The sequence below is a fragment of the Eptatretus burgeri genome, chromosome 4 (assembly GCF_056783735.1).
Source record: "Eptatretus burgeri isolate ZD-2024b chromosome 4, Ebu_testis_v1, whole genome shotgun sequence".
Taxonomy (NCBI): Eukaryota; Metazoa; Chordata; class Myxini; order Myxiniformes; family Myxinidae; genus Eptatretus; species Eptatretus burgeri.
Window position 1 is genome coordinate 21,532,231 of NC_140964.1, and position 117,500 is coordinate 21,649,730.

Below are 117,500 nucleotides of genomic sequence, written 5' to 3' on the forward strand. Positions count from 1 at the left end.
GATTTCACACCAATAATGCTGACCTCTCCTCTCAGATGGAAATGGTGCACAAAACCTGGTGTATAAACCGAGACATTGCTTTAGAGTTTCTATGGACATATCTAATCCCATCATCTCTTCCTCCACCTTCACCCTGTCCAATTTTGTGACAAGCCTAGTCTGAGTTAAGCAAGTGGCATCACTGTCGATGTGCATCAAATTATTCCTCATCGTAAGTCTCGATGATCTACTGATGCTGGAGTGCCGACGCCTTTGTGTGCCATTTAGAAAAAACCTTAATGATCTCTTTTGTTCCTATTCCACCCCAACAGCAGTGATGCCATCTATTATTCCATCTCTCGTTTTTAGACATTCCAATGTCTTCTCACCCCAACAACTCTTTTATTAGCCCCCTACTGGTTTACCGGAGGGGACTATAGGTTTGCTCTCTGTCTCTTAGTCCGTCTGGCCCACCTGTGGTTTTTCATGTGTTTTTTTTTCCCCATACCCTTTAACATATTCAACTGAAACTTGGTACATGCCTTTCTTATAAGTTACAGAACAAGTTCGATTTTCAGGGCGTTTCGTCAATTTGTAACAGAGTTATGCCCTTTTTGGACTTAAAAAATTATCACATCGGTAGGGGACATGTATTGTAAAACAATTCTAGCTTTTGTTTCTTCTGTTTTGACTTCAACTGCCATCACTCTGACTGCCTGAGAGGTTGGATCATGAACCTTCAACCATAGCATTGTGGTTAAGGCCTTTTGCCAAACAGCTCACCTTGTTAAATCAGTTATTTCTCCAACAATAATTAATCCCAAGCCCACCTCCTTCAAATTCCCTGCTTTCCTTCCTGAAAGTCCCTGTAATGTCCATCTTCTATTCCCCATGTTCCCCATCCCATCCCTCTCCCTTCCACAGATCTCCAAATGTCTCTGTTCCTACTGTTTTGTCCTTCCCACTCCCTCCCTCCCGTCTCATGCCCCCCCCCCCTTGTGTGCGTTGTGTGTTAGCTCTCATACGAGCCTCGACAAGGTATACAACACAAAACAAAACAAAAAATCCACATGAACTATCCTCTCATTTACTCTTCCTATACAAGTCCATCTACTTCCTCTTCCCTTCCCACTGTCAGTACAAATTTGAGTGTTATTGCTCTCTGGTTCAGCTCTTCCATGAGCCAATATATTTGAAGAAAAAGAATGATTTAAAAACACAGCAGAACACTCCACCACAACCTGGAGCCCAACACTATCGGTGAACTCATAAAATATATGGGAATTGGTCAACTGATGTGCGCACAGAAGTCATTGCCATCTACCGGTAACTAAAATAAGGCAATGTCTGTGAATCTGTATGTCTGTTCCTTATGGAATTGGAAACTGCTTGTCAGACTTCAACCAACTTTTGCATTCATACTGGGGATACCCAGGGTCAGATCATGGGGATTAAATAAATCCCTCCCAGAAGTGTGGGGAGATGACTCATGATTTTCACCTGTACATGTGCACGTGGTTGAACAAATGACTCCTGCCAGAGGAATGGAGTATTGACTGGTGGCACAAAACAGAAAAGTTTATCAACTCTTGCTCACTTTTCATAACTTGTCCCATTGGCATGTTTTATGATATTTACCCTATGTATGTGAAGCAAAAAGCTTGGTTAAGCAATTGGTTCAATTTGTCTGTCTGTCTATAAACATCAGTTCATGATGGAGGAATAACTTAATTTCAATTGAGTGTTATATTTTGAATATGAATTGGAATATGAATCAGAAAACGAACCTGTTTCGTCCTGAATTCGACCAAAAGGAGCGAGATAATTTTTCACTCTGTCTGCCTGCCTGGCAGTCAAACACAATTGAAAATCATTCTAAACAGGAAATTTAGTGTTTTTTAGGACCTCATAAAGGACACAAACAACAGGCACAAATAACTAATGTAACGTGTTAAATAAGGTGGTGTAAACGATGCTGCATCATTGGCGATAAACTTTCTAATTTTCGTTTTCTACAATTTTAAAAATTTTAATTGTATTTCAATTGAATTCTTGACTTGAACACTGGAACACAAATCGCCTTTTTGGCACTTCCAAAAACCTTCTGTTTTGCAGAACTTGGACAAAATATTACAGCATTTTACATGATCACGACCAATCAAATTTGCCGTTCACAGACCCCATCAATGTCTTTGTTTCTCAAAACTGCATGGGGTAAGGTGTTCCATGAACTCTCTCGTTTCAAATGTCGTCATTGTAATTTCCAACATTATCCAGGAGCATTACAAATGAAAAAGTTTGTCACATGATCAGTTGTATCGATTGTTGGCTTGGACTAGACCAGAATAACAGGAGTATTATATGCTATAAATCAGTCTTTAAATGACGAAGTTTTATCCGCCACAGAGAGTCAAGGAACAAAGCAGCCAAAATCGAGCACAACCTTTGGTATTATCATTGGTGAAAATATTGACAACTTCAGCATTGTGCCTTTATTAAAGTAAATACCAAAATGTTCTGAAAGGGTGTTTACAGCCATATTGGAGAAGAGTTGGTGCAGTTACATGCCCTTGGTGTGGTCCCTATTTTATTACACACAATTTCAATGAAACCACAGTTTTCGTTTTTGAACCGTCTTCTTACTCGGCTTCCATGCAACAAATTCATTTTCAAAGAAAGGTGTGAAATGAGTGCTCACCGAGTTAAACACCTTCTGGCAAGTAAATATTTAATTGCAAGGTGTTAAATGCAAAATCACTTTAATCATTCTTGTGATATACTCATGTTGTTAAATCAGAACTATGCATTTTTTTGAACAAATTAAAAAGTGTTGAAGGATTTTACATATTTTACATACATTACTCATTGGCTTAAGATAATACTAATGATAATAAAAAGTATTAGTAATCTAAAACTGCACTAATAAATGTCAGTGTGTGTCCGTCCATCGGTCTGTCCATCCGTCTCTTCCATAACCCCAAAACCATGAAACGTAGGGGCCCCAAACTTTGCGTGCAGAGTAAGGGAACTCTAAGGTAGTGCATGAGTGAAAATTAGGTGTTTGGGTTCATTTAAACACTCCTTTTGAAGATAATTAACGGCCTTATTTAATTAAATCCTTTATCAAGGTTCATCCTTGGTCCCCTTGCTGTGCCTTGCTGGAGTCTTAATTCATCAATTGTTTTTTTTTGGTCTGCTCAACAATGACTTGATTTGGAACAGGCTGCAATGGTTTATTAACAGTAAAGTTTTTTTTTTTTTTTTACTTTCCTGACTCATATTATCGAATGTCTGATCATCATTCTGATGAATTGCTGGATACATTGCAATGCTTATAAACACCCGGAAATGCCAGCATCCGTGGCTTTATTTCATTTCCGCACGTGCCATAACCTCAAACATTTCTTAATCTCAGTCAAATTTCAAAATTTAAGCTTCTTTATTGAGTTCAGCATCAGTTCCAACTGAAAAAAATGTGTTCACATGTCCAATTCAGACATTGCTTGGGCGTCTCTGGGTGCATGGGCTTATATGACCAATCGGCGATCGCTAATCGCTTACCAAGCCAGCCGTTCTTTGTCAACCATTTTGTTGGAGTACTTGCTTGAGTGCTTAAGCCATTTGGCAAGCACTCAACAATATTCTCACTGTCATTGAATATATCAATCAACTTGAACAAAGTTCAGGGCCCATTTTCCTGCGTTTGGCTGTGGAGTGTCACGAGTGGTGCGTCGGGCAGTGGTTGGCTCACTGAAAATGTGCAATTTTATTTTACACCACGTTTCTCCTTTTTGTATGATATTCTTTCATTATATGACTCGTCTCTTTCGCAAAGATAGATACATATAAAAAAAACATTAAAAGTTTCTTCAACCATTTAATTGGAGTGCTTGCTTGCGTGGTTTGCCACTCAGGAGAGCACTATTCAAGCTTCGATATCAATATGGCAGCTCGGTTCTCCATGGGGACATTTACAGAGTTTGGAAGGCAAAATAAATCATATGATTACAATGAGTAAAAATGTTTTCAGTTGTGAGAAAGCAATGAATCGCCCCTTCACGCCAGGAAAGCTAAGAGGTATGCACGCATGCTCTAAGCTGTCTAGCCTGGGTTAGAATCTTGACCCAGGTATAAACTGTCATCCCAGTGTTTTACAGACAGGGCGATTCATCAATGTGTGTGCCGTCTCCCAGACGGATGTTAAACTGGACATCACATCTGTCAGAATCCCCCCCCCCACCCCATGTCTCCCCCTATCCTCTCCTCCTCCCCATCTCTCCTCCTCCCGATCTCACCCCTCTCCATCTCCCTCAATCACACCTCTCCCTACTGCACACCCCTCCCCCTTTATTAATGGGACTGTGAAGGACTGACGTTTTAGTTTTGATTTTAAAACTGCTTCCCCATAGTGTAGAGTGTACGAATCAGATTCAAAGTGAGCCAACTGGAGGGGTGCAAAGGTGACTGCATGTGCAAGCATGCATGCAGACAGGCCTTTGCCAGGTAGATAGCATGGGTTTTAAATGTTTCCACCCGGTCTTATATAGAATCTGACGGTTAAAAATATGTTGCTGTTTGGGTGCAATTTATCCCCCTTCCATTACCCTCCCAATCATGCTTCCTTCCCTTCCCCTCCCCTCACACTGCCTTCCCTCTCCCTCCCCTTGCACTTACACATGGACTTGGAACAAATGAGTACAAATTACTTTGTGGGGTGTGTGTGTGTGCCTGCATGCTTGGCTACGTGTGTGCGGTGCAAAGGTTTTGCCGGTGCATGGTCCAAACTCGAACTCACATCCAGGACTGTGGTGCGTATTGCTGTGGAGGAAGTTATGGAGGCATCTCGTGAACCAAGTGCTTCTGCAAGTGGGGAGTGGACGTGTTGCAGCGCCGGAGCCATGTGGGACATGCCACGTGTGCAGTGTGGGTGTGGGGAAATCCGTGCATGTGGATGAGTGAAAGGATGAGTATATTGCTGATGCACATGCATGATTAGCATAGACCGTGAGGACGTTGGAGGAACATGTATGGGGGGGGGCATGCATGCAGGATGACCTTTGCCAGGTAGATAGCATCAGTGTGACCACTCCTCATTTTGATAAATGCCAAGGTGAGCCAATGAAAAAGGCCAAGAATTCACAAGGTTTTGGAAAAGTGATGATAATTAAAAGAAAACCTATACGCCAAGAAAACATATAGAAAACCAAGACACCAAGGCGAACAACGAATCGCCAAGATTTTGTGAAAAAAGCCAAGGAGTGGTCACACTGGATAGCATGGGTTTTAAATTTCTACATGCTCCCGCTTTGTCTTTTATAAAAAGTACATGGCAGTTAAAAAGAAAACGTTGCTGTTTGGGCATGTTTTATTGCCCTGGTAATGCCCTGGTGCGCTGACTTTCCTCCCATTCCATTGCCTTCCTTCCCCCTCCCCTCATGCTTCCTTCCTCTGCCCTGCCCCCTCCCCTCACACTTCCTTTCCCTTCCCTTCCCCTCATGCTGCCTTCTCTTCCACTCACACTGCCTTCCCTGCCCTTTCCTCACCCCTTCCTCGCTCCCCCCTCCACTTCCATCACCCCGGGTTACATTTTCGAGTAATCTCCCGATATAAAACACAGTGTGTATTTGTGTATCCCACTTCATAAGGAAGATTTAAGTTGTGTTTTAAAGGCCAGTCTTTTAACATGACTGTGTGTTCACCACAGTCTATTTTTAAAGATTAAAAAAAACTCGAAAAACATTATATATATATATATATATATATATATATATATATATATATATATATATATATATATATATATATATATATATATATATATATATATATATATATATATATAAAAGAGCCATTATGTCTCTTCTGTTGGAAATGTCGATGGCGACTTGCAACTGGGCCTCAAAGGTGGTGCGCAGAAGTGTTTTTAAAAAAATTAAAAGTGCATGGAGGTGAAATTCACTGCACATGATGTGCAACATGCATCATTTATGTCTGAAGGATGTCGAATAAATGAAGAAGATATAAGCACACCTAATGCAAGGCCGTGGCTTCAGACTTTGGCTTGCTCATAAGGCTGCACCGTGAAAATGAAATGTTCCAGAAGATAAAGAAAATAGGGTCACATTTGTACATGTAGTGTATTAAAATAATGCTTCTTGCTACGAAACATCATATCTTCAAGGCTGAATATTTCGATTAAAATAATTTAAACCCATCATTTTTTTGGGCTTTTATACAAGTCCACATAATAATACGCTTGTTTGTCCATCCGTATGCCTGGTGTTGGCTTAAAGGTTCAGGTGGTGGACTTGGGATCCAAGGATCCTGAGATCAAATCCCACTCGGCTGTTGAATTAATACCAGGTGGGGTAGACTCTGCTTGTCATCCTTCCGAGGTCGGCAAAATGAGTGCCAGCTTGCTGGTATCCTGCGTCGGAGTGGTGACCCATCCATGATTGTGCCCAATAGCCAAGGAGACTGCTTCGGCAGCACCAATGCTCTGCATAGAGTATGGTCCCAACGGATGGATAGATGGTCCAACGCTGTGTAAGATAGATGGTCCAACCGTATGTAACATTACTTTGCACTCATTGAGTGGACGGCTTGCCTGACTCCACCCACAATTGTCCCTTGAAAATTAATATGGCCGCCATATTGGTGATATGCGAAGCCAAAGACATCTTCGGAGCTGCCATATTCGCAATCACCATGCCCTCCCGATAAGTTTTCTCTTCAGTGTAAAACGACCAAACCGACTGTTAATAAGATCATCGAATATTGAAAGGTTGGGGCCGATAGGTGTCACGGGTCTTGTGACAGCCATTGTTAGTATAGGCCTCATGCTTTAATCCTTCCACTTCAGGCCTCTGCAGTCAGCCTACAGGTAAGTGCAATTGGAATCTATCTGAGCTATATAACCATTTTGTAGGATGTGTGTGTGTGTGTGTATATATATATATATATATATATATATATATATATATATATATATATATATATATATATATATATACATACATACACATGAGGGGCAGTCAATAAGTCACCTTAAAATGGCGATATAAATTTGAGAATGTAATGTGTGTAGTTGTAGACGACATATGTATACCTATGGGTAAGAGTCATGTTTTGCTGGTTTTCGATTTGGCAACATTGAGTGTGTGACGTCAGTGGAGCAGTTCCAAGATGGCGGCTCCCTTTGGAACATGCACCTGGGAGGAGCAACATTCTGTCATCCGTTTCTTGGGGAGTGAGGGTGTGAATCCCAGTAAAATCCATCGCAGAATGAAAATGCAATATGGTGACGCATATTTAATGCTGCAACAGGTGTACGACTGGGACAGGAAGTTTCAAAGTACAATTCTTTCATTTTGGATGCGAGTTATATCCGCACCCACCTTGCAGACACCTTACGGAACCCCAGCATGTTGTGAATGATATGGTGTGCTGCACCATGGCTAACGTTCAATTCGGAGACCACTTCATCCAGCGTAATACAACGGTTTTCCCTTAGCACACGCTCAACTCCTGGTGTGTTATTATTGGGGGGATGCGTTGCCAGGTAAAAGATTTTCGGTTTCCCTTACTTAACTTAACTTTCACTTAAGCACATATAAGAAACAAAAATAAAACAAATAAATACAGAACACATTTGAAACAATATATGTACACAAATCGACAATTTAATGGTGAGGGTTGAGAGTGGGGGGACTACAAGAAGCAGAGGCAGGCGCTCCCATGCTTTGGTGGAACCTCTCAGCCAGATGAGTGACATGCCGATACTCCCTCCACCCTGGCACCCAAGCGGCAGTTCGAGCAGTCACCGCGCCGGCCGCGGGATGCTTTCGATGCAGACGCTGATCGTCCCGAACCCAATCCGTCATTTAACAGAAGATAGATAACTAAAGCTGTTTGTGATCAGGGCAACTCAAATGACTCAAAGACCAAGTGGGTTCATGTGTGTATTTACAAAGTAAACAGGGAGGGAGAACAAAGGACAAATAAGCATTTATTTACAGTTTATTCACAAAGATATGCAGTCGGGGTACCAGATGAATGGAAGGACACTGCTCTTAAAAATTTTGAACGACGTTATACCGGACTAGCGTGACTTATATTGACTACTGTCCCATAATGTGTCAACGACGTTCTTTCAAAATGAAGTAAATCGGCTTCACATAAATCGGTGACTTACTTACACTTCAGGAAGAAGATAATTTGTTTCGGGCCATTTATTGGCACAATTAGGCTGCTCAAGGTCACTTGAGAGTTGCAATTCCACAGGGTTTCCACATATCTCGTGGGATTGTGAGTTGGACAGGTGACCGTGATGGGCTATGACATGTGGGAGCTGTGCTGTCGCTGTTTTGATTGCGTTTCTGTGTTTGGTTGGGAGTGGTGGACTGAGGAGTTGCGGTTCGTGGAGGAGAAGGGGGGGCAGGGGTTAAGGAGTTGTTGAGGGGAGTGGGGAGAGGGTTTAAAGGCTTGGAGTGGGGAGGGTATTTAAGCCTTAGGGTTGGGAGGGGGAGTTTGAAGACTTGGGGTTGGGAGTGGGGTTTCATGACTTGGTGTTTGTGAGGGGGTCGGGGGAGTTGAGGACTTGAAGTCCCATTTCACATTTCGCAGATATTCCGTGGGTCCTAATAATAATAATAATTAATAATTAATAACCAGTCAATATGAGGTAGTCAGAATCCAAAGGTAATTTTCGTCTTCTTTTGAATGCAGCCCAAAGTTGCAAATAGCATCATTACTTGGAGAACCGCTGTGCCACTGATGCAGTGGCCCATATAGGTTAGAGCAGGAATTTGTAATTTGTTCATGATGCCAGTGACGGCTCACCTACTCTTAGATTATTTAACGTGCACCAACTGATGCAGGCAGACAGGACTTCGAGTTTCACATCCATCTGAGTAAGGACACACACACATTGATGAATCACCTTGCCTGTGAAACACCAGCATGACACTGTAGCTGGGGCGAGATTCAAACCCAAGCAGGTGTGTGCACACCTGTCGGCCATCCTGCCATAGCCCACATATAATTTCAATAATTCGATATTAAATAGCATAAATTAGTTGGACTGAAAAGTTCAGAGCACGTACAGAAAACAAAACAACCACAAACAAAGTACTCCGTCAAATTAAATAAAACTCTTTTGCAAAGGCGAGTGAAAGAGACGCAAGTTTTGAATCGCAAAGAGCCTTGCGTCAGTGAAATAAGGCAGGAAGGCTGATGAGGGAAATCAGCATATGATGCCCTTATTTGCTCAGATGCTTTAAGCTATTAAGCGTTATAGTCCATTATGTTGCCTTACCAGTGCATGCTAGAATGGCTTTTTTCCGTAATAAAAATCAAATGCAACTTCGAGACTTCATGGGGCAAAGCATGTTCAGTGTAAACAATGTATAACCCAGCAAAAATTAAAGTCATCACCACAAATTGCTCTAATCAACTTCACGTTGCTTTATTATGCTGCCATTTTCAAGTTAATATGCACCGAAATTTTATTTCTTTCCACTTCATAAATTCTCCATTATGGCTATGGTCGCAAAGTTGTTTTCCCCCTGAGATGTGGACACATTAATGTGAGAAGTAACTTTCCGCACCAAAACAAGTCATTAGGAAACTCTGTGAAGTTAGCAATAAAGAGTCACTTGTCACTTCATGCCAAATAGATTGCCACAGTAATGACAGCCTCTGCTCCTCCAGGCAGACGTTTTCCGATATCGCTCGGGCACCCTGGTGGCAAAAAGATATTTAGTAAAAATAAGTGCGGCAGCCGGTTTCGAATCATACTGTGCTTAATGTTTGTGACGTTCCGGAAAATGATAGCCAATACAGAATTGTTTGGAGATAAAAAAAAAGTTTCCAGTTAAAGTTGCATGAGCCGAATTGCATTTCGTAACGATCTCGTAATAAGGACGCAGCTTTGAATCATATATGGCACAGACGTGTAACCGCGGCTGAAATGAATGTTGTCGTTAAAAAAAAATACACGCGTCTAATAACCATTTTATTGTCTTTAAATGGCATTATTTGTTATTTATGTGATTTGCACTGTGCAGCAAATGACCACACAGCACAGCACAGCACAGCACAGAACAGAATATCGTGAGTTCGAAATTCAGCGAGACCTAAACGGACACAAACTTTGGTCGATATTTTTGTGGATTAAATGACAATTTGTTGTTTTTTTTATCCCCTAAAATGTATGAGGTGAGTTAGACGATTTACTTCATCTGATTGTATTGATGTTCATCTTCACAGATGTGATACCACTCTGAAAGCCATTCAATGAGCCATCCCTTTAACAGTCCGAACTCTTTATGAGGACGGTGGTCAGAAATGTTACTTTTATTCAAAACTGGATTTATTTATAAAAATACATATATATATATATATATATATATATATATATATATATATATATATATATATATATATATATATATATATATAGTCTATTTAGGTTAAAGTTGCCCACAAATAGAGTGATCGTGCCTGCAACAGATTGCAGAAAAGGAATTGTGAAATACAGACATGAATGGATGCAACAGGAAACAAGATTTAATAATAATGCACAAAACAGTCATGACAATGTTATCTGATGTGTGTGTGTGTGTGTGTGTGTGTGTGTGTGTGTGTGTGTGTGTGTGTGTGTGTGTGTGTGTGTGAAAAGTATTGTAAAACACACAAACACTCACACGCACATATTAACAACAGACTCAGACTAAGCAAGAACTCCACTTTAAGAAAGGAGTCCCTAAATGTAGATGAATCACATATGGAAATACTCACTCCTCACATTTAATAAGAACAATTACGTATGCCCTTTTGTTGTCCACTTCAGTTGAATTACCCAGGCGGTTGAAATTCCCAAAACCTTTGACCCGAGGCAATGGCGAGCGGACGGTGGTGGTGAGGGTGTTAAAACAAGGCTTTGTGACGCCCCCATTACCTGCCGCCCTCCTCTAATGACAGGTAATGGTTCGCGTGACTCTGGCTTCGAAAAATGCGCAATAATGACTGGCCAGGCTGAGTGAAAACATCGCCATTTACTTTTGCTGGCTGTTGGTACCAGCTGCTGTTGAAATAGTGGTTGCCACTGTCGTTGTTGTTGCCATGTGTTGTTTATGCATTTGCTTTCGACCATCTATTTGGCATAGCATACGTACTCAGAATGGCTTCTTCTGGGTTTCTTAACTGGCTCGCTCAAATGTATTCAAATGACTTATTATGTTAGGCACTTGCATTAGCAATGCGTGGGATATCGGTTTCTTGCGTTCGTTCGGTAAACATGGCTTCAGCCCAAGTGCCCGAGGGCTCTTTGCTTAAATCCTGGCTTGACCCACCTGTGTGTCGATCACATCGATATATTCAGGGTGAGGCCTTTACACTCCACATGGTGATTCAACTGCAGAACATATAAAGCCAGTTTTCCATTCGCTCGAGACAAGCCGCTCTGCTCTCGACCCCTCGCTTTAAAAATTATTCCCTCACGTGAATCTCTGTGAATATGAAGTGGTGTACAGCTGACCATGCTTTGTGAGAAGTGGTGACGCGATGGAGTTCATAAAGTGCAGCTGAAGCAACGACACGACCCTCTGTAGCCATGACTTGAGGGGTTTGGCGGGAGTTAGTGCGCAAAATATGGGCAGAACTGCAAGAACAACTACAGTGAAATTGGTCATAAATGCAAGATGGGTTATGGATCCAAGAGAGTGTGGAAAATGCTTGGAAAAGGTGTACGTGTATGAATACAAGTTGTTAGGGGAGGCATCTTGTTTTCCATGTGTCGGACAACGTCTGTCCGGTCCTGCTCCTATCTGAAATCTATTTCTACGTGGAAAAGTGTCTGTCCATCCGTGTGTCTCGCTTCATTCGAAAGGGTTCCTTCTGTCCAAGAATAATGAAAATGGTACCGTTGGATAGCAAATGATGGATTTACTTCGAAGGAAAAACATTGTCAGTTTAATCATAAAGATGCCTATTTTAAATTCCATCTTTTGAGGATTCAAAAAGAAGAAGCAGAAATTGGAGCTGAATGCAGCGGTTCTAATGATTACATTTATTATTCTACGATACCAGGAACCCTTTCGAAGGACACAGAAGGAGTTCACAAAATTACGCAGCAATATTCCTTGAAGCAATATAAAAAAATATAAAAGTACACAGAATGAGCAAACAAACAAACAACAAGAAGTATGTGTTATAAAAGATCCATTTTTCACATGTTTCACTTCATTTTACATCCTCATTGAGATTCACAGATTGACATGCAATACGTTTGTGAAGTACAATATGCCGTGTTTTGATTCGATCCGTTAGCAAGTGATGGGAAGGCATGCCTCGTAACTTTTGAAATTACACTGCTCATTTCCAGCTTATCTCAAAACCTTGTTTCCAACTGATCTTTTCGACCATATCTAACACTATTTGTACAAAGTCCTTTGTCTACTTGTCCCCTACATCCATCTGTCAGTATCAGCTGACTGTCTCTTTGTTCAGCTCTTCTCTGAACCGATAATGTGTGATAATTTAATTTAATAAACAAATCATATTTTCCAATATATAGTTGCATGGTATTAGCACCTTAAAGGTCCACAGATTTAAAAAATAGTCATGTTTGGTTTAATGAATAGATGTGGCTTCACTTAACACTTGATCGTTTTTCATTTCTTGAATAAATATCTTGAAACAAAGATTTTAATGTTTATCTGGTGTACTTTTATGCTCGATTGGCCATGCCCCCCCCCTCCAAAAAAAATGGTAATGATATATTGCATAACCCACCACATCATCTTGAGTTCGGGTTCATACATGTTCAGTCTTACAGCACCTTCTACATAATGATTTCGACTGTCGTCGTAATCTGAGGATTCTTGATCAGAAAATTATTCATCAAATTCACTTTTTGAAGAGTCTTAAATAAGTAGTGCTCCCATTAACCTATTGCGTTCTGATAATTTCTCCATTGATTACATCATGGCAGTTTTTTGGAAATTGTTCGGGGTGGTACCTGATGGATTTGCTTTATGAACTGTAACACCTCAAAAAATTATAACAATTTAAAACCACATTCAGTTATTTGTTTAGGACTTAAAAATCAATGTAATCACATCAATTTTTTTTTCTCTCTGATTCTGTGGAACTTCAAGTGCTAATAAACTTTAACTGTTAGTGGTGAAACAAATAAATATCTGTGCAACTCCAAATCTATAGGTGTTATGAAACCCCAATTTACGTCAAAGATGCATTCCTGAAAAGTGCAACAAATATTGAAACTATGTAAATCAAAGCTATTTTTTTTCATAACAATGAACGGAATATGTATAAATAATATATATATATATATATATATATATATATATATATATAGATAGATAGACATATATATATATATATATATATATATATATATATATATATATATATATATATATATATATATATATATATATATATATATATATATATATATATATATATATATATATATATATATATATAACAATTCCCAGGCATATTTAAATAAAAATTAACCTCTTCCTGAACCGACCAGGTTGCTGATGCATCTTTTCTTCCTACTTCTTCAATGAACGTTGACATATTTATTGATCGGAGGCAAACTTAATAACCCAACAACATCAAGGGCACATTCACCAGCATCTATTCGACGAACAACATGCAATTTCACGTCTAAGCTAACACTTTTACAATTCCTCTTAGCCAATATTCCTGGTGTTAGCTTAATGGCTAGGGTGGTGGGCTTTGGATTCCAGGATCCTGAGTTCAAATCCCACTCAGCTGTTGAATTAATACCAGGTGGGGTTAACTCGGCCTGTTATCCTTCCGAGGTGGCAAAATGAATGCCAGCATGCTGGTATCCTGTGTCGGAGTGGTGACCCGTCCAGGATTGTGCCCAAGAGCCAAGCAAACTGCTTAAGCAGCACCAATGCTCTGTGCAGAGTATGGTCCCAATCTCCTCCTCCTCCTCTGAGCCAATCTACAGTAAAGTGCAGTCCAGTGCAGTGTATTTCTTTAAGTGAGGAGCAAAGTACAGTAGTTTTTTCGGCAATTTTGCGATCTCCCGATTTAGTACTTTAGCGATGTATTCTGGCATCTTTATTAATCTTCTAAGTTCTGAAAATGCTCAAGAACAAAAGGTATGGCTTTGAAAACGACGTAAGTGTGAGTTGAGTCGACGAATATTAAGAAGTGGTATTAATAGCGCGATGACGTATTTGCGAAATGACAAAAGTAAACCGGGGTACCTTACACCACTTGCATTTGTACATTACACTTACCATCTCTTCCATTTCATTTTCTTGATGTCAACCTAGTTAATGTTTTTCCTCCCGTTCGTAATGTATATTTTCCTTGAATATGACTGAATGCTTTCTTGCTTGACCACAGCACACTCAGTCACACTCTCAAAATGCCTACAATCTCATGACACTGAATGATGTAATGCACTCATCTCTCATGGTTATGCCACTGAAAAACCACACTCAGCATTAAGCAAGTGTCTGAATTTTAACACCTAACACAGTTACCTCTTTCCTTTACAGGAAGGGTTTCAGACGCAATTAACATCAGCTGAATATGCATTTGCTCAACCTTGCATTTCCTGGCTGTATCGTGTCAATTACGTCAATGTAATGCACTGAGGGGGAGTTTTGTAAAGAGTCCACATGGGGCAATTACTATGTTCAGGGGAATACGTTTTGTATTCCATGGTACTGAAAGAGAAAAATCTCCCGAGACTGCAACAACACTCTCACACTTACTCCCGGAGTGAGAGTACAAGAGCTTGGATAAGAATGTGTGGCTACAATTTACAATGCGACAACAATTCTGGAAAGTAATCCAAGTGCCACACGAAAACGATTCTCGGCCACCCATTCAGGAAATTAGAAGTGCTGTCGGTGATGTCCGATCAACAGCAGTTGTGATGTGAGGGGTGGACCGTTGATGCTTTGAAGATATGTACCTCTTCCACTCACTTCCCACAGGACGATTACAAAAGGAAGTTTAATTGTGCAATGATCACGTGGATGTTTCACATCAACAAGTTGACATCAATTGTGAAGACCAAAACGAAATGAGGAACATGCGGGATTGAAGGAGGAAGTAAAAATGGGAGTAATGACATCAGTTCAGTGGTGTGAGGAGGATGCACGAATTCATCCTGCACAATTTGCCCATCTGATGCCATCTCAAAATAGTGATTTAGACAAGAGTAAAATTTCAATATACTGTCATTTCAACTGCGAGGCATATTCTTGCCTTAGCCGTGAAGAAAGATTCCTCATAGGGTTTCTTAAAGTCATCGACTGCACATTGTTGGTATCCTGAACCTTTCCTTTGATATATAACGCTAGTTGCTGGTGCAAACAAATAATCATCGGTGCAGCTAATTCACAAAATTTGTCTCTCCAACCAAAATCTTCCAAATATTGGCTGAATATGGCTCCTGGCCTGCAAGGTCAATCTCATGTACCCAAACCACTTCGCTGCCACTGCTGCATTGACCAAAAGCGTTCTTATCATAACATTCTCTCGCTTCATATTCTGCAATCAAACCATACTTGTGCAAATTTACTGAAGGAAATATATAAATGTGCTTATATCGTTGTAAACACTTTGTAACTATAGCATCTATGTAGAATGGAGCAAGTGTATCTATGTCTAGTCACTAATGGCACCTTTTATGACGTAATAAACAAACAGCATTAGTCTGTGTTGTTTGTGTTCCTGTTAGAGCATAACAAAGTAAATTCCATTCATGTTTGTAATACCCAGGGTCAGATCATGGGCACAAAAACAAGAAATCGCAAGGGGGGGGGAGAGATGACATACGGTTTACACCTGTACATGTTCCACAGTGCAAGTGGTTTACTGACCACTACTGCAGATGGGGGGGGGAGGGGGTGGATGAGCAGGGAGGGGGGGGGAGGTGGGAGTTATTAGCCACGGCACAAAATATATTTGTCCCACCTTCCCCACTATCCCTCCCTACCTTCCTTCCACCCCCAGGCTGCTCCCGAATGGACCGGGTGTTTCTCATTCATATAATCTTTTCAATGCCATTCTAGAAACCTTTTATATTTTTGATAATGTTTGGGTCATGCTTGGATTGGGTCAAGCTTTCCATAAACCTCGATCTCCATGAAAAAGGACAGTGTGGTACTTTTTCTTACAAAGCTACCGTTGCTCGTGAAGGGGGCTGGCAGCATGGCCAAGGCCCTCTAGGTATATACACTCCCTTCTGAGCTGTCGAGCATGGTTTTGAATCTCGGCCCATCTATAAACTCTCACCCTGGTGTTTTGCAGGCAGTGCGAGACATCAAAATATGTGCACTTTCCCCCGGATGGACATTAACCTGGGCATCCAATCTGTAAGCATTAGTTGGTGGACATTAAAGATTCCATGGTGTCCTTCACGAAGAGTAGGCAAGCTAACACTGGCACCATGAACAAACCTACAGCAGGTACTGCATCAGCAGCACAGCCGCATTCCCAGTAGTCATGCACGTGAAATGAATGAAAACCAAGTGGGCTTCTTTAAGCCATTTTCTCAACCAACCGTTAATCTCTCACTTGTTTTCAATCATCTTAAAGCTACCTCACACATCACAAGGAACTCCAAAAAGGCTGGTTACAACGAAAAGTAATGAATGCATTTAAAGGCGATGTTGAGTATGCAGGAGCAAAGCAAGGTAGCACCTGTTTTTCTCCTTAAAAGATTAACTGTGTTAGAATTTTGTTTTGAAAACTTGGTTTAAATTACACCAACAAAATGAAAAACAGGCCGAGGAAAAGTTGCAAGCAAGGTTGAAGTCAACCAAGTTTGTCCACCTCCTTGCAATGTATTGAACCCATGACAGGATTCACCAATAGCCTGTAGCTCTGAACAAAGATAATTGTGGTTGAGATAATTGTACCTTGGGTAAAAACAATTTATACCCCATGAGAAAAAAAACAGCTACACAATGAGGATGTACATGCAGAGTCAGAACAGGGATGGTCAGTTGAGCTTTGCGCAGTGGAGGTTTGTTGGCTGGAGGGGTTTTGTTGCACACTCGATCGATACATTCCCAAAGGATAGTGGATTTTCGAGGGAGGATTTGAAGAGCACATTGAATGAGCTGGCAGACAGATCAGCAAGGGCGTTGCATTGGATTTGGTCGTAAAGGAATTATAACTGCTTGTCGTTTTGTCCCTCACTTTAATTCCAAAATCTACAATATAATTTAGGTTTTCATCCATTCCATTTTTAGTTGGTATATACATCATTGGGCAGCAGGATAGCTGAGTCGGATGTTTATGACCCCACACTTGCGAAGCAAAAAGCGGTGTTAAGCAATCAGTTCCACCTTCTGAAACCTCTCTGCTTGGCTGTATGTCTGTCTGTCTGTTTTCAGACGTCAGTTTATGATCGAGGTACAACTTAATTCCAATTGAATATTACATTTTGAACACAAATCGGAACATGAATTGGAAAACAAAGCTGTAGTTTAACAGTACTTTGGCTCTGAATTCTTCGAGATCTCGCATGCAAAGATAGGAGTGAGATTAATTTTTCTTTTTACCCTGTCTGCCTGTCTCGCAGTCAAACAAAATTGAAAATCATTCCAACCAGGAAATTTACTGTTTTTAAGGACATCATAAAGGACACAAACAACAGGCACGAAGAACTAATGTAACATGTTAAATAAGGAGATGTAAAAGACTGCATCAATGGCAGTAAACTTCTGGAAAAAACATTTCTACACCATATAAAATTTTTATTCTATTTCAATTGAATTATATTCTTGAACAGTTGAACACAAACCATTTTTGTTGTCACTTTCAAAAACATTTTGTTGAGCAGTAGTTGGACAAAATATTACAGCATTTTACATCATCTTGATCAATCAAATTTTGCTGCTCACAGACTCTGCCCATGTCACTCTTTCTTTAGATTTGGCGGGGTAAGGGGTTCTATGAACTCTCTAATTGATCTTTGTGTTGTCTTGCATACTGCATAATGTTTCAAATGCGTCCGGTGATGCCTCATTGCAGCACATGGAGTCAGAATTTGGAGGGAGCGGAGTACAATAATTGATTGATTAATTACATAATTAAAATAAATAAATAGTAATCGTAAAATAATTAATTTCTTAATCAATTGGCTAATAGCAAACCTAAACCACCACTGTTTAATCTGAATCTGTAACTTCTTTAAAATCAAGTAATTAATCGAAAAATTAAATAATTAATTGATTAATCAATAAATAAAAAATAAATAAAAATGCTCTTTATAGCCAAATTATTTGGTCACTGTCATGTCCAAATATCAGCTTCCTATCTCAAAAGGTGCCGGAGATATTGCCCAGATGAGAAAGAAAGTACTTTCTACTATAAGTAGTATAGAAGTAGTACTACTACTATAAGTAGTAAATCGATAATAATTAAGTAATTAATAAATTTATTGATTCATCAAAAAATAAAAAGTACCATTTTTGCCAAAGCATAGTTTCACTTTTGTCCCCAAATTTCAGCTTCCAGGCACAAAGGATGGCTGAGATTTCACCGAGACAAATAAGCAAAAAATAGTAAATCGATCAATTAATTCATAAATAAATGAAAAATACTTTTAATAGCCAAAATCACTTGGTCACTGTCATGTCCAAATATTAGCTTCCTTGCTCAAAAGGTGCCTGAGATATTGTCCAGGTGAGAAATAAAATAAATAAAAATTAATAAATCGACAATAATTAAGTAATTAATCAGTTAATTGATTAATAAAAAAAATTAAAAATACTGTTTTTGCGAAAGCATATTTTCACTTTTGCCCCCAAATTTCAGCTTCTGGATTGAAGGATGGCTGAGATATCACCGGATGAACAAACAAACAAACAAGAAAGAAAACGGAGTAAAAACTGAGTACTTCCTCCTTCGGCACTCAGCGATGACTCACCTCGACATGGAATTGGGAAGTAGTGGTGTACAACAAATCCTCCAGCTTGCGGCATTGATGGGGCACCTTTGGTGTCTCAGCGATGCCGTTCTGCAGCACATGGAGACAGAATTGGGAGGAAGAGGTGTACAAAAATTGATTGATTAGTTCATCAATTGCATAATTGAAATAAATAAATATAATCGTAAAATAATTATTTTCTTAATCAATTGGCTAATCGCATACCAAAACCACCACTGTTTCATCCTAATCTTTGAAAATCAAGTAATTCATGGAAAAATGAATAATTAATCGATTAATTGATTAATCAATAAATAAAAATACTCTTTATGGACAAATCACTTGTTCACAGTCATGTCCAAATATCAGTTTCCTAACTCAAAAGGTGCCTGAGATATTGCTCAGAAGAGAAAGAAAATAATTAAGTAATTAATCAATCAATCAATCAAAAAATGAAAAAATACAATTTTTGCCAAAGCATATCCACATCTTCAGTTTTGTCCCCAAATTTTAGCTTCCAAGCTCAAAGGATGGCTGAGATATCGCCCGGACAAAGAAAGAAAGAAAGAAAGTAAGAAAGAAACATGGAGTAAAATCAGAGTATTCCCTTCCTTCAGCACCCAGCGATGACGTCATGCATTGCCTGGATATGGAATTGGGAAGGAGCAGTGCACAATATGAAAAATATAAAGCAAGATAACTAATGATGAAACAAACATAATTCAGGATCAATTTGGGTCAATATGCATTCGTAAGAAAGATTGATCTCCATTATCGTTTTGACATTTAGTTATTAAAAAGGACAATGACAAATTTTTTTTTTACTCTCTGTTAATATCTCCACCACTTGCTTGATATTGTATCTTTCGCTGTTGTAGACCCACCATGAAAGAGGGCTCCTTTTGTTAATGGATCATCTGGGAATATCACGACAAACAAACTACAGTCGGAAGCTATCAGGGGCTCAGTGCCGAACCTGAAAAGAGACCTCGGAACAAAACTTTGAGAACAAGAAAACTTCACAACTTGATCCATGAATTATGATCCCTTACCAAAGCAGAGGCGGATGCTTTGAGCCCTGGGAGCACTGTGTTCCACCTTCTGAAACCTGCATTTAGAGATAACAACCAACGAGAAACACACACACACAGCATTTCCCTCTCTAAGAAAAAATATTTTAAGAAACCCTCAATTGCATTTTTTTTTATATTAATGCAGAAATAGATTTTGGGGACTGCAGTTGAACCCATAAATCTCTGACATGAATATGCTGTGCGTGCAGTTTGGCCCGAAAAGCCTTATACAGAAAACGGCAGCAAGATATATTGCTGGGTCATGCTATTCATGTAACTCTGACTCCAATGTTTTGTTTTCTATTAAAAACTAAATGGTAAATATTGATCCGTGAGTTATCTGCTCACTGCAGTTGTGAGCCCAAGTCCCGATCTGGGTCATGATTTACTCTCATATTTTCCCATCCATTTCACCTAATTATACCAAAGGAAATAGGATTAGGTATACATCGGATATGATATGTTGCGAGCTCCAGAAATGACTGCATGCCGGAATAACTCACAATGTTTGCAGTATTAAATCGTTTGTTTTCATAATTATTCACTTGCTGTTTTCACCCTCAATCTGCGGATTCCACTCGACGTTACAGACCTGTTATTGTAATTCCGTTCCTGTTTTGACAGCTTCGGCACTGCAAGCATTCCCGTGCCTTTGAAAAATGTTTGGTTTGTAAGACCTTCGCAACTAATCAGGAAGGCCTAAGTTTAACTCGAAATTGTATGTGTCATAATGAGATAGCACAGTAACAGCACCATCCAGGCAGACAGTGGTCAGCCATACTTTGCAAGTGATCGTTCAAAATTCCAGGGATGTGCACATTGACTGATGTGATCAAAAAGGAAAAAAAAACTTCTTCCTTTGCCATCTTATTGAACTATTTATAAAAAAAAATGTTACAACTCATGAAATATCAGATGAGCACAGACCCGATTGACTTGGCTCGTCGGAGGCCACACATTTATCACACACACACAAACATGGCAAGATAGTCCAGCTCTTCCACGAGCCTCGACTATGTACATAAAAAAAACAACAAAATTAAAAAAAGCAAACAAAAAAAAAATCCATTTACCTCCATAATAAATTTAAAACATTCCACGTCTTCGAAGGAAGGTGGGCAAAGAGGGGAGTCGGGTTTATGGGGAGGGTGAAGTTTGGCAGAGATATATTTGACAGAAAGGCCAGAATATTAACTGATGAAGACTGTTACGTTGTAGAAATAATCAAATAAATGAGAAAACCCTCTGCAACAGCTTTTCATGGAAATGACGAGTTAATAAGCAGATGCAATGTTAAAGGCAGTGCTTTTGTCTGTTTCACTTCACTCCATGCTCCAAATGGCAGTAGAGCCACCTGTTTGCGGTTTGACTTTGTTGCTTTGTGCCGTAGCCTTTTACACAAGGCTCCAATTAGGCTCAACCCGCTAGAGCGAGAGGGGTAAAGACGTGCTTTAATTAGGTCCCTGATAAGGCTGACATCACTTTTGTCATTCAGAGCGTGATGAAAGGAAGGAGACTTTTTCTACGCAATGCACGATGTTCTTGGAACGTATAAATGGAGTGAACAAGTCCGCAGCTTGATCAGTGCTCTACGCTCTCTTCACGTTTCTGGATCCAGTTTGTGATATAAATCGCATTATAACTTCTCAAACACTACATACACCGAAGTCAACCCCACAAGCGAAGGAAGAACATTCGAATAAGACTTCACGTCCATCAGTGATCATTGTACGACTACCGTCGAATGCATGCGACGTGTTCCCCTCATACTAAGTGAGGCTGATTGTTGCTATACTGCTGCTCTGTGTTATTCACAACACTCCTCCACTGTCCTCCATCACCAGCTTTTTCTCTCCACTCTCCATCCATCTCTGCCTTTCTGACATCCTTTGTCACACTGTTCTCCCATCTTAACTGTGGTCTACTACTTCTCTTCCTACCCCACTCTTTACACTTGTCTGCTGTCTTTGGTAGTCCATCTTCCTCCAACCGCACCAAGTGTCCAACTCACTGTTCCCATCGAACTCGTCTGCACACCAATTTCCCTCCTCAGTTCGTCCATCCTCCTTCTATCCACCCTCTTAACTCCCATAATCCTCCTGACACAGTTGTTCTCACAAGCATGCAGCCTCTGTTGTTGCTGCTCTGTCAATGCCAACATCTCCAGAGTGTGTAGGTATGCCAGTGTCACACACGAATGATTGACTTTCCTTTTCGGCTTCCTCAATGTCTTTCCATCTGCTATGACTCCCTCCACTTTCCTCCATTAATTCACATCCCTTTGTATCCTTCTCTGCACCTATGGCTCTGAACAACAATCCCCAGTAACAGTGACAACCCGGTGCACATAGCTATTCCCCTACCGAATCTCTTTACCCCCTAACCTGATGGTCAATTCCTCTCTCTGCTGTCTAATCCACATCACCTCTGTCTTGTTCAGGCTCATCCTCAGTCCATGATTTTGAACACCTCTTTCCACTCCTCCAGCACTTCTTGCATTTCCTGCTTGCTCTCTGCTACTATTGCCAAATCTTCTGCATTCAATATCCTCCTGAGGTTATCTTTCATGTTGACCTTCCTGCTGATCAGCTCCATAAGCATGATGATCACTAATGAGCTGAGTGTACTTCCTGCCTAAATCCATATTTAATTCAGAATTCCTCCAACATTACAGGTCCAAGCACTACTCTTCCCTCCATTCCCTTGTACATATCTTCCACCATCCCAAGTTCTGTTTCCATTACTCCCATCCATCTCAGCATCATATTGTAACTCTTCACAAGGTCCACAAATCCTACTACTAACCATATCCCCTCGCATCTCCAACCTCTTCTCCACCAACTGTCAAGCATAAACATCCCATCTAACAGTCATCCCATTTCTCTTCCTGAACTCCTGTTGTTCATCACCTATCTACTGTTGCACACTCTTCTGTATCCTCCCGTCTAGAGTCCTCTCAAGTAGCTTCAGAACATGATTTAGAAGCATGATTTCTCAGTACTTTCCCAGATATTGTACTTTTCCCTTCCTCTTCTATATCAGTACAATTCGACCGGTCCTCCACCTCTTGAGAATCTTACCTTCTCTCAAAAAAATATTTAACAGCCTCTTTGTCCAACTGACTCCAATATTTCCTGCTACATTTAGCATTTGCACACATACTTCATGGATCAATGTTTACGACTTCCCAACACTGTACACAATCCGTAAATGACAAAAACTCACAAACACTTCTTAATTCATACTGCCATAAAACATAAAATCTCCTGCTTCTTTCAGGAGTGGTTGTGCCCATGCAAGATCACGTGACATGCCATTGTCTTTGTTCATATGACCCATCAAGAGTGGGAGCGAAACTCTATGGTCAGACTTTAATTTCGGATTTTTTTTGTTTATGGATATTTACAGACAGTTTTATGATCTCTCCTGGAATTGTGGCTTTGAATTCCATCAGTATGCAAAATTTCAGCTTTATCGCTCACCCAGAAAGTACGAAACATTTATGTGAGTGAGCCAACGATCAAGTCAGTGAGTGGTTAAGGCACTGTCACACCTTGACGATTTAGCCAGCAATGGCAACGTATAAAAATGTATGTAAAACGTTGGCATACGCTAAAATTTTGATTTTTTTAAAGTTTTGGTTGTATTCATAATGTGTTGGTCGTATGCATAACATTAATGGGCACAGAACGTTTCGTTGTCTTATAGATAACTTATACCAATGAATGCTTAGCCTGTTGTCGGCGTTTACAACCTATGCCCAACGATAGTTTAACTTAGGCATAGCGTGCTGCACGTATTGCCGACGAACTCGTGGCGTAGCATGTTAAAAACCTGCCGCACGCCGATTTAAATCATAACCACCTGAAAATTGAATATGTCAACCACGCAGTCACACATTGACGATTTAGCCAGCGTATGCTGACCTATGAAAAATTTGCCGAACCAAGCTGGCACATGTCGAATACGTTATGGGTAAGTTATGTATACGTTAAGAGCACGCTGAAAAACGATGAAGTACGCTGTCATATTTCGTGGTACGTCTCGTACGTGATGAAATTTCAAGCATGCTGAAAATTTTACGACGTACTCGCCGTATGGCTAACACGTTCTGCTACGCTGGGAATAAGTTGTAGGCACGTTATGCGATCGTTGACACAGGTCGACACAAGTTCCTTGTAAGTTACTCATAAGTCTAAACACATCGAGGGAATGTTTAGCATACCCGAAACTTATTTTCTCCGTCAAGGCACATTTTCTTTTTTTCTCCTTGGCTCCGTGAAGGCACGTGACGAAATATCTGAAGTTTTTTTTTTTTTATTATTTAAGTCTATCACGAATTTTAAAATATATTCGGACATTTGCTTTTAAGTTTCGATGTCAACGTGCCAATATCCTCACACAGAAAATATTCACAGAGTAGGAACTAAGAATAAGACATGAGCAAACTGAAGAGGCAATCGGACGTGACGTCACGGCACGTGACGAAATATCGGAAGTTATTGTTGTTTTTTCTTAAACGCTGCCAATACGCTATTATACGGTGGCTGTAAATTAGAAACACGTTGAGTAAGTTCTGTGGTCGTCCGGAAGGAGTCAATCAAATACGTCTACATATGTCAATATGCGTTGGAGGTACGTTACACATAGGTTCAAAGCACGTTACTCATAGGTTAGAAATAAGTTTTGTGTACGCTAAACATTACCTCGACGTGTTTCGACTTATGAGTAACTTACAAGTAACGTGCCTCGACGTGTGTGCAACGATCGTGTAACGTGCCAACAACACGTTACTCATAGGTTATAAATAAGTTTCGGGTACGCTAATCATTACCTCGACGTGTTTCGACTTATGAGTAAATTACAAGTAACGTGTGTAGACATGTGTCAACGATCGCATAACGTGCCTACAACGTATGGCCAGCGTAACGGAATGTGTGAGTCATACGCTGGCATACATCGTAAAATTTCAAGCATGCTAAAATTTGAGGACAACCGCAGAGTACAACGATGAAAGCCAGCGTACTACGACGTATGGCAGTGTTTTTCAGCGTGCTCTTAACGTATACACAACTTACCCATAACGTATTCGACGTGTGTCAGCGTTTTAGACAAATTTTTCATAAGTCGGCATACGCTGGCTAAATCGTCAAGGTGTGACAGCGCCTTTAGAAAGGGCTTTATATAATACTCACAAAAATCACTCGGGCTTCTCTGTGAAGCTGTGTTTGCTACTTTGGTTTGAATGTGGCTAAAAATGCATCACCTCAAACTTTTCTTCAATTTAGAATTATTCTCACTCAGTTCTTAATCATCACCATAATGCATCTTATCAATTTGTTTCAACTTTATTGATAAATCATCATCGTGATTTTTAGATCCTCGTGGAGGATCTCTAAGTCTTACTCACGTTGTTGTTCTTCATCTTCTTCTTGTGGACCTTTTTGTTTCACAGCCTACAGTTTTCATCGAAACTTCTTGAAACTTGGCGTATATATGTAAAAATACCTTTCGCAGACAGTAACCATCTCCGATTTTGAAAATTCCTCCTAGAAAAAAGTTATGACGTCAAAATATCTCCGCTAATCAAAATCGCCTAAAAAATTATCTCCGAAACTAGGCAAGCTTTTTGAATTTTGTTTGCGGGAATCAAGCTAGGCATTAGCACTGATAATTTATCGCAAACCTGATACATCACAATGACGTCATATTCGTTTTATGACGTCATCATTAAGAGGACGAGGATCTTAGCTCATTTGAGCTCGTTTTTTTTCAAATACTATACAAAAAAATCCCAGCGTGACAATGTACAGGGTGACCAGAAAAATCAGTACCGACCTTACCTCTAATAACTGCCTCCATACTAATGATATCCTGTTCTGTTTTACAGGTGCACAAGGTGGAGTTGGTGTATCCTCAGCAGATTTACGTTTCATTAAGATAGCCCCATTTTTCTCAACATGCTGTGGACAACTAAAGAAAAATAGTTTTCAATCTAAATCTACCAGAAAAAACAAAATCCTTGAAAAAGACTCAAATGGAGTTCAGGGTTAGATGCTTCAGGACAACGTCTTCCGAGGAAGGCCGCAATCCACATATGATGTCAAAATAGCAATAACTGACAAAATCCATTCAATCACTGCAACCGAATGTGTCAGGGTAATAAAAAAATTTGCCCCGTCGAATCCAAGTGTGCCTAGAATGTAGAGGCCGAAATCTGGAGCACATTCTCTAACCTCAATCAAATCAATGACATTGAAGATATCCATCTGAAATTTTCCATCGTGATCATGCATCATGTGAAGCAATTGCATACCAGAGAACATGTCATTTTAAAGAAACAAAATGGTTATTAAATTGTTTGCAGACTGTCTTTTTGTTGTAATCCTGAAAATGCAGTCATGGTTAATTTAGAACAGCAATTTTATTTAAATAGTTGAAAGAAGATTAGTGTAAAACTTCTTGGTACACGACATTTGTTGTCATCCCCTTATGTGTATAAATGAAAAAAAAATTCCTTCTTGAGCCAACTCGAGAGCAACTAGCAAAGAATTGTCCATGACAGAAGGAAGGCAACTCCAGGTTAAAACCAACAGCTTTGAGAGATTGGCCTCGACTCTTGTTGATCGTCATGGCAAAGCAAAGTTTCACAGGAAATTGCCTCGTCATGAATAGGAAGGGAAAGTCAGAACTGGTCGTTTTCATTGCGATTCGTGGAAGTAAAACATCGTGGCCTCTATGTTGACCCTTGATGATAGTAGCCTCAATACAGTGTTCAATTAAGTATTTTACAACTAATTTGGCACCACTTACTAATTATGGATGATCAATATTTAAAGGCACTTGATCGGCACACCAACGTTGAGCTCAAGATTGTGTGATGGGAAGCCGATGGAATCGGGTGAGTTGAGGAATTCACTTGGGTCATCAATCGAGAACCTCATCGATGGACTTGTGACTAGTTTTTTGTCGGCAACTTTTGCACGAGTTCTTTATTGATCGCATTGGTTTGCTCATTTCTTGGAGAAAGTATTGCCCTCTTGGTCAGCCAGTCTTGATTTATGTAGCCGTTTCCAAGATCCAGGTCAACAGCATCTTTGAGCGCTTATTTTACCATAGTAACCAGCAGAGGGCATTGTATCAATGACACAGCCATGTCCTCAGTCAATGATGCTACCCTGCAGTCCTGTGCTGCATACAAACCATGAAGACTGCAGTAACAGTGTCCAACTTTTTCAGGAATGACGATCTGTACATTCTCTAGATGAACTTCTAGTTCACCATTTCCAATTATGATGAGTTCTGAAAACTGTCCCACTTCTTGATCAATCTTAAATTGGACTTGCATATTGGTTTTATGATGCAGTTGTTTCGTGTGCCTCCAGAGATAAGACTTTTTGAGGGATCCCTTAACCTCATCGACACGTTTCACGTTTTACATTTGCAAGGTTTGATATAAATTCAACAATGATCTCTCTGACTCTCTGGAAAATCCTCGTTATCTCTTTGCTGATGACTCCACCCTCTGCCGTACCATCTGTCATCCCTCAGACCGGCAAGCAGCAGCTTCTCTGCTCACTGCAGATCTGGATAAAATCACAAACTGGTCCAACACGGGGAACATGTCTTTCAATCCTGACAAATCTCAAACTCTCACTATGTCTCTCCAAAAGGACCATCTGGAAAACCTTTCACCATCTACTTTCTCAACAATCCTCTTGAAGAAGTCTTTTCATTCAAGCTCCTGAGTCTCACTATCTGCCATGATCTTTCCTGGGAAAGCCACATTTCCAAGCTTGCTTCCAAAGCCAGTCGCCAACTGGGAACCCTCCGTTGTGCAAAGTCCTTCCGTGGCACACCTGAGCTCCTGGCCAGAGAAAAAAAACTTTCATCCGCAGCCTGATGGAGTACTCTCTCCTCTCTGGGCTGCTTCGCCAACCTCTCACCTTTCTCGGCTTCACGCTGTGGAAACCAAGGCATTTAGGATCATTGGTATCTCCCACGGTGAGGTTGAGTCTTTGGGCCTCTCACTCTCTCACTGCAGGCAAGTTTGTGGTCTTTCTGTCTTCTACCATCTCGGGGTCTCGTCCCCCCTGCTCTGTCTGCAATATGTCCACCCCATATTTCCGCATGCTACTCAAGGTCCGCCAGCAATCCTCTTCTGGTAAAACTACCAAAATCAGGAAGCACTGCTCACTTTCACTCTTTCATTCCTCTTCTTTCCCACCTTTGGAAGAAACTTCCACACTCTCTTCAATTCCACTCTTCCCTCCAGGTCTTCACAACAGCTGTTCACCACCACCTCTTGTCTTCCCCCATCCAAAACCACAATCTGTTGTACCCCAGTTAATCCACCCCAAACCCACGTCCTTCAAATTCTCTGCTTTCCTTGCTGAAAGTCCCTGACAGGTAAGGACCTGAAAGTCCCTGTAGTGTCAATCTTGTTTACCCTGTGTACCCCACCCATCCCTCTCCCTTCCACAGATCTCCTAATGTGTCTGTTCCACACTGTTTTGTCCTTCCCTCTCCCACCCTTCTTCCTGCTCCCCTTGTTGCATGTTCTGTGTGTTAGCTCTCATACGAGCCTCGACATTGTATACAAAAAATAAAACAAAATCAACCAATAGGAGTACCAACATGCCACCAATTGCTCCATTAGGTTTGTTTTAAATGTCTCACGATGACCTCTTGACTGTCTCAAAAGCTTTCTTGTTGGCTATTGTGCATTTGTCCCAAACAATGAGTTATTAATCTTTAAGGTCCTTCCCAAATGGGCTCTCCTTGCTGATGTTGTATAAGGGGGTTTCTGAGCTTGGCAAATCCAATGGCAGTTTAAAGGCTGAGTGTGTTGTTCGTCCACCAGTAAGCAATGTTGCAGCAATTTCTAATGATACACAGGTATAAGCTATCCCATTTTCCATTTGTCTAATTTCAGCATGCAACAGCCTCATCAGGACCTTCTTTCCTCTGCCACCAGGTGCATCAAGGAAGTGAAATCTGGATTGGTGTCTCTGCACTGTTGTCCAAATTGTCGGATATGCCTTGCATTGAACTTCCACCACTTTGGTTCCATGTCCACAATGAAGCATTTTAATTCTGTTTGATTATAGGAGACGTCCCTAAGATATTCCTTTCGCATGCTGCGATCATCAGCATTTGTTGGTGGTTCGGGGAGCCCATAACCCCCCAAGTGCCTTTCCGTTCATCAGGAGTACTCTGTGTTCAAGAAGTCTCAAAGCACCGTCATAAATGGCCTGGTTGAATTCCACATCTACATCATCACTCTGTTCCATTGTCATCTCCATGAGGATGTCTACAGGCATGCTTTCTTTGTGATCTTTCCTTAAAGCTTTGTATCTGCCAATTCACAATTAGCCAACATGATTGCAAAAATATCTTTGACATTTCTTGTTGACATGATCAGTGAAACTTCAACTGGGAGGTCATTCCAATGGTTGTCATCTGCGGGTAGACCAAGGAGGTGATAGGCTTCTTGGTATGTTTCAAAAAGCTGACATCAACTGTGCACAAAGCATGATATGAAGTGGGTCCTCTTATAATGTGCAGCAAGAGATGGAGAGAATCAGCTGCCATTTGGCCTTTGGAAATGGTCATGTATATGCAGCCAATTGCATCTAAAAAATTGATGCCAGGAAATTATGGATAAGGGATACCCTGTTAACGGCATTTCCATGTTTTGTTTGGCTGAAAAGTGGAGTATTCTTGGACCACTGAATAACAACAGTTTTTTTGCAAAGCCATGATTTCTGAAGGAGGAGGTCAATGTGGAGTGAGGTTGAGTCTGAGCTCTTTCCAATGCATTTCCTGAGAGATAGTAAATGCGCTGATCATTTTTTAAATGAATGCTGAGCCTTACCACCATTACAGACCTTTCATGGATTGGTAGCTTATACGTCCTACAAACTGCCCCACTACTGCAAACGTGGTGGCCAGTTTGAAAATGTAGTGACACTGAATATGTCGTGACACTGGAAGTGACTAGTGAAGATACGAGCGAAGATGGCGAGTGAAGATGTAGTGACAACATGTAGTGACACTGAAGATTGCTTGGTCACTTCGATTGTTTATGTATTTGCAGATGTACTTGATAGCTTTGACTGAGTGACAATACTTGACATTGATGTGTGACTTAAATATCTTGGATAGAAAGGGACAGCACTGAACAACTCAAATGGTGTCAATTGTAAGATCACGTGTTCCCTGCTCAATTATCCTCACCAGAGTAGAGGATGCTGCATTTGGTCCATTTGTCTGTCTGTCTGTTTGTCCGCACATAATGTGTCGATGGAGACCACAATTTTTACACGTTGTCTTTTTTAAAAATGAGTACATCTATAAAGTATGTATGGTACAATTAGAAAGAGAGTACATAGATAACATCTGTATGATAAAACCACACAAACATCACACAGAACAAGTCCTGGTAAGAGTCTGCAATATTTTATTGCTCTTTCTAGATTTTCTTGTGAAGCCTCCATCATCAAGTCGCTGTCTTCGATATTTCGGGTAACCAGCCTCTACCATTTGAGTTTCTTGAGGACGTACCCCTGCATACTTTTGAGCGCATTTGCCTTCACTCATGCAGGGAGCATGTTGATTCAGTGGACCACAGGTCCACATGAATCATGTTGCTTGAAACAATTTCCTAAAACTGAAGATCTTCATTTTTATCCAGTATTTCAGCACTTACGGTATGATTAAATTGATGTCCACTGCGCTGATTTTTCTATCTCCACTGCCATATCAAACTGTGGACATGTGGAATGTGGAAGACCTCTCTTTCGCCACTCAATAGTCGCCATCTTGCACACTCCGAAACCGAACATACATCCAGTCATCAAAAGTTCAATCAGCTTCATCTTTTTCAGGTGAAATACTTTCGCCACAACATCTTGTCTATCCTGTGCTTGCTCACCAGGATGCAATTGCCTTTTGATCACGCCGCAGTTGGGAGTACAGGTAAATGTTGTGAAGAGGTCAGGTTGTGGACAAATGTCATGGCATTCTGTATCTTCTCATGCATATCGAGAGGACCCCCAGTAAATGTGGAGGGGAGAATCACGCGAGCCTCGAGATTTGCTGCATCTCTGTCACTGTTGAGAATGTGATTTCTCAAATCGTTGTGCTCAGCAACCCGTAATTCCTGTTGATGATTTACAATGAAGTCAGGGCATTCAGATTCAATGTCGTACACAGCAATATCGACCAGATCCTGATTTGTAGGAGAGTGGTAGTGGAGAATATGATAAATACATTTGCTTTATCCATCATATGGTATGCATAAGTGTCATTCGCCAAAATAGTTTTGGCAGTTAACATTCAAATAACAAGACCCAATGATATCTCTCACCCATGATCTCACCAATTGGCTCTCACCTAATCAATCACCCCAGGTGGCTAGGATTTCCATGAACTAATCTGCAAATTCTTCCAGACAAGGAAAGTTGCATAAAGCTACCAAGAAAAGCTACACAGGGTGCCTTTGCTGTTTCAAACCCCACCTGGGCTCCTCGACAACTGCAGACAATTTGCAGCTGTAGAGGAACCCAGGTGAGGGAGCTTTGGAGAAACTTAGGTTCTGCATCTGCAGAGGAACCCACATCAGGGATCTCAGGTCAGGTGTGGCAGATGGCCATTGTCGCTCACAGATCGATAAAGCTTCGCCTGTTATGGGATGAGATCTGTGCCTCACTACTCCATAAAGTGAAGTCTAATACAATTGAGCCCACTAGGTTTACAGGTGAACAATTGTGTGCTATATGTCATCCTGATGAGCCCATAAAAATGGCAAAACCATGGTCATATACATTATATACTGTGTGTATATATATATATATATATATATATATATATATATATATATATATATATATATATATATCCTCATTAATGTTACTTAAATTGTGCATAGAAAGAGAAACTGGTATAAACAAAATTGTCAAGAGTTGGATGTATCCTTTACTGTCCCCAGACAGCAAAGGAAATATCCGAGTTATTAACTTACAACCGTTCATTTGAATTCTTATCTTGGCAGTACTGTCACTTATATGTATTACCCTCACCAGAAGACAAGGTATTGCATTTGGATTACATACTTAGTTTGAATGACATAATTGCATTTGCCGATTTATGAGATACTATTAAAATCATAATGGAAATCAGGTCAGGTCAGGTATGGGAGCATGTGCCAGAACAGCGCGTCGCTGCGTCCACTTTCCACCGGTACTCCAGGGGCCTCCGTCTGGCCATCCCCCAGGCAGATTCCAGGCCCATCCCCATCTCCTTGAGATGCCGATCAACCTGCTGCAACCATGAGGCACGTAGATGGCCCATTGGCCTCCTCCACTCACGAGACTCCCCCGCTGAGAGAATCTGGTGAGCGGGATCAGCATCAGGAAAACGAGCCACATGTCCATACAGCCGCAACTGATGCTCACAGACTATGCAGGTCACAAATATCATCCGAGTCTCTCTCAGCAACTGCTCGTTGGACACAAAATCCGACCAGCGATAGCCAAGGATTCTCCGAAGACACCTGGGACCAAAGGAATTAAGTCTTTGTCTCAGATACTTGGTCAGAGTCCAAGTCTCGCATCCATAGAACAAGACTAGAAGCACCAAGGACCTGAAGACTCGGACTTTCGTCTTCCCACACAGGTACCGGCAGCGCCACACCCCATGATCTAGTGAATCCATGACTCCCCAGGCCCGACCCAGACGTCTATTGACCTCTGACTCACAGCCAGCAGAGACATGAATATCACTGCCAAGGTAAGTGAATCTCTCTACGACCTCAACATCCTCACCACAAACAGACACAGACAGGACAGCAGCATCCAAGATGTCATTGAAAGCCTGGATCTTAGTTTTGACCCAGGAAACCCATAATCCCAGCAGCAACGACTCCTCATTCAGCACCACGAGGCCCCCCAAAAGGATATCGAAAGTCTCCGGAAAGATGACTGCATCATCTGCAAAGTCAAGGTCCGAGATCTTGACATTCCCAAACGATGCACCGCAGCTTGATCTCTCCGACATCCTCCAGAGAATCCAGTCCATACAAGTGCTGAAAAGTGTGGGGGCCAGTCCATACCTCTGACAAACTCCAGCAACAACTGGAAATAAGTCAGAGATGGCACCACCACATTTCACAGCACTCTCAGTACCAGAGTAGAGTTCAGACATCAGATCGATCAGTTTTGGTGGCACCCCACGAAGACCAAGAATCCTCCAGAGGACATCCCGATTCACTGAATCAAACACTTTACAGAGATCAGCATAGGCTGCAAGCAGCCCCTGCCGAAACTCTCGCCTGTGTTCGGTGAGGACCCGAACAGCAAGGATACGGTCAATCGTTGACCTCTTTGGTGTAAAGCCTGACTGCTCTGGACGCTGGTTCTCAAGCGGATGGTGGCGAACCCTATCAAGAATTATCCGAGCAAAGACCTTGCCCGGCACTGAGAGCAGCGTCACCCCTCGGTAGTTGTTGCAGTATTGGCGATCACCCTTCCCTTTCCAGAGAGGGACAACAAGGCCCCTCTTCCAATCAGTTGGGATGATGCCTGTGTTCCAGGCAGAGCACAAAACTGCATGCAACGACACGAGTGCAGCATTTCCACCAGTCTTGAGAAGTTCAGCATGGATGCCACAGATAATGGAAATGATGATATAAATTATAAATTGATTATGATATTGGTACATTGTGATGATGATAATAATGATAAAAATAGTGTTGATGATAATAATGATAATAATAATAATGATAATGATGACAATAATGATAATTATGAGAACGAAGTCGATAGTGCGCCATTACAAATCCCCACGCTTCCCACCGAAAGCAAACTTAAAAGATGGCAAGAAGTTCCATCAGGATTGACCCAATTTCAAATTTTGAGTTTTCTTTTCCCTTATTGAACCCTGTGATCCCAAGTTCCCGGCCACTGGGGCATGAACCATGTGTCAAGTCCAAAAAACGTGACAAATTTCATGCGTTCCCCAATGCTGATTGCACATGCAAAGTTTCATTTTTAAATGTTTAAAAATGTGACCGTATCAATTTTTCAAGACCGTATTTGCCCTTTTGACACTGCTTTTTCACCTTTGCGCCATGATGTCAACTTCCAAGTTTGGTGAATTTCTGCCCAACAGTTTAGGAGGAGATAGCGAGATGGATGGACAGATGGAGCTGATTACCATGTCCTCCCACTTTTTTCAAAAAAGCGTGGGGATAGTGATGATAATGGTACATGGTAATAATGGTACGTGCATCTATGGTACATATATTAATTACATACGATGGGAATGTGAATACTCCATCTATTAATTGCATACTAATGAAATGTGAGTTCTGTCCATTAATTAGAGTGCCTTTCGAAAGTCTACACCCCCCTTTCAAAATTTTCACCATTTGTTGCCTTATAGCCTGGAATTAAATTGCAGCAAATCAGAATCTTTCCACCATTATTTACACATCGTAACCAACAAGTTCCAAATGAAAAACAAATTCTACAAAATTTCAGAAAATTAATTAAAAATACAAAACTAGAATATCTTCGTTGAATAAGTGTCCTAATAATATAAAAAAATATTATAAGGACAAATTATAATATTTTTAGGATAAAAATATAAAACCCAATTTTTTTTTTCGTACAAAAATATGATGAATATTAAATACAAAACCCTTATAATAGCAATTGTAAACTAGAAGGGCACTCGGGAGAGCGCATACCTCCGCCACATAAAGCCTGATCCACGAGAACATATCGGGCCCATTACATTTTTGAAATTTCATGCAATACAGTACTATATCGTTTTTGGCCCTATCTCTCAAAGGTGAAGAATTACTTTAAAAATTAAATAATTATCATATCCAGATCCGGATTTGGATTTTCACTAAAATCAAACCAATTCGTCCTAGCCATACACTCAACCTGTCCACCAAGTTTTGTCTGAATCCATCCATAACTTTTTGAGATATCGTGCTACATATCGTTTTTGCCCGTCTCTCAGTGGTGAAGAATCACTTAGAAATCTCGAGTAGCCAGATTCGGATCCGGATCTTCACCAAAATCTAATAATTTAGTCATTGTCAGACACCCAACCTGTACACAAAATTATATCTGGATCCGTCCACAACTTTTTGAGATATCCTGCACACAAACAAACAGACAAACAAACAAAAAAAACAGACAGACAAACAAAGAAACAAAGAGACAGACAAACAGACAGAAAGGGGTGAAAACATAACCCCCTTCACCTTCAGTGGTGGAGGTAATTGGCTCTGGTGTAACCAATCACCTTCAAAATCACACACCAAGTTAATTGGCCTCTACGTGTGTTAAACTGTCATGATTCTGATTATTTCAGAATAAAATCAGCTGTTCCTGTCGGTTATCCTCTGCTGAGTAGTGAATTTCATTGGAAAGGCTCAACCATGAGCACCAAGGAGCTTTCAAAAGACCTCTGGGATAAAGTTGTCAAAAGGCACAGATCAGGGGATGGGTATAAAAATATTTCAAAGGCCTTAAATATCCCTTAGAACACAGTCAAGACAATCATTAAGAAGTGTAAGGCATATGGTACCACCAAGACCCTGCCGAGATAAGGCCGTCCCTCCAAACTGGATAACCAAGCAAGGATACTGATCGGAGAGGCCACCAAGAGGCCAATAGCAACTTTCAAAGAGCTACAGGCCTTTATGGTAAAGACTGGTCCCTCTGTGCATATAACAACAATATCCAAGCACTCCACAATTCTGGCCTGCATGGTAGAGTGGCAAGAAGGGAGCCATTACTCAAAAAAGCCCACCTCGAGTGTCATTTGAGGTATGCAAAAAAACACTCCGGAGATTCTGAAGCCATCTGGCAAAATGTTTTGTGGTCTGATAAAACCAAGATGGAAATTTGCAAAACTTTAAATTTGGCACAAACCCAACACAGCACATCACCCAAAGAACATCATCTCTACTGTGAAGCATGGTGGTGGCAACATCATGTTATGGGGATGTTTCTCTGGATAGAAGGGAAAATGGAAGGAGCAAAATACAGAAATATCCGAGAGGAAAGCTTGCTGACCTCTGCCAGAAAGCTGAAATTGGGACGGAAGTTCACCTTTCAGCATGGCAATGACCCGAAGCACACAGCCAAAGCTCCACTGAAGTGGCTGAGGAACAAAAAAAACAAATGTCCTTGAGTGTCCCAGTCAGAGCCCCGACCTAAATCCAATCGAAATATCTGTGGCATGACTTCAAGATTGCTGTCCATCAATACTCCCCATGCAACTTGACCGATCTTGTACAGAAGAATGGGCAAATATTGCCCAATCAAGGTGTGCAAAGTTGGTAGAGACCTATCACACCAGACTCAGCTGAAATCCTTACCATAATTCACGGACCGGTGTTTGTGGGTTTGTTTGTCGAATTACTCCTACAGTTCTGGCCAAATCACATTCAGACTTGCTGCAGAGAATCAGCATAACCCCAATTAATGTATGGGGGTGTTTTTATCTTTGCCGGTGGTCTTGGGGGATGAGGGGGGGGGGAGATGCAAATTCTCTATGTAAATGTGCATCATGTAAAGCACCACCTCCAGGTGGGGGATGGTATTACAAGTCTCCACCATTACAGTGCAGTGTTCCTGTCCCCACATTTTCCAGTGCAGTGAGGTGTTTTGAATTATAAGCAGTAGATATGTTTTTGCTTCATGCGAGTAACCCGGGTTATGTATTTTTCCGATACAGAGCTGTCACTTGCCTACACACCACCCACATGAAGGTATGCGTCAGAAGAACGGATTGAGTGTTTGGAACAAGATCACCGGAGGGTGGGAACTCTGCTAGTTGCAGTCAAAGGTGCTTCCACCAAGTATGAACTCAGGGGGGTGGACACTTATCCAACCAAGATATTCTAGTTTTGCATTTTTAATTAATTTTCTGAAATTTGTCGAATTTGTTTTTCACTTGGAACTTGTACGTTCCGATGTGTAAATAAAGGTGGGGAAAGTCTGATTTAATGCAATTTCATTCCGGGGTACAAGGGAGCAAAATGTGAAAATTTTGAAAGGGCAGGTAGATTTTCTGTAGGCGCTGTATGTTTCTTTGGAGTGTTTGTCTATTAATTATGCATTATTGGACCATAACTCTATTGGTCTATTAATTACGTCCATCACTTACATACTATTGGAGTGTACCTTTTGACCTTTTAGACCCCTTTATACCCAGACCCCTTAGACTTTTTAAGAACCTTCAGTCACTTTAAACCTCTTAAGACCCTTCAGACCGTTGCAGCCCTTTGACCCCCAAGACCACTTTTTACCCTTTTGACCTTTTTCAGACCTTTTAAATACCCTTTTGACCCCTTTGACCTTCAGAACATTTTTCGACATTTTCAGACCCTTATTACACACTTTTAGACAACTCAGACCCTTTAGAACTTAAATTACACCATTTAGACCTGTTCGACCTTTTAAGGCCGTTTTTCACTTTGGACCCTTTGAACCCTTTAGACCTTTTCAGACCTTTACACCTTTCGACATTCACACCTTTTCAGAGCTTTGCCGTTTAGACCACTTAGATTTTTCATTTGCATGACTGACCTCTCATTTAGTAGATCCTTTCGTTTATTTGCCACACAAAATGCACCGCACAAAACAAGTCCTGGCGAGGGTATGCAATCTCCGATTGCTCTTTCTAGTTCCCAAATTTTGGTTGCTATCAGGAATAATATTGTTGTGCACTGGGGGTCAGCGGCGAGAACGACCACTAGGTGGGGAAAGTGTGCGTCGTCTCCTACCAAACTCCCCGGAATTGTAGGTCGTCACTCAGATAACTCCGCGAGCCGGCGGGTTGTTTAACCGACGGTACCGACCGTGGTCGCCAATATTTCAACCGCGTAGCATAGGGTCTATTTGTCTATAACCAATTTACCGAATTAATTACGCAATTTCGACTTCCGGGGAAACCACGCCCTTGGCACGTCTTGCTCGAACCGGGTCACTCCACCGACTACCAACTCCGGTTCGGGTGCAGCCGAGCGGAAACTGCCAAAGCCGTGCGGGCTGGAATGAACGGATTATCGGGATAAAACCCCGCCTAAACTCAGATCCGAACCATGCTGGACCAACTCAAGAAGGGACAGAAACGAACTGGGAACATTTCTAACAAGTTTTATTTTCAGTAAATGAAGACACAAATCAAGACTTAACGCGAATATGCAACAAGTATTTACAATGATCCAAAAACACTTATTCAGTTCTACTTAAAGACGGGCCCACACACAGACACACACACAAATGAAAAGAAACCCAGAGTCTTTATTTGACCCTCGCAACCATGGAGAGAGACAAGCTGGGGGCCAGAGTTCGGTGGTGTACCTGCCCATCGGAGGAAGGGCGTGCTCCGTGATGCGGCACCTGACAATGGTCGCTGGTTTGATCCCCAGTCGCACGTGTGGGACTCGAGGTTTGTGGAGGAGCTCGGGTAGTGAATGGCCAGGGTCCACGGAGGGGGTCAGGGTCGCTCTTCCCTTCCCTGAATAGGGCCAGCAGAGACACGTTCGCCACCTCGACGCCAACCAAAAACTTCAAATTTTTTTTAAAAGACTCTCCAAGACCCCCAAAAGACTCTACAAAACCTCAAAAAGCCTCTCCAAGACCTCAAAAAGACCACCTGCCTCAGAGTGCGCTCGGGAATTTATGGACCTCCCTCAGCGGGAGGGTCCTTGGTGAACACACCTCGCTGTCCGCCTCTGATTGGACAGGTCCTACGGCCCACCTTTCCGGGGCGGGGCCTTGGCCCCTGCCGGGGAACCCAGCCACTCTTCCACACGGGTTCATACTTGGCGAGTAACAGTATCAATGTTGCACAGGCTGTCGTGCAAGAGTTATAACGTTTGTGGAAGGAACGTTGGTGGAAGCAGCAAGGAACGGCTTCAAGACCCTGCCTTGGCAAGTCAGAGTGCTTGTAGACAGCGGGTGGGTAGTGGATCGTGATGGGGAATGGAATGGTTGTTGGTTGTTCGTTGGATGTAAATATTTAATAACCTAACTAAAAATAAATCGCAACGCATGCCTTTGATTCTCCCGCTAGACAAAAGGAAGGGGATCCGACGGAACACATACTTAACGACATAACTGCCTTTTGGGACATCCGTATGTTGAATGCTTATGGTTTCCAGATCCGTTACAATATATACATATATATACTTGTATTTTAAAAAAAAATATCAGAACTAACTTATTTTGCTCAATCATAAGTACAGATAAACAACTACAAAGTGTAGTCACAAGGTTCTCCAAATTTTGAAGGACAAAATTTTACAAAAGTGTTAACATGTTTTTTTTTTCTGTCATTGTTGTGAAGCAACACAATCAAATCTCATAATCACACTCTGATGTGATGCAATATTTTATTATTTTTCTTATAAGTTGCAGTTGACCTGATGACTTACTGTATTTAAAAAAAAAACCAAAGCAATGTGGATATGCATGCTATCCCACCCATGAAGCGCATCACTTGCGTTCCACATGTAAATAGAAATATTTAACAACAGCTTCCTGGTGTTTGGAAATGGAAGGTTTTATTTGCTCCATTGAATATAATTGTATCTTGTATTGCCTTATTGCAACACCCCACCGGGCACATGGTTGGACAGAATATGACCGGCTTCCTCATGAAGACTTCAGCACACTGGGGCAGCTTTATTTATTATTTATTTATTTGTTTTGCGTGTGAATTGTCCTCAGATTTTCAGTGTGAAAAAAAAAGAAGAAAAGAAAGAAAGAAACCCTGTGGTTGTGAAATTCTCTTCTCACACCCATCCCCATGACATCAATGGTTGGATTACAATACGCATCGACTTCGAACGGACGGACACCTCGAGTCATCCCACCGTGACGCGAGCACGACACGTCTCTCTCGCTCGCATCATGACCACGAGGTGCTGGAGTACTTCTCGATGAGACTTCAAGAACAAAATGTCGCACCCACTGCCAGGACCAGGGACTTCTTCATAAGGGACCAAGTGCTGTCGTTGGGCATTGTGGGGGGGAAGGGGTGAGAGGAGAGGGACATTTTCTGCTGGGTGGGAGAGATTTCCCCGTGGTGTGTCACACCCTAAAAAACGATTTGCGTGGCATCTGCCATGAAAAGAAGCTGCCAGGGAGAAATTTATGCCCAACGGAAAATGGTGCAACGCCTTTGCTTTTTCATGTTTTGTCTTGTGCTTCGGCAACACACATAAATATATAATTTCTCCGGTATTATAAATAAAGCAGTGGGAGATCTGTTCAAATTACAATGTAATGGGACTTGGCATTTTGCCACTTCACATCTAATTTCGTAAGATGCGTCGGAGCGATTATTTGCTTATAACTGCGAAGCGCTTTACCCCTCTGCAGGGTCGAGCCTCCGACCTCCACCACCAGCTGTGCATATTTTGATGGTTTCTACAAGTGAGCCGTCGCGCCGTTGGCATTAAAGTGTCTCGTTTGACATTACATGCCCCGAGGAGGTTTTCAGTGCAATTCCATCTCTCCCTCTCTCTCTCACACATATCTGTGGACCCAGGCCCGATGAACACGAAAAAGTACGTTGGGTTGTCGGAGCGCAAGACATCGTGTGCGCCCAAAGTCGCGCTCTTAAGTTCCAGAGTGGCTGGCTTCAAGAACAGGAGGACGTCTGCAGTATTTTTGGATAGAAGGAAAAATACCCGAGAATATTTAGGACCGACCCTTTGCGAAGTTGAAATATAAAACAGAATGCGCTGTCAAGGCAAGACCACGATATATATATATATATATATATATATATATATATATATATATATATATATATATATATATATATATATATATATATATATATATATATATATATCATAGTTCCAGGTGAACAAAAACCATGCACTGCTGGGTCACAAACTCAAGAACTGTATTGCGGCGTTTTCTGAACGCAATACATTTACAAGGGCCAATAGTTTAGCACATGATCAGCGCAATTATGCTGCGCCAGGCTATAATCAAAGAATGAGGCAGGGCTGTCTTTCACGTCGCATTGATTGTTCGCACATAAATCAGCCGGCACCCTTAATTGGCTGTCGAAATATCATTGACAAAGGCCCCTTCCAGGTCCGCGCGTCAGATCTGAACTTAACGGCGATGACGAGTTCCTTATGGAACCTGCGCCGCTTCCAATGTTCTTCACGTGAAGCAGTGGCGAGTTAAACCATCGCCTCCAACACACACACACACACACACGCACACGACTAGCATCACCAGCGGAAATGGATGAAATTCACTGCCACAGGTAATGCGCAAGGAATTGCCTTTAGAACTTTTAGCGCATCGGAGGGTGAGAAGACTCCTTGATATTTGAGCATCAAGTTGCAAGACAAACCCTAGAAGAGGACGTCGAGAAAGTTGTGGGTTTTTTTGCGGTTTTTTTTTTTTGACATATCCCAAACCAGTTATATTGCATGCATCACTCCGCATTTGTGTTACACATGTACACCACGACGTTTTCAAACAAGTCGACATAAAATAAACCCATGTCGTGCATCATTTCAACAGAAGTGTTTTGCAATAATACTTTGAAAGGCCCACATCGCGGGCTTCTGTCACAAGGGTCAGCGATTCATGTGCGTGGACAACGATGTGATTGTGAATGGAGCAGTTTTTTTTCACGTCAGTTTAAATTGCGCAACACAATACAGCGACCCGCGGGGTCACGGGAGCGCGGGCGACGGTAACGCTCGCTCGCTGCGACCGTTAAAGCGCTCGCTCAAACGGGGCCGTCGCTGGGAAATTCGTTTGCACACGATGTTGTGGACGAACAGGTGCGAAAAAGTCCTTCCTTTGGAGCAATGACATGACGTACACACGCAGATTATTACGAGTGCAAGCACGGTGGGAAATATATATTCCCAATCGGGGGAGGGGGGGGGGGGTTGTTGCGAAGCGTTGCTGCAACCTGTAAATACACAAGCACGAATAGTTCGAGTACCCGTGAACGGATTTTAATTGGACCGTATCACGTGGACATGCCAATGCACGGAAAGATCACCCCTGAAGTGACGTTAACGATCATTTTAACAAATCGAAGCTGTTGCACTTTTTTTTGCGTAAAAAAGCTTTTCGCGTCACTTGTCTCGTGCGATTTGACACGATGTGAAATGCCTTGGAGAAACTGAGTGGCACTCACAGAAAATTTCCTTTAAATCGTCTTTTGCACTTTTTAAAGCACACATCATCAAGAAATACATACACACATATATATATATATATATATATATATATATATATATATATATATATATATATATATATATATATATATATATATATATATATATATATATATATATTCGAGTTGAGTGCACGACCCGAGCTTAATTCAAACAAAATGGTGCTTTGTCGCGCCCCGCTTGATTCCAGCGCCGGGGTGAGGCCTGCACCCGCAGCATGGCTGAGCACTGCAGCCTAGTGGTAGCCGAGGGACAACCCGCTCCGGCCAAGCCCATCCCAGAGCCCAGCAAGGGCCGCACTGATCAAACGCCATCGGCGACTCGTGAAACTTTGCGCAGGTTCGGGAGACGTGCAAGAGCCCTCCCAGGTTACCCGGCTAGTTATAGATGAAGCATCGATTCTTGAACCGAAGCTCTGCGGAAATGAAAAGAAAAGTCAGTTCGATTAGCGAAAGGACGATACGTTAGGAGAATGCGCACGACTTCCCTTCAATTCCAACTTCCTTTTCCGCAGGTTTCCCCACCCATTCCCACGATCACACCCCTTCGTCCCTCCAGTCCGGCCCCCTCTCTCCGCGAGTCACCGCTACTCCCTCTTTCCTTTCTCCCCCCCCCTTCCCCTCGATTTGCGCCTTTCGTGCCCCCCCTCCCCTCGTGCCCGCCAAACGGCATCCCCAGTTGCCTCACTCCACAGCCGCACCGCGTGCTGTCGAGCAGAGAGCCGGGGCCGTGCGAGCATCGCATATAGGACGGGGTGGGACGCGATGGGACGACACGCTACGGCCATATCGGGGCTGCGCTCGCAAGAAGAGGCTCCGCGTCGCGAGCTCCTGCGAGAGCGTGCGCGACGCAGAGCTTCGAACGGCTCACATCGCGTCTGCGCTGGTCTGCGCGCGCTTTTTTGAATAATCGCTGCACGTCGCCCCCCACCTCCCCTCGAGCCCCCCACCCCCTGGCCGTGGGCCAATCAGGCTGAGCCGGAGCGCCGATGATTAATCGCGATGCATTATTGATAATCATAATTGCGCGGGCATGCGCGGTGGCGCCGCACTGTAATTTCCGTAATTTTGCAACTCGCGAATTTGTAATTTTTTTATTCCTCGCTGATGTATCTGCCATGTCGCGCCGCAAGCAGGCGAAGCCGCAGCAGCTCAGGGCGGACCAAGAGCCGCCTTCGCTTTCGGAAAATGGTGAGTTCTGTTTGCTCACGGGCTCAGTACCCTTGCTGCTGACTCTGCTCCTGTTGTGCTGTTTAATCCTCCGGTTTGTTCTTCGAGTTTTGGCCACTTTTTTTTTGGCGGAATTCCTCGACAATCAAAGGGCACTGTCTTTCTTATCCATAAAAGGCTGCACGACGTGTGTCTCGAGGCTTGACTGTTGAGCGTGCGGTGATCCACTCGAACCTGACCCGGGATACACTTGTGCTGAAAACTTATTTTTCCGCTTTTGCACATCCAGTTGAACGTATTGTCTTACCATTTTGGCATATCGTGGTGTTTGGTACACAGATCGCCGAGTGGAGTTTGAATGCAGTGACCAAAGTCCGCTTATTGTCCAGTGTTTGTGTCCCGAATGCGTCGGTCTCCCCTCGCGGCGCTCCGCCGGTGTTGGGAGTTCCGTGGCGAGACTTAGCGGAAGACCGAAGATTGAGAGACACACCTGGAGGACGCCCTTTTAAACCTGTTCACCAATTGGCATGGTACGACGATACGACGACTTATAAAGCCCGCTGCCTGGCAGTCCGAGCGAGCAACTCTCAGGGTACTACTGAACTGAGTTAACCATTAGCCGAAATGCCTCGGGCAAACATTACTCTGCCGGGGCCGTTTGGCTGTGCTGTGTTTACTCTGGGCAAGACAGGGACGTGGCTCTTGGTCTTCACACTCTACGTACTCCGTGCACTCTCTCGCTGGCACCTTGTGGAATACAGAATCCGCAATTTCATACTCGCAGCAACATCGCATGTATTTCGTCGATTTTTTTTGCCTTGCTTTTGGAAGCCACTGGAAAACAGGGCATTGCGATTCAATAGGCAAGTTTCATTGGCTCATAAAACTGTAGTCTTAAGAAACGTACGAGTACTGGAGCCGTTTATGCTTAGAACAGTTTCCTGAACTTTTTCACCGCCGCTCTTGAAGCAACAATGTTGAACAGTTTGAATTACAACTGCCGTCTCGCACAGTCTAATGATGATACGCGATGAGAATACAAGTGTGTGTGTGTGTGTGTGTGTGTGTGTGTGTGTGTGTGTGTGTGTGTGTGTGTGTGTGTGTGTGTGTGTGTGTGTGTGTGTGTGTGTGTGTGTGTGTGTGTGTGTGTGTGTGTGTGTGTGTGTGTGTGTGTGATCTGGTTCTGGAATGCGAGTTTTGTTTTGGCTATTTACTGGGCAAAGGTTGTTTTTTGTGTTTGTTTGTTTTCCACGTAGTATTCATGAGGTTTATATACCAGCTGCTCAAATCTTAGCAACATTGTACAAGTTTTGTTTGGTCTTCATTTAGAACAAGTTATGCAAAAAAAAAATAAATGGGACAAATTAACAGAAATGTAAAGAACGCTTCAAGTAATCGCTGGCTCTGGTGTTCCGTAACAGATCCTCGGTTCTGATGAAACCACAACTTGAGAACCCCAAAAAAAAAATTTTCTCGAACCTACGATCATTGATTGTGGTCCAGAATTGGTTAAGATCCTTTACGATGTCATTCAGTCATACCTGCAATTTCCATTATGATGGTCGATTCATATGTGGGGTAAAATGTTTTGGACCCTCCATCAGGTTGCACGAGACCAGTCGTCTAGATTCTTCGGAGCTTTGGCTGTTTACAAAGTTCTTTGAAACCGCGGACAAGCAAACATGCTGAGTCGACAACGAGCAAAGTAACGAATGTTCTAATGAGTTATAGAATTATAAAACGTGGATTTAATTTTTGTTTTGTTTTTGTTGCGTCGGTACTTGTTAATCGCACGAGTATATTGCAAAGGCGTCTTTGCCGCGTCATGTGTACGGCAATGAAAAGAAAGTGGAAGTGGCGTGTTGAGAGAGGGGTATCGAAGGAGCAGTTCAGGAAAGAAACGCAACTTTTTTTGTGAAAGTGTGGAATGTGCGGTCGGAACTAATGTGGTTTGTGGTGCCATGTTCCCCGTCACCCTCGCCTTTCCTTCAAAAGGCCATCTACGCAACTCGACCATCGCACAGGACCTTATGTCCACTTACGTCACAATCACCTGCTCAAAGGAACAATGCAATTGTCCTCGGTACACATACATGTCAAAACAGTTATTTGCTTTGTAACTTTGCGTCCTTCAAAGTGCATTCGATCGCTTATCAAGCTTGCAAAGTGACCTACAAACTCCTATTTTTCGCTCTAACGCAAGGACGTGAATGACCTGCAATATGGATGCTGCGTTAGGAGGAGGAACTGATGAGGGTCAGGGTGGGCCCGACAAACACCCTGTTGCTGTCTGCGCTGAGCGCCCCTCACCCAAGGCTTTCCCTGCATGCCGGCTGAAGCATACATAATATGAGGAACTTCGACGCGACAGGAGAGCATTTGGCTCATCGTGCCTGCGCTGTATCAACACGAGTTGAACGCCTTCTTCGCGACCCGCGATAACATCGGAGGCGCAGGAGCAATTGGGCTGAAGGGAGGGGGTGGGAGTCGTTCGATCCCCTTTTGTTTACAAGGCATTTTGTGGCTTTGTTCCCCAGGGCACCAATGCATGGGGATTCTAAAAGGGTTCGGTAGTTTTTGTTAAACAGGGGCCTGTCCGATGTTTAACCCACGAGACTTTCTCCATTTACACACATGCTGTATATAGTGCATTCGAGTTTGATTTGCCAATCCGATAGATCTATCCACTTCAGGATGCTTTCCATGTTAATGCAACCGTATCATTTGTGTCGTCATTTAGCCACTGGGTTTTGCTGAGACATGCTTGTCGCATGTTATAAATATTTTTTCCATCCGAATCTCAACTGATAATTCCCATATAATCGTGTTATAAAATACCTTGATGCTGTAGAAAAAAAGAAAGAAAGAAAAAAAGCAAACGCATGAAATGCTGTTTGAAAAATTGCAGCTCATTGTGCTGATTAAGTGTGTGTGTGTGTGTGTGTGTGTGTGTGTGTGTGTGTGTGTGTGTGTGTATAGGCATATTGTATATATGTATGTATGTATTGGTAAAAGTGTCTGCTCCGAGTCTGGGAGGTCGCTGGTTCAAATCCCAGCCGCGTTGTACCAAAAACTTTAAAAATGGTACATGCTGCTTCGTTGCTTGACGCTCAGCATGTAAAAGGATGGAGTAATATATATATATATATATATATATATATATATATATATATATATATATATATATATATATATATATATATATATATATGTATGTATATAATTTAAAGCGATGAATATTCATAGTTCTATCACATCTTCATTCCTACATGGTAAAGTTTTCACCAATGTTTTCAAAGGCTATTTATTCCGGCCTGGATAACAATAGCAGTGTGATGAGGGTATCACAGAGGGGCTTTCTGGGTCGGCAGGACGGAAAAGCTGGGGGTTAAAGGTGCCTTTGGGCACTTGTGACTGACTGCCTGATTGCCGCCTGTGGAGGCATCGCGTTGGGGCTACTTCCTGAAAGTGACAGAGGGGTTCGAATCGAGGGGGGGGGGGCTGGCGGTGGAACGAGCTCTACTACATGGAGCAGACGGAAGTGGGAGGGCAAGAAGAGCGTGCGTTTTTGTACTGGTGGGGGTGTAACTTTTGGTCAGGATTTTGTGCAGCGCATGGTGGGGACCAAATGAAGGAGTTGGGGGGGGTGGAGTTGTAGGAAGTATTGCGAATGGGGAGGTAAGAGTTACACGAACCCCCCGCCATGCATCGCACGTCGAGATGAGGATGAGTTGAAGGGTGCAGGGGTAAGCCGAGAGCATTGCTGCTGTTTTAACCTTTGGCCAGAGGGTCCACTCGCACATTTGTGTACCACCTTGTTGGTAGCATTTGTTTCGATGGCCTTGCCCTAAAGCCAAACCCTCCCTCTCTTTCTACCTCTCGCCACCCAATCCTCCCCTCCACCCAGCCGTTCCCTCTCAAGCAAATCCCGTGTTGACGGCGTTGTCTTTGCCTTCATCAGTCTCCCACCTCACTCCATTTCCATCCACATCTGACCTCAGCTCTGCTACCTTGCTGCCATTATGCGCTGATCAATTCATTAAAATCCGGGCAAGAATACAAGCAGATTAACATGCGGCTAAGCTAATCGGGGCCAGGGGGCCACTCAACCAATGCAAATGGCTCCACTGCGTTGTTCAGTGAAATTTTATTCTGGGCCAGCGCGACAAACAGAAGGAAGTGTTCACTCCACGGCAAAATGCGACTGCAAGCGTTTTCGCGAACATTCGAACGTTGAGCTCGTTTTAACCATCAGTGATCTCTCGCAGTGTTCGATTAAAGTTTCTGTGATTCGGTAATTTCTGCAGGTGTCTGAAAATAATAAATGTGATCGAATTGAAAAATCATGAATATGGAGTTGACACATATAAGTATGCAGGATAATGTGAAACAATTCGGAGATTGTTGAATATATTAGTTAAATATCGCTCGTTTGTTCAAAATAAGGCTGCGATGATGGTTTCTGGTTTATTATGCCACCAGGAATAAAACTGTAAGTGAAATAAATTGTACACCCCGTGGTGGTTCCCTGCCTATTGAGGATGCAATTGCTGGTTTGTGAAGACGAGTTATGAGGGTTGTGGTTGTTAAAGTGAAACGGTTGAATTGCTGTAAAATAATTCTGTATAAAAAAAAAATTGTTTAAACTCCTGTAGAATACAATTGTTGAATTAAAAAAAAAAAAAAAATCAAAGTCCATCATCACTTTGGTTCGGCGAGAGACTTGCTGTTCGCCCTCCGCAGTTTTCTGATGCCATTCCGAAGAGTACAGCAGGGAAGCAGACATACATTTCTCGTCATTGTAATGAAATACATATGGGGTTTTGTTTTAAAACGACTGATATAATAGTAATACAATAGTTTTATTTTGGTATTAGTTTGCCTTTCATTACTGTGCACGTGTATTGCATTTACACTCATTTTGAGTACTGTTTGACGATGTCCTATGGAGGCGGAGGAACATTTTCATGAAGAGGCATAGAGAGAAGTTGTCCCGCAATATTTTTACTCGAATGTTGCGGACAAGCGTTCATTTTGTACTCTCCTCTTTCCTGTGATAACTATGAATCCTGATCAGTAAGTCTGGAGTGGATGTAAAAACCAATGACCGATTGTGTTTGAAGGAAATGTTCTTTTTAATCCCTCTTTTCCTTGCGTCATCGTAATTTACATTTTTCGACCAAATAATCCCTTTACAACAACTTTTTTTATCTTCTAAATGTGCAATCACTCTTTAGTTCTTCTTCTTGTTGGCCTCGATTTCTTAAATCAAACCTTGTGTCCTAATTTACCAAAGAAATGCTGATTATGTTGCAGGTAAGTATACCTGTTGGTTGTTTCTAACTTTGTTTGGGTTGAATTTCCGAAGCTTTGTACAGGTTAACAAAGGACAACCCGCAGTGCAATCGTGGGGGCCCAATAGTAAAGGTGCTTGAACTGGCGACCCGCACGATTACAAGCTGGATTTGGTTACAAATGCGACAACACGGCGCCCTCCATCGGGAACTGGCAAAATTAAAATGCCGTTTATATAGGAATGCAGTGGGACGACCCCATTGACCTGTCGCCGAAATGTTGCCATATAAAAGTGTGCTAGGCCATTTGAGTGGCAGGCAATCAAAAGTTTTGTTGAAGACCAAGGAGGGGGGGAGGAATAGGGATTAGGTGGGACGTATTTCTTGAGGAATGATTTTATGAAAAACAAAAGGCGTATGCATTTCAATTTTATAATAATACAATGATCAATAACTATACTCATCGATATAGGTACTTATGTGCTAACTTGTTCTTCACTAGGATAGAATACAAAGGTAAACTTTAATGCAGACTGAGACACATTAAAAACAACCCAAAAAACAAAATATGATTCTAATCTTGAAGATTTTTTTTTCCCAGGGATTATTTCTGTGCAAACCCAGATCGGTTGTTTATATTCTCAACCTGCAGCGCTGTCATAACGGATTGGTTCAATAGGTCGGAATTATTACGAACGCAGTCTTTTATTAAAAGGTAGATTGGTGGTAACAGCAGGATTCACTGGAGCGAAGTGAGCTTTGATGTGTTCTGGAGGATTACAGTTTATCTGCTTAAAGTAAATTGAACGTTGCCTTGGGAAGCTCAAATGTAGTTGAAGAGCCGGATTCGGGCCGTGGGTTTAGGTCTTACAAGGTTCGCTGCTTGCGGTGTCTTTTCATGCCATTCAAGGAACTCTTCACAATTATTAAAAGAGGTGCCGGCCAAATTTTCTTTCGTTATAACGTGAAGGTTGCAAAACCACTATTGTATCATCGACTTTGCTGTTAATTATCATTCTTCATCTTGATAACTTTATTTTTAACTATATCATATTATTCATGCTTCAACAAGTATAACATGTCTCCAACATTGCTGCAAGAATTAACTTTGTGCAACAAAGTTTAGGGAAGTTAAGCACGTTGATCGAATGTAAACGTTCATTTTTTCCAAACATCTACATGGCTTCCTGGAGTGCCATCAGATTGTCGTCGAGACGGTAGAATGCTGTCGATGTGGAGTCACTTGTTAAAGTGGAGTACAAGCACAATCATATTGATAATCACATACACTAGCAGAAATAGTGTTGAAGGAAACGCTCTCATTTCAGCACGAAGAGACATACTGTAGTTCAAAGAGGGGCGTACATGAACCTTATTTTTTTTTTTAAAGTTCAAGTCTACTCGCGGCATCCTCTCTGTCCTTGTTCAGTTGCGGTTTCAGACGAGGATGTTTGTGTTCGCTGCAGACACTGCTGCAGCTTTCGCGGGGTGGAGCTGAAGGAGGAGGAGAGGGGTCTAAGCTCCGGCTCGTCCCAATTAAGTATCCCATCTTGAGGAAACACGCAAACCCTCGATCAGAATCCCTCCAGCACCAAGCAAATACGACTGCCTGCATTTGGTGCGCAGCTCAAGGCACAGCTGGATGTGAAGAGCTCTTTGGCTAAAAAGCGTCGGACCTCGGGAGGACCATGGCTCGTCGCTGTAAGTTCACCACTGGGGTGCTCTATCTTTCAGACGCATTTCCTTTTTTATTTTTATCGCCATCCATCGCTCTAGTGGTGTTTGTGAGGAGGCGGCACTGTCCTGGAGGCCGAAAGAAGTGAGAAGTTTCATCAAGCAATGCGTGCGCTGACGTGCTGCGGGACACTGCCAGGAACATACGGGCACTCTGGAAGAGCATTAATGGAGCCTGTAGTTGTGTGCTTGGCCAAAAGGCCACATGTGATAAATGTTGGAAGGTAGAGGGGAGGGGAGTTTGGGGGAAGAGGGAAGGAGGGGTGGGGGCGGTTTGAGAGTGGGAGGGACAGGCTTTAGAGGAGCTTGCGGTTGAGCAAACAAGTTCCTCGTTTAGAGCAACAGGCTTGCAGCAAGAAAGACAGGACAGATGCAGCGTTTCACTTTGCCGAAGCTTTATCCTCCACCACAGATTTTTATTACATGCCTGGATTCCTTCTTTTGAGAACCATTTGTTTCACTGATGTGTTTCATCATGTATTTCTGCAAGAATCAAATATTCACTTATGGCCAAAATTTGTGCTCGGTTCCAGATGTGCTGCAAGCATGCTATACACAAGGCAATTGAAAAGTATCTGGCTGAGAATGAACTATCAAATGATCTACATTAATTGCAAGCTTTTCCTGCGATGCTCCAGACAGACTTGCAGAGAAGGGAAATGTTGGGATGCTCGTTGAACAGCAGAGTTTTAAACATGACTTGGTTTCGCTTTTACAGGGAGTGCAGCTTTGAGTGGTCAGTGACTCGTTACAAAGCTTTATTTTCCTTTTTTTCACATTCACTGAGTTTAAGCATGACTCGAATGGATGATGATTCTCAAAGTGTGCAACGTTTCATTTTCTGTAACAGAACTCACGATAAATATTGTACTTTCAGGATGGTTTCACCCATGAACAGTGAGGATTAAATTAATGGAAGAAAGTGGAGGATTAATAATGATATACTGCTCTTCTATCTTGCCATATAACACTCATAATTTACATGATTTAAAAAAAAATATCATGACACACCTGCAATTTTGTGATGCATTTAAATATTGTGTGTGTGTATGTGTGTGTGTATGTATGTACATATATATATATATATATATATATATATATATATATATATATATATATTTATGTTTCATTCCTCGTAATGGTTCATTATGATTGACACGCTTTGGTGTTTGTAAAACAACGCTGGTTCAGTTGATGAAATATTATCCATCGACTTCACTCAAAACAAGAATATCATGAATACATGTATTGGATGCATTCGCTTTTAAAGAACGTTGATGTCATCAAAATTGGATTGCTAATTGCTAGGGTATAGTTAGAGGCACATGCCGTGCGCAATTTGGATTGCATAGAAAAAGCAGCGGAGATTTATTGCTCGGAATTGTTTGATCACCTTAGCGAAGTGATAGTATATTAGTCAATTTGTGTGAAGGTTTGGTGGTTTTATAGTCCATGTGCCATAGTGAAATGTTATTAATAGGCAGCGGCCTCGGACTTGTGAAACCTTCTCTATGCTGTGGAGTTGGTTTGGCAGACAAGCGAGGAGGTTGAAAACGTGGGTTGTTTTTAGACGCTGCCTGAAAGCTTTGTGTTAGGCCTGTCACTGCCTGATTAGGCCAGGCGAGCTTGTCACTTTAGAACCATCCGGCAAACTTGCTGAGACATCCGTAATTTATCAGGAAATGGGGAAGAGCTGCCAGACAAAAGTGGAGGCTAATGACTTGACTGGACGTCTGATTTGTGCTTCCTGGCTCACTGTGCTGTGAGGCCTATGAAAATATTGGAAATCAATGGTGTTCCGTGGAATTTCATTAGCCCTCAGCATCCACAGTTGATGCGGCCTCATAATTCGATGAAGGGTGCAAAGGGAATGATTAGCCAGCAAGCACAAACGACAGGCGATGGGCACAGGGGCATGCACTAGATGCAGCTGAAGCAATTTTGGGCCGGGAGGAAAAATTGATTGTTTGACACAAACGAGTGCAATAAGCGGAATCGTCAGTTGCACGGGGTGCAGCGTATCTATAATGGGCCTTATCCAATGCAACCTGCATGTCCCCTGATGATTGCTCCTCCATCTTTCCCTCCTATGTTTCCTTCCCTATCCTCTGTGTGTGGAGTCAGGCTGCCTTGCTCAGGACCAGGAAAAGGAGGCTGAAGAGGAGACAAGTGGGGCATATGTTTGTGATGGATGCTGTGCAGAGTTTCTACTGTTGCCTGATTTTCTGCAGCACAAAAAGAACTGTATGGAAAAACAACTGGTGCTTATCGTAAAAGACGAGGAAGTTGGAGTCAGTGAAGATTTCCAACCTGAATCTCCAGATACTATTGTGGCTCAGGAAGAAATTTTGGAGAAGAAGATTGACAACGACATGCTTTTGGAGACCCCGAGTTTTCAAAAACTACCACAAACGAATGAAATTGAAGATGAGATAAAGGGTGGTCCTGAAGAAATAGAGGAACGCATTACAGAAATAGACACTGAAGAAGCTGAGAGTAGTGAGCCCTTCATTCTGCACGGGAAGTTGGCAAATCCATCAGTAAACAATGGTATGCCAAATACCAATGTGACCCTGGAGACTCTGCAAAGCACATCAGTGGCAGTGGCACAATTTTCACAGCCGCCGTTGAAGCAAGATGTTAGTACTACGGAAAACTGTAAGAGCAGAAAAAGCAATAATGGCGGTAACGATACAGGAAATGGAACTTTTGCTGTTGGTTTTGGTTCGGCGACACTCCCGATGATCATGGACCAGCTTACAGCTTTACAACAGCAACAGCTTCACCAGTTGCAGCTTATTGAGCAGATACGAGGGCAGTTGCTCCTAATTTCACCCCATTCTTCTTTCTTTTCATCATTTCCTGGTGCTGGTACCTTACGAGCGGTTGGCCTCTTGTCATCATCTCTCTGCTCATCACATGTTCCTGCTATTCCTGCTATTACTGCTGTTTCATCTGCTTCACCGCACATTCCCATGCCACAACAATCAACTTGTGAAGGCTTAAAGCAAGAGCAGCTACCTCATTTTGGGTCTACCACATCTCTTCCACCAACTTCAACACAGCAGCCAAGCTCATCCCCTCAGGGTATAAGACTGCAAATGTCAGATGGTCCCACTACAATGGAAATTGGGAAAGGTCTTGAAGCTACAACAAATTCTCAGGCAATGTCAGTCGCCACAACAAGTCAGACTTCAACTTCAAACTTTAGCTCACTCCTCACTTCTTCTTGCTCCTCTTCTTTTTCTTCCTCCATGGCTTCAAGCAGTGTTATCTTTCCCAACCCTTTGGCCAGTATTGCTGCTACGACAGAAGCAGTGGATAGCATGTCTGTATTGGGGAGGCAGAAGAAAGGTAAACCACCCAACATATCAGCACTTGATGGAAAGGCAAGTTCAGAAGAGGCTTTTTTCAAGCACAAGTGCCGTTTTTGTGGAAAGGTGTTTGGCAGTGACAGCGCTCTTCAGATACACTTACGTTCACATACAGGAGAACGGCCTTTCAAGTGCAATATATGTGGTAACCGTTTCTCGACCAAGGGAAATTTGAAGGTTCATTTTCAGCGTCATAAGGAGAAATATCCACACATTCAGATGAACCCATATCCAGTACCTGAACACCTTGACCGCATACCCACAAGCACTGGTATCCCCTATGGAATGTCTATGCCACTGGAAAAACCTGCAAGCACATGGCTTGACAACAAACCATTGCTTCCACCTGTCACTAGCTGCTCTGTTCTCACTCTACCACCAACAATGAGTGGATTGCCCACATATACTGGCTCTGTGCCACTCTTGGGTGCTATCGTGACAGACTCTCCCACAATGTCACCGACATCAAGTGTGGGCAGCTCAACTCCTACTGGTGCACCAGCTTTGTCAGCTCAGCCAGGAAGCCCACCAGTCAAGGCTGAGGAAGATTCACAAATCTCTGGGATGGAAGGTAACATTGACATCAAGGAAAGTGAGACAAACTCAGAACAGTTGGGGAGCATGGTTACTTCGACAAGTTTGCCAAACTTTGAAAACACACTTGCTACCAACCCGCTCCTTCCACTAATGACTGACCAACTCAAGGCAAAGTTTCCATTTGGCGGTCTTCTTGAGCCCCCACCAACATCAGAAACATCAAAACTACAACAATTAGTGGAAAGCATTGACAAGAGGCCAGTGGATCCTAATGAGTGTGCTGTATGCCATCGCATATTGAGCTGCCACAGTGCACTCAAGATGCACTATCGAATACACACGGGTGAGCGGCCATACAAGTGCAAGATTTGCGGGCGGGCCTTCACCACCAAGGGCAACATGAAGACTCATTATGGTGTCCATCGTGCTATGGCTCCACTCAAGGTACAACATTCATGTCCCATTTGTCAGAAGAAGTTCACCAATGCAGTGGTGCTTCAACAGCATATTCACATGCACATGGGTGGACAAATTTCTAATGTTCCAGGATCAGAGGTACCTGATGGCATGGAGTCTGATGGGAGCCTTTTTGATGAAAACAGCATGGAATCTGGCCAGGAATTTATGGAGGAACCAATGGATGAAGACATGGACGATATTGAGGCAGTTAATGATGAAGTTGAATCAGCACTTGCAAGAGTAAGTTTGCCTGAAGAGGATAAAGCTCACATATCACCTCCTCCATCAGCTATGTCGAGTCTGGCAGCTCTTGAAAACCAAATGAAACTTATTGACTCTGGTCTTAGCCAGCAGTTGCAGGCAAGCCTCAAGTCAAGTGATCATGGATCAAGTGACTGTGAGCACCTGACTAATGATTCCATGTCAATAGCAGATCTGGAAAGCTACAGTGGAGGGAGTCCAACAATATCGGAAACTGCTTGCATGCAGCCTCCTTCACCATCCACAAATAATGAAAGCAGCAAAGCCAAGTCCCCTGAGATAGTTGCTTTTGATGAGCTACAACAAGGAATAATCAAGTTTGAATCTCCACCATCCTCAGCTGAATATAAACCACGAGGATTGGAAAATGGTGGTGCTCTGGACTTGACAGCTGTTTACAATGGACCAATATGCCAGAAGCTTGACAGTTTATTTGGCAACCAGGAGCAAAGGAGAAAGTCCACCACATGTGACATCTGCCAAAAGATGTTTGCATGCCAGAGTGCCTTGGAGATTCACTATCGAAGTCACACCAAAGAACGTCCCTTTGTGTGCAGTGTCTGCAGCCGGCGCTGCACTACCAGGGGTAACCTCAAGCAACACATGATGACCCATCGTCTTGACTTACCCGGCCAGATGTATGATAGCTCACAGCCACTGGCATCCAACTCTGCAATGTCCCCATTGACTCCAAGCCCCTTGCTACCTCTCACAAAACCTGAAATGGAGAGTGGCAACAAGTTTTCTCTTAACGACCACCCTGAGATTTCAACTGGCTTGTCACCAGGCACTTCATTAGGGGGGTTGCCTGTCCTGCCATCTATTTTGACGCAACCACTGCCACCACCCCGCCGCACTCCCAAGCAACACAACTGTGCCACGTGTGGGAAGACATTTTCTTCCTCAAGTGCTCTTCAAATCCATGAAAGGACACACACTGGAGAAAAACCCTTTGGCTGCAATATCTGTGGTCGAGCCTTCACTACCAAGGGTAACCTCAAGGTACAACTTGCTTGATTCCAAAAGTGTAGTTTTGATGATTGTCTCTTGTTAAATTATTCATCATGGTTTTCATTAAGCTATTGTATGGTTAAATGATGCGAATAAAATGTAGTGAAATGTCATCTAGCAATTATTAATTACTTTGGATTGCCATTAATGGACATTAAATAATGTGTGAAGTTGTTCAAGCAAGTTAAAAGCAGGAGAGCTGTTTTAATCAGAAGTGCAATGGAACCTTCTATTATTTATCGACGTGAAAAGAAAGAGTAGATATAGGGGAGGTTGTATTAAAATGCTTAATGGGGGAAAGAAAGCTTAGTTAAGTAGTTTCTGGGAGGTAGGGGTGCATTTTTAATGATGTGCATCAAGGCCAGCCAGTAAGTGTGTAGCCTCCCAAAAATGTTCATGACTAACCATTGAAGCTGAAAAAATATCTTGTTGTTCTTTTATTTATTATTTTTTGACAAACGTTTTGCTGTGCAAAGTAGTCTTCTTGCGAAGAAGTCTTCGAGGCAAATTTCTCAAAAAAGTAAATAAATAAGAATTCGGAATTTTTATTATTATTTTAGCGGAATTCGCCTGAAAATTTTTTTTCCTCTTTCTAATAATAAATAATCCCAGAGTAGTTCTTTTTACATTTTTGAGCAATTAATTCAACAATCACCCTTTATTTTTCAATTGTAATAATATTAATGTTTGGAAGATTCTTTATGACTGTCCTTCGTGAGTTCTTCCCTCAATCCGTTAATAGAGCAGCTCATTGTCATCTCATGTCTAACATACCTACTACCAACGAGTTTAGTTTTTTTAACACTCAATAACTATTCCTCTCTTGTCTTTATTTAACGACATGTGGTGTTTTGTTTGCCTGTTCTCCCTGCTGATGCTGTGTCGCCCTGCTAATCTTTGTTGCTCAGCATTTCCATAAGCCTCAACTTCTTCAAATAAATATAATTAGGGCATGCAATTACTGATCAATCCTCATACTGATCAATCCTCGTACCTTTCACAATCTATTTACGTACCCTCTGGGTGGGTATAGAATGTGAATTTGAAGTGAAGTGGAGTACAATCTTTGCTGAAGCTAAACAATTCATTAAATTGAGAGAACCATACTTTTGTGTTCTAAAAAAGTAGTTTGTCACGTGTATGTGGCAAGAGCACCTTCACAGCGATAACTATGTTCAACTGCATAGTTATTGGACATACACACATTTTAGTATGTCCTTGAGGCGGATACACGGACACACTTAATACACGCACTGAGGTTCGAATAGTATATACTTAATCGACGTGTTCACGTTCTAATAACATGTACTTTATAGACATACTCACATACTCGCGTACTAAATAGCGTACAGTACTCATGTTCAAATAACATGTACTCACAGTCGAAAAGCACATCATTGAGACATACATTGTCATAGTAGATACTTATAGATGTACTCTCCTCTTGTTGAATAGAGGCATCAAGTAAGCAAGCAAACTCAGTTTTATATATGTAGATGTATATTTGGGGGGCTGGACTTGTTTATCAGTCATCAACAGGCTCAGCTTCAAACCTGCATGCAAAAATAAAGAATTAACGAGTGTTTTGGTGTGAGATGATGGTGTAACATCCTGTATCTGTCGTCCATAAAGCATTTTTTTTTTTTTATAAATGATCTGTGTCGTATTGAAAAGTCACTTTTGGTAAGGGTATTATTGCTCCATTTTATAGAAGAATGACCACAATGTTACATCATTTAAGTGGTGATAGTTTGTGCGGACAATTTGCACTCTCTCGGAATCCTATCTGAGAAGAAGTTACCAAACGTTAAATTATATAATTGGAATACAAACACCCTTCATCCTTGTGTTTCAGAAAATGCCAGATTGTCTGATTGTATTGAATTTTTTTTTCTTCCTAATTCCGTAGAAGTATTGCGTTTGAGAAAACAAAATTGTGAGGGAATTGTTCATGATCGACTGTGTGATCAACCACACAAACAACATTGAAAAGTTATGATGACATTAATAAAACGTGATTCGGCAAGTTTGTTTTGTTGTTGTTTGTTTTCCTGGGATAACGTTTTCTGCACTTTCTTCATCTCATTCCAGAGAGGGACGTAAAGTGTTAAAAAAAATTTTGCATGCAAAGTCAAGGCTCATGGAAGAGCTGGAACACAGAATGGATTGGACGCAAGAGAACAAATGGAACAGCTAAAAAGAGAAGGGGGAAACACTAACAGGAGGGTTGAGGGACAAAATAGATGGAGACGATAGGATGGAGGATGGATACAGAAGAAAACTCCCAGGAAGAAAGCACAGGTAATTTGTGGGATGGAAGGAGGGTGGCTAACTATGCATTGAAAAGATCATGGTATTGGATGGTTGATGATCCGAGATGGTGGTGAACAGCTGTCTTGAAGACCTAGAGGGAAGAATGGGATTGAAGAGAATGTGGAAGCTGGTTCCAGAGGTGGGGGGGGAGGGAAACGAATGAGTGGAGGTGGGCAGTGATTCTGGATTTTGGGAGTCTCACCATACAGACACATGGGGGGACAAAGTACAGAGAGGGAAGAGGGTGCAAGACCAGAAAGGAGGTGTTAGAAGACAGTGACAACCGACCTGCCTGTGACGGGAAAGTGATAGGGTCATCGGCTCTTAATTGCGGGAGATGCCAATGATCTTGAAGGCCTTAGTTTTGATGGCTCTAAGCTGAGCAAAGTGTGAGGCATAGGCACCAGCCCAGAGGGGAGAGCCGTACTCCATCAAGCTGTGGATGAAAGCTTTGTAGGTCGATAGGAGTTCAGGTGTGCCAAAGAAGGACTTTATACCACAGAGGATGTTGTTGGCACCTGGCTTTGAAATGTGGTTTGCCCAAGAAAGATCAAGGCTGGTCATGAGATCCAGGAGTATTAGTGATTGAACTGCTTCAAGAGAATTTTTAACAAAGTAGATGGAGGGTGGGGGGAAGGGGGGTTGCCAGATGGTCCTTTTTGAGTGACATAGTGAGAGTGTGAGACTTGTCAGGACTGAAAAATATATTCCAAGTGTTTGACCAGGTTGTGATTTTGTCAAGGTCTGAAGAGTATTATAAAAAAAAAATTTGTGGTGTTTGACAAGGAAATGTTTCTGGTTTGAATATTAATGTGATGGGATGACATGACTGTCTTAAAAAAAAGACCACTAAAGTATCAAATGTGATACACCCTTGTTGAACTGTTACTTGTTTTAATGTTGTGCATTTCGTTAGCATTAATTGACAAGCTCTCGTGAGTTTGAAATTCCCCCAAAATTCAAACACGACCAGTGGTGACAAAATGGTAGTGAGCAAGCAAATCCATACATTTCAGTTGGTCATGTGTGCAGTATGTCTTTAGATAACGTTAAATCCTCTTAACAGTTTCACAATTAATTCATTGTCTTGAGGAAGTGTCCTAATGAAGCAAGGTGGTCAACCATATACGCTTGACCCAAAGAATAATTTCTCTGGCATGGATAAGCAAGGGGATTAGGGAGGGATTAAAGACAAGTATGAAGGAAGCATATAGAGTGTACAAGAAAACAGCATTGGAGGTGAATTGGAAAGGCGACAATTTTTAAAAGCTCAATCTGACAGGCAAAAATGCAGTTTGAGGCATATCTTCTATATATTACTAAAACTCTCATCTTGTATGTATGTATGTATGTATGTTCCTGAAATACAGCCAAAACGGTACAGGATAGCACAAAAATTTTAGGGCTACCTTACTTACCATTCGCCTGCGGTGTGCATTATCAAGTTTCGTTCAAATCGGGAAACAAAAAATTAAAAAAAAATTAATTCCTGATTCAGTCAAGCATTCTTCGGGATAATTTGATCAATGCAAACAACCTGAGCGGTATAGTTCGCTGGAGCTATCTTTTTGTTTTTCTTGAAATGATTTTTTTCATCAACTGCTGTCACAACTGGTTCACGGGTCGTCTAGTATATGTATATAATTAGAAATGAGTCGGATAGAACATCATAAATATTTGTGGAAAAATTACAGACCCAAACCAGGAATCAAACCCAAGTCCTCTGGCAGACCATACCAGTGCTCTGCCACCTGAGCTATCTGGGCGACCCACCAGAAGCTGTAACAGTGCTCTGCCATCTGAGCTATCTGGGCGACCCACCGGCTGAGCAACGCAATTTTTCCACATATACAGGTGCTGCTCTCTTTCCCTGACAGATTCCACGGCACTCGCTGCCAACCATAGGAGCAGCTAGGGTCTCTCTTGAGAGGGCCTTCCCCCTGTGGGGGAACACATCCATGTCTGCTATTAAACACCACAGGGTGTATTAAACACCTAGTTAAATAATTAGAAGTGAGCAGGATCGAACATTATAAATATTTGTGGAAAAGAAATATATATATATATATATATATATATATATATATATATATATATATATATATATACATACATACATACATACATACATACATACATACTATAGTCGAAGGGTGATATGGAAAATGTACTGTACAAACACGCAGAACAAGACATTAGACAACACTGGACATGACTTCAGCCAAACACAGCAACCACCATTGAGGGAAGTGATATTACTTTGACACTTTGAATACCAGTGATGTCATTTTTGTGACATCACTTTCAAACTGCTGACCTTACAAACTCAGAGCGATTACTCTAAAAAATCATGCCACCGAGTATGTTATTTGCAGATGTTGAATCTACTTTCAAACTTCCTCTTGACTTCTGAGAACATCCTCCAACTGCTTTTATTTTTCTAAAATAAATTTTACACAAAATAATAATGCTTTCTGTAAATTTATTCATGGAAAAAGAGGGTCAAGGCATGTAGTATCGTGTAAGAATAATACCAGTAAAGAGAGCGAGATGGCAGACATTCTCAATGAGTATTTTGCATGTACATTTACACAGCAAAAGGTGGGGATTTAAGCAAAATCAGCAACTAACTTTCGGAAAAGGAAAAGCAGTTGAAAGATGTTTAAAGAAGTAAATAAGTTTGAAAATTATATAAAACTTCAGGACTGGTGGATGGACAGCTGCCATCCAAAAGGTACTGATAGTTGTTAGTACAGTTCTAGCAAATATATTTGACTGTCCATTAATATTGGAGAGGGATCAGAAGATTGAAATATAGCAAATGTAGAATTAACATTTAAGGATCAAAGGAAGCAGCAGAGAATACAGACAAATCAGTTTCATTTTGAGAGTTTTGAAGAGTACCATATTTGAAACCATAAGCAAGGGCTTAATGAGGCAGCATCTCAAAAAACTATCAAATTAGAAGCAGCCAGCACAAATATGAAAGTTATATCACATCTAACAAGCTTACTGGGGTGTCCTTATTATATAATTACCTGGTTGGATAACGGCAGTTCAGTAGATTTGGTTTGTTACCTGCACACAGGAAACGAAAAGCAGAGTTAAGCAAAAGGTTCACGTCTGTCCGTCTGCCCGTCCATCCATCCATCCATCCATCCATCCATCCATCCATCCATCTGCAAATGTCGGTTTATGAACAAGCAACAACTTGATTTCAATTGAATATCATATTTTTAACTCAAATTTGAAAACAAACCTGCAGTTTAGCAGTACGGTACATTGGCTCTGAATTAGTCCTGATCGCACATGCACAGAGAGGAGTGAGATAATTCTTTTTTTTTACTCTGTCCATCTGTCTGTTTGGCAATCAAACAGAATTGAAAATCATTCCAAACAGGAAAAACTTACTGTTTTTGAGGACGTCATAAAGGACACAAATACCAGGCATGAAGAACTAATGCAAAGTGTTAAATAAGGTGGTGTAAAAGACAGAAGAAAACTTCCATCTACAGAAGTAAACTTCCAGAATTTTATTTTCCATGAGATGACCCGTGAACCCGTTGGGTTCCCGTTGTGACAGCGGTTGATGAAAAAAAAATCATTTCAAGAAAAACAAAAAGATAGCTCCAGCGAACGATACCGCTGAGGTTGTTTGCATTGATTAAATTCTCCCGAAGAGTACTTGACTGAATCGGGATTTGATATTTAAATAATTTTTTCGTTGCCCAATTTAAACGAAACTTGATACTGCACGCCGCAGGAGAATGGTGAGTAAGGTGGCCCTAAAAGTTTTGTGCTATCGTGTACCGTTTAGGCTGTATTTTGGGAACATACATACAAGATGAGAGTTTTAGTAATATATAGATGACCTTTAAAGTCAATTTTATTCAAATTGAATTATATACTTCAACACTGTAGAACACAAATCGCCTTTACGCCATTTTTAAACCCCTTACGTTTAGCAGTACTTTGACATGTTGAATAAGGTAGAGTATAAAAATGCATCACATTGCTTACTTTCCATATTTTTTTTAAGACTTTTAAAATCATGATTTTGTTTCAGTTTAATTTTATATCTAAACACTGTGTAGGGTAAGGTGTTCTATAAACTCCCGAGTAAGGTGTTCTATAAACTCCCGAGTTACTTATTAGACTTCAGAAAGTTTAGTTGAATTTCATCGCAGGTTATGAGCTAAGGTAAGAAGATTATGAGGTTTGAGCTAAGGTAGGAAGGAAACCATGGGGTAACATTCCCGGGTCAGATTGTGGGAGAGTGTGTTGGAGTGGTGCTGAGGTGTCGTCCACCAGATGGCGGTCTCCTTGGGATAACCTGAGGCAGTCCCTTCAGGTGGGTGCTGGAATGCCCTATCCCTAAGAGAGGATGATCACCTGTCTCTGTTATCATCTGAGCTCAAGCGTTTGGACATCAGTATTGCAGCACTCTCTGAGGTTCGGAGACCGGATTGCGGCGAGATAATGGCGGGTGGTTACACATACCATTGGTCTGGTCGCTCTGATGGTTACCATGCCCAAGGACTTGCTGTAGCTGTGTCCAATAAGCTGACTCCAATGATAATTGAGGTAACACCGGTCAACGAACGTATTATGAGACTAAGGATTCGTCACTCCTTGGGTGTCATTTCCCTGGTCTCTGTTTATGCTCCGAATGAGGCGAGTGATCTCACCGTGAAGGATGCATTCTACACCACGCTCGAGTCTGTGGTTGATCAGTGCCCCCAGACGAGATAAACTTGTAGTCTTGGGGGATTTCAATGCATCGACTGGAACTGATAGGGATGGTTATGAGACATGTGTTGGTCCCCATGGGTCAGGAACTATGAACCAGAATAGCACTAAGTTCCTTGATTGCAAGAAGGCATGGACTTAGGGTGGCCGGTTCATGGTTTCAGCGCCTACAAGCTCATCGCTGGACTTACTATTCCAAAGCTGGCGGTGTAGCAAAGGAGAGTTACCATGTCCTCATTGATGGTTGTTGGAGGATGATCCAGAACTGCAGGGTCTACCAGAGTGCTCAGTTCCTCAATACTGACCACCAGCTTGCTGGAGCAACTCTTAAGTTGCACCTTAAATCCAGGAGAAGGTTACTATCCCAGTCTTGGCTGGATGTTGGGAAGCTCAAGGATGAGAGGGTAGCTGAGGAGTTTGCGAACAAGCTGAGTGGAGATTTGGGAGTCTGGGTGCTTTGGAAGATCCTGAAGAGTTGTGGAGCGCCTTCAAGACTGCCGTCCTTGATGTTGCCAGTGGATGTCTTGGAACTCACCATAGGGCAAAGAAGAAATTTGTCTCTCAAGGGACACTGGATACCATTGACCAGAGTCGGAGAGCCAGGCTGAATGGCAGAGCTGTTCAGGGAGCTGAGGCGTAAAGCTGTATGTGCGCTAAGGGTGGACAAGGAGGCCAATGTGCGTGGAATCTGTGAGGGGGTAGAGCATCACCTGTGGTCAAGTGATTCTCGTCCTGCTTACAGGGGAATTCGCGCATTGCGTTCATCCAAGCCCATCCCTCGGTGCACTGCAGTTAGAGCAGAGGGTGGTGGGTTCTTGACAGAGGAGTCTGAAGTGAAGGCCCTCTGGGCCGGTTGTACCAGGCTGATCCACCAGCTGTCGAGTTTGACGTCAGGAGTGTTGCAATCACTGTTGCTGACCCTCCAATCAACTGTGGTCCACCTTTGTTTGTGGAAACACAGGCTGCGATGAACCGGTTGAAATGGGGTAAAGCTACAGGGATCTGTGGCATCCATGCTGAACTTCTCAAGACTGGTGGAAATGCTGCACTCATGTCGTTGCATGCAGTTTTTTGTGCTCTGCCTGGAACACAGGCATCATCCCAACTGACTGGAACAGGGGCTTTGTTGTCCCTCTCTGGAAAGCGAAGGGTGATCGCCAAGAATGCAACAACTACCGAGGGGTGACACTGCTCTCAGTGCCGGGCAAGGTCTTTGCTCGGATAATTCTTGATAGGGTTCACCACCATCTGCTTGAGCACCAGCGTCCAGAGCAGTCAGGCTTTACACCAAAGAGGTCAACGATTGACCGTATCCTTACACTTCGGGTGCTTACCGAACGCAGACGAGAGTTTCGGCAGGGGCTGCTTGCATCTTATGTTGATCTCTGTAAAGCGTTCAATTCAGTGATTCGGGATTCCCTCTGGAGGATTTTGGTCTTCTTGGGGTGCCACCAAAACTGATTGATCTGATGTCTGAACTCCACTCTGGTACTGAGAGTGCTGTGAAATGTGGTGGTACCATCTCTGACTTATTTCCAGTTGTTATTGGAGTTTGTCAGGGGTGTGGACTTGCCCCCATACTTTTCAGCACTTGCATGGAATGGATTCTGGGGAGGATGTCGGAGAGATCAAGCTGCGGTGCATCATTTGGGAATGTCAAGATCTCTGACCTTGATTTCGCAGATGATGCAGTCAACTTTGTGGAGACTTTAGACATCCTTTTGGGGGCCCTCTGGGGTGCTGAATGAGGAGTTGGAGAAAATGGGATTTCGGGTTTCCTGGGTCAATACTAAGATCCAGGCTTTCAATGACATCTTGGATGCTGCTGTCCTGTCTGTGCCTGTTTGTGGTGAGGATGTTGATGTCATGGAGAGATTCACTTACCTTGGCAGTGATATTCATGTCTCTGCTGGCTGTGAGTAAGAGGTCAATAGACATCTGGGTCGGGCCTGGGGAGTCATGGATTCACTGGATAATGGGGTGTGGCGCTGCCGGTACCTGTGCGGGAGGACGAAAGTCTGAGTCTTCAGGTCCTTGGTGCTTCCAGTCTTGCTCTATGAATGTGAGACTTGGACTCTGACCAGGGATCTGAGATGGATACTTAATTCCTTTGGTGCCAGGTCTCTTCGGAAAATCTTTGGCTATCGCTGGTCGGACTTTGTGTCCAACGAGCGGTTGCTGAGAGAGACTCAAATGAGATTTGTTACCTGCATAGTCTGTTAGCGTCAGCTGCGGCTGTATGGACATGAGGCTCGTTTTCCTGACGCTGATCCTGCTCACCAGATTCTCTCAGCGAGGGAGTCTCGTGAGTGGAGGAGGCCAATGGGCCGACCACGTGCCTCATGGTTGCAGCAGGTTGATCGGCATCTCAAGGAGATGGGGATGGGCCTGGCATCTGCCTGGGGGATGGCCAGACGGAAGACCCTGCAGTACGGCGGAAAGTAGACACAGCGACGCGCTGCTCTGGCGCATGCTCCCATACCTGACCTGACCTGTTGGAAGATGTCGTAGAAGAGTTAGGTTTGCATTATCATGAGAAAATGAACTGAAGAACAAGAAATAGAGTAATAATAAATAAGATTATGTCAGAGTGGAGGTTAACTAATGAAAATATCACAGGATTGTTTTCTGGATCTCTTCTTGATTATGATTAAAAAAATAATTTGAATAGAGAAGTAGAAGTTCAAAATATTTTGGGGAAAGCAAATGGCCAAAAAAAAAGTTGCAGAATAGTTGGGATATTCTAAAAAAATATTTCAGGAAATGTGAATGGATTTCATTATATTTTGGTGTAAAAATTTCAAAGATAGAAATGACATTCCAAAGAATTATTTTCATAATGGCAGCATTCTGCAGCAGGTAAATCACAAAATAATCCTTGGATAAATTGTGAACAAAGCATTCAAGCATACAGTATAATGCCAGACAGTAATTAATTTGTTCACCACACTCCCAGCCACGCTCCCAGCAATGATGCAAAACAGCAAGCACGTGCTGCATAATAAATGATGTGTTCACGACAGAATGAGTGTCTTCCTGATTCCTGTTTGGGGTCTTGGCATAATTGCCACATTTGCCAAGTGTGGTTGACAAGAGAATTATGGCAGGAATTTGTAATTTGTCCAAGCTGCACAGACCGACAATTTTAGGATTGGCTGAGTATGTGCAAATCTCAACAGACTTCCAAATCCAATTTGTACACAGACAGGAAGACAGCAAGCCAGACGAGATATCTCTGACCCACCTTGCAAAAAATTCCCAAGAACAGGTGTGAATCAAATAAGCAACACATAAAATCAAAACAGTAATGAATACAGCTTTAAGAAGATTCCAAGATTGACTCAATTGGACGAGTATAGGTTCTGCAAGGTAGAAACAGAAAGCACCATCACCTTCTCTCAAGATGTATAAAACTCATGTCAGAACAGCTGTACACAAAAAGGCACAACAATGTATGTAGAGTAATCCACCGACACATCTGCAAAAGCTTTCACAACAAATTCTCCGAAAAATAATGGAAGCACAAATCAAAAACGAGGACGTAGTGATCACATATGACCGAACCATCCATCCCATCAAGCATGAACACAGAAAACAAAGCATTGCAACTGGACATAGTACTCAGATATAAAACGGAAAAGATGGCATTGCGAATTGAGGTGTCAGTAGTTTGTGATAATGATCGAAATTATGTGGAAATTGGGGAAATGATCAAGCATCAGGAACTGAAAAAATGAAGTCAAGAGATCCTGGAACTGAGCGCCGACATTTTGCCAGTGAGAGCTGGAGCAATGGGAGTGATAAAGAAGAACCTCACTGAGATCTTAAAAAGTATCCTGGGGAATATTACTGCAAACAAATTACAATTGGATGCTGTCTGGGAGTTTGTGATGATTCTGAAAAGAACCCTCAATACAAAAATATGAGAATCTAGCCGGGAGGCGACGATAGTTCGCGGGCATTACTGAACAATGCCACGATAGGTATAATTGAGTTCGTGGAAGTTTTGAGGAAGCCCTACCGTAAAAACCTATCTCTTCCGTCAAAGTTGACCATATCAAATCGGATTTTTAATATGTTTTACTTATGGGCATTATGCACAGCTTCGAGGAAATGAAATTGTGAGAAAAAAAAATCGAGAAATAAATAAATAAATAGTTCAAGTGGGCGTGGCTCCGCCAACAAGGGGTGTGGGATGCCCCTCATACAAAAAGACACAACTAGACCATGATATCTAGCATGTATCCACATTTCATCGATATCGCATCAAACGTCACAGAGCAATGCTCTGGAGAGAGTCACAAACAGACAAGCAGACAGACAGACAGACACAACAAAAATAGTGGTCACTGCTGGTGCCCGTGAACCAAAACAAAACTTCACAACTTGGTCCTTGAAAGGTGATCCTTTACTGAAATGGAGGGGGATACTTCAAGTGCTGGATGTACTCCATTCCACCTCTGACACTCACAAATGGAGATAACAACCAAATGGATCTTTAACATCCAGTATCTATTGCAGGCGGATGGGACACTGAGCTTAACGTCAATCTGATGGGCAGCACACATTGTGATGCAATGCCCTACCTGCAAAGCACTATTATAACAGTTTATAGCCAGGTTGGGAATCAAACCCAAGCAAAGGAGCTCAAAGGTATTTATGTTACATATGTGCCAACCTGTTGGACCAGAAAGTAATAATAAGGTGAAGTTCTTGTTCCAGGTTCCTTCATGACCAGACAACCGAGTCTATACTCGGTTAAGTAATCTTTTAAAGCTGAGGATGCCTGTTCCGAAAATCTTTTTTTTTTTTTTTTTACAGTTTTTATTACTTGTTGATATAATATATTTATGCATCTCATCTGCCTTCACATGTGTTTTACGCTGGGTTTGTATGTCATTGTCCAAGCCGTGTGCTCTTTGGGCATCGTTTGGGTCTGTTTCTGTTTACTCCCCTTCGGCTTGTATTGTTTTTTTTTTTGTTTTTTTTTTGTATACCTTGGTCGAGGCTTGTATGAGAGCTAACACACAACTCACAGCAAGGAGGCATGAGACAAGAGGGGCGGGAGTGGAAGGGACAAAACAGTGGGGAACAGACACATTAGGTGAACTGTGGAAGGGAGAGGGATGGGGATGGGACGGGGAACATGGCGAAGAGAAGATGGACATTTCAGGGACTTTCAGGAAGGAAAGCAGGAGAAATGAAGGAAGTGGGCTTGGGTGGATTATCGGGGGTAGAAAAGATCGAGGATTTGGATGGGGGAAGATAAGAGGTGGTGGTGAACAGCTGTTTTGAAAGCCTGGAGGGAAGAATGGGAAAGAATAGAGTGAGGAAGTTTATTCCAAAGGCGGGAAAAAAGAGGAATGAAAGAGTGAAGATGAGCAGTGATTCGTGATTTTGGTAGTTTTACCAGAAGGGGGTTGTTGGCGGACCTTGAGCACCAGCCCAGAGCTTGAGCCAACCAGCTTGAGCACCAGCCCACCAGCCCAGGCGGACCTTGACCACCAGGAGAGCAGTACTCCATCAGGCTACGGACAAAAGCTTTGTAAGTGGCCAGGAGCTCAAGAGGGCCGAGGAAGGACTTAGCAAGACGGAGGATTCCCAGTCGGCGACTGGCTTTGGAGGCAAGGTTGGAAATGTGACTTTCCCAGGAAAGGTCATGGCAGATAGTGAGACCTAGAAGCTTGAAAGAAAAGACTTCTTCTAGAGGATTGTTGAGAAAGTGGATGGGGGGGTTTTGTAAACGGTCCTTTCGAAGAGACATCGTGAGAGTGTGAGATTTGTCTGGATTGAAAGACATGTTCCACGTGTTGGACCAGTTTGTGATTTTATCCAGATCTGCAGTGAGTGAAGAAGCTGCTGCTTGCCGGTCTGAGGGATGACAGATGGTACGGCAGAGGGTGGAGTCGTCGGCAAAGAGAAATAGAGGATTTTCCAGAGAGTCCGAGAGATCATTGATGAAAACCAGAAAAAGAACAGGGCCCAGAACGCTACCTTGAGGAACTCCAGCCTGGACAGGAAGAGGGGATGAAAGAACTCCATTTAGGGCCACACGTTGACTGCGACAGGAGAGGAAGTCTGCGAGCCATGAGTGGAGATGGCCTTGAATACCATGGGAAGAGAGTTTGGTGAGTAGGGCAGGGTGCCAGACTGTGTCAAAAGCACGTGATATGTCCAGGGATACGGCTCGGATTTCCTGTCTGGCATTGAGGACCTCCATCCATTGATGGGAGAGCAGAAGCAGCATATCCAGGGTAGAGTGACCTGGTCTGAAACCAAATTGATGATTGGAAATCAAGCCATTGGAGAAGAGGAAGGATTTCATATCTGAGGCGATGATGGATTCCATCACCTTGCTGATGATTTGGAGAAGGCTGATTGGTCTGTAGTTATAGGGATCTGTTTTTGCACCTTTTTTATGCAGGGCAGTGATGTTAGCAGATTTCCAAGCAGATGGCAGATGACCTTGGGCAAATGAGAGGGTGAATAGAACAGAGAGGGTGAGCAAGAGCAGAAGAGCAGGCTTTGAGGACACGTGGGCTGATGCCGTCTGGACCGGTTGCAGAATCTGACTCGAGGTTTGAAAGCAAGCTCTCCACCTTGTCAGGAGAAAAGGATACAGAGTCCAGGGACAGTTGGGTGCGACTGGGTAAAGTGGGTAGAGATAGAGATGGGTTTAGGACACAAGATTTAGCTGCAAACACCGAGTTTAGACATTCAGCTTTATCACGTGTGGAATCAGCAGTGCGGCCATTTGAGGTAAGGGAGGGGATGGAGGGGGAACATACACCAGAAACAGATTTGATTATACGCCACCAGGATTTTGAGGAGGGAGAGAGGTTTGAGAGTTCAGACTTGAGATGAGAAAGATGTTGTTTTCTGGCTCTCCTGAGGGTAGATACACACTTGTTCCGAGCTTTGTGGAAAGAACTGAGATTGCCCTCAGTTGGGTTTGCTTTCCATGAGGCAAAGGCAAGTTGTTTCAGGACAACTGCCTCGCCACAAGCTTCAGTAAACCAAGGGCGGGAGGAAGGGTAAGACAACTGAACACGAGAGGGGATAAATCTGTGCATGAGGGAGAGCAAGTTTCTTTGAAAGAATTCCCAGGATGAGTTGATGGTTGAGAAAGTAGCGATAGGAGACCAGTCTATAAGTTTGATGGCTGCTTGGAGACCCTGCCAGTCAGCTTGAGTGAAATGCCAGACTCGACGGCGGTGAGGTGGTTCTCTGATAACAGCCAGAGAGATGTCCACTTTGACAAGGACGTGGTCAGAAGAACCAATTGGAGCGAAGGAAGAGCAGCATTCATTCATTGTTCATTCATTCCGTCACTTGTCCCGCTGCCCCACTGTTGGAGCATTGCCTTTTAACTCTCTGTTAAAACACTCTTCTGTGAGCTACAATTTCACAGAACAATGACAATGCAAAAGCAAATATTATCTTACACCAGCAAATATCACCTGTATATTTGCTGTTGCGGGTTCAAAAGGGGGGGGGGAGAGAAAAAGAGGGGGAGGGGAGAAAGAGAGGGGTGGGTGAGAGAGAGGGAGGGGGAATGAGGAGAGGTGTGGGAGCGAGGAGGGGTGGGGGAAAGGAAGACAGTGTGAGGTGAGAGGAAGGTAAGGCAGACGTGAGGTGGAGCGTTAATTACGATTCATACCGTCTCATAATAATAATTTTGCATTGAATAAAAGTGAAGATGGAAACAAAATAATTTCTGAAATCCATGTAATCCCGGTCATACTACAAACATGGCCCGGAGACGAACACCGCCCGGACTCGTCCAGAGAGGAACACTGCCCGGACTCGTCCGGAGACGTGCACCGCCCAGACTCGTCCGGAGATGAGCAGTGCCTGGACGCTTCAGGAGACGAATGCCAACCAGACACTTCCGGGGACAAACGCCGCCCTGATGCACCCAGAGACAAGCACTGCTCAGACACGTCAGGAGACAAACTCCAAACCGGACACATCCAGAGACAAACACGGCCCGGATGCATTCGGAGCCAAGCTGTCCAGAGACAAAGTCCCATCCGGACATAAACACCACCCGGATGCGTCTGTAGACGAAGCCGCCCGGACGCGTCCGGAGACGAACGCTGCCCGGAGACTAACACCGCCCGGACGCGTCCGGAGATGGACGCCACCCGGAGACGAACGCCGCCCAGATCGGTCGGGAGGCGAACCCCACCCGGACACTTCCATAGACGAACACCGCCCAAACACGTCCGGAGACAAACACCGTCGAGAGAGAGAGAGAGAGAGAGAGAGAGAGAGAGAGAGAGAGAGAGAGAGAGAGAGAGAGAGAGAGAGAGAGAGAGAGAGAGAGAGAGAGAGAGAGAGAGAGAGAGAGAGAGATATATATATATATATATATATATATATATATATATATATATATATATATATATATATATATATATATATATATATATATATGTGGGTGAAGGGTGTTGCACTGAATTGGGAGGGGGTTGAGGAGCAAGGATGGGACAAAGAGAGGGGTGGGGGTAGGGGAGTTTGCAGAGAGAATATGTCATGCTTTATGAACAACACACACACACACACACACACACACACACACACACACACACACACACACACACACACACACACACACACACGTTCACGGTGTTGCATGTGGTACAAACATAATAACTATAGTTTAAAACGTCCGTTTTTCACCAGATTTGCTTTGATTCCCTGTAGAGTATCTCACAAAACCCTCAACAATATAGACAGATCTGGCAGATGCGATGGATAAGTAGTCCCTTTGGGGGACAGGGCATGAGGTGCAGCAGTGAATGCATTAAATCATATAGATCAATGAAGCTGGTTAATTTTGGCACGCTCCTAAATTTTTTTGTTCACTCAATATAATTTTCCAAAAAGAAGAAAAAGATAAGTTTTACACTTTGGAAATTTCACATTTTCCTGTGTATATGTGGATGAGGAGGGAACATAGCTATGCTTTCTTAAAGTAAATCGGTATATCGGCTTAGTTATAAGACTTGTTATTTCTTTAAATTATCAGATTTCACTCTCGATTTCGACAATTATTTAGTCCGGACGATATCCGATTCTCAAAACCGAAATAATATTTTTATGATGTACTTTAATTCGTCCATGAAAGTGGATTGTGGAAAATTATAATCATATGCATGAAATTGCTCCAAGCTCCAAATTTGAAAACTTGAGTACTTACAAAAGTGATGTATACAGCGATTCATAGCTATGATAAACAGGCATTCGATAATATGAGTGAGGAAAGTGGAAAAAAAACTTTAAGAAATCGTTGTGGCCTGTTCCAAGTCAGGGCATGGTTGAGCAGGCCAAAAAACATGGCGGCTTCAGACCCCAGCAAGGTTACCGAGGAGACACCGAAAGACCTTAAAGAGCAAGGTGGCCGAGGATGCTCCCAAAAAGGATACACAGTAGACTCGGCGCAAGTCGTCACCATCGGGACCGAGAAAAAAGTGACGACTTAGACATGTGACGACTTGCGCGTATGCGAATGCGAACATTCATGATGACTGTGGGGTGAAGGATGAAGTCGCGCGTGGCCTGGACACGTATGTGTGAGAGGGCACAACAATCTCTAAGCCGGCTATTATACCAAAAGGGAAACACAATCCTCGGGGCATCGGTGGGGGTTCATTGGTGAGTTGGAAAGTGATCAAGCAAAGATGGAATTCATGAATCACTTTATCAAAAGTAAAGATAATGGACAACTGTAAGACAACTCACATACCATCGGTGATGGTATATCACCATCAACAAATGTGGAATGAATGTTTGTTAGAATTCATTAATCGGAATGAATGTAGAATGAGTTTTCATATGGAATGAAAACTCATATACTATCGACAAATTACATGACACACAGTCATCATGATGACGACCACTCAATACCTATGTGAAAGTGGGTGTGGTGATGTACAAAACAAGCCCAATATAAAACCATGATCGGACTTTAACACGAAGCTCGATCGATCCTTTACTCCTTCGCCAGAGACTGCATTGCGCAGCCTGTCTACCTCTTCAGATTCAAGACGGACGGCACGCTGACTGAGCTGAACGCAGTGCAGTTATAAATAGCCTATCACTGGCAGTGTACACCAATGAGCGTGCATCACGATTCCATGCAATCGGGCTTCTCACGAGGTAGAAGTTCCGTGTGACGAGTTAGGAGTGGTAATTTACTTGAGTTTCCATTACGCGGGAACGGACAACATCTGACGACTTAGACGAAGTGACGACTTAGAGATGACGACTTACAGACTTTATTCAAAGGGATTTAACATGAGATAAATTCGAGACTTTTTGACGCTGCCAACTTACGCCAAGTCTACTGTAATTATATAAGGCCGTGAATTATCTTCAAAATGGGTGATTTAATTAACCCACGTACCCAATTTTCACTCATTCACTACCTTGGAGTTCCCTTAGTGTGCAGACAAAGTTTCAGGCTGCAAGGTTTTATGGTTTTGGTGTTATGTAGAAGACATACAGACACAGACACAGACACAGACACAGACACAGACACAGACACAGACACAGACACAGACACAGACACAGACACAGACACAGACACACACACACACATTTATTCACAGAAGAAGATGAATCAAGAAGGGCACTGGGGTAAAGACAAAGAAAATATTGTATTAATTGTTGGTCATCACTTTGATTATGGAAAAGTTATACAACAGTTGACTTTGAGACAGTCAGCACAGAGCAACCTGAATTATTCCAGGGGTGACATCTTGGTGATGAAGGATAAGGAAAAAAAGGCAATGCTGTTTACATTACAGAATATACTCCACAGGATATGATATAACTATTTGGGGCATTAAACAATTTTGAATGATTCGAGAGTAGATTGTAAAAGTGGGCGTAGAGGCTAAGTCAGTAAGGCTCGGAAGCACAGCTAGAAGATAAAGCAAAAGTTAGAACCAAGATGAGACAAGGATTTTCTGCTCAAGACAGCAGTTAATATGCGGAATCGTATTTCAGAAGTAGTGGCAGCAACTACAGTTGATCACTTTCAGAAGGTATTAGATAAATACAATTGACTCTTGCTAATTTGAATATCAACTGATTTATGTCCATAAATTCAAATTTCATATTCAGTAGACCATTCATGGCAATAAAAATTCAACAATTCAAATCGACTTTTTCTTTTTCGTTGGTTTATCCAACTACTTCAGAGAGCATAATGACTTCTACAGTATTCAATTTACTCAATTGTACTGAAAACTCCTGTATCGTTTTTCTGTATGGCAATAAAGATCTACGCACATCTAAAATCTACACAGAGCTCCAGGATTTCATGACAATAGTGGATGTAAAAACACCAAAGTGAACAGATTAAAATGATTTTTTTTTCTTTATTTGCAAAAATATGATGCAGATTGAATCTGGAGATGAATACCAAGCCAGGATTGTGATAGTTATCTCTCCAGAGGACAGCTTGTGAAAGGCAGACAGACATGGCCAGTGAAAAGTGAAAAGCAGACAGTGAAAAGGCAGATATGACCAAACTATGTCCATTGACCCAGAGTTGTGTTGTCACTTTCCACACTTTCAATATATTCAACTATATTGGAGAGGGCTGCTATCCCATAAATATTTTCAAGTGTTTGTGCATTTGTTTGTGGGTTTGTACGTTATTCTTTCACGGCCAAACTGTGGCACCAAGAGGCCCCAAATTTTGGGTGTAGGTACTTCAGAATCTGGGCACGTTGGCCTTGACATCTGTTTTGAGGCCACCAAAGGCCGCCACAGACTGTATATTGAGATGTGGGGTCAGGCAGTGGGAGCCGTCGGCACGGAGGTAAAAGATAATCATCATGCGGCCAATAACTCCAGAGCTTTTCAATGTCCAACACGTCCTGAAACTAACGCCGGGTAAAGCTCACCAAGCCGGACAGCACGGGGTATCCCTCCCTGCCCCCACCTCCTTTTCTCCTCCCTCTGTGCCAGATAGCCCCTGCTGGTATTGAATATGCTCAAAGTATAATAAAGTGAATCTTGGATAATAGTCAATAACTTTTGAGCAGTTTGCATTTGAGAGTGTGCCAGTATTATATGTCCAGAAGTGTGCTAAATTTGGAATAATCTCACTCTTCCGTGAGCCTAAATTTTCGTTCCAAAAAGGTGTGTTGGGAAGGTCACTGCACTTGACATCTCACATCGTACTTGTTTTCCCCAAGGACAATTAAAATCCAAGTTATTTTGCCTATTTTCTTTGAAATATTTTGCAAATTGAACTACATTCCATCTCGGACTCTTGGCAATAAATATTTTGAATTATTTAGCGTTGACTGTACTTCGAAGTAGTGAGAATACAATATATTTGCTTTTTGTCTGTTTTGGTGTTCCCATCTCAGCACATAGCTCATGAGGCTTTGATCCCAGGTTAAAAATTATATGTGCATGTGTTAAATTGTCCATTGTTCTTGTATTTTATATATAAATAAACTTGTAACTCGTAAAGTTCTTGTCAAGTGTGAAAGTTCTTCCATGAGTTTTGGATAACAGTCAAAAAGATGGCAAAGGCAAATAGACAACTGAGAATGTGAGCATGCTTGAACTAAACTTTGTGGGTACTTTAACCATGGTTGCCCTCACCGCTTTTATTCCACAAAGTCTCTCTGCTGCTTTCCTTGATTGTACTCCATTTAGCTATCCTCCTCTCCTCCCCACTATTAAAAAAAAACAAAAAACACATACATATTCATACAAACATGTACATGCACGCACACACATATATGTACGTACATACATACACATGCACGCACACACATTCATATACACACACGAAGACAAGCATGTACATTCATATACACACGCATGCACACACTCATATGTACATGTGCACACACATTCATATATTATACATACACATACACGCACAAACAAGCATGAATATGAGCTCGAGGCATGCACACACATTCATATATGCACATACACGCAAACACATCCATGCATACACACATACATTCATAAGCATGCATGCACACAAGCAAAAACATGCACACACATGCTTACCCACACCAATACTGAAAGGTTAACCGTAGTTAGCTATTTCTTTCTGGGTTGATAATTCACCAAATCCTTTCTCATCTCTACTTATTCCTTGAAAGCCTCATTCACTTTTTCGTTTTGCCAATAACGTTATTTTGGTTTAATTAACTAGTGGAGTACACACCCTCCGGAGGTGTGGAGTTATGGATTACATTACTTGCTGAAAAAGGTACAGTCTGTAGATGAAATATCACATAATCTGGTTGCTCGTGGGACCTCTAATGAAAGGGATGCCATTCCAATTTGGCTCGTACATGCATAATAGGAGTTTCCTGTCCTATCTGTCTAAGGTTCTTTGTCTTTGAGTAGTTACCAGACAAAGTGATGGGATTGGTCTGCTAGAATGGAGAAATAACCCAAAGAACCACACCTACCAGAAATCCCCCAAAAATCAAAACATTTTTTTCAAATTATAACTCTTTGACGAAAGATTTGGAACTTTTTTTGAAAAATATTTTGCGGAAAACCTAAGCAGGGACCCCCCCCGAGTGTACCCTGGAAATTTGGTGTCGATCGGCACAAGGGTCTTGGAGGCATTACGTGACATACACAAACACTGCTCTGTTATATATACATATATTAATTTATTTATTACATGGTTATTAGACGATTCATTTTAATTTTAATGTTTAAAAGAACTTAACCGTCTTGGAGCTTCCTGAACAGTATTTTTTTGATAAGCTAGAAGTTTCATTAATTTATTTATTGGGGGAGCAATAATTATGGCAACACAACACAACACAACACAGATAACAAAAGCCTGGTGTTGGCTTAGTGGTTCGGGTGGTGGCTTGGGATCCTCGGGTCCTAAGTTCAAGCCCCATTGGCCGCTGAATTAATACACCAGGGGGTTGACTCAGCCTGTCATCCTTCCGAGGTCGGCGAAATGGGTACTCGTGTGTACTGGTAGAGGGGCACTGCATCAGCGACGCAGTCGCACTTCCAAGAAATGATAGCTACCCCGGCAGCTAAGCTACCATACGCAAGAAGACAGATTATAAAATTAAAATATATCCTGATGGTTTAGTGGTAATAGTTCCGTTAATGGTATTATCTGAGAATAAATTGAAAACGGCCATTTAAGAAAAATCAACACGAGTGGAGAAACAGGAAGAAATTCTGAAAAAGTAAAATGCATCTCATGTGTTCGTGTTCCATAAAGGTTAATTTTCGTGACTTGTACCTTATTACGAATAATGTTTATGTTGCAATAGAAACATAATTAAACAATAACGGCATTCGGTGGAGCGCAGACCACTGCCAGGCTGAGCAGTTTACACTTTGTAACGCACTGATGGGCCGGATCTGGATTCGTACCTGAACCAAAATCGAATTGGCTTGTTTATGTCACCGAACCAACTCATCCACCGAGTTTTGTCATAAACAGTCCATACGTTTTTGAAATATCATGCTTTACAGTATTTCGTTTTTGGCCTTATTTCTCAATGTTGAAGAATCACTTGGTTATTTTTATTTTTTTTAAACTTATCTTATCTGGGTCCAGATCTTCACCAAAATGGAATCGTTTTATCATTGTCACACATCCAACCTGTCCACCAACGTTTGTCTGAATCTGTCCATAACATGAAATCCTGTTCACAGACAGACAAACAAACAGACAGGGGTGAAAACATAACTTCCATCCACCTTCGGTGATGTAGGTAACAAGCTAAACAATATTTTGAATGAAATAAACAAGTGCTATTACAATTTGCTTTTGCACCACCAAATCCTTTTTGGGCTGTGTGTGGAGATAGATAAGCTATTGTCTTTAACCAGCTGGACACTGACGCAATTTGTCCTTGCACATCTGAGATTATTATGCACAAACATTTAATACATACATTGTTTACCAGTGAAACAAATATAGGTTCACCTGAATCTCAGACATTTTCAAGTGAATTTCAAATTCAATAATATCATTTCCTGCATTTCCTTGATATTTGACTCATTCTGAGTAGGGTCGGGGTGGCAGTTGGGTGGGGGGTGTCAAATGTGCGGAAATAATGCTGGTGACTATCATGAGAAAAATGAATGTACAATCCAGCTTATGGTAAATCAGAGTAGAACATTTGCTAATCCATGCCAATTACAGAGTGATATTCAGGCAAAAGGTTATTTGCGGTAAAGTCCCATGTGACGTACATTGAACTGTGAGGTAAGCCTGAGGAAGCTTTTGGGAAAAGTCCAAGCACCATCGAGTCAAATTACCTTGGATTTACATGGATGTATTGCTTCAGTGTATAGCTAGGTTTAGAGGAAAAAAGTTGCCATGTACTGTAATTTTTCTGCAACATTTTAAATTATCGAAGCATAAAGTGCTGTTACAATTTTCTTTTATACCTCCAACTCATTTATTGGTTGGAGTGTGTCAATCATTCAATGTCCAGTAATTGAAATGTATTTGCAGATTTGTGGACAAAATCATTCTCTCTGCTCACTGCAGGTACATATGGGTACTCACATGTGGAACAATGCTCCAGCACGCCGAGGCCGGCGACTGTCTGTTGAAAATCCAATGGCTCTACTTGGCAATGATCCCATGAAATTTTCCGAAGCTTTCCAGAAGGACCTAGCTGCTCGGGTCATGAGCTCTGACCCAGCTTTTTGGAACCGCTATGCTGTGGCTTTCACCAACAGTTTGTCAATGAAGACCAATGAGATATCCGTCATCCAGAATGGAGGCCTTCAACCTATCTCGGTGAGCTTGGCCAGCAGTGGTGGAAGTGTTGGTGGCAGAAGCCCACCTCTGTCTGGGGTCATGGGTGTTGTAGATAAACCTTGCCCTCCCGAGGTTCACATACTCCCAGGCACAGAAAAGACACCGGGTGTGGAAAATGGACAGAACCACCGTTTTACGCGATTTGTTGAGGATAAAGAATTGGGTGTGAACTGAAATGGGCCAGAGCTCACAACGAAATGTTATGCACCCATTCATGTTTCATAATGGCTTTTTGCCTTTTCCTTGGATACATTTTCACCTCTGCATACTACTACTAGAAGGCAGTGAAGATGCATCATGTCTGACCCAGAACTGCTGTTCTGCTGGAATGACTGCTGAACCTTCTTTTGTCCCATCAGAAAAAAACGAAGATTTAACTTTGGCAAAGTGATGTCAGAACATGACTTACAGGACTGGTGAGGGGAGCGGATGAAATTGGGGTGGGATTACATTTTAGCATTTTCATTCTGGTTAAACCACTAAGAAATAAGGGGCCAGGCAAATTGTAATAAACAACCAGGGAAGAGTGGAAAAGTATAGGTTCCATTGGGAACCTCAGCCTGGCTCATCTTGTGTGTGTTACTGACTCTATGGAACCTCATTGCGATAGACTGCTCTCTGGCTTGTAGTTCTGGTAGTGCCAGCAAGGTTAACGATGTTGGTAATTTATTATTAAGTATATGGACTTCACGTCTTAATATGTACCTAGTCTTATTATTTGTCGATGCCTGCTTTGGAAGATGGATTTTATCCGTGTTCATTGTTCGTATTTTAGCCGAATCTTCTCCAATGCGTCTTGGCATGTACATTTATGAGATTTTGATCAGGGGGATTCTTGCTGCATACAAAAGTAGCTGCACTGTGGTGCAGCTTTTAAAGTTTAATGCTAACACGTTCATGAGCTGCTACATCAGAAATACTGGATTTGTGGCTACGTTTTGTAACCTAATGTCTAGTGTTATTAATGGTATTATTTATATGCTATAGGTGTGCACGCTTGGTTATATATTATATAAATATATTCCCATAACATGTAAAAGTTCATCGAATTTTGAAGAACTTTTCTTTTTTCCAAAAGTTCTCAATAGTGATCCTCCTGGACCAAGTGGAAGTCGCATTTTCTTTAGAAATGGTTAAGTACATGTTATAACTGCCCTTTTTGGTTATTCTAATAGTCATTAAAACAATTGAAAGAGGATCACATAATACTCTTTGGCAGTTTTTATTTCCGGGTAATGAACAATAATTCACGTTTCACGTGCCCTTTCTGGTCTAGACTAATATAAACATATGTATGTATATATATATATATATATATATTATATATATATATATATATATTCGTGATTTTTTTTTTTGATGGATATATTAGAATTACAATTGATGTGAAAAAGGGTTCAGATGGCACAAAAAGGTCAATTTTAAACGAAATATTTTGAGCTATTTCAAAAATGTTTTTCTGATTGTTGTTTTAAAAGGGAAAGGCACTGATGTTGCGATGTTATTGTTTCATTGGACAACGGCAATTTTTTTGCTTGATATTCGTGGATTTGTACTTACATTTTTGACAGAACCTCGAACAACGTCATTCCTGTTGCTATTTATTTTATAACTTTGGCGAACAATAGAACATTCAAAGACGCTACTTCGGCACTTGTAGACGAGGAACATTTTTCAAAGTAGACTGATTAACCTCATCAGCATGATACAAGAGGACATCCTCAGGAAGAGGCAAGAAATGTTTAAGATACTCAGACATAAGTTGTTCAACTGATGAGTGAAAGGTTGAGGGGCAACTACAGGATCGCATCTTGGCTGTAAACGTCATCACCACGAAAATGTGAATTTTTCGTTTTTGTTGTGCGGTCTTGGTTAATCCATCAATTGCGATGTCCGTATTTTGATTCCCTTACTTGCAATGCATTTCTCCTTCAACCTAACATGAGTTCTGTATTGGCAATGACAGAGAAAGCAAAACCAATAAATTGGGAAGCCTGATGGTTTATAGGTCATAACTATCAACAAGATGTCAATTTTTACCGAACCAGTGCTGAACTCGATTTCTTATTTTTATTCCTGACTGTGATGGACTGTGGACACTCGTGTGGAGTGTTTTTATTTTATTTTAATTGCATCATTCTGCACGCCGTGCTGTCGTCCTTTGCTTACCGTACTGACAAATGGTGCCGTTCTGAACACGTACTTATATTGTAAAGCTTGTTTAACTTGTCGCATGGTTTTCAGGTACGATGTGAGGTGCGCATCTTCCTGCCGTCTTCAGTTAAAGCTTAGGAGAGAAATTGATAAGCGATGAAATTGTTAGCAGAAGTTCTATTTAGGACACATTGACGTTTTTATTTTATTTTCCTAAAAAAAACAACAACTGTGATGACTGTACCCCACATTTCGCATCACACTTAATTCTACAGCGATTTTCAATTGCTTACATCGGACTGTTCCATTGCATGCGTCAATATTGTATGGATGTAAACTTCGAAGCGACAAAACGTTATTTTTATATGTGATTTACTCCTGTAATATAAAACTACAGTCCTTAAATGTTGGTTGCTGTCCCTTTAACTGCGCATTTGCTCTCATGGTCAGTGTTTGCTGAAAATGAATTGTCTGTGCTCTTCTTTTTTTCTTCTTCTTCCTGGATGTAAATAAATTTTTGACATGTTCTACTGTGAGACGAGTTTCTTCACCTCCCGTTCACGGAACCATAATACATATATATATATATATATATATATATATATATATATATATATATATATGTATATATGATTTGTGTGTATATACAGTATATGTATATATGATGATATATGTGTATATACAGTATATGTATATATGATGATATATGTGTATATACAGTATATATAATGATATATGTGTGTGTATATATACATATATATATATATATATATATATATATATATATATATATATATATATATATATATATATATATATATATATATATATATATATATATATATATATATATATATATATATATATATATAATTCAATTTGTAAGAAGAAACTTTGATGTTGATAGACAGAAGAAGCAAAATGATTGTGAACGACTATCATGTAAGTGATCTATTCTCCATACTTCATAATTACTACTTTTACCTCGTTTTATCATTTTTGAATGAAATGGTTTGACTGTTGTAAATGTTCTTAAGTTGAATAAGTTAACTGGATTTCACTCTTTTGTTTTTAATCATATCCATTAATTTAGCTTGGGTCTGAAAGCGAGCACAACACAAGGGAACGGCTGTATGTTCGAGAAGAATCTGATAAGAATAAGAAATGAATCAATAATTTCACGACGATAAATTTGTTTATATTTTAAGATAATATGTATTAATTTAAGTGGGGTCAGCCAAACCAATTTTTTCTTGCATCAGTTTGCCATGGAGAATATTAGAGGTTAAAGATGCAAGTAAAACGATCCTAAACATGTTAAACATTAAGCTTGTTTGAAGTGCTTGTGGATTCCATGCTCAACAACTTGCACATACTTTTCAAGAACAAAACATACACGTGGGAAAGTAAAACAATTAGTATGGTGAAGAGGAAGGAAATCTGCACCCTTACTACAAATAGCTCGTTCATAACTCTTACGGATTCAAAAAAATCCTCAATACAATATCTGAACTACTTAGGCAGAAATTTTCAGTCAAACTCTGGCAAAAATTATGGGAAATGAGTGAAATCAACTTGAGAGCAAATTTTGTACAGTAAAGTACGAAGCATTCTCCATTTGCAATAAAAAATTTTTGTCGAGTTTGCTGTTGCTCGTTAATAAATAGCCTTTGTGCCATGTCAGCACGAAGCTCAACCTGTAGGCCATAGTCGGGCCATGCCTTTGCCATCAAAGCGCGCCGTGCCAGCAGACCACCCGCCCGGAACGTGTGCGTCACTTCCCACCGTAGACATCGTGAATGACGTACTGGACTCATGGGGTACCCCACATGTACTGTACACATCCCCATAGTTTCATATTCATGAGGTTGATGATGTGCAGCTATAGAAGCTCGAATAATTTCCATGTACAGCATACATTACTTACATAATGTAACAAATATTTGAAAGAAAAGAAAACTTACATCATCGAATTCCACGACGAGATAAGTTTACTAAAAGCCTTTTAACTTGTTTGGAAGTATACATCGTGATTAAAAGTCATACAACAATCAATAAAATATAGCGTAACTGCGGGAGTGAAATGCACACAGGTAAAAGTGGGTAGATTGAATGGAAAGCGTGACGAGACCTTTCTCTCTTCTCACCTGGAATGAAAAATACACAGGTAATGGAAGCAGTACTTCGAGGACACACAACGTCGTTTATTCCACAAACGTCAAATGCTCAATTGTGATCAGCTGGAGACTAAATCCGTCACTTGCACCCTGGATGTCAAACTATCCATTTGGTTGTGCAATATATACAGACTTCTGCTATAATTATGGGACGATCAAGGCAGTAAACTACATGTGATGTTGATTACATACATATATAGTGTTGATATTTATATTTAGGAATAAAAGCATTTGTAATTTTTTTTATAACATTTAATTGGTTAGAAACCTACAATAATAAGAGTAAACTATATGTGATGTTGATTACATACATATAGTGTTGATATTTATTTTTAGGAATAAAAGCAATTAAATTTTTAATAACATTTAATTGGTTACAAACCTACAATAATAAGAGTAAACTATTTGTGATGTTGATAATGTACATATAGTGTTGATGGTTATTTATTTTTAGTAATAAAAGTGATTGTAATTTTTTTTTATATTTCATTGGTTAGAAACCTACAATGATAAGAGCAAACTATATGCAGGATACTTTTCATAGAAACGTCCCCCCCTTCCCCACGTATGACTACATTCCACGTAAAGTGTAAAGGTCTACATGCAGAGTTTGACATTATGGATGGCGAGAATGTTCAATGATTTTTACAATCTACACTAATCCGTAACCCAAAGCCAACTGTAGGGGTTCGAGGGCCTACACGTACTTGCGTTTGAGCGGAGCTGGTGCAGAGCAGGAGCGAGTGGGATGGGAGGGCGCACAGAGAGCTGGCGGGGAGGGTCGGGTGTGTGCTGAAAGCGTGCAGGGCTCTGGTGGAAAAAGGGGGGGGGAAGCCTCTGGAATAAGGGTGGGGGGGGAAGTCTTTGGAAGAAAGGGGGAGGGAGTCTCGCATGGAAAACAGGGCGGGTACTTTCGGGAAAGCACAATTTTTGAGATGTGGCGGGTAGTACGCCGTGATGTGTTACATGCAATGCAATCTTAAAGTGCATATCTTTGCGGTGCGTTAAAAACTGCAACACATAATGGCAAAAAAGCGAATGTTACGTGTTACTTGTGTATCTCTTAAAACGTCACGTATAAGTGGTGTTCCAAAATGACGTCACAATCGATTCCATTGCTTCTCGCTGTTCTTGTGCTTTAGGGCAATCTGTCGTGCAGCAACATCTCCGATTGATATTCCGCGCAGCATCTGTTCAAATACAAGGTGCTTGGCGGCACACGCGGCCTGAAATATTCCTGACGCCGGCTTCCTTATTTCCGAGAAGGCAAAGGTTGCGCGCTGCCACGGGAGACAAATCGGTCGCTAATGCTTGTTGACACGTCACCCCACACAGCTGGGCACGCCACGGGGGAGGAGAGGGGGAGCAAAGATGCATGAGGGGTAGGCTGCAGGGAGGGGAGGGGTAGGTTGGGAATCCGGAGTAAGGAGGGCGGAGGGGTAGAGTAGAAGAGTCTTGGGACTTGGGGTTGGGGGCAGGGAAGCAAAGAAGCTGTGTTTCAGCCCTGGGGGCGTTAGAGCCACGAAGTCTTTTAACAATGCGCCGAGAAGCTGGGAGGTGGAGAGGCGCTTGGAAGGCAGGTCGTACGCGTGTCATTTAGCGAAATGTGAGAAGTGCGCTCCTTGCTTTGCTCAGTCGAGCACGTGGCTGCTCAGGAGTTTGAAGGGGGCAGGGCATGTTGTCAGGCGCTGCGACCCTTTCCTTCAATGCAATAAACAACGAGGTCATGTCATCACACAGACCTGTTAGTACCGCAGTGGAACAAAACTCGACCCGAGTCCGGTGCACTGTGATTCTTCAATCAATTAGAAACTCGGAAGTGTAAATTTAAAATAAAAAAAACCTCTAAAAACGAACAGTCATCGATGATAAGCTGGGATCATTTATATGCTAATTCTCAAGAAGAGGAAGAAACGTTTTTTTCTTCTTTTTTTTTTTACCATATATTGATTTTGGTGTGATTACAACAAAGTTGATCATGAACATTTTTACAGCAACCAGTTCTTAATCATAGAGAATTGCTTTCAAAATAAGCAGTGGTTTGAGAGACGAACAGTCCTTATAAAATAAAGCGTATTTTAAAAAGGAAGAAACTCCATGATGCAAGATAGAAAAGAAACAAAAAAGAAAAATGATTCCAAGGTCCTCTTGCCCTCCTTACGATCCACAATTTTACAAGAAACCCACCTCTTCCTTTTGTGTTCGGGATGGTTTACATATCTACAAGCTTTAAACATTCAGTCCATTTAAAACGTACAAGGCAATTAATTAATTCATATCATTGCCGAAACTTCGTTCAGTGAAAATGACTGTGACGTCATAATAAACAACCACCGCGCTTCAAGCGGAAAGTGTTCCTTTTGAGCAAACGCTTCGAAGGGCGCTTTTCCCCTTTATTTTTTTCCGGAACATTTCAAACGGTTGCAACGAAATCCAGCAGTTGACAAACCAAAGCGTGCTTAAAAAGGGGTTTGGGAGCGATAACGGTCCATAAAAGCAGATCATAAGAAACAGCTGGCTCCAATACGCATGCGCCATCGATCGAATTGGTGCCATATGTTGCAAACAACATGTGCTTGTCAACATGCATTGGCCTTCCAGCTGCAGCCGTATTCCCGAAGCTTGCGAGTGTACGGCTCAAGCTGATAACAAGACGTCCTCACCGAAAACCTCTGACGCGATCGTGTAAGCGACAACAACCGACAGGCCCTTCCGACTTCATCGAAGTTGCGCGTGAGAGCGCAGATAGGCATTGTGTGTGTGTTTATGTTTATGTATATATATATATATATATATATATATATATATATATATATATATATATATATATATATATATATATATATATACATACATATACATACATATACACATACATATATATATATATACATACATATACATATATATATATATACATACATATACATATATATATATATACATACATATACATACATATATATATATATATATATATATATATATACATACATATACACATATATACATACATATATATACATACATATACACATATATACATACATATACACATACATATATATATACATACATATACACATACATATATATATATACATACATATACATATATATACATACATATACACATATATACATACATATACACATATATACATACATATATATACATACATATACACATATATACATACATATACACATACATATATATATATATATACATACATATACACATACATATATATATACATACATATACACATACATATATATATATACATACATATACACATACATATATATATATATATATATATATATATATATATATATATATATACATATACATATACATACACACACACACACATCTACAAATACATACCAAAAGAGTTTGTATTATTCAACGTCACCAATACTTCCAGAATACAAGCGAGGAGGAATTACAATCATGCTCGCGCTTCTCCTCGCGGCTACTCCCTTTACTGCCGTCTTTGAAACGATACCCTAGAGTCTGCCCCCACGAAATTGCTGTACAAGCAAAACATTAACCCAGCACCCTAAAATTGCAGCTTTAACAGTTGAAATAAACATACACAAAAGTCAGTCGAGTGTGGTTATTCGAGCCATCTCTGCACGTGTTGTAATGACCGTGCGTCTTAAACACCAAGCGAACTGCCAGTCCTGAAAGATTCCACGCGCGGCCTCTGCGCGCAGCGACGCAATTGCTGGTGTAATTTTACAGCAGGTGAGAGCGATTACAGGAAGAAGGTCTACAGGTTTCTCGCGGGTTGTTTACTTAATTCTTCATTCTTGCTTTTTTTGAACATTGTCTTTTTTCTAATTTTTGTGACGTTCGAACGCGCTTGCATATTAAGTGCGTGCTTTATGCATGTTCGGTTGTAATCACAAGGTATAAGGTACAACACAAGTGTTCCAAAACCCAGTGACAGTCCGACATCCCCCCCCAAACATATGTAACTGTTTAGAGGGTCGTTGCTCGCGGCGCGCATTTTAGGAACGAGGGGCCTAAACCTGCAGGGATTGTGGACACACGTGGCGGATGTCCGCATCTGAGACCCAACGAGCGTTTACCTCGATCTGATTCGATCTTTAAAATTGTTCGCCAAACTATTGCGTTTCCATTAATGTGGGAGCCACGGATGAGCTTGGGTGGAGCATCATTAATGGCTGGACAGCCTTAACAAACCCAAGCAGCTTCCCTTTTGAAAATGCGCATCAATTTCCACGATGTTACGCGAAGTGCTCCGAGTCGGCCTTGAATGAGAGCGCGCCCAGGAATGCTAAGGTTCTTAAAACTTCCGCGCCGCAGGGCAAAGCCCCATCCCAACTAGCTGTGCATAATTAGTCTTCAAAGGAAATGCCGTTCTTCGACGGATGTAGCGGGGTGCTCTCTAGGCAATCTCAGGCTGCCTAACAAATGCTCAACTCGATTTTGCACCTATTTAAGGATAGCTTTTAAGACTGCAGGACAGCTAAGTCAGTGGTGTGTAAGTTATACTCGCCTTTGAACCGGTTTGTTTCGGGGTTCAATACTTGGCAGAATTAGTTTCGAGGAAAACTGTTGTGCAGTGCTTGCAGGAGCCAGTGTATCATCGAGGAAACCGAGGCTTGCCGATGATGTTGCCTTATTTATTATATGCATTGCATCACACATTGTCAAGACCCTCACATTGTAATGCAACATGATAATACAGAAGGTAGCATACCTCCTCTGAAAATACGAGCTCCCTTCTCAGCCATTAGGTCCATCAAAGTCTTTGGTATTATTCCAACCTTATGGTTGTTTTTGACATGCTGCGTCATTTTAAAATGCTGAGAGTCAAGCAAGGAAGCAGCACGTACCATTTCAATGGTCTTTGGGATCATTAAGCCAGGGTTTGAACCGCCGACCTCGCAAGCTCAGAGCAGATGCTCTCACCATTATACCACCTGGGCAGGGGTGTATTCAATTACCAAGTTTCTTGTGGAGTGCTTGCCAAGTGGCTTAAGCACTCAAGCAAGCACTCCATTCGAAACTGTTGATAGGGAAGGGCTGGATTGGCCAGCAATGGCGAGCTGCTTAGTAACTGAATACATCCACGGAGTGGCTCCCATTTGCCCTTTGAGTTGTCTCAGCTGGGTTCGGTTCCCGATCCCACTATATAGTACATAACCTGTCAGATTCATGCTTCACAAGGAGGGTATTGTATCGATGAGTGAATCATCCTACGGATGTATGTTCAGCTGAGTGCCCCTTCTGTTAGCATTGCTTGGTGAACGTTAAAGATCCCACAGTGTCTTTCTACGGAGTCTGCAAGTTCTCACCGGCACCCATGACAGACGACAGGCTCCTGCCTATAAGTTGTGCGGGAGAGGAGGTGGCATGACCACGTCGATTAATTTGTTCAAGAAAGCACCAGCATGGCACTCCACCAATCCGTTAAATCATGAAACGAATGATCATTATGGCATTGTAACATCACAAACTGACTCGAAAAACAAAATGCTTGCAATGCTTAGGATGTACGTCTGTACAGCAGAGCGCACGTTGTACCTGCAGGAACCACATCATCACTCCGGGCAGCACACGCGTGGAATTAAAAAAAAAAAAACCTCATTTTTATATACTTCGGTCATAATCAAGTACAACTGTACAAGATCTTCAGTGATGCTTCCCCAATTATGATTAGAGTCTTTTTATGGAATAAATAATTCCCTTCACCACGTTACAAATAAACTTAATGATTTGATTTATTTAAAAAAAACAAACTTTAATGTCACTTGTTTAAAGTTACAAGTCCGACTTCTGAAATATCTAACCTACTCTTCGAAAATGAAACGCACATTTCGGAGAATACGGCCACGGAGTCTTTTTGAACAAAACGCTCCAATTTTAATTGGATGGCAAAAGTGGGGTGGGAGAAAGGTCATTTTCAGCAAACTGCCACAACCGTTGAGGGCCAGACAGAGCCAATTGCACCCCTATTTCCCATGCTCGGTCGATTCATGAATTGCTTACACAAGTGTTCTGAATTGTACAAAAGCCTATGGCTAGCATTCTTGCACAGGGAAAAATGCGTCTTGTTCAAGTACATTGTATATGTCCTGGAACATCGTTAGTTTATTAACAGCGAGTGAAAATTGGTTCGTGGATGTCGCGTGTTGCCCGCTGTGTAAAGTATCCAAGGCGCATTGCAAACCATCTCCGTTCCACGAAGGTCTTGGGATCACCGACAAAGTACAAGGCGCACGTTTTCTAAGAAACTGTAGATAAGGAGGAGTGTGGTGACGGAAGAAGTAAAGACCGTCGACGAGAAAAAATTGGACCCACGTTCGATCGTGACAGACTACCGCCAGGATTTGCAGAAAGCCAGATCCGACGCAATTTGTTCCTTTCTCGGGGGCCGAGACCATAATTGACCCTAATTAGATCATGAAGGTGTAATTATGTTGTAATTGGATGCACGGTTTTACATGGACGTCATTATATAGTATACCGAGGGTGGTCGTAGCGATTAATCATGCAATCCAAAATATTTTAATTGATTCACCATTCATTTCCTTGTGGGTATTCCAAGGTTAATAGGCACTCATTTTTCGATTAAGAAAGGGATGTGCTAAAATATTTAGGTTGCGCTTATAGCGGCTCCTTTTTCTCCATGGAGGACATCTGCTGTGGCAGGCAATGTGATCAGCACGCCCTAAGTTTGATATTGCAGAACAATATACAGTAATTTCAATTACTTTGGTGTCATACTACAACTACTAGTACTACTACTACTACGCATGCCCTTCATGAATAGGCTGGCCAGGCCTGATGTTCAACTAATGCTGACTTCAATTTGGAATTTGTTCATGGTTCCAGTGATAATGCACATACTCTTCATGAAAGACGCAGTGGGATATTTCATGTCCATCAACACCCCTTCAATGGACCGGACGACACACAAGCTCTACTTCTGAAACTCCAGCGTGACAGTTTATATCCGAGCCGAGACTCGAACCTCAGCTCGACATTTCAGAGACGAGTGCAGATCATCTATAACGTATCCTGCTGGCAACTATGGCTTCAGTTACAGCCTTAAGTTACATGATTGCATACATGTTCCTTTTGCCTGTGAATGAGTGAAAATAAGTAAATATCATTCCTTTAATCTTTACCTTGAACGTCCACAATGCTCCCCTTCTCTTCCATTCTCTCGTTCATCTCCAAACATGTTCTCACCTCCACTGTGCACCTCATTACTGAATCAACATTGCATTCCCTGGACATGGGAGACTTTTTTTTAATCGACCCTTTGTGCGACACTGATGGGATTGCATTCGCAGACAGAACATGGGGCAAAGAGCCTGATATTATTAAAACTGGGAAAAGAAAGAGAAAGAGGTGAGGGGTTTGGCAGAAGAGGAAAGGGAAAGGATGTTGGGAGAACATCAGAGTAAGTGAAGGGGTGGGAAGTATTATGATCAAAAGGGGGAAGGGTTAAAATTCCACCATTTTTGGTGTCAAACGTCCGATAATTAAATGATTTAAGATGTCATAATGAATTACTACTTCTTTCACAGCTCTAATAAATCCTTCCTTCTGGGGTCGACCGAGGAGTTAGTTTGGACGAACTTTCTCATGAACTCTTTCATATCACCAGGCATCGATGTTTGACTGGAGCTGAGTTGGCAGGAATTTGTAATTTATTCAAGGTACCGGTGACGACTCACCTAGTCTTTGTGAAAGACACCTTGAGGTCTTTAAAATTCACAATCTAATGTTTGCTGACGGGACACCGATCTTTACGTCCATCAGAGGGACGGTGAACTTTATGATGCAACGTCCTGCAGCCTGCAAAGCACCAATCAGCCGGTTTATAGTCGGGTCAGGAATCAAAACTAGACGAGACAGCTCAAAGGAAAGTGCACTACCTCTGCACCATCCTACAGTCAGACACATGACACAGTGAACGGCTCGATAAATGTCAGGCAATCCAGCTGTGTATGGAAAGGATTAAAGAAAGAATCAGATCTTGTCAAACTGCCAGATGTCAAGTCCTCCTGAATAAAAGAGGCAGATAAAAGTGGCCTGGATTTGAACTGCTTATTTCATGAGTGTTGCAAAGCTTAAGAGTTCAAACGTCATAGCCAATGAGTCTTCCCTCCACAAAAAAGGTGGAAGTAGCTTACAGTTTTTGCGTGGCTGTGTGAAGTTGAATGAATATCATAACATCCTTCTGTTTTTATCTCAGTGCACGCACTCACTTTCCAGATACACCTTACAGGTATGAATATTCTTTAACCTTTCGGAGGTTCCGCTCACCTATGCTCGAGCAAAGTGGCCTCAAATGAAGAATCGCAGTAGAATGTGGAAAGGCTTCTTTCAATGCCCATCGTGTCCAATTACTGACGTCTGTGCCTCTTTCTTTCAAGCCGAGCAGGACACTGAAAGTTATATAACCACGAAACATACTAACCACGAACAGATTCAGCTCGCTCACGTAATTTTCTCTTTGTATTCTGCGCTCTTTGTCGCACCTTGGCAAGAAACTAAAAAGGTAACTTTAGCTCGGCATGCATGCGTGACTCTGGGAACACAAAAAGGACTTGCAGGTGAAAAACTTTTTTTTTTATTTTTCAAAGATATCGTCAATACTTTATCATATTTCATTCCCATGAGGGAATGTTCTTGTTGCCTACTCATATTTTCATTTTGGAGCATGGGTTTCATATTTCTTACTTCGTGTGTCCAACTGCCATCTGTTTTCTTTTGTTCACGTCTACAAATGAAGCTGAGGTCTTCTTTCACTTTGTCATATGGTCAGTGAGAGTTTTTATTGTTCTATGTATAGATCACCTTTAAGTATATAATTCGTCATCAGATACAACCTCTCAAGAAATAACGAAATGCCGAGACATGTTAACTGCATTTGATGACACCTTTCTATAGCTTTACTGAGCTGCATGCAGGCTCATGAAAACAACACAAGCTACAGGGGAAAAGCTGTGTTGTAAAAGGAAAACACACACACACACACACACACACACACACACACACAATATTATAATTTTGAATACAGTGAACAGGGAAGTGGCCAATAGGAAGGGTATTCAAAATGTTCTACGAACGCCACAATTACAAGAGTCCAAGACACAGCAATGCCTTTTTTGTTTCACTTTGGATCAAATACATTTGGAAACTACAACAGCACTTGATAGAGCACACATCTCCACCCAGATGAACAATTTATGTTTTGTATCCCACTGATAGGGCCAGATCTGCATCTGCTGACCTGAGCCAAAATCGAAGTGGCATATTTTTGTCACCTAACCAACTCATCCACCAAGCTTTGTCATAATCCATCCACAACATTTTGAGATATCATGCTACATATCGTTTTTGGCAAATTTTCTCAATCGTGAATTGAATCCAATCCAAAATTGAATGAATTGGGCCTTGTCACACACTGAGCGTGTCCACAAAGTTTCGTCTGAATCTGTCCAAAACTTTTTGAGATCGTGCTGTACAGTAAACCCTCAAATATTACAGGGGTTACGTTCCTGGAAAATGTTCCCATAGTTAAAACCATGATAGTGAATACCAAGGCCCAATGGGAAAAATGCGGCATCGGTTCCTGGGCTTTGAGAAAATATAGAGGAATATGTCGGCAGCAGCCAGAAATATAAACATCACAATTTAAATAAGCATTTAATATGTATAATGTAATACATATATATATATATATATATATATATATATATATATATATATATATATATATATATATATATATATATATATCCACATCTCTCACCTGTGACTGGAAGAAATAGCCAATCAGCTCTCACCTAATCAACTAAACCCAGTTGGCTAGGATAAAATAAATAAATCAACACTTCCCATGTTCCTCCAGCCACAACTGTTGCGTGAAGCAACCAAGAAGGCCTACACAAGGAAAGCACTATGCTGTATCAAACCCTTCCCAGAGTTCCTCCACAGCTGAAAAGACATTCACAAATAGCACACACATGAGAATCCCAATGATACACCCCCCCCCCCCCCGCCAGATGCTGGACCAGTTTCCTCACTTATTGGCGAATCATCAGTGACAGTGCAGAGAGCAATGCATACCATGAGGCTCCCCAGCATATACCACGTGCAAATGTAAAAAGCAGTCAATATATAAATAGAAAAGAAAGACCAACCCACATCTCTCACCTGTGATGAAGAGAATATCCAATCAGCTCTCACCTCATCAAATAAACCCAGGTGGCTAGGATTATATAAATAAACACCTCCCATGCTCCTCCAGCCAAAACTGCTGTGCAAAGCAACCAAGAAGACTGACACAAGGGAAGCACTATGCTGTATCAAACCCTTCCCAGAGTTATCATACATACAGTTTGATTCAGCATAGCTCTTACCTTGTGGAGATTTTGTTTTTTGTTTGGGTTTGATACGTCATATCGCTTACCTTGTGTAGGCCTTCTAGGTTGCTTTGCACAGCAGTTTTGGCTGGAGGAGCATGGGAGGTGTTTATATATATATATGTACATATATTGTAACATGGGAGGTTGGAGCATGGGAGGTGACCCACCAGACTCCCCGGAACTGTAGGCCGTCGAACACGGATAATTCCGTGACGCGGTAGGTCGCTTAACTGACCGTGGAGACCAATAACTCAACCGCGTGACCGAGGGTCCTCCTGTCTATGGGTTAACCGGGTTACCTAATTAATCACGTGATTTAATTACCGGGGAACATGGCCTCAGTACGCCTTGTCCGAACCGGATCACTCAACTGGACCGGATCACTTTACCGGATCGGATGCAGCCGAGCGACACTGCCAAGGACGTACAGGCTAAAAGGAACGGATCGTTGGGAATAAAGTCCTGGCTAAGATAGGATTCAGACCATGCTGGATCAATGGAGGAAAAGAGAAAAATGAGCATGGAACATTTCTAATAATGATTTATTTACAATGGGGCGAGGAAAGGTACGTGGTTCGATCAATAGATTTATTGGGGTGTGTTGTGCAGAGATAGGGAAGAGAGGTGTGGTGCAGCAATAAACAAGCAACTTATGAAAGCGGACGCAGAGCAGACCTAACCTTAAAATAATAATAACAACAATCTTCTGCAGGCTTATTAGACAGGTGCCAGGACACAAACACACACACACACACACACACACACACACACACACACACACACACACACACACACACACACACACACACACACACACACACACACACACACACACACACACACAAATGCATATACACAGACACAGAAAACGCGATGAAGAGGAATTGAAGCAAGGCAGGAGAGGAGTTGAGTCTACGGTCTCTCGGTACCTCTGTATAATTGATACACAGTCCCTGAACGTGCCAACAATATGGTTGGGGGGAATTCTCTGTGGCGCGGTACCCCTCTGACAGCTGGGACGTTGTCTCCTGCTTCGGGCAGCTCGCGTCGAGACCATGGGCGTGAAGGAGGAGCTTGAGTTGGGAGGGTGGAGTCAGCGTCATGTGGGCAGAGAAGAGGTGGAGGAGCCCAGCGATGATGACAGAAGGCGGAGTCTGTGATGACGAAAGAAGGCAGAGTCGAAGTGATGACGACAGAAGGCGGAGTCGAGGTCCAGCTTGAGGGGGAGAGGCAGGGCAGAGAGAGAGAAAGGAGGAGGATCCACTCGGACCTTCATAGGTCCAGTGGCGTGGGGTGGGGGGCCATCCCAAAACTCGGTGTCGTCACCCGAATCAGGCACTCTGATTGGCCCCGACCCCCTGCGCGGCCCGGCCGCGATGGCTGGAAACCGCAGCATTCCACTTCCGGCAAGGTTACCCCGAGCCGTAAAAATGTCTTGCTCTGACCTCACGACATGATCGGAATTGCCCACACCGAACTCCGCACCATGAATCGCCTTGCACAAACCCCTGGGCCATGCCCTGACGACCGGCCGAGAGTGGCGTTGGGCCCACACACCCGCTCGGGTGCCCCGACCGGCACTGGCCAACGTACCCGCTCTGTGTGTGCCAACGTGCCCCGAGCTGTACAACATGCCTCCACCCGATTGCAGCTTCGCTGGCCGTAGAGGCGAGTAGTTAAGGTTATGGCGAACCCATGCACAGACAGTAAGATGTGTCCATTTGTGCCCGGCTCTGTACAATAACAAAGTGTCACGAGCGGCACACGGGTCTGCCTTTGAGAGCATGTTCCGTACAACATCTTCCATTCTGATCCGCCATTACGCACGTGGCCAGCACTCGTGTTCGCCCGATTCTGCTATCGTGTGTGCGGGGCGAAACCCAATCGATATCACGAGTCCAGAAATGGGTTGAAAGGTATGCGCCGCTTGTGCCTTGCACACTCGTATCCCACGCAACATGGTGTGGGGTTGCCTTTCTATTATCGGCCTCGGTACGCATTCCGTGCAGCGTGGGCGTCGTGCTAGGTGTGTTTCCTGTGTTGTGAAAAACACCATTCGTGCAGCCTTTTTGAAAGATATTAATTCATATGCCTTTTCAATGCAACCAGCCATCTTCCACAGATCATCGGAAGCTCAATTGGACAATCTCGAGCTGCCGAGCATACTGTATAACTCGCCGCAAACATTGGGTTGAGGGATCACTTGATGATGGGGGCTCTGTGCTTTCGATGCTCATGTGGACCCATCTCACAGAGAAGGGCGCACATGGCTCAGATTTACCTCAGGAATAATCAGAAAAGAAGAGCAGGAATGAAGTTAGAAATGAAATGAAGAAGGAATGCTGTAAGCAAACCGAGCTCTGAGATCCTCACAACGCACGCCCCTGTTGTCCCGCTCGACAAAAGCGAAGGGACTATCAACACGTATATTAATGGAATAACTGTCTTGGGACCACTATCTGTTGGATGCCTGCGTTTCCGATAACCGATATATATATATATATATATATATATATATATATATATATATATATATATATATATATATATATATATATATATATATATATATATATATATATATATATATATATCTCAAACACATGTGGTGGAATGCGATGAACACTCCCCCATATCTCCGTTGGACATAGTCCTACACCAAAGTGTCACCTCCAACCCAGAGGCCTTGGACCGTCAACTTTGTCAAACAGACAAAGATTACACGGTCAGCATCAGTTAAACATCAAACAGAGCCATCTATCTGGATTTTGGGCTTATTTGCCCTCATCAGGACAGCTTACCAATAAGTATCTAACCAGTGATGACCACATTCGTCATTTAAACATCAGATGCACCTCTTGACTGTTATTGTGAGCATCACTGCAGATTATGTCTCACATGGTAAAACCGCATCATCTGCGAAGAACCGTGTGTGTGTGTGTGTGTGTGTGTGTGTGTGTGTGTGTGTGTGTGTGTGTGTGTGTGTGTGTGTGTGTGTGTGTGTGTGTGTGTGTGTGTACACACATGTGGGAGTTCCTGTGGTTGCCTATCTTCACATGTATGTGGGGTTCATCAGGAGTTGAAGCAGAGAACTACCAGGTCTGTGTGTGTGTGTGTGTGTGTGTGTGTGTGTGTGTGTGTGTGTGTGTGTGTGTGTGTGTGCGTGTGTGTGTTCGGTCATAAGCATAACATATCATTATCTTTACTAACCACACCTCCACCCCTCACCTTTCTGTTTTTTTTTTTTCATACCTCTCTCTCTCTCACACCATCCTCACATCCCTCCCTACCACGGTCTTGCAACATTTGGTGAGGCATAGCTCGACCCACCTCCCCCTCCCCCCTTTCCTCGTTCTCCCCCCCCTTTCCTCATTCTTTCCCCCATTTCTAGCTTCTCATCCCTCCTGCCTCTTCTCTCTCCCCTCTTCCTCTCTCTTGCTCCCTCCCTACTCTCTCAGCCCCCCACCCCTTTCTTATTACCCTCCGTCAGTGAAGCAACAGATCGTATTTGCTCATATATATATATATATATATATATATATATATATATATATATATATATATATATATATATGTATATATATATATATATATATATATATATATATATATATATATATATATATATATATATATATATATATATATATATATATATATATATATATATATATATATATATATATGTTGTTCTTCTTTCGGCTGTTCCCCTTCGGGGTCGCCACAGCGGATCATCCGTTATGATCCGCACACTGATTTGGCACAGTTTTTACTCCGGATGCCCTTCCTGACACAACCCTGGTCGCCTCTTACAACACAGGGATAAGGATTGGGTTTCGCCATGATTCCGGGCTGCCCTACACCCTCTCATATCGTGGCCCAGCGCAGAGCTCCCATCCTCAAGCGATCCTCCAACCCAAGCCTCCGAGTAGCCGGATTACAGGCGCACGCCACTACGCCCGGTTGCTCGTGTGTGTGTATGTATATGTATATGTATATATATATATATATATATATATATATATATATATATATATATATATATATATATATATATATATATATATATATATATATATATATATATAGTTACGGCTGTGGAAATTCGCATTTCACCATAAAAGGGCCCTCAGGTGAGATATCTCCATAGGTACATGTGTAGTTAGCCCAAACCCGTTGTATAGGGGGAATTTATGTGATCCATCCAGGCTGCGACACTTTGAGTTAGTCGTTTTTCTTTCTCTATCTTTTCTTTCAAACAAACGGCATCTCAACAACCACGCCATCCCCACCACAGCGCCAACCACACTACAACGACGCCACACCACCACCTTCGCCTTTACCTTCACAACCTCATCCCACATCATCGCTTCTCCGGCCATTCCCGCACCACCTGTGAAAACTGAACGTCGGGCTGTCTCGGGCCCGTTCGGCGATTGGTGCCGAACGCACCGGGCCGTGGGCGCGAATGGCGGCCTTTCCGAGGGGAAAATTCGGATCAGAAATGCTTCACGCCCACTTCCCCTCCGTCCAATGGGCGAACGCGAGGCGACTTGGCCCCGCCTCCAAGCGCGCATAGGTGAAGTCCGTTTATGCAGATATGCGGATCCAGGGAGGTTCACGCCCCTTTTTGCCCGACCAATGGCTGAACAGAGGGTGGCGTGGCCCCGCCTCCAATCGCGTTTTGATCTGCATATTTGCATATCGGCTTCTCCTGCCGGCTATAAAGGCGCGAGAATGACCAGGTCGAGAAGAGTTGCTTTTGGAGACAAGGAGCGTCACGTTGGTGGAGTTGAGTCAAGTGCGCGCAGTGGAGCTGCAGGCAAGGGAGCTCGGGTCTGAGGCAAGAAGGACGGCGGTCGGCGACGAGGTTGCGGTGTGGGGGATCGCTCGTCTCGTCGCGGGACCCAAGCCAGCCAGCCACTCCCCTCCCTCAGGGCATCAACAATTTCCCCTTCCCCCGCGCTGAGATAGTGCAAAAGGGGGCCCCGTTCCTCCCCCACCCCAAGCGTGGTGCCAACAAGCACGCCAGGGGCACGGAGTCGGGGTACAGCGGCGCAGACATTTGCGGCTTGCCCGCCAACACGTCACGAGGACGCGGGTAAGACCTCCCCGGTCTCGCGGACCTGGCCGCTCCCCCAGGCCCCGCGCACATTTGGCCTACGGGCCTGTCTGCCTCTTTGTCTGTGAGGGTGGCTTCTTTCTTTTGCTTTTGTGTAAATGTGTGTTGGTGCCGTCTGTGAAGTGGAACTGCATAAGTGTTGCCGTGTGTACGCGTTAGTCGGTTGTATTTCATTTGCTTTATGTGCATTTTGATTCTGTATGGCTGCATATACGTGCTTTCCATGTGCCGTGGAATAAAATGTTGCTTGTTGAACTGTGCCCGTTTCGCTTCGTCTTTTCTCCATTTGAATCTCCATCTTGCATCACGTAAGGGGTTCGTAGTGGGTGCAACATCCCGGTGATTAATCGGAACCGTCAAGGCCGACCATAACACCGCTCAGTTATCACTGTAGCACGGAACGGACCGCTGAAGCGGTTCATGTCCAGAGTCGGCCTGTGGCGTGGTATGATCGCCCGGTCGACCATTTGCGCAGGTACTTAGGTAGATCGAATTTGGCGAGCAACCCTATCCTGCGCGGGTGGGCAATTGGCACGATCGTGGTGAGGTTAAACCTCCACCCGTGACTAGCTCCCGGCGTTGTTCCGAGAGGGTCATGACTGAATTGTCCGTCCGGTGGGCGACGTGCCACGATTCGAGTTACGTGGCCGTTTGCATGCCGGCGGGCGCAAATTCGCAACAATATATATATATATATATATATATATATATGTATATATATATGTATATATATGTATATATATATGTATATATATATGTATATGTATATATATATATATATATATATATATATCTGAGATTGTGTCTGTGGGTCTGTCTGTCTGCGGGTCATAAGCGCCACCCATTCTACAGGCCACTCCCTCCAACCATCCAGAAATTGCCACCATCTTTTTCTCTCAACATAGCCAAGATCGTTTTGAAGGCCTCATGTACATTTGAGGACTGAACAACGCATCTTCCATCATTAAATGAAGATACCGTTTTGAGGGAAAAAAAGTAACTTTGGAAAAAAAAGTAACGAGGTAATGCATGTTTTATCCGCAGTGATCGCGGCAGCCATCTAATATACACCATCCAATGAAGGTACGTTAATTCTCATCTTATGCAGAAGAAAGAAAATAGTGATATTTCATTCAAAAAAGAAAAACTTTGTGGGTCGGCAAACGCAGTTACTTTCTGTCTGCGAGACAATGACGTGTCACATATAACTCAATGTTTGTTTACCATAATTTGAAATGACTGTTCCAAGCAAATATATCCTATGTTTGCTTCCATGCAAAGTAAGAAAAAAGATGTCCTAACACATGATGTCATCACACAGAAATGTCTGTAACAGCAGGAATGCACAAATAATTGGAGCCTTTTTTTTTATAACAGACTAAAACTCATGGAAAAATTATATGAGAGAGGATAGAAAGTTTATTTGCTCATTACTATGAGAGTGAGAAGAAGAAGAGTAGGAAATATCATGCAAACATGGCAATTTTGTACGAGGTGTCTCACCGTCACTGAAGCTAATATATAAAGCTGAGTTCGTGTCTGTGGGTGGATGTGTGGGTCCGAACAAGGTACGTTTTCATTACAACGAAAATACTCATTAATATTTAAAGTCTTTAATTAAAAAAAGAAGAAGTCCTTTTGTCGGTGTTTTTTATTTCCTGTATGCTGTTGAGATGTTCAGTGGTATGTTCAGTTACCAAGCAGCAAGCTGGTGCTTGCCAGCCAAACTTTCCTTATCAACTGTTTCTAATGGAGTGCTTGCTTGAGTGCTTGAACCACTTGGCAAACACTCCACAAGAAACTTGGTAACTGAACACACCCTATATTAATAACATGGCGATGAGAATAAACATCTATAGCATCATTATTTCAGCTATATCAATGAATTAGTCCCTCAAGAGGTGAGGTGGGAGGAAGCAGGGGAAGGGGTGGGATGGGAAGAGGGACCTGACATTGCCCGGGAAGGTCTGGTACCCCTTGCTCGTACATATATAATGTTAAAATTGAAATAAACAATAAACATGTAAATGAAGTAAATACAGTGTAAATTGAACAAAAACACAAGACTCTTGCGTTTTTAACTTTTTTCCAAAATAGCAAGGTTGGTGTAGGTAAGAATACTATGTATTCGTACTCTACTCTGCCATAAATAGAAAACACAAGACTTAGCTCAGGATGACGATGATGCTGTTTGAGGGGGGAGGTGGAGGTTCGAAAGATGTGGATGTAGAACTTGCGACAGGCGTTGGATCATCAAGAGCATGACGATATCACCTGCTGCATTGCAACATAGAAGAGGGGTAATACGATCCTTAGCCACTTTGACCCGGAGCAGATCTTTCTTGCTTGGACAGGAAGGTACAAGATGGCATCCTCTTCCAAAATAATCCCATCTCTTCGGGGTTAAAAACCTGCTCCAGTATAAATCCTTTTACCTTCATTAGTTCCATGAGCTGTGGTAGGTAGTTTTTTGCAGTATCATGGTCTACCATGGTTGAACTGGAGCTATCGGCCCCAGATGCCTCGTGGAAATGTGTGTAAATCTGCACTGACTTCTCACGTATCACCGGTCCCCTCAAAGGGGTAAATCCATAAAGATTTCTCCCGAATAACTGGTCCAATCAAAGGCACTTTTTCTGTTTGACCCTCAATCCAAACATTAAACGTTTTTTTCCATCCATTCAATATGAGCATTATGGGACTGGAATGAGATTTTTGCACCTTGCTGGTGGGAACACTTACACGGATATTTAACTCTCATTTACCATACAGTCGATTCATTGATCTTGTTATGGCAGCCCACAGATTCCGCACTTTCACCTCTTGTCAACGTATACAACAACTCGATTTTTGCACAAAATGGCATAACCTTTCTCTGACTATTGATACAATCAATTTTATTCATTGCTTTACATTTGGGTATCATTCTTGACTGTTGTGTGGCTACTCGATCTTGTCACTCTATTATTACAAGATTTTCAGATGTCATTTCCTGTTCGATGATTATTCATTCTTAAACTTGGCTTCATTCTGGATGCTGTTCTGATTATTACAATTAACAGTGTGTGAGAAACCGAAAGAAAAAGAGCTCGTAATGGGAGGAAATCACACTCGCAGAGGCAAACAATGATTCATCTCAGCTCAAAAAACGTGATTGGCCGAAATGAAATATTGCGATAACTAAGTCGGAACACAATAGGGTGCCTGTGATTGGTCGAAACCCGCGATATTTGACGGTTTGCTGTATATAATTTTTAGCCCTATCACTCAATGGTGAAGAATCAAAAAAATCCATCCACAACTTTTTGAGATATCTTGCACACATACAAACAAACAAACATGAAAGACGTTGTGCAGAGCACGACACTTGCAAAATTCCAAAAACAAATTTTACCTAAAAAATCATTGGTTTAATTCAATGACCAAATATGCAAATCTTTAAATTTCAAGACAATCGGATGAAAATTGATGATTTAAAAAAATTGGCCTTTGTTGACCTTTTAACCTTTGGACCTCAAAAATAATGGGTGGTTGAATTCAGTGACCTGATATACAAATCCTGTCCAAATTTCAAGTCAATGGGATGAAATTTGATGATTTTAGAAATCCCACTCAAGATCTCATAGCAGCTATCAGCTTCGAAACTCAAAACAATTAACCGAGTGAAAATGTAAAACCACAAGATTCAAGATCAGCCAAATGGCATTTCTTATCCGCACAATGAATAAATTGCAGTGATTGTTAAACTTTGAACTTTGATGTTTTGTGAATTGTTAAATTGTTTTTTCTTGATGTTATTTGTACCCTCACCAGAGGAGAGGGTATTGTATTTGGGTTCCTTTGTCTGTTTGTTTGTCCGCACAGAACGTTTGTGTTTTTCTCTGCAACCGCTTGTCAGATTGACACGAATTTTTCGCCATCAGAGCGACTACTCACTTCGAAGGTTTTAATGATTATGATGTCATAGGTCATGTGGTGTGGCAGCCATGTTGGAAAAAAGGAAAAACGTTGTTCTCTGTATCTGTTAAACCCCACCAAGGAAAAAATTGAAACTTGGAACATGGCAAGGACTCTGCATGGGGAATTTATGATTTTTTTATGATGTTATAGGTGCCTTCATTACAACGTCATAATTGCATACATAGAACACTACAAACGATCATCAATTGTCTTTTCTGTGGACAAATTTATCCCGAGATGACCCTCAAAAAATTTCATACTGATGTCATCGGTCACATGGCTTGGAAGCCATATTGGATTTACCCGAAAACGTATAAAAAACAAGGACAAATGTGTCCAAGAGCAGCGTCCTAAAGGTTTTGTCGGCTAAAAACAAAACAAAAAAAACAACAACTTCCGATATTTCGTCACGTGCCTTGATTAAGCAGACAGCGAGACCCGTCATAATGTATTTACGTATTTAAGATATATCGTGTATTTACGAAATAAATTGTGTATATTACGAAATTACAATACGATAAATGGAATAATCTTTAAATAGTAACGTGAACTTTTCAAAACTTTAAAGCAAATGTCCGAATATATTTAAAAGTTCAGGATAGACGCTCTCAAAAGGCACCCTCAATGCGAGGATGTGTACATGTGCTTAGTATTTAAGGAGATCCGGATCTTGTATATACAAGAGCCGAGTCCTAGAGTTTAAGGTTTTGTCTTCACAAGAAGAAGAACAACAAGAACAAGAACAACAAGAAGAACAAGAACAAGAACAAGAACAACAACAACGCCGAGCTCTCTATGAGCATCGTTCGCTACGCGAGACGCTGCTAAAAAAATTCTCCACATGTGCCGAACAGATCGAGGGGAAACATCACACACACATTCCCCAAGCCTTGGTGATACCAGAATGTTCACGAATAATTGATAGGTCGCATGGTCTGGCAGTCAGATTGGATTGAGTGAAAATCTTAAAAAAAAAAAAAAAAACTCTTGATCCACTTTATCGATCAACGTGAAACTTCACAATTATGATACAGTCGTGATGTGGGCAATAGGTTTTTAATTTCAACCTAATTGGATGCATGGTCTGGCATCCGTGATGATTAATTTTTTTGATTTGAGTTATTTTTTATTTTTATGAATAAGGCTTATTTGGAGGTGCCTGGATGGGTTTGACGGTAGCAGAGCAGCAGCTGAAACCCGAATCCTATATAGGTTCCTCCTGATGACTTCATCTTTGCTTTTTGCTTGTTTAGATTCCTTCTGATGAATTCCAATGTAGGGCTGTACCACCTATTTGGTCTTCCATTTGATTTTAATTGAATTTATTTTAATCCCATTCTGAATTCAATTTAATAATAATAAACATCATGCATCAGGGTCAGGTGTCCAATCAAAGAGGGGTTGCATCAAAGCGGGACATCTTGGCACCCGGTCATCACTGCCAGCAGTTATAAAGTGGCAGTTCGAGTTATGTCTATTATTAATTATGAAACACACTAGTACACAAACACCACACAAAATATACGACACAAACACCACACAAAACAACTCCTGGCAAGGGTCTGCAATATCTGATTGCTCTTTTTCTTGGTTATTCTGCTTTGGTGTTCTTTTTATTGCCATTTATTGTTTTATCGTATATTATTTGTTAAAATCATCAATTGTAAAACTTCACTCAATTCGGCCTTTGGCTCAATAATTGAAGTAATTGGAGATTCGTCCCCATCATTATCCTGGTTGTGATTCACACAAGATTGTTCTTCCCCAACAATTTTAATGCTTAAATAATTAAAGAAAAACCCACAACAATATCTCTAACTTATTGTCTCTCCTCCATGGACGTGAAATTTAGAGCGAAAGCTTTTGCAGATTGTCTCTCATTCTGCTTTAAGTCTGGGTGCCTCGAGCAGCGCACGTGGGGTTTTTTTTGAAGGAGGAGGGAAGTTTGGTTGTTAAAGCAAACCATGAAGATCTGGACTGTCCCACCATTCCCGATTTGCTTCGATGCCCTTTACACGGTGCTCTCAGAAAATGGAGAACACAAAGCGCTTCCTCTGTTGTGACCACGTACATGCGTCTGCCCTCCATGCAATGATGGAGTGGAATGGTCCATCCATATTGATATCCAGTAAATATCTGCAGCTCAGATCAACATCGTTGCAAATATAAAACAACCAAACAATAATGTGAATGTTTTACAATATTTTAACAATCCTCCAAATGGGCCGAAAGAGGCGAATGGAATAGCCAGTGTGTTTGTGAATTTGTCGCATTGTGACATGGCTTGGATTCCCTCCACGTAAATAACTGGGCAAGCGACGACGCATCTCGACGGCAATTGCGATCCGTGTCTGCAGTAATTGATTCAAGATTCCTCGGTGATCGGGTCCAGGGCGGCGCTTTTGGCCAATTTTGGTGGTTGAGAAAGGGGGATTGGGAGAGTGGGTGGGGTAAGAGAAGGGGTCTTGTATAAAGGGCGGGTGCTGCAGAAAGGGAGGCCCTCACGAGCTGATGGATGCTATCGGACAAGCGCTCAGATAGCAGCGTGATGCCTCCCCGAGGAGGGCTTGGCCGCAGCTTTTACTTAGCGTCTCTTTTTCACTTAATTGTCCGAGTTCCACTTGCGGCCGTTCTCGCCCGGCCATGGAGGAGGGGGTGCTGCTCCGATCCAATGTCAGGAACCCTGCGGTTGGCGCCCAGTCGGGTTCACCCGAGTTGCTTATACCCGCAAAGCGGCGGCAGTACCTTTGATTTAGATTTTGAAATATAAGGACGAGACAGGATTTGTGGATGAAATGCGAGTTTGCATGTCAAGGCTTCATATCATTTTGAAGTATACACGGTTAGGTGGAGGTTCAAATCGCAAATTTATATCGTGGCGGAGGAATATCTCGTTGGTAGCGTCTGGTCCTGGCTTATGATCCCAGAAAGATTGCATCCGAGTCAACACTGTCTCTGTTGTTTTATATATTTATTTATTTATTCATTACAGCATGCGGTTGTGCATCTTGGAGCATGACTTTTTTTTAAGGGGGGGGGTCCAGCCTCCACTTATATAAATGTGAGCATTGCTTCGTACATGATTTATTAAGACTAGTTTTTTTTTAACGAGCACTTTGGCAAAATTAATTGTAACGATTCAAAGTGGGTGATGGATAAAGTGAAAACCACGACCATCAAATGAAATCTTCCAAATCTGCCGTCTACATATTACATACTGTATGTTAATTGGATGTCAATCACAAATATTTCTTGCCAATTTTTGGTACGTATCACAAATAATAATGGGTCATAATTGAAAGTTCAGCGATTTCATTGCAGTTTGTTGATTCTGGCCCACAAGACAGCACTCGCAGATGTTCAAAAGTGCTTCTTTTTGGGACTAAGTCCAGGAAGAAAATAGGATTGTAGATTTTCAACTTTGCTGTTCTCGACCAAATTGTGAGGGTTACATTTGTCCATGAAAATAACATCCTTCTCTGCTAACTTGTGCCTGTAGCTCAATTTATGTCAACTTCCAAACATTATTAGTTGTTCGTTCATGCTCAGTAATTTACCTGTTCACTGTGCCGTGAATACTGTATATATCATGTTGTGTTAAAACAGTCAAGTACATCTTGAAATATGCAGGCAGGGTCAGGTCATTAACTTCTTCATTGACACGCACGCTCGCATGCGCACACACCATTCCCCCCCCCCCCCCATAAAGCTGTTCCTCACAACAATTATCATCATTTATTAGACAGTCACGGTTAAAATAGTTGTATGCTGAAGTGAAGAAGTTTAAACAACCCCATGATGGATACACAAACCAAGTAGTGAGGTGAGAGGATTGGAAGAAGAGACGCTTGGATGAAGCAACTTACCTGTTTCATATTTACCTGTGCGTGAAAAATACAGATTGATGTTTCAGCTTAAAAAAAAAAAAAACATGTAAATGCACAAGGAAAATACGAATACTGTCTTTATATCTATCCACATGTCGTTTTTCATATTTTGGGTTCCCTCACTCTAAAACTGTCATACGTTTGCAGTCCCAAGAAATGATCACTGATATCAACTGATCAAAGAGCAAAACACCAAGATCATGAAGATGGCGAATATTTTCAAATTCCCAGCTTCATTGTTTTTAACGTCATCTGCAAGCAGTGAGCTGATGACATGATAATTGCTCGAAGAGGCTATGCTTGTCGATGATGGAAATTACCCACAGCCATTTGTCCATATCCATGAAAAAGGTCCAGGACCCCCCCCCCCATTTTTTCTTTTTAAGTAAGGACATAAAACAGACAAAACACAGACAGGGGAGTAAGTACAAACAAGTGTAAATGCTCCCACCAACCAATATAATCTCCAATTGTGAATGACCAATTTTATGGGCATGGGAAACACAAAAAATGAACAATAAGTAAAACCAGAGGTGACCAACAGAGCAGGAAGGAATGAGCATTGTTGAACTCATCACTCAAGTTTTGCAACATGGTTGTTCGGGCAACAATGTGTAAATGTCACAAATAAACCTATTTAGAGTGGGAAAAATGTATGCACATGCAGGCTGGGAGGATTTATTTCAGGTATGTATGTATGTATGTATGTATGTATGTATGTATGTATATATATATATATATATATATATATATATATATATATATATATATATATATATATATATATATATATATGCTAACAGCATGGCTTAAAGGTGTGCACACTTACATCGAAGCGATCTGACCTGGGTGTGAATTCCGACCCAGTTAAATACTGTCATCCCAGTGTTTCATCAATGTGTGTGCTGTCACTCAGATATACGTGAGACTGCCTCCCCATCTGTCAGCATTAGTTGGTGACTATTACAGATCCCACGGTGTCCTTCGCGAAGATTCGGCGAGCTATCGCTGGAACCATTTCCAAAGTCCAAATTTATGCCCTAACTACTGCTGGGAGAGGGATGTCAAACCAGCCAGCATGACCCCAGGCCGAGAAACTGCTTCCGAAGCATCCACACAATGAAAAAGTTTAGCTTGTCAAAAATAAATAACATAAAATACATTTGCATGCATTTGAACTATCTGATCAATTTTCTTTAATGCCGAGGTTGCAGCTGAGACGGCAACCACAGGATAAGATAGCAAGCAGCGTAATTTTGTGTCGAGGAACATCGAAGAAGACCAGGCCATTTGCTACCTGCAGGACTGTTCGGCAAGAATTTGTAATGTAACCATGGCTTTGGCTACTCTTTGAGAAGGATACCTTAATATATTTAGCAAAAAAAGCTAATGCTAACAGACAAGTAGATGGGACACCGAGGTTAACATCCATCCGAGGGATGGTGCACACACTGATGAATCGCCCTGCCTGAAAAACACGAGGGCGACAGTTTACAGCTTGGCAGTGACTCAAACCCAGACGAGACAGCTCAGCGGTGAGTATGCATACTTCTAAGCTATCCTGTCAGTTCTGAATATATATATATATATATATATATATATATATATATATATATATATATATATATATATATATATATATATATTCGGCTTGGTTTGCTCTTTCATGTTCGATGGTTGATATGCTCTGTTTTTAAATCAAAACAATTGCATTTAAATATTTATATTCCGCATGGAGAATGGAAATAAATATACATGAGGTTCAACTCTCTGCGGGACTGCACTGAGTAGAACGAGTGGTCGCATGAACCTGTATGATCTTAACCAAGGAAATGAGGAGGCTATTTAGCCCATTGTTGCAATGTTGCAATGTTGCACTGTCCAGATAATTTTTGCTTCTGTAAATTGACAACCTTCTAGATTATATTAAAGTTTAAACAACCCAAATCTTGATCGTGTGTGTGTGTGTGTGTGTGTGTGTGTGTGTGTGTGTGTGTGTGTGTGTGTGTGTGTGTGTGTGTGTGTGTGTGTGTGTGTGTGTGTGTGCGTGCGTGTGCGCGCGCGCATATTCTCCATCATAAAAACGAAACAAAAAAACCAAACATGTGGAATTGATAATGTAATTGTTGAACGACTTCATTCAAAGTGCCTTTTTGACATGAGGGATGTAAAGAACACTTGATTGCAAATTTCCAAGTAACGTAATTCCCTCATGCAACAATCGTTCAGCACGTGGAACTCATGCACCCTGAGGTTTTTAGAGGTGACACGAGACATCCGGAGCAATTTCGAAACCTAAAAACAACAAAACTAAAAAAACATTCTAAACAAAAGTCTTTCTGAAACAGCAGCGTGTGGATCATCCAAAAGCACACCGATTTCATTCTTCAACTAGAAGGGCACTCGGTAAAGCGCATACCTCCCCCACGTAATGCCTGATCCAGGAGAACATATCGGGCCCAATACATTTTTGAAATAACATGCTATATAGTACCACATCATGTTGGCCCAATCTTTCAATGGTGAAGAATCACTTTAAACATTAAATAATTATCGTATCCAGATCTGGATTCGGAATTTTCATCCAAAATCGAATCAATTCGTCCCTACCACACACCCAACCTGTCCACCAAATTTTGTCCGAATCCATCTACAACTTTTTGAGATATCGTGTTCGATATTGGTTTTGCCCTACCTATCTCTCAATGGTGAAGAATTACTTTTAAAAATTATCAGATCCGAATCCGGATCTTCACCAAAATCGAATCATTTCTTCCTTGTCACACAGCCAACATGTCCACCAAGTTTTGGCCGAATCCGTCCACAACTTTTTGAGATATCCTGCACACAGACAGACAAAAAACAAACAGACAAACAAACAAACAAGAAAAAGATGTCGAGCAGAGCACGATACTTGCAAAATCCACCCCCTCTCCAAAGGTTGCCACGGATACACCAAATTGTCCCTTTCATTTTGATTAAAATTCACAATCTTAATTAAAGTTCAGGTCAATCGGAGGAAAATTGATTATTTTTCAGATTGAAATTGATAATTTTCGACGTTTCAACTTTGACCTCAAAAATAGTTGCTTTCTCAATTCAGTGATGGACTATGCAAATCCTGTTCAACTCCGAAGTTAATCGGATGCAAATTGATGATTTTTCAGTTGAAAATTAATGATTCTCGAAGTTTGCCCTTGAGTTTACCTTTGACATTTTGTTCTCAAAAATAGTTGGTTTCCCAATTCAGTAATGTACGATGCAATTGCTGTTTAACTTTCAAGGCAATCCGATGAAAATTGACAATTTTTCAAATAAAATTAGATTTTAGAAGTTTTACCTTGAGTTGACCTTTGACCTTTTGACCTAAAAAAAATAGTTGCTTTCCCAATTCAGTGATGCAATATGCAAATCTTGTTCACATTTCAAGTCAATCGGATGAGAAATGGCGATTTCAGAAATTTGACCTCAAGATGACCATTGACCTTTGATCTCAAAAATCAAATGGCTTCTCAGTTGAGACTACCTCTCCAGCTTGGTAAAGTTTCATGACGATCGGTTTCGAATTGTGACCTGTAGGCGACAGACAGACTGACAGACAGAATAACAAAATTGACTGACCAATACAGTTGAAAAAAAATCTTCGATTTTGCAAGTAACGAACAGACAGAAGGGAGTGAAAACATGACCTCCATCACCTTCGGTGGCAGTGGTAACCATTCATTACAATGGAATATCCATCAGAGCATGAGAGCAATCAAATCAATGGACACCATCAAAGCAGGGTCTTCCATTACCCATGTTGAAAGGCTCTTTGTGAGGAACGTGAGGAGAGGAACTGTTCATGAGCTTAAAATATGTTATCAAGCCACCAGATCAACAAGTGATTTGCCAAGAAGTTGGCATCCCAGAATAACAACTCCCGCTCAGGACTGATACATTGGCACAACCATCCACGTACTAGTCCTGTTTAACGTTCAAAACTTGCCCATTGTCTCCATGCCCATTAAACATGCTGATTTGACCACAAAGTATGCTTGGTTGTGTCATGGTGCAAGTGTTATGTCCAGGTTATGTGATGAATCCAGGTTTCTCTGCCTGGGCCTACAGAAGATGCAATGAGCGATATGCGCCCCAGTCTGTGTCCTAGAAATCTCTTTTTTTTGTATACATTGTCGAGGCTCATATGAGAGCCAACACAAAACGTACAGCAAGAGGGGCAGGAGACAAGAGGGGTGGGAGAGGGAAGGACAAAACAGTGGGGAACAGAGACATTAGGAGATCTGTGGAAGGGAGAGGGATGGGGGTGGGGAACATCAGGTAGGCATGATGGACATTACAGGGACTTTTAGGAAGGAAAGCAGGGAATTTGAAGGAGGTGGGTTTGGGGTGGATTAACAAAGGTAGAAAAGATCAAGGTTTTGGATGGGGGAAGATAAGAGGTGGTCGTTTTGAAGGGGTGGAGGCAAGAATAGCATTACACAGAGTGAGGGAGTTTATTCCAACGGCAGGAAAAATGAGTGATTTGCGATTTTGGTAGTTTTACCAGAAGGGGGTTGTTGGCGGAACTTGAGCGCCCTGTGGAAATATGGTGGGGACATATTGCAGACAGAGCAGGGGGGGGGGTGAGACCGGAGAGTAGACGGTAGAAGACAGAAAGACCGCCCACCTGCGGTGACAGAGTGAGCGGCCTGAAGACTCAGCTTCATCGCAGGAGATACCAATGATCTGAAATGCCTTGGTTTCCACAGAGTGAAGCCGAGAAAGGTGAAAGGCAGGAGCACCAGCCCACAGGGGAGAGCAGTACTCCATCAGGCTGTGGACGAAAGCTTTGTGTGTGGTCAGGAGCTCAGGTGGGCCGAGGAAGGACTGCACGATCGAGGATTCCCAGTCTATGACTGGCTTTGGAGGCTCGGTTGGAAATATGGCTTTCCCAGGAAAGGTCATGGCATATCGTGAGACCCAGAAGCTTGAAAGAAAGGACTTCTTCCGGAGGATTGTTGAGAAAGTGGATGGGGAGGGGGGGTGGTTCCAAACGGTCCTTTCTGAGAGACAAAGTGAGAGTGTGAGATTTGTCAGGATTGAAAGACATGTTCCACGTGTTGGACCAGTTTGTGATTTTACCCAGATCTGCAGTAAGGGAAGAAGCTGCTGCTTGCCAGTCTGAGGGATGACAGATGGTACGGCAGAGGGTGGAGTCATCAGCAAAGAGAAAAAGAGGATTTTCCAGAGAGTCCGAGAGATCATTGATGAAAACCAGAAAAATAACAGGGCCCAGAACGCTGTCTTGATGAACTCCAGCTTTAGGAAGAGGGGATGAGAGAACTCCATTTCGGGCCACATGTTGGCTGCAACAGGAGAGGAAGTCTGCGAGCAATGAGTGGAGATGGCCTTGGATACCATCGGAAGCTTTGGTGAACAGGGCAGGGTGCCAGACCGTGTCAAAAGCACGTGATACGTCTTGGGATATGGCTCTGATTTCATGTCCGGCATTGAGGACCTCCATCCATTGTTGGGAGAGCAGAAGCAGCATATCCAGGGTAGAGTGACTTGGTCTTATACCAAATTGATGATCGGAAATCAAGCCATTGGAGAAGAGGAAGGATTTAATTTATGAAGCGATGATGGATTCCATAACCTTGCTGGTGATTGGGAGAAGGCTGATAGGTCTTTCCATTCCAAAAGTCATGAATACCAATGATCCTAAATGATCCTAAGCTGCAAATTTTGGACGTGGATCTACCATGGTGTGGCTGGTGGTGCTGAATCCTTTCACACCAATCTGATGGCACATTGATACTTTAATGACATCTTACAGCAATCGGTGTTGCATACCCTTTGAAAACATGATCCAGGAATAATCTTTATTCATGATAATGTTCCTCGTCCGGAAGCTGCTTCGGAAGCACAGACGATCTTTGACAGAGTATGAGGATTATTACTAAGTTTAACAAACCATGTCAGCATTGTTATCTCGAAGGGCACTTGGAAGAACGCATACATCCACCCTGCAAAGCCTGATCCAAGAGAACATAACAGGCCCAATACATTTTTGAAATATCATACCATATATCGTTTTTTGAGCCCAATCTCTCTCGGGTGAGGAATCACTTTGAAAATGAAATAATTCTCGTATCCAGATGCGGATTTGGATGTTCACCAAAACTAAAGCAGTTCTTCCTTGTCACACGCCCAACCTGTCCTCCAAGTTTCATTCGAATCCATGCGCTCTTTTTGAGATATCGTGCTCTATATCAGTTTAGCCCTATCTCTGAATGGTGAAGAATCACTTAAAAAATTATCAGATCCAGATCCGGATCTTCACCAAAATCGAATCAATTTGTCGTGGTCACACACCCAACGTGTCCACGAAGTTTTGTCCGAATACGTCCACAATTTTTGAGATATTGTGCTCTAAATATATATTTATCGTTTTTGACCCTATCTCTCAATGGTGAAGAATCACTTAAAAAATTATCAGATCCAGATCCGGATCTTCACCAAAATCTAATCAGTTCGTCCTTTGCACACCGAACCTGTCCACAACATTTCATCTGGATCCGTCCACAACCTTTTGAGATATCCCGTACACAGACAAACAAATAAAGAAACAGACAGAAAGGGGGTAAAAACATAACCTCCTTCACCTTCGGTGGCGGAGGTAATAACAGTAGCCTACACTGAAAGTCTTTTGACAAAGATTGCAGTGCAAGGTGGTCATTTAATTGAAGATAAACCTCCTTCCATTTAGCAATGTGACCGAAAAATAACATTTCATTATAAACTTCAAAGAGTTCCAAAATAAGCTCAAATTTACTTCTCGGTGGACTCGATGATGTAATTCGTTAAGTCAAGGAGTTTGGCATTTCAAACCTGCAACAGAATACGAGTGTCCTGTACGCAGATGTGCGACTGGATATGTGTACCCAGGAGGACCGAAAAAAAGAAAGCATCACTTCTGCCTGAGCTTTGCTTGTGGAGTTGTCGATGTTGTTACATGGTGTCAGAAAATTGAACCAAGCGTCGCGATGGAAGTCCTGAAGCCTCCTGACACAATGAAATTTAAGCCATCCAATGCTGCCAATGCATGGGACAAGTGGACTGCATAATTGTCGAACTACTTCAAGGCCGTCTAGCTCAAGAAGAAAGACACCGATGTGCAAGAAGCCATTAGAATTGGCAGGGCCAGACTCCTTGGCCATTAACCAGACATTCACCTTTGTCGAGGGTGAAGATGTGAATGATTACGAGTTGGTGCTACGGAAATTCATGGACCACTGCAGGCCAAGGAAAAACACGGTCGATGAGAGGTATCATTTTTGGAAACATGACCAGGAGGAGGGTGAGCCAATGGACCAATGGCTCATTGAACTCAGAATGCAAGCAGCTATGTGCGAGTTTGGACACCAAGAATAACTCAAGATTCGAGCCAAGATTGTGTTTGGCATGCGAGATGAGAGATTGAAAGAGAGACTTCTTGGGGAAGTTGAGATGACGCTGCAGAAAGCTTTGAACATATGCCATGCCGCCGAATCAAGCAGGCAGCAAGCTCGAAGGCATGAAGGGTACCAAGCAAGTCAAAGGAGTGGATAAAGAGTGGCGAAAGCAGCACACCACCTTCAAGGAAAGTCAAGGTGTGCGAGTACTGTGGCAAGAAGCACAGTCCAGGGTCTCACAGGTGTCCAGCATTTGGCAAAACATGTGCCAAATATGGAGGCAAGAATCACTGGGGTGCAGTGTACAAGGGAAGGGGCACAAGAAGGGTGCGTCTTCTCGATGCAGATGCCGAACAAGGTACTGAAAAGTTGATGATCATAGATTCAGTGCTCATTGGTAAACTGGACGATGACTTAACCCAGACTGCTGACCGATGGGAAGAACAGCTCACAGTTGGCCAGAGAATGGTGAACGTCAAGCTTGACACTGGTGCCCAGGCAAAAGCAATTTTGCTTGCTACCTTGACGACAGCAATGCCTGAGCACAGCATAACACCGACCAATGTCATTCTCACTGCTGTTGGTGAAGGCAAGATCCAGCCATTGGGTACAAAAGTGGTTCCATGCAAGCATAAAGGGCAAGACTGGAGAATCAAATTATACGTAACTGAGAATACCACCGTTCCCATACAAGGGCAAAATGCATGTGAAAAGCTGGGCCTTATCAAGCATATAGATACACTGCATGCTCTTCTGACCAACGAGAGGTTGCTCGAGCAATATTCGGATGTGTTCACAGGCACTGGTCAGTACAGGAGAGAGTATAGAATCGAGCTGAATCCAGATGTCTTGCCGACTGTTCAGCCAGCCAGACGTGCTCTCCATGCAAAGCAAGAAATGCTGAAGGACACCCTCAAGCAGCTGAAGAAAAGCGGTACAGTGGCCAAGGTTGACAAGCATACCGATTGGGTTAGTAACCTTGTAATCACCAAAAAAAAGATGGGCACATGAGAATCTGCCAAGACCCAAAACCGATGAACCATGCAATGAAGCGAGAGAGATACACAATGCCTGCACCAAGCGATGTGCAGAGGCAGCTAAACGGCAAGAAGGTGTTCAGTGATAGACATGGCAGATGGCTATTGGCATTTGAAGCCGACCGAGAAGTCATCCTACCTGTGTACATTCAACACACGCTGGGGAAGGATGAGATTCTGCCGCATACCTTTCAGCAAACTTTCAGCTATTGAAATCATGCAAATGAGAAACCAGGAAGCCTTTGGAGACATCCCTGGTGTACAGGTCATCGCCGACGACAGGATCATTGCCACTGAGACTGTGGAAGAACATGAGCACATCTTGCACAAGGTCATGCCGAGAGCTCTCCAACAACAGGTGAAGTTCAACAGGACCAAGGTACAGTACCGAGTGTCCAAGGTGCTGTACATGGGCAACATCATCACTCCAGAGGGACTGACTCCAGCCAAGTCCAAGATCCAAGCAATGCTTTTTTTTCATATACAATGCGGAGGCTCATACCAGAACGAACACACAGAACATACAACAAGGGGAGCAGGAGACAAGAGGGATGGGAGGCGGAAGCACAAAACAGTGGGAAACAGAGACATTAGGAGATCTGTGGAAGGGAGAGGGATGGGGTGGGGAACACGGGGTATACAAGATGGACATTACAGGGTCTTTCAGGAAGGAAAGCAGGGAATTTGAAGGAGGTGGGTTTGGAGTGGATTAATAGGAGTAGAAAACATCATGGTTTTAGATGGGTGAAAAAAATAGATGGTGGTAAACAGCTGTTTTGAAGACCTGGAGGATAGAGTGGGATTGAAGAGAGTGTGGTGTTTGTTCCAAAGGCAGGCAAAAAGAGGAATGAAAGAATGAAGGTGATCAGTGATTCTTTATTTTGGTAGTTTTACCATAAGGGGGTTGCTGGCGGACCTTGACAGCCCTCCGGAAATATGGGGGGGGGGCGATTGCAGACAGATCAAGGTGGGGGGGGGGCAGAGAGTAGACTGTGGAAAACAGAAAGAACACTGACTTGCCTGTGGTGGGAGAGTGAGAGATCCAAATACTCAGCCTCACGCTGGATATACCAATGATCCTAAATGCCTTGGTTTCCACAGCGTGAAGCCGAGAAATGAGAGGTGGGAGCATGAGCCCAGAGGGGAGAGTAGCACTCCATCAGGCTGCAGATGGAAGCTTTGTACGTGGTCAGGAGCTCAGGTGTACCAAGGAAGGACTTTGCACGATGGAGGATGCCCTGTCGGTGACTGGCTCTTGAGGCCACCTTGGAAATGTGAAATTTCTGACATGCCTGCACAAGAAGACAAGTCAGCACTTCAGCAACTTTTGGGCATGGTCAAGTACCGAGCACAGTATATACCGAACGAGTTGGAGGTCGTAGCACCGCTCTGCAAACTGCTCAAGAAAAATGCAGCCTGAAGCTGGGAAGCAGAACACACACAAAGTCTCATCAATGTCAAAGTGGCACTGGTAACAGAACCCGTTCTGAGACACTATGACATGTCAAAGCTAGTGACAGTCCAAGCAGACGCGAGTCAGTGGGCTTGGTTGTTTACTGCAGGAGGGATGGCCAGTTCACCACACATCAAGGTCCATGAAGTACACTGAAAATAACTATGTGCAGATCAAAAAGTAACTGTTGGCAATCTGCAATGAATGCCGCAAGTCCCACAAGTGTGTGTACAGGAAGCCAGTGAATATGCAGCTGGATCACCGCCCTCTAGAGGCAATTCTCCAGAAACCCCTGGGCAATGCGCCTCCACAACTGCAGCGAATGCTCAAGACTACAACACTATGAGCTGGATGTGAAGTATGTCCCGGGCAAGTACATGTATGTGGCTGACACGCGGTGTCGTGCATATTTACCTGGTGACCAAGCAAACGTCCAGATGGAAGATGACATCGAAGACATGGTTCACTGCCTGGTGCGTGACATGCCAGTGAGTGCGGACTGATGTGTATCAGGGACCGCATTATGATCCCGAGTGCACTCAAGAATGAGATTCTGGCTCTGCTGCATGAGAGTCACATGGGAGCTGAGAAAATGAAAGCCAGGGCTACAGGCACTCTGTTTTGGCCCACCATGGCTGCAGCCATTGAACAGACAGTGATGAACTGTGCAGTATGCCTCAGCTATAGTAATGCACAGCCCAAGGAGCCGTTGAAACCACATCCCTCACCTGAGCTAGCATGGCAGAAGGTGGGAGCAGATATCCTGACATATCAAGGCAATGACTATCTCCTAGTGGTTGATTACTATAGCAAGTACCCGGAGGTGGTGGACATGGAGAACAAGGCTGCCACCA

At 42.2% G+C, this 117,500-nt stretch overlaps 1 protein-coding gene, 2 long non-coding RNA genes and 1 pseudogene across 11 annotated transcripts in view; 1 reads left to right on the forward strand and 3 right to left on the reverse strand.

Annotated features, from left to right (window-relative positions):
- Positions 1-31,124, reverse strand: part of LOC147027606 (uncharacterized) — a 37,861-nt gene extending 6,737 nt beyond the window's left edge. The window contains exons 1-3 of one of the 2 annotated variants that reach the window (XR_015057133.1): positions 30,956-31,124; positions 19,831-20,054; positions 18,947-19,036 (exon numbers count right to left, since the gene is read on the reverse strand). This is a non-coding gene — a long non-coding RNA (uncharacterized LOC147027606). Of the gene's footprint in view, positions 1-18,946; positions 19,037-19,830; positions 20,842-30,955 lie in introns of those variants that run through there. The other variant, XR_015057132.1, reaches the window with a different exon arrangement.
- An 11,799-nt stretch (positions 31,125-42,923) lies between these two features.
- Positions 42,924-81,673, forward strand: LOC147027607 (sal-like protein 1). 7 transcript variants are annotated; one of them, XM_085877136.1, is made up of 4 exons: positions 42,927-43,470; positions 50,210-50,444; positions 52,602-56,110; positions 78,681-81,673. In XM_085877136.1, the coding sequence occupies exons 2-4, from the start codon at positions 50,432-50,434 to the stop codon at positions 79,164-79,166; spliced, it is 4,008 nt and encodes a 1,335-aa protein (XP_085733262.1). In that variant the 5' UTR covers positions 42,927-43,470; positions 50,210-50,431; the 3' UTR covers positions 79,167-81,673. The 7 variants fall into 7 exon arrangements, with proteins under 7 accessions (XP_085733266.1, XP_085733262.1, XP_085733259.1 ...); XM_085877140.1 differs by lacking the exons at positions 50,210-50,444; positions 78,681-81,673 and adding an exon at positions 58,029-58,150 and having other exon boundaries at positions 42,924-43,470; XM_085877133.1 differs by lacking the exon at positions 50,210-50,444.
- Positions 59,307-86,815, reverse strand: LOC147027608 (uncharacterized). Of its 2 annotated transcripts, none has more exons than XR_015057131.1 (4): positions 86,718-86,815; positions 65,462-65,673; positions 61,471-61,510; positions 59,307-60,372 (listed from the first exon to the last, which is right to left on the reverse strand). It is a non-coding gene; the product is annotated as an uncharacterized LOC147027608 (long non-coding RNA). The 2 variants fall into 2 exon arrangements; XR_015057130.1 differs by lacking the exon at positions 86,718-86,815 and adding an exon at positions 84,031-84,123.
- A 10,759-nt stretch (positions 86,816-97,574) lies between these two features.
- Positions 97,575-97,715, reverse strand: LOC147027609 (signal recognition particle RNA; annotated as a pseudogene).
- Positions 97,716-117,500: the final 19,785 nt, after the last annotated feature.

Coding starts and splice junctions, on each gene's coding strand:
- LOC147027607 (XM_085877133.1), top strand. CDS start 43,269: ATGATTAATCGCGATGCATTATTGATAATCATAATTGCGCGGGCATGC. Junction 43,471..52,601: donor GCCTTCGCTTTCGGAAAATG/GTGAGTTCTGTT, acceptor GTGTGGAGTCAG/GCTGCCTTGCTCAGGACCAG. Junction 56,111..78,680: donor CTACCAAGGGTAACCTCAAG/GTACAACTTGCT, acceptor ATGTATTTGCAG/ATTTGTGGACAAAATCATTC.